This window comes from Oncorhynchus nerka, linkage group LG6, assembly GCF_034236695.1.
Source record: "Oncorhynchus nerka isolate Pitt River linkage group LG6, Oner_Uvic_2.0, whole genome shotgun sequence".
Classification (NCBI taxonomy): domain Eukaryota; kingdom Metazoa; phylum Chordata; class Actinopteri; order Salmoniformes; family Salmonidae; genus Oncorhynchus; species Oncorhynchus nerka.
Genome location: NC_088401.1, coordinates 69888288 through 70032466, shown reverse-complemented (window position 1 = coordinate 70032466; position 144179 = coordinate 69888288). Strand labels below are relative to the sequence as shown.

At 41.6% G+C, this 144179-nt stretch overlaps 5 protein-coding genes and 1 pseudogene across 7 annotated transcripts in view; 1 reads left to right on the top strand and 5 right to left on the bottom strand.

Moving 5' to 3' along the window:
* The window catches only part of LOC115131202 (uncharacterized), a 5392-nt gene extending 4961 nt beyond the window's left edge, over window positions 1-431 (bottom strand). The window contains exon 1 of the mRNA XM_029662796.2: window positions 355-431. Within this exon, the coding sequence (XP_029518656.2) occupies window positions 355-397 (43 nt within the window). The 5' untranslated portion in view covers window positions 398-431. The remainder of the gene's footprint in view (window positions 1-354) is intronic.
* A 47264-nt stretch (window positions 432-47695) lies between these two features.
* Window positions 47696-57158, bottom strand: LOC115130908 (signal-regulatory protein beta-2-like). The gene is made up of 6 exons (XM_029662488.2): window positions 53283-57158; window positions 52680-53024; window positions 51836-52177; window positions 49851-49967; window positions 49661-49713; window positions 47696-49537 (listed from the first exon to the last, which is right to left on the bottom strand). The coding sequence occupies exons 1-6, from the start codon at window positions 53323-53325 to the stop codon at window positions 49409-49411; spliced, it is 1029 nt and encodes a 342-aa protein (XP_029518348.2). The 5' UTR covers window positions 53326-57158; the 3' UTR covers window positions 47696-49408.
* Window positions 57159-58871: 1713 nt separating this feature from the next.
* Window positions 58872-63355, bottom strand: LOC115130907 (uncharacterized). Of its 2 annotated transcripts, XM_029662486.2 has the most exons (6): window positions 63279-63355; window positions 62619-62966; window positions 62087-62446; window positions 61789-61905; window positions 61565-61626; window positions 58872-60783 (listed from the first exon to the last, which is right to left on the bottom strand). In XM_029662486.2, exons 1-6 carry the CDS (start codon window positions 63322-63324, stop codon window positions 60652-60654), a joined length of 1065 nt encoding a protein of 354 aa, XP_029518346.2. In that variant the 5' UTR covers window positions 63325-63355; the 3' UTR covers window positions 58872-60651. The 2 variants fall into 2 exon arrangements, with proteins under 2 accessions (XP_029518346.2, XP_029518347.2); XM_029662487.2 differs by lacking the exon at window positions 61789-61905.
* A 19502-nt stretch (window positions 63356-82857) lies between these two features.
* On the bottom strand, window positions 82858-89341 carry LOC115130906 (uncharacterized). 2 transcript variants are annotated; one of them, XM_029662484.2, is made up of 6 exons: window positions 89258-89341; window positions 88655-88999; window positions 87737-88078; window positions 84342-84458; window positions 84152-84207; window positions 82858-84017 (listed from the first exon to the last, which is right to left on the bottom strand). In XM_029662484.2, the coding sequence occupies exons 1-6, from the start codon at window positions 89298-89300 to the stop codon at window positions 83892-83894; spliced, it is 1029 nt and encodes a 342-aa protein (XP_029518344.1). In that variant the 5' UTR covers window positions 89301-89341; the 3' UTR covers window positions 82858-83891. The 2 variants fall into 2 exon arrangements, with proteins under 2 accessions (XP_029518344.1, XP_029518345.1); XM_029662485.2 differs by having other exon boundaries at window positions 84152-84204.
* Window positions 89342-92275: 2934 nt separating this feature from the next.
* On the bottom strand, window positions 92276-107528 carry LOC115130067 (uncharacterized; annotated as a pseudogene).
* A 3385-nt stretch (window positions 107529-110913) lies between these two features.
* Window positions 110914-115134, top strand: LOC115131199 (uncharacterized). Its single transcript, XM_029662794.1, has 6 exons — window positions 110914-111085; window positions 111479-111829; window positions 112062-112418; window positions 114205-114321; window positions 114437-114492; window positions 114635-115134. The coding sequence occupies exons 1-6, from the start codon at window positions 111043-111045 to the stop codon at window positions 114806-114808; spliced, it is 1098 nt and encodes a 365-aa protein (XP_029518654.1). The 5' UTR covers window positions 110914-111042; the 3' UTR covers window positions 114809-115134.
* The last annotated feature ends 29045 nt before the right edge of the window (window positions 115135-144179 follow it).

Here is a 144179-nt window from a genome sequence, read left to right as displayed (position 1 = left end):
AATTGTGAAAAACTGAGTTTAAATATAATTGGCTAAGGTGTATGTAAACCTCCGACTTCAGCTGTATGTGTGTGTGTGTGTGTGTGTGTGTGTGTGTGTGTGTGTGTGTGTGTGTGTGTGTGTGTGTGTGTGTGTGTGTGTGTGTGTGTGTGTGTGTGTATATATATATAAATGACAATTACTGTCATTAATTATTTGCACTTGAATTTCCCACAAATATATTGCCATCTTAATTGCATTATACCGAATCTGAAGACATAACTTTTCAATCAGACATCATTATATGATCAGTTTTACATGTTTCTCTCCAGTAAGACAGTACAGTATGGGACCGTTGGTTAAACTGGTACTTACAGATTTGACTGACTAACATCCAAACAAGGTTGATTCTGATCATCTTGATGTGTTGTAACAACAGTTGGTCTACAGTCCCCAAATGAAGTTACTGGTGAGAGCAGACATATACATGTAGGCTGATTTGAATTCTAAGAATTACCTGATTGGTTGGAAAAAAATAAAGGTAAACATTTCCTGTTCCATTTCCAACCAATAAGCAGTTAGCGTAATCAGAAGACCAGCGATAATGCTTCTCTTACTGTAATCTGTTGGCTGAATGCTTTAGGCTTACTAACTGATACCATACTTATGTCATTTTGATCATAATGCCTTTTGCATGGTTTGCTTGGCCTACCTATATGAGGAGAAGCCCACTCATCTTAGTTTGCTTCTCCTCAGTAAGATCTTAGCATAATCTCCTATGTAAATTAACTTCATAAAGTTACATTATTGTGTTTAAGAGATATTATACAAAATATGAATTTATTTGATGCCATAAAAGTTTTTTTATTTAATTTTTATTTTTTTATTTCACCTTTATTTAACCAGTTAGGCCAGTTGAGAACAAGTTCTCATTTGCAAATATGACCTGGCCAAGATAAAGCAAAGCAGTGCGACAAAAAACAACACAGTTACACATAAACAAACGTACAGTCAATAACACAATATAAATATCTATGTACTGTGTAGAGGAGTAGGGAGGTAAGGCAATAAAGAGGCTTTTGTGTTGAAATAATGAAATTTTACCATTAACACTGGAGTGATAGATGTACAGATGACGATGTGCAAGTAGAGATACTGGGGTGCAAAAGTGCAAGAAGATAAGTAACAAAATGGGGATGGAGTCTATTTTGTAAATGACATAGCCGAAGTCAAGGATCGGTAGGATAGTCAGTTTTACGAGGGTATGTTTGGCAGCATGAGGGAATTCTTATGATCTGAATCATGAACAATTTGTTTTATTTAAACTTCAATAACAAACCGAAGACACTATACTGGAAATATTCAGTGATATCAAATTATAAAGATAATACTTTAACATTTATTTATTGCTATAATTAGATGTGTGATAATGTATGGAACAAAAATAATGTTGCACATATCAACCCCATATACTATGGTTCCATTCAACATTTTACACAATGTGACCAATATGTACACTATATTTATGAACGTATGTGGACACCCCTTCAAATGAGTGGATTTGGCTATTTCAGCCACACCCCGTTGCTGACAGGGGTATAATATCGAGCACACAGCCATGCATAGACAAACATTGGCAATAGAATGGCCTTACTGAAGAGCTCAGTGACTTTCAAAGTGGCACCGTCATTGGATGCCACCTTCCAACAAGTCAGTTAGTCAAGTTTCTGCCCTGCCAGAGCTGCCACGGTCAAGTGCAATTGCTGTTATTGTGAAGTGGAAACTTGTAGGAGCAACAACGGCTCAGCCTGCAAAGTGGAAGGTCACTGAACAGGAATACCGAGTGCTGAAAAGCATACAAATTGTCTGTCCTCGTTTGCAACACTCACTACCGAGTTCCAAACTGCCTCTGGAAGAAATGTCAGCACAAGAACTGTTCGTCAGGAGCTTCATGAAATGGGTTTCTATGGCTGAGAAGCCATAGAAGCCTAAGATCACCATGGGCAATATCAAGCCTTGGCTAGAGTGGTATAAAGCTTGCCACTGTTGGACTCTAGAGCAGTGTAAACACATTCTCTGGAGTGATGAATCACACTTCATCATATTGATGTCAGACGGACTAATCTGAGTTTGGCAGATGCCAGGAGAACGCTAACTGTCCCAATGCATACTGTCAAGTGTAAAGTTTGGTGGAGGACAAGTAATGGTCTTGGGTTGTTTTTCATGGTACTCACTTGGCCCCTTAGTTCCAGTGAATGGAAATCTTAACATTACTCATGCAATTACATTCTAGGCGATTCTGTACATCAACTTTGTGGCAACAGTTTGGGGAAGTCCCTTTCCTTTTTCATCATGACAATACCCCATACACAAAGAGAGATCCATATAGAAAATCTTTCTTGAGATCGGTGTGGAAGAACTTAACTGGCCTGCACCGAGCCCTGCACCTCAACGCCTTTGGGATGATTTGGAAAGCCGACTGTGAGTCGAGCCTAATCACTCAACATCAGTGCCCAACCACCCTAATGCTCTTGTGGCTGAATGGAAGCAAGTCCCCGCAGCAATGTTCCAACATCTAGTGGAAAGCCTTCCCAGAAGAGTGGAGGCTGTTATACAAGCAAATGGGGGACCAACTCCATATTAATCCCCATGATTTTGGAATGAGATGATTGACGAGCAGGTGTTCACATACTTTTGGGCATTTAGTGTACATGGAGATATAAAGATGCATTTCCTCCTGCTACCAGTTGACATCTACTGGTAAGTAAGTAGACCACTCCAGAAGGCATTTTGAGCAGCAACATGGTTCTAATTTTATTAGGCTATTGTATTATAATATTGGAAAAGTTAATCCAAGAGAAATGTACTGAGATTGTATGAGTTTTGGTTAAAACATTTTGTCTAAATAGAGATGCCTGAAAAATATAATTTTGTCCATGCTGTAACTGAAACAAAGTTCACTCCCAGCCTGAGTAGAATCAGAATACACAGTCTCCTGTGGTGTCTCTCTTTCTTCCTAATTTAGTTTTCCTCTCAGAGAAATGCAATGCAGTTTAACATATCTGTGTTTGGCACCTAAGGAATAGAGTACAGTAAATAATAACTCCCTTGTGCATAATAACAGAAAAGTCAAATAATAACATTAACATCTTAAAAACCCACATCTAAAATGTACCTATACGTTGAAATAAAACTATCAACCACTTCTTTGATCAACTGAGCCAGCCAAATTATAGCTGCAGGTTATAATTAACAATATATTTAAAGATGTTCTTTATGACACACAACACTGCTGCAATATCTCATGGGTTACTGCTGTACTTAGTGATTTATTCACAAATATACACATATACACTAATATACACACTCGTGTAACAGTCAATGTACCTCTTGTTTTCACACACTGGATAATACAGATGTTACATACCTGACCACTTGACTGCTCTGATGAGAGGTTATCATCATGGTGAATGTGCTGAGAGACACTTGCTGTATCAACAGATAGAAAACCAAGCACTAACATGGAGATTAAATATACAGTATAACATTAAGCGCTCAATCAGAACATAAAGTGATATTTTACTTTTAAATGAACATAGCTAACACATTTGACGCAAACCAATATATATGTATCTCTAAAATGACTTACCTTAACAATGATCACGCGTTTGACTCTTGTTGTTGGTACAAGCGAGAATAGAAATGACAATCACACACAGTCACTGCTGCTCCCAAGCTGAGGACAATGGGATCCACTGTGTTTCCTGGTATTAAAATACATTTAACATGCTTGCTATGTTTTATGTTGTGATAACACCATTTATTTCGCTTTGACCCATTTAAACTAAATAATGGTACCTTTAAAATAAGCTTGCATGTTTGCGTTAAGATTCAAGTGTAAGGTGCTTTATCAATTTAACAATAAGTTGTACCTTTAATAGTGATATGTTTGGTTCTGTCACCGAACAGGATCTCTCCACATGTGGCCACAGCACAGTAGTAAGTCCCAGCATCAGAAGGGCTGAGGTTGTTCTTGGATAGGCTGTAGACACAGCTCTGTGTAGGAGAGGGAGTCTCAGGGCTCTTCTCACAATCATCACTCCTGTTCCCAGGGGTGTCACTCCTGGATGGGATTCTCCTGATTCAGCTCAGAGAGTACTGTACACACAGAGTCTCCTGGATGGACTAGGTTAGCCTCTGGCTGCTGGTTGAGTCAGACCTCTGACCGTTCCCTAATTACTCAGAACAGAGTAATTTTCAGACGTTCAGATAATATAAGATAAACATATTTTACTGCAGTCTTTTTGTTAGCTGAGAAATCACAAAAGTGGCAGGCATTTGTTTTGTCTTTTTACTTAACAAATTGTCCAATAAATAGAAAGTACAATTATTTTACTTTTTAAAAACAGAAATGTGCCATCTCTAAACTTCACAGTCATCTCTCTTCCAATTGCACATTAGTACATGACTTCTTCTTCTGGGATCATCTTAAAGATAGTAAGGCGAAACATCGGTTGAGCCAATTTTACATTGGAGTGTGAATGATTAAATCCAGAGTGAAACACAGGCTCTGTTAAATATTTATTCGTCGATGAGACAAGTTGTGGAATTCCTCCCACAGTTTGCTTGTACCAGTGCATTTGCTCATCGTTGAATTCCTCTTCTTGGAAAACACATAGCAGGGTTACAGGATCACCACGTTGAACAGTGATCACTGGACTTAGCAGGTTAACACGGTCTACATCTAAATCAAATGGAAACAGAAACACAAGGATACTGTATTTATGCTAAACAAGACAGAACAATATTCTGAACTTTTCAAATAATCGAAAATCAAGATGTGAAAATCATTCCAGATGTTTAAGATGTATTTTTCTTACTTTGTTTATTAACACTGATATCAAGATACAAGCCGAGACCCAGATGCAGACACAAGAGGCAGATGGTTGGAGTCGTACAGTGTTTAATAATCCAAATGGGTAGGAAAGAGAATGGTCGTGGACAGGCGCAAAGGTCAAAACCAGATCAGAGTCCAGGAGGTACAGAGTGGCAGACAGGCTTGTGGTCAAGGTAGGCAGAAAGGTCAGGCAGGCGAGTCCAGAAACAGGCAAGGGTCAAAACCAGGAGAACTACAAAAAGAGAATAGAAAAGGAGTACGGGAAAAACACAGTGGTTGACTTGGCTAAACATACAAGACGAACTGGCACAGAGTGACAGGAAACACATGGATAAATACACTGGGGAAAATAAGCGACACGTGGAGGGGGTGGAGACAATCACAAGAACAGGAGAAACAGATCAGGGCGTGACAACTGACTCAAGTTATTATTTCTTTTTAGATGGTATGTGTGTTGGCTGAACGTTTTAAATGTCTATTTATCCTACCCTTCAAGAAGCTTGAACTATTTTGAATTGCACGGCACCCCAACAACATTTTTTTAGATATACTACCAGTGATGAAAATGTACTTACACACTGCACTGAGAATAATCACAGCAACCCCTAATCTGACCATCATGGTATGTAAACTCTGGGGAGGTAGTGTTTATTTGTCCTGTGCTTAAATGAGAACCCAAGATCAAGTATTCAAACTTGAAAACATACCTCATTGGCTGGAACATAGTGTTCAATACTTCCTGTAAAATGTTCCAACCCGTGACATGCCTGTTATGTCATAAGGTTACCACCGTAGTTTCATGTTACTCTATACTATGGTGTCTCATATATTGTTTCTTTTGAACTGTCTGACTGTCCCATTATCCACAGTGTATGTGTATAGATTGTTATGTACTATTGTTATGTACTATAGATGACTATAGTACATATATGGAAATAAGCTATATGGAATGTTTTTAAGAAGGTACCATACCATGCCAAGGATCCATTTGCTAAAATTATTTTGGGCCTTTCTGCTATTAGCCCATACAAACGCATTGAATAATATATTCACTAAATGGAACAACATATAGTCCCCCCCCCCAAAAAAAAAAGAAAAAGAAAAATGGAGGCTGCTTAGGGGAGGATGGCTCATATAAATGGATGGAAAGGAATGAGTGGAATGGTATCAAATAAAATTGACCTTTGTGCCATTCCATTCGCTCATTTCCAGCCATTTATATGAGCCATCCTCCCCTAAGCAGCCTCCACTGGTCTCCATATATACTTCCATCAAGTTTTCAGACTGGTACCTTCAGACAAATCTTGTGAGTCCTATGGGCATCCTAGAGGAAAACAATAGTAACACAAATGTTTTTGTGAGAGTCTCATCATTCGATAGAGGGGTCATAATATTTCATGTAGGCCAAAGCGTGAGAATGCTACAGACGATTTTGTGAGAAGACACATTTTCAAGATGTCTCATGGTCTGACAAGCACCGCTCTAGCTCTGTCAGTTTTCACCGCAGATGCAGAAGTGTTACATAGGCAGATGCGGTGGATATCTCTATCTTAAACTGACAGATTTTTATGGGAATGTTTGTATTAGGTTCATTTGATTTCCAGACATTGACCTTAGGAGGTTTTTGTTACGGAGTTCAGACCAAATGCTGTAAATCATAGGGGATATAACTGAGGTCCTATATCAAAGGGGTCTGTGATAATTTACATAGACTGGGTTGATTTCCTTAAAGCTCTCAAGTGCCAGGCTAATCAGGCAGTAACCAGAGGACTGCTCAGGAAACCAACATCTAAATAATTTCTTAAACTTTTTCAGCTCAAGACCCAAATTAGAAATGTACTGTACTATCGTGACCCAAATCGTCCTCCAATGACCCAAATTAAGAAAAAATAGTGTGTGATTATAGACCCACCTCTCCTGTGCCCGGGGCCCACTTTTGGTCCCGACATACAGTTTAAGAAACCTGCATTTGACCAAGAGGAAATTCCCTCCTGGTCTGAGGATGACATTGGTTCTATCTCATCATGAGAGTGTGATTCCAAATCACCTCTGCTACATTCACCCCCCTTTGACCTCCTACTCCACAAGAGACCAGCCTGCAGTTGGGCAACAATGTAACTGATCTGATTCTTAACGTGGATGTCTTGCTCTGGAACCCAACATCTTAACTATTACACTCTCTTGCTCCAAGGGAGACAGTTAGGCTTACAAGTCTCAGGCAGGGTTACCTCATCACAGGACAAGACTCCAATCATCTCCGCTATACCTGAATTCCATTTTAAAGTTCTCTATTAAAGACACTTATTTTGTTTTTAAGATGATGCAAATACATTGAACAAAAATCTAAGCACAACATGTAAAATGTTGGTCCTATGTTTCATGAACTGAAATAAAATATCCCACAAATGTTTCACACGCACAAAAAACTTTTTTCTCCCAAATTTTGTGCACATATTTGTTTACATCCCTGTAGTGAGCATTTCTCCTTTGCCAAGCTAATCCATACACCTGACAGGTGTGGCATATTGAGAAGCTGATTAAACAGCATGATCAATCCACAGGTGCACCTTGTGCTAGGGACAATAAAAGGCCTCTCTAAAATGTGCAGTTTTGTCACACAACACAATTCCACAGATGTCTCAAGTTTTGAGGGAGCATGCAATTGGCAGCCATGTCCACCAGAGCTGTTCCAGAGAATTTCTCTACCATAAGCCACCTCCAACTTAGTTTTTGAGAATTTGGCACTACGTCCAACCGGCCTCACAGCCGCAGAGCACGTGTAACCCAGGACCTCCACGTCAGCTCAGGACCTCCACATCCGGCTTCTTCACCTGCGGGATCATCTGAGACCTGCCCCCCAGACAGTTGATGAAACTGTTGGTTTGCACAACCAAATAATTTTGGCGTTGTAACCAACTTCAGTGGGATAGTGCTCACTTTCCATGGCCACTGGTAAGTGGGCTCTTCACAGATGAATCCCAGTTTCAACTTTACCAGGCAGATGGCAGACAGCGTGTATGGTGTCGTGTGGGCAAGCGGTTTGCTGATGTCAACACTGTGAACAGAGAGCCACATGGTCGGATTACGGTATGGGCAGGCATAAGCTACAGACAACAAACACAATTGCATGTATCATTGGAAATTTGAATGCATAGAGATACTGTGACAAGATCCTACAGAGAAGAGGTGAGGGCCCTTGGAGTGTTGGGCCAGGAAAATAACCTCTCACTCAATGTCAACAAAACAAAGGAGTTGATCGTGAACTTCAGGAAACAGCGGAGGGAGCACACCCCTATCCACATCGATGAGACCGCAGTGGAGCAGGTGGATAGCTTCAAGTTCCTCAACATATACACATTACTGATGATCTGAAATGGTCTTTTGAAATGTACAGCAATAGAATTCAGAACATGGGCCGTTCTTACAGTGTTCTCCCTGTTCTCCCTGCTTGCAGCTAGTCACTGTCACCAATTCCTTCCAAACCACTCATTGTTGAATTTGCGCTTTCCAACTTGCTGTGTAATGTTAATGTCCACTGGCCAATGAGCACCGATACATTTTATCTTCATTATTTCTCTTCACATGACAAGGATTAAAAAATATTTGCCAGTAGATTGTTAAATTGATGCATGATGATGACTGCTAGCTAAGATTTTGAAAGTAAGATGTTGACATGGTCAGTCCAACATAAGCTACTGTAAATATAACGTGATTTGATGTCATTGTATCTGTGGCCAACGACCTTGAGCCTTCTTGGAAGGGCACTTCAAATGTAACTCTATTGCAGGACCCAAAGGGCTAGAATTGTCAATGTCTACCCTTACTAAGGACTTAGACTTGGCGGTGACGTAGTGTCCCCATGAGTGAAGGAGCACTGAGCCAATCACGGTGCAATGCTCCTGAAACACCTGCATTCTGGAGATGCCTTACTCAAGAATACAAAAAAGAGACCATGTTTGTATACGGCTTTATTAACTCACTTATATATATATATTTTTTACATTGTTTGCAAACTGTTATGTGACAGGTGTTGATGCCAAAATAACATCCAAAACAGGCAAATGTCACCTGCCCTGAATGACGTGTATGACAGCGTGTTCTAGTTGCCCCCAATATTCAGCAAATTCACATAGTCATTGAAGAGGAGTGGCAGAACATTCCACAGGCCACAATCAGCAGCCTGCTCAACTCTATGCAAAAAATATATGTTGGGCTGCATGAGGCAAATGTTAGTCATTCCAGATACTGACTGGTTTTTAAAACTTTTTTAAAAAGTTATCTGTGACCAACGGTTGCATATCTGTATTCCTAGTCTTGTGAAATCCATGGATTAGGGCTTGAATAATTTATTTTATTTGACTGATTTCCTTATATGAACTGTAACTATGTTACTGTAAAATACTTGTAATTTCAAAATGTTCAACTTCATATACTTCATATACAGCACCACCCCAACATCAACATATGTGAAATTCGTGCGTTTCTATGTTTTGTAGAAAAAACTATAGAGGAAGATAAGTGTTTCCAATGACATCATCACTGTGCATTGTGTGATTTTTAACAAAGGTTGAATAGGCATTGCCTGCTAATTGTCTACAAATTCATAGATGATGAAATTGGAAACAATTATCTTCCTCTATTTTTTTTACTGCAAAACATAGAAACGCTCCAATTTCACATATGTATATTTTGGGGTGGTACTGGTTATGAAGAATATGAAGTTGAACATTTTGAAATGTATGGTGAAATTGTAATAATGGTGGAATTTCCATTTAAGTAAGTAAGATCAGAAGCAACACTCCAACGAGTAAAATTTTAGCAAGGCTAAATACCTTACATTCATAATTCACTTAAAATGGTTGTTTTTGCTTGTTTTTTCTTACCAAACTAAATGATCTAAGGTCATTGACTGATCATTTTGCTTATTTTAACACCCATTAAAGACTTAATACAAATAATATATATATTTTGGAAGATATTTTACCTTTAAAGTAGCACTTATTTGTCAATGTCGTCGGACATGTGTTTGTCTTTGTCTTATCTCGTGTCTTATCCCGTGTTTATAGACATTTTTTTATATATATTTTAATCTCACTTTCTATCTACGAAATAAATCTACGAACACTCCATCAGGAGCTAGCCAGCTAACTATCTACTTGTCTTTATTAGCCACAGCTAGCGGTCTTCACCTTTAGCGCGGACACCAGCCAGCCTTAGCCCGGACAATAACTGCCAGTCTGCGCAGCGCGATATCAACCCAGAGCATATCTGACTGCTTCTCTCTACCACATCACCGGATTCCTGCTGCTCTGGATTATTACACCGGATCATCTCAGCTAGCTAACTGCAAACGAGGGGCTACTGTTAGCTAACGCCTCTGTCCCAAAGCAAGCACCAGTTAGCCTTGAGCTAGCCTCGAGCTAGGCCCATATACCAGCTAATTCTAGGGCTACAAAACCTCTTTTGCCAATTGGCCTGGATCCTTTATTGTTGACATGGAGCCCCGCCAATCCATCACGACTGGTCTGCCGACGTAATCACCCGATGTGGTCTCAACAGGCTATTCCGGTACGATGTCGCCGAAGAACCATCTGTAAGCCCCGGGCCGCTAGCTTCCTGAATGCCATGTCCCCCGCTCGCCTAGCGTAGTAGTAATTACCGAATGTCCCTCTGACTTAGCTATTGCTGTTCATTGAACCCTATGATCACTCGGCTACGAAGTTGATGCCCCCTGGGCTGTTTCAATAATACGGCTCCTCATTTTGTTTATCTGTCAGCCCCAGCCTCGAACTCATTCCCTGTATGTACCCAACTGACCCGCTCTGCCATTCATCGCCATTTACCTGTTGTTGTCTTAGCTCTCCCGATTAACACCTGTGATTGCTTTATGCCTCTCTCTAATATCAATATGTCTTGCCTACTGCTGTCTCGGCCAGTTCTTATTGTTTTATTTCACTGTAGAGCCCTCAGTCCTGCTCAACATACCTTAGATAGCTCTTTTGTCCCACCCCACACACATGTGGAGACCTCACCTGGCTTAACTGGTGCCCCCAGAGATGAAACCTCTCTTATCGTCACTCAATGCCTAGGTTTCCCTCCACTGTACTCCCATCTTACTATACCCGTGTCTGTATATTGTGCCCTGAATCTAATCTACCACGCCCAGAAATCTGCTCCTTTTATTCTCTGTTCCCAACGCACTAGATGTCCAGTTCTTATAGCATTTAGTCATACCCTTATCCTACGGCTCCTCTGGTGATGTAGAGATTAACCCAGGCACTGTAGCCCCCAGTTCCACTCCTATTCTCCAGGTGCTATCATTTGTTGACTTCTGTAACCGTAAAAGCCTTGGTTTCACACATGTTAATGTTAAGTCTGCACAGCGCGATATGGCTAACATCAGAAGCCTCCTCCCTACGTTTGTTTTATTCAATACTTTAGCACACTCCACCAACTCTGATGTCCAAGCCGTATCTTAATCCTGGTTTAGGAAGGCCACCAAAAATGCTGAAATATCCATCCCCAACTACAACATTTTCCATCAAGATAGAACTGCTAAAGGGGGTGGAGTTGCAATCTACTGCAGAGATAGTCTGCAGAGTTCTGTCCAGATCTGTGCCCAAACAGTTTGAGCTTCTACTTTTAAAAATCCACCTTTCCTGAAATAAGTCTCTCACTGTTGCTGTTTATGATAGATCCCCCTCAGCCCCCAGTTGTGCCCTGGACCCCATATGTGAATTGATTGCCCCCCAATTAGAGCTTCAGAGTTCACACTGTTAGGTCACCTAATATTGGATATGCTTAACATCCTGGCCATCCTACAATCTAAGCTAGATGCCCTCAATCTCACACAAGTTATCAAGGAACCTATCAGGTACAACCCTAAATCGGTAAACACGGGAAACCTCATAGATATCATTCTGACCAACCTGCCCTCTAAATAAAATGTTGCTGTTGTCAACCATGATCTCAGCAATCACTGCCTCATTGCCTGCGTCCATAATGGGTCCGCTGTCAAACGACCACCTCTCATCACTGTCAAACACTCCCTAAAACACATCACCTTTCTAATCAACATGGCCCCGGATATCCTAGAAGGATATTGACCTCATCCCGTCAGTAGAGGATGCCTGGTTGTTCTTTAAAAGTACTTTCCTCACTATCTTAACTTCTTGTGACTAGCAATCCCGGATCCGGGAGCGTAGTCATAGCCTCAAACGAATTAGCATAACGCAGCGGACATAAATACCCCTAGAAAATGGTCCTATTCATAAAAATCACAAATGAAATATATTGAAACACAGCTTAGCCTTTTGTTAATCACACTGTCATCTCAGATTTTCAAAATATGCGTTACAGCCAACGCTAGACAAGCATTTGTGTAAGTTTATCATGGCATAATGCTATGCTAGGCTCTGCTGGCAGCAGGCAACATTTTCACGAAAATAAGAAAAGCAATCAAATTAAATCATTTACCTTTGAAGAACTTCTGATGTTTTCACTCAGGAGACTCCCAGTTAGATAGCAAATGTTCCTTTTTTCCAAAAATATTATTTTTGTAGACGAAATAGCTCCCGTTTGTTCATCATGCTTTGCTGAGAAATCGACCGGAAAATGCTATCACTACAACGCCAAACTCTTTTCCAAATTAGCTCCATAATATTGACAGAAACATGGCAAACGTTGTTTAGAATCAATCCTCAAGGTGTTTTTAACATATATATTCAATAATATAGCCGTCAAGGCAATTGGTTTCTCATAAGAAGCGAAAAATTGAAAAATGGCTAAATAAATAATAAAAATGGCTAAATAAAATGGAAAAATGGCTACCTCAGTATTTTATGCAAGATTTTCTGCGGGAGACATCAGGTGACCACTTGCTAAATGTGGTCCCTTACCGCTCTTCTTCAACAGAAATGCGTAAAAAGACGTCACAATGCTGTAGACACCTTGGGGAATACGTAGAAAACGTAAGCTCATTCGTAGCTCATTCACAGCCATATAAGGAGTCATTGGCATGAGGCGATTTCAAAAAATGCGGCACTTCCTGATTGGATTTTTATCTGGGTTTCGCTTGTAACATCAGTTCTGTTGCACTCACAGACAATATCTTTGCAGTTTTGGAAACGTCAGTGTTTTCTATCCAAAGCTGTCAATTATATGCATAGTCGAGCATCTTTTCATGACAAAATATCGTGTTTAAAACGGGAACATTTTTCATCCAAAAATGTAAATATCGCCCCCTAGTCGTAAAAGGTTTTAAATATAAATAAATGCCCCATTCAAAAAATGTAGAACTAAGAACAGATATAGCCCTTGGTTCACTCCAGATTTGACTGCCCTTGACCAGCACAAAAAACTTCCTGTGGTGAACTACATTAGCATCGAATAGCCCCCGCGGAATGCAACTTTTCAGAGAAGTTAGGAACCAATATACACAGTCAGTTAGGAAAGCAAAGGCTAGCTTTTTCAAACAGAAATTTGCATCCTGTAGCACAAACTCCAAAAAGTTTTGGGACACTGTAAAGTACATGGAGAATAAGAGCACCTCCTACCAGCAGCCCACTGCACTGAGGCTAGGAAACACTGTCACCACTGATAAATCTATGATAATCGAGAATTTCCTAAAGCATTTTTATACGGCTGGCCAAGCTTTCCACCTGGCTTCCCCTACTCCGGCTAACAGCTCCACACCCCCCACAGCAAACTGCCCGACCTATATCTATCCTGCCCTGCCTTTCTAACGTTTCGAAAGCCAAGTTAACAAACAGATCACCGACCATTTCGAATCCCACCGTACCTTCTCTGCTATGCATTCTGGTTTCCAAGTTGGTCATGGATGCACCTCAGCCACGCTCAAGGTCCTAAATGATATCATAACCGCCATCGATAAAAGACAGTACTGTGTAGTCGTCTTCATCGAGCTGGCCAAGGCTTTCGACTCTGTCAGTCACCGCATTCTTATCGGCAGACTCTATAGCCTTGGTTTCTCAAATGACTGGCTAGCCTGGTTCACCAACTACTTCTCAGATAGAGTTTAGTGTCAAATCGGAGGGCCTGTTGTTTGGACCTATGGCTGTCTCTATGGGGGTGCCACAGGGTTCAATTCTCAGGCCAACTCTTTTCTCTGTATATATCAATGATGTCACTCTTGCTGCTGCTGATTCTCTGATCCACCTCTATGCAGACGACACCATTCTGTATACTTCTGGCCCTTCTTTGGACACTGTGTTAACAAACCTCCAGATGAGCTTCAATGTCATGCAACACTCTTTCCGTGGGCTCCAACTGTTCTTAAATGCAAGTAAAACTAAATGCATGCTCTTCAACTGACCGATGCCCGACCGATGAGCATCACTACTCTGGACGGTTCTGACTTAGAATATGTGGACAACTACAAATACCTAGGTGTTTGGTTAGACTATAAACTCTCCTTCCAGACTCACATCAAGCATCTCCAATCCAAAATTAAATCTAGAATCTGCTTCCTATTTCCCAACAAAGCATCCTTCACTCATGCTGCCAAACATATCCTCGTAAAATGGACTATACTACCGATCCTTGACTTCGCCGATGTAATTTACAAAATTGCCTCCAACACTTTTCTCAGCAAATTGGATGCAGTCTATCACAGTGCCATCCGTTTTGTCACCAAAGCCCCATATAATACCCACCACTGCGACCTGTATGCTATCATTGGCTGGCCCCCGCTTCATTTTCGTTGCCAAACCCACTGGCTCCAGGTCATCTATAAGTCTTTGCTAGGTAAAGCCCTGCCTTATCTCAGCTCACTGGTCAAAATAGCAACACCCACCCGTAGCACACGTTCCAGCAGGTATATTTCACTGGTCATCCCGAAAGCCATCTCCTCCTTTGGCCAACTTTCCTTCCAGTTCTCAGCTGCCAATGACTGGAACGAATTGCAAAAATCATTGAAGCTGGAGTCTCATATCTCCCTCATTAACTTTAAGATCAACTGTCAGAGCAGCTTACTGATCATTGCATCTGTACACAGCCCATCTGTAAATAGCCCACCCAACTACCTCATCCCCATATTGTTATTTATTTTTGCTCTTTTGCACCCCAGTATCTCTACTTGCACATCATCATCTGTACATCTATCACTGGTGTTAATGGGAAATTGTAATTATTTTGCCACTATGGCCTATTTATTGCCTTACCTCCCTAATCTACATTTGCACACACTATATATAGATGTTTGTCTATTGTGTTATTGACTGGACATTTGTTTATCCCATGTGTAAGTCTGTGTTGTTTTTGTCGCACTCCTTTGCTTCATCTTCGCCAGGTCTCAGTTGTAAATGAGAACTTGAAAATGAAAACGTGTTCTCAACTGGCCTACCTGGTTAAAAAAATAAATAACAAAATTATATAATAGCAACTTAGAGCACCCCAAGAAAATATTCCCAATTTCCAAACTCTAAAATCAATTGTCATATATTATGTTGTTCTGAAAGTTGCGGTCAATGTCACAGGGTGAATGAAAAACGTTGTAAAAAGTGAGATATTCGTGAGAATGAGGTGGGAGAATTGGTCCTTTAACCACACTGCTAGACGTATACCTAACCATAACCTTAAATGGAAAAAAAACAACTCATTTTTGTTTTCATACATTTTTATGATGTTGACCATTTTTTATTTGTGGCTGTGGTAAACTGGTAAAATGTGGAAACCAGGCGAATTGGGCATTCTGCAGAGCACATTTCATAACTGAGAACTTCAATGGCTATAAACAATGGAAGGAGTGCTTCAGCAAAAAGTTGTTTCTCAAAGTGGATGCTGTCCCTACCATCAATGTGGCCTCTAAAGAATCTAAAACAGCCAGCAGCAACAGTAGAGACCGAGCATCATCATAGACGGGGTTTGCGGTTTTAGGCCGGGTTTCTGTACAGCACTTTGAGATATCAGCTGATGTAAGAAGGGCTATAGAAGGGCTATATAAATACATTTGATGTGATTTGATTTGATTCAGTGAGGATAGAGGCCAACCGGGTAATTGAAAGAGCTAACTTGCTACCTCTATGCTAACGTTAGCTATCTATTCTAATATTACCTCATGTCTTCCATCTAATTAACACTGATTAAACTAAGCAAATGTAATTCAGCCATTATGTGGCTCTGGGGGAGTATTCTATACATCTTGCCGAGTGCGGGCTAAACTGAAATGCAATGCTTCGACCATGGATCCGACTGTAGAGCTGCTGGCCTTTTGGAGAAGCCACAGAACCATGCTTTCTTTGGAGTGGTCGATTGTGGATTTTACTAAATGGGAATTTTTTATATACAGTATATATATTAGGATCAATGTTGTCACAGTTGCTTCTTGTTGAGGCAACTGCTAATATTAGCTTGCTATAGCTAGCTATCCTTTCTACAACTAGCTATTTATTTCTAGCTAGCAAAATAAGTGAGCTAGATTTTGTTTATATTCTGCCATATGTCGATAACATAGCTAAGTTTGTCACTGGTATGAAGATAGATGGCAAGCTAAAACAGGGGAGAGAGGGAGGAGAGAATTAATCTTCTGTTTCGTCTGTTGCTGGCTTGCTAATCATCACTCAAATACGTATTCCCACTTGTAATTGATGAAAGGAGATTGTTATTTTATAAAGATTGTAATTGTGTCAATATGTTGTGAATATTGTAAAACAATCCTCACAGCTGTTGTTCATTCTAAAAAGCGTGACTTACAGTTTACCATGTACAGCAGACTACAGACAATATGTTTCTCAACAATGTACAGTAGACTACAGACAATATTTTCCTTCAAATCAAATTGAAATTGTCATATGCACCGAATACAACAGCTGTGTTAGACCTTACAGTGAAATGCTTACTTACAAGACCTTAAACAACAATGCAGTTTTAAGAAAATACATAAAAAGTAAGAATAACAAATCAAATTAAACTGCAGCAGTAAAATAACAATAGCGGGGCTATATACAGGGGGTACTGGTACAGAGTCAATGTGGAGGCTATATACAGGGGGTACTGGTACAGAGTCAATGTGGAGGCTATATACAGGGGGTACTGGTACAGAGTCAATGTGGAGGCTATATACAGGGGGTACTGGTACAGAGTCAATGTAGGGGGGGACACTGGTGTCGAGGTCATTGAGGTAATATATACATGTAGGTAGATTTAAAGCGACTATTTTTAGATAATAACCGAGAGTAGCAGCAGCTTAGAACAGGGCGTGGGGAGGAGGCAATACAAATAGTCTGGGTAGCCATTTGATTAGATGTTCAGGAGTCTTATGGCTTTGGGTAGAAGCAGTTATTAAGATTTCTCTTGGCCCTAGACTTGGCGCTTTTGTACCGCTTCCTGTTCGGTAGCAGAGAGAACAGTCTATGACTTGAGTGGCTGCAGTCTTAGACAATTTTTAGGGCCTTCCTCTGACAGCGTCTGGTATAGAGGTCCGGGAGGGCAGGGAGCTAGGCCCCAGTGATATACTGGGCCGTACGCACTACCTTCTGTAGCACCTTACGGTCAGATGCCAAGCAGTTGCCATTCCAAGCAGTGATGCAGTCAGTCAAAATGCTCTCAATGGTGCAGCTGTAGAACTTTTTGAGGATCTGAGGCCCCATGCTAAATATTTTCAGCCTCCTGAGGAGGAAGAGGAGTTGTCCTGCTTTCTTCACGACTAGGTTGGTGTGTGTGGACTATGTTAATTCCTTAGTGATGTGGACACAGAGGAACGTGAAGCTCTCGAACCGCTCCACTACAGCCCTGACGATGTGGATGGGGGCATGCTCGGCCCCCTGTTTCCTGTAGTCCACAGTGAGCTCCTCTGTCTGGTTGACGTTGAGGGAAAGGTTGTTGTCCTGGCACCACACAGCCAGGTCTCTAACTTCCTCCTTACAGGCTGCCACATCGTCGTCGGTAATCAGATCTACCACAGTTGTGTCGTCAGCAAACTTGATGATGGTGTTGGAGTCGTGAGTGCCCATGCAGTTGTGGGTGTACAGGGAGCACAGGGGAAGACTAAGCACACACTCCTGTGGGGCACCTGTGTTGAGGGTCAGCGTGGCGGAGGAGTTGTTACTTACCCTCACCAGCTGGGTTTAGCTCATCAGGCAGTCCAGGATCTAGTTGCAAAGGGAGGTGCTCAGTCCCAAGGTCCAAAGCTAAGGCATCCCTATGGCTCTCCACCTCCCACTTTTCTGTGCGAGTGCTTTTGTCTCTTGCCAGGTTATCCCTGCTTTACTTAGGTCCTGTAGAGAGGAGAGTCTCCAGTTAGTTTTTCGTCTGCTTTATTTCTCCTTGTGGGTTGTAGCCCAGTGCTTGTCTTGTTATGTGTATTGTGTATTTTCTGAGTGATCCTGCGTGATCTCCATTTTCTCCTCCTCAGACTGATGATGACCTCTTGTTTCTTTCTTCTTCCTTCACATGTCTTGGTTTGTTATTTTGTTAGGCCACAATATCTTTAGTATATTCTGTACCATTGGAAGCAATTGATAAATATTCTGGGTGAAGCCCTTTTATCTGTTATTTGAATTGTGGCCTTAATCTTTCTTTCACCTCATCCTTAAGCAGTTATTCCTTGACCCTAAAGGCCTGGAGTATAATAGCACTGGCCTATGCTATCCTGTTTGTAGGGTAGGCTCTCTATAATATGTTGTACTTACACTCTACCTGTCTAACCACCAGGTTAATATATAGATATCTTTGGTGGACAAATACCTTTAACTAGGTGTAATTTCTGACAAAAGAAAACATTAGAGTTTTTGTCTTGCCATAATTTCTCTGAGAGGAAAACTAAAAGAGGAAGAAAGTAGAGAGACACCACAGGAGACTGATGTCAGGTACTCAGACTGAGAGTGAACTTTGTTTCAGGTACAGCATAGACTAAATTATCTCAGTGAAGCGTCTCCTTTTAGACAAATGTAGGGTGTTCAGACTGGGACTGAACTACAGTGCAAGAATACATTTTTCAATTGCTACTATATACTGTAATATTCAAGGCAAACAAACAACAGTGTTTTTGTATCATAGTGCAACAGGGTTTTTCTCATCTCTGCAACCCAGAACGAAATCTCCTTTACAGACTACTGTGAGTAGAACATGTTTTTCTATCCTGTATTTTATTGTTCATGTTTTCAGGTAATTCAAGTATTAATCCCAATTGAGGATGTAATGTTAAATTAACCTTTTGAAATAAATGTCATTTTAATTTACAATAGATATTGTCATTGCATACTGTTGCATTTCTTGAGGTCAATATGCAATTCCAAAATCTTTTGATGTACAATATATTTTGCTTTATTACATTACAAAATGTACCATTGCATATTAAAACACATTAAACCAATACATTATTGTTTCCATGCGAACTCAGTGCAGTCTCTCAAAGGTGCATGAATAATGTCATAATAAAATCATGATAACAGGAGAAAAATGGCTGTGAGATAGAGGTTTAATCGTAAACACATGAAAAGTGTACGGAGGGTGCAGGGCAACAGAAGACGAACAGCAGAGGGGCAAAGGATTTTAGAGATGGGAGAAAAGGCAGATGAAATGGGGGGGGGGGGGATTTACGGAACTCCACCCGGAGGGGCAGGTCCCGAGTGGAAAGCCATCCCCTCTGCCCAAGTCGATAGCGGGGAGCAGGGGTCCGGTGGCGATCCACCTGTCGCCGATACCTGGAAGTGGTCTTCAAAAGCGTGGCCCGGGCTCTCTTCTAGGGACGGTGACAGCGGCGGACAAACATCTGGGCGGAGGGTATGCTGACATCTTCTTCTTTCTCTCTTCTTTCTCAGGGAAGTACGTAGCTGATATCCGAAAGGAACACTCACTGTGATTTCCTGATACACGTAAGTTGATAAGTTGCCAATAGAGCACCCATCCAGCGCTCTGACGTCCATGGGAATGGAGAGGGGTTAAGTGGATTCCGAGCTCCCGACACTAAAGTCGCGTCGATAAAGCTCTCATCGGCCCCAGATTCATTGAGAAAATCTCTGTACTGCTTACCAGAGTACTCATACCTACTGATGAGCCTGGTCTTTTTAATGGACAGGCGAAAATATAATCTCCTGAAGTCCCGCAATACAGACAGCTCCTGGTGCTCAATCTGCGTATTACACCAATTTGCCGCACTATGGGAGTTTTGATGCAGTTGTAGTAGCTTCCTGGTAGCCTCTCTCCCGGATAAAGGAGAATCTAATACCTTCCTAACGTCCCCACAAACTCCTCCGGACTGTATCAAACGATGGACTGTTGCTCCTAACCACTGTCGCCCAGGCGCGAGCCCTCCCAGACATCAGCGTTATAAGATACACTATCTTTGAGCAATCCAATGGCTGCAGCTCGAAGATGAGGGAGCACTGGGATAAAAATGCTCGGCAGGTTCCTGGATTTCCAGCATAGTGATCCGGAGGAGGTAAGCGGGGTTCTCGGGAAGCCGGGATAGTCAGAGGGGTTACTGTAGAGCCTTACTGCCTAGTGGAATATCTGCAAAATTGCTCCATCAATGCCATGAAAGTGTGGTCATGTCATTCCCTGTGTCTTCCAATGGTGGCTCCTTTGGAGGAGACAGCGTTGCGGTGCTGGTCCGAGTCTGCTGGGTCAGTCATGGCCAGTTCATACTAACACCACTCAGGATATGACCCAGATGCTGACACAGGAGAAAGAAGGTTCAATACACATAGTAGTTTATTAAACCACAGGAGGAGGGCAAAGGGCAGGTCGAGGCAGAGGTTCATAACCAGGTCTGAGTCGACAGGTACAGGGCGGCAGGGAGACTAAGGGTCAGGGCAGGCAGAGGTTCATAAACCAGGTCAGAGTCGACAGGTATAGGGCGGCAGGGAGACTAAGGGTCAGGGCAGGCAGAAGTTCATAAACCAGGTCAGAGTCGACAGGTATAGGGCGGCAGGGAGACTAAGGGTCAGGGCAGGCAGAGGTTCATAAACCAGGTCAGAGTCGACAGGTACAGGGCGGCAGGGAGACTAAGGGTCAGGGCAGGCAGAAGTTCATAAACCAGGTCAGAGTCGATAGGTACAGGGCGGCAGGGAGACTAAGGGTCAGGGCAGGCAGAAGTTCATAAACCAGGTCAGAGTCGACAGGTACAGGGCGGCAGGGAGACTAAGGGTCAGGGCAGGCAGAGGTTCATAAACCAGGTCAGAGTCGACAGGTACAGGGCGGCAGGGAGACTAAGGGTCAGGGCAGGCAGAAGTTCATAAACCAGGTCAGAGTCGACAGGTACAGGGCGGCAGGGAGACTAAGGGTCAGGGCAGGCAGAAGTTCATAAACCAGGTCAGAGTCGATAGGTACAGGGCGGCAGGGAGACTAAGGGTCAGGGCAGGCAGAAGTTCATAAACCAGGTCAGAGTCGACAGGTACAGGGCGGCAGGGAGACTAAGGGTCAGGGCAGGCAGAGGTTCATAAACCAGGTCAGAGTCGACAGGTACAGGGCGGCAGGGAGACTAAGGGTCAGGGCAGGCAGAGGTTCATAAACCAGGTCAGAGTCGACAGGTATAGGGCGGCAGGGAGACTAAGGGTCAGGGCAGGCAGAAGTTCATAAACCAGGTCAGAGTCGACAGGTACAGGGCGGCAGGGAGACTAAGGGTCAGGGCAGGCAGAAGTTCATAAACCAGGTCAGAGTCGACAGGTACAGGGCGGCAGGGAGACTAAGGGTCAGGGCAGGCAGAGGTTCATAAACCAGGTCAGAGTCGACAGGTACAGGGCAGCAGGGAGACTAAGGGTCAGGGCAGGCAGAAGTTCATAAACCAGGTCAGAGTCGACAGGTACAGGGCGGCAGGGAGACTAAGGGTCAGGGCAGGCAGAGGTTCATAAACCAGGTCAGAGTCGACAGGTACAGGGCGGCAGGGAGACTAAGGGTCAGGGCAGGCAGAAGTTCATAAACCAGGTCAGAGTCGACAGGTACAGGGCGGCAGGGAGACTAAGGGTCAGGGCAGGCAGAAGTTCATAAACCAGGTCAGAGTCGACAGGTATAGGGCGGCAGGGAGACTAAGGGTCAGGGCAAGCAGAAGTTCATAAACCAGGTCAGAGTCGACAGATACAGGGCGGCAGGGAGACTAAGGGTCAGGGCAGGCAGAAGTTCATAAACCAGGTCAGAGTCGACAGGTACAGGGCGGCAGGGAGACTAAGGGTCAGGGCAGGCAGAAGTTCATAAACCAGGTCAGAGTCGACAGGTACAGGGCGGCAGGGAGACTAAGGGTCAGGGCAGGCAGAAGTTCATAAACCAGGTCAGAGTCGATAGGTACAGGGCGGCAGGGAGACTAAGGGTCAGGGCAGGCAGAAGTTCATAAACCAGGTCAGAGTCGACAGGTACAGGGCGGCAGGGAGACTAAGGGTCAGGGCAGGCAGAGGTTCATAAACCAGGTCAGAGTCGACAGGTACAGGGCGGCAGGGAGACTAAGGGTCAGGGCAGGCAGAAGTTCATAAACCAGGTCTGAGTCGACAGGTACAGGGCGGCAGGGAGACTAAGGGTCAGGGCAGGCAGAGGTTCATAAACCAGGTCAGAGTCGACAGGTATAGGGCGGCAGGGAGACTAAGGGTCAGGGCAGGCAGAAGTTCATAAACCAGGTCAGAGTCGACAGGTACAGGGCGGCAGGGAGACTAAGGGTCAGGGCAGGCAGAGGTTCATAAACCAGGTCAGAGTCGACAGGTACAGGGCGGCAGGGAGACTAAGGGTCAGGGCAGGCAGAGGTTCATAAACCAGGTCAGAGTCGACAGGTACAGGGCGGCAGGGAGACTAAGGGTCAGGGCAGGCAGAGGTTCATAAACCAGGTCAGAGTCGACAGGTACAGGGCGGCAGGGAGACTAAGGGTCAGGGCAGGCAGAGGTTCATAAACCAGGTCAGAGTCGACAGGTACAGGGCAGCAGGGAGACTAAGGGTCAGGGCAGGCAGAAGTTCATAAACCAGGTCAGAGTCGACAGGTACAGGGCGGCAGGGAGACTAAGGGTCAGGGCAGGCAGAGGTTCATAAACCAGGTCAGAGTCGACAGGTACAGGGCGGCAGGGAGACTAAGGGTCAGGGCAGGCAGAAGTTCATAAACCAGGTCTGAGTCGACAGGTACAGGGCGGCAGGGAGACTAAGGGTCAGGGCAGGCAGAAGTTCATAAACCAGGTCAGAGTCAGGTAGGTAAAGGACAACAGGCAGTCTCGGTGTCAGGGCAGGCAGGATAGTATGACAGGCGGGCTCAGGGTCAGGGAAGGCAGAAATGGTCAGAACTGGGAGGACCGGAAAACAGGGTGCTGGAGAAAACAGAAGTAAGGAAAAGCACACTGATAAGCATGACGAGACAAGACGAACTGGCAACAGACACACAGATATTGCAGGTGTAAATACACAGGGGATAATGGGGGAAGATGGGAGACACCTGGTGGAGGTGAAACAGATCAGAGTGTGACAGATCAGAGTGTGACACATGAAAACCACCATAGCCCATACTGCTTCCACGAAGTAATCTGGGCACCCTTTTCACCCATGTACATACTGTATATCCACATGGTACCATCTCCATTCAAGGACTTGACAACACTCCGTCTTACAATTCATGCAAGATAACCACACTGCAGTTTCATATATACTATGTTCACACTGCTGAACTGAGCTTTACTGCACTGCCCTGGTTGCCGAGAAAGCATAAAGATGTAGGATCGTAATTTTAAACTTAAAAAAAAAAGTATTCACATGCTTTGTAAACAACAGATGTTGACTAACAGTGAAATGCTTACTTATGGGCCCTTCCCACATATGAAAAATGTAAAAAATAATGGAAAGATAATAACACAAGGAAAAAATACACAACGAGTAACGATAACTTGGCTATATACACAGGGTACCAGTACCAAGTACCGAGTCGATGTGCAGGGGTAGGTATGCACATATAGGCATGGGTAAAGTGACTAGGCAACAAGCTAGATAATTAACAGTAGCAGCAGCGTATGTGATGAGTCAAAAGAGTTAGTGCAAATGGGATCAAACAGATAGCCAGGGTAGCTATTAGGTGAACTATTTAGCACTCTTACGGCTTGGGTCCTGTTGGTTCAAGACTTGGTGCATTGGTACTGCTTGCCATGCTGTAGCAGAGCGGACAGTCTATGACTTGGGTGGCTGGAGTCTTTGACAATTTTCAGGGCCTTCCTCTGACAGCGCTTGGTATAGAGGTCCTGGATGGCAGGGAGCTAGGCCCCAGTGATATACTGGGCCATACGCATTATCTTCCGTAGCGCCTTACAGTCGGATGCCAAGCAGTTGCCAATGAACATGAAATGCAAACATTGCACCGACATGAAAACAGAGTCAATAACACCTGAGGAAAGAACCAAGGGGAGTGACAGATATAGGGAAGATAATCAAGGAGGTGATGGAGGTGAGTGTCATGTGGCACAGGTGCGCAAGACGATGGTGACAGGTATGCGTGATAATCAGCAGCCTGATGACCTAGAAGCCGGAAAGGTAGTATACGTGACATCTGTGTGTTTTTATATATTCACGTGCATTTTAGAAAGTGTTGTTTCAGATTGATTTACATGAAACAATAAATGTACCATTTAGGTAAGAATCACCAGAGGTCTGATTACAAGACTGTGTTAGCACGGCCAATGTCTGACCCATTCCACCCAGGAGAAAAGGTGACTCTGCAGTGTACAGTACTCTCTGAGACCTCTACAGAAGAGCACAGTGTGTACTGGCGCAGAGCGAGATCAGGAGAATCCCATCCAGGAGTCATTTACATGCATGGGAACAGGACTGATGAGGGTGAGAAGAGCCCTGAGACTCCCTCTCCTACACAGAGCTGTGTCTACAGCCTCTCCAAGAACAACCTCAATCTCTCTGCTGCTGGGACTTGTTACTGTGCTGTGGCCACATGTGGGGAGATCCTGTTTGGCAATGGAACAAATTTGGACCTGGCCACTGACACGAAATGCATGTAATTGAAGTGTACAGATGTAGGATCTACATTTGAGTCAGTTTGCTACAGCAGGAAAATGTGATTCATTATGTGGATTATAATTAATGGACATTTTTGGAGGGGTTGATAACATAAGAGTGGTCAAATTCAGATCTTACATCCCAATGTTTTATAATACATGGTTTTTCTCTAGTGCCAGTACATGAACCTAAATCTGCCAACCTATTTATACATTTTCATGGGTAAAAATTGTGAAAGATACTTCATGACATTCATTTGTATGTTTGTTTCAGAAAAGTCTCTGGTAGTGGTTGTTGTTGTTTTGGCAGTGGCGTTTGTGTTGTGTGGGATTGGGATCATCTTCCTTGCCTGCAACAGAAGTAAAAAAAAGTCTGTGAAAATTGTCAAGGTAAGCAATACATTTTTGAAGATTTGCTAGATAACCTTTGCTGCCCTGAAGTTACAGTATTTTTGAATTGCTATGGACATTTATCTTGTCTTTATTTCCTGTCTGATAAACCTTGTATCTTCACTTTTAACCCCCAATTTGTAAAAACATTTTTTTTAAACATTTATTGAAATGTGGTCATGTTAACCATTTCCTGAAAAGTTTCTGTTTTTGAGATAAGATGTTGTCATCAGACAGCAACGCTTAATTCATTTCAATATTTTATTTTGAGTTTTCACTCGAAGCAGTAGGTGCCTGTCGGGGAGGAAGACATGACAGATTAAAAGGAGAACAGGTATATTAACATTGTGAAATGGTTCAATTCCAATTTGAGGGTGAAATTCCTCAATGGCTCATGATAACCCTTGAAAACTACTCTGTGATGAATAATGATCCAGTAATTATATATTTTCCAAACAATACGTGGCCTACTGTTTGTATTTCTGTGAACATAACATTTAAAACGTAACATGATCAACATGTAACTGAGAAGCATTTCTATGTAATTTATTGTTCCTCCTTAGGATCAAGATGGAGTTGAATTATGCTGCATTGAAGTTCTCTAAGAGGAAAACTAAAATAGGAAGAAAGAAGAGAGAGACACCACAGTGTGTACTCTGATGTCAGGTGTTCAGACTGGGACTGAACTTAGCTTAAACATTCTAAAATGTAACATTAAGAAAAGTTACATTTGTAAGTCAGTGCAGTTTCAGTAAACTTCTTAAAGTTTTTTGATGGTTTGTTTTGAATCACATGATGAATCATCATCATCACACGTTTAGCTTTGTACTGAAAGTGCTCTACTCTTGTTAAACTCATGATTTAAGACTAGAGACCCTGAGATTCAGACCACGTGGTATAAGACAAACATATTGTGTTCTGCTGAAGCTCTTTTTTCATTCTTGCTGTTTGGATGAGAAAGTAAATGGTTGTACAGCTAAGGGGTGGTGCTGTAGAGCTGTGTGGGTTTGTGTTTGAGTGAAACAGATGTGGAGGAGAAGCAACCAGTGTAAAAGCACAGCCATCTCGATATTGATGCATCCTGTTGACAACATCAAAAGAGCCTTCCCAGATACATAGATTAGACTGATGCTGTATCAAACACATTCCCTTTTCACACTATAGAGCCAAGACAAACAAGGCTGTACTGGGCTGGCCTGTTTATGCATCCACCACTGTTTCTAGAACTGTGCTGCAAAGGATCATTTGAAAATAATGTATCTGAGCCAGCACAGTATGGTTCAGCATGTATAGAAATAGTGAGAGTGTTAGTTAACTAACTCTGAACACTTCCACAATGAAACAAAACTGGTATTACCCCAATATGAAACACAATTGGTATATTAACACAACATGTATAAAAGAGGTCCAAAGAAGGGAATATATTGATATATTTATCAAAACAAAGTATTTATATATTTATCTCTCAATTTCATAATCATAATAAAAAGTACTGGTAGGTCACTAAACACTAAAGCCCCGAATTTATTTCACAGAGTCTCAATCCCGAACTAGCCTCAACTCAAGCCCCTCCCTTCAGCGTAGGGGAATGGAAAAGGGTTACAGTATAGAAAGAATGCATAATGATAGTCAGTCACAAACGGAGTGAGACAGTCTTGACTCACACCTACATGAAGATAGCAATGTGTTAATGCTGTCATAGCCTTTATCTCCGCCCATTAGAGGGAGGTACCACTTATGCTCCAAACTAGTGTAGCAAAAAATAGACTTGTCAGTCATCTGCCGTACAGAGAGATTATTCTCAGGTTTCATCTCAACATAATTACCTAATTTGCATGAGCATTAAACATTTGAACAGCTAAAACATAAAATGGTTTGTTGTAGTCTGTAGAACAAGTAGTATTAGTCCCAACATGATGGAGTGGGTTTTTGTTACAGTCTATTATTAAACTCTTCTGCTGTACTTCAGATATGCCCAGTACTTATCTGGTAATGCACATATAGGTAGCCTACAATATTGAGTCAAATACAATTCAAGTGTGAATAGGTTGTTTAAAGAGTTCGTATCTGAGGCAACAAAGACAACATCACATGCATTGTTTCCACAGGAGGCTGCTGAAGGGAGGATGGCTAATAATAATGTCTGGAGCAGAGTAAATGGAATGGCATTTATTGTATTTGATACAATTCCATTCATTCTACTCCAATCATTACCACGAGCCAGTCCTCCCCAATTAAGTTGCCACCAACCTCCGGTGGTACCTTATGCCCTGTACATAACTAGGTGGTACCGTGTGCCCTGTTTAACTAGAGGTTTCAATACATGCTGACTGGTCAATTTCTATGAGGATTATGGCAACATCACCACTACACTACAACAATTCAAAGGTTTGATTTGATATTGATGCTGTATGTAGCACCCTTTAAGTAGTAAATACTGACTAGTGTGTTAAACTGATTATCCTATTTAGCATCTCATGTCAGTACCTTCAGTGACTCCACTGTATCTCCACTAGCTTCAGTTTACCATATAAGGACATTGTTAATTTGTAGAGGTAAGGGGCTGTTGTTTGTTTGTGACCAGTTTCGTGTGTGACGATAATCACCCTGTAATTTTCCACTCGGGTTCGACCGAGCAAGACCCACACAGGATGACTGACCTGAAGTTGAGGTCTCATTTAAAAGAACAGGCAGACACATGTGCATTGACAAGACAAACCCTCCACTCTGAGCCTGCAGAGGGACTCACCACTTCAAAGCAAAGGTGTGAACCACACAGAAAAGCCTGTCAAAGTGTGAAAATGTAACATGTTCAGCTCAAAAAAGGACCATGTTTAAAAATGACCCAATTCTCAAAAATGATTTTACATCAAACATCTCCCCTTAGTAACTAAATTAGCCTTAATTAACTAAGCTTTAACTGATTTAGGCTTTGTTGAACCAAAACCCTAACACTTGGTCACCTGATGACAAGTGTGGCAAGTTATTCAATCCATTCATTAAAGTTCTTTAGGTTATTTTGGTAATGTGCCAACATAACCCTGATATAAATAAGTAAACTTTGCATAAAAAACATTTGATATCGTTTAAAAGCAGCAGATCTATTAACCAGGCCTGTTTGACCTCCCCACTAGACAGCAGCAGATCTATTACCCAGGCCTGTTTGACCTCCCCAGTAGAGAGCAGTAGATCTCACAATCATGTCACTATCATGTCTCAGGCTGTTTGTGAGACTGTGTGTGAGTAGGTGATGGAGTTTGCAGGATGGAAATAAGTAGCTTTCTGTGTGTGTACCCATATTTGTATAAGTAGGTACACATTGGTATCAGTGAGACTGATCATGCATGTGCGTGTCCCTGTATGTTTGCTGTTGGTGTGTAGACCTGTGTGTTTGTGTGTAAGCGTGTGTGCGTGTCAAGCATGTTCCAAGGTTGTACATTTTGTTTAAAGTGTAAATATGCAGTTTAAACTGTAACAAAGGGGTCACACCATCACTGAGGGGTATCCTATAAAGCAGGTTTGAGGAGTTAGCGAGGTAACTTTGGTCAACTCTGAGTTCATCTCAGGATAGCCAGTCAAATGCAATTGCTCACCTTTTATCCAGGTACATTTCTAACGCAACGAATCCTTCAGAACTAACTTGCTCGGGGTCAGGCTAACTCACGGTGAACTCCACTTACTCTAAATGAAATGACTGAGCTGCGAGTTGAGGACCAATGAAATCAGATTCCCTCCCTCTTGCAAATATTGCTTCATCAGCCCCTTCATTTGAGGAAGAAAACTGATTAAATATTGTATTAATTACATTTCTAATCTCAGTAATTTAATCTGATTACCTTCCGTTACTTTTGGATCACTTTCCCTTTATTAAGAGGCATTAGAAGAAAACAAAAGGATCCTTCAAAGGTATTTAGTGTGTCATCATATTGGTCTCTTACCTGCGTTCAGACTCGCTCAGCTGGAATAAATGTAAACTTTTTTCAAAGCTGAAATGAACGTCATTGAGAAAACAGAAAGGTTTAAGTAAAAAAATATATATTTCTCGCAAACCTTTCAGAATTTTTAATTAATCCAACAAGTAATCATCTTGTTCTATAAAAGTATCTGTAATCTGATTACAATATTTTTTAAGGTAACGTCACTGATTATAGTTACCCGTTTTTATAACCAGATTACATGTAATCAGTTACTCCCCAACCCTGTACAGAAGAGAACATGAACATGACTCATGTGGACTGTATGACCAAGCATCTGTAATGATCTGTAGGGCTTTGTAACATATCCTTTGTTATTTATCTAAATAAAATAATGTTTGCATTTGTACGAATGTGTGTATACCTGCATATGTGTGTCTGTGCGTGCATGCATGTGTTCATCAACAGTCATAAGGACCAGTCAATATGAGTCAAACCTTGCTGGCCATTACAATATACTTTTGCTCTTTTGTTTTGCAGCAGTGTTGCTGGCATGTTTTGCACGCCCACGCTTGCCAAGTGGTGAGCCGGTTCACAGTGGTTTAGCTCGTAGGCGTAGGTTGTGGTGGGCCATCTCTGCACTTTGGACAGACCTCTGAGCTGTTTACTCACTACAGGACTGTCTTCGCTGCCTGTGTGTGTAGCCACAAGATGCACAGCTATGTTATGGCTATGAGAGACTTTGACAAACAAGCTAATTTTAGCAAACCTGTCAACTTGAGAGTTGTAGGGCCAGCTTCACAGACATAGAATAAAGTTTGGAGTTAGCCTTGTTCTCACTTAGTAAATCTCTAACTTTTACCATCAACAAGTCCTGATCTGATGTAAGTCTAATGTTTTTTCGTGAAGGCACACTTTTACTGACAGTTAGTAAAAGTCCTCTAGGAGTCCATCTAAAACATGTTGTCAATGCAGTGTTCAATGCAACATATTAAAAACTGGTCATGAGGTACCTATACATACCTGTTCGTTGATGTTTATGACATTGGAATGACATGTCTTACACTCAAGATGTGCTTTTCAACTGATGTCTGCAGTGTGCTTGTCCTACGTATGGAACGTTTACACAGGGAGGCTGTTACAGAAGCACTGAACACTAAAAAAGCCCCACTCAGCTTCAGCTGCTTGGCCAGGATGACATGTCTGCTGAGGGAGTGTGATTGGGTTAATCAGTAACTCTCTGAGACTCACCACGTTGATGTGACCTATTTTCAGACAGAGCTGTTTCTATGACTTACCGGATGTAGAGACAGGCTCCCTATACAACAAAACTCTTTTCAAAGTGCCAGACAACCGTGTCCAAAATTGCACCCTATTCCCTACTGTATGCAGTACACTACATTTGACAAGGGCCATAGGGCTCAGGTCAAAAATAGAGCACTATATATGGAAAAGGGTGAGATCTGAGACATCTGTTTTTAAATGGGCTAAAATCACACTGGCAGATGAAGTTAGACCCATTCAAATTAGCCCACAGTCTATATATAAAATGAGTGACTTGAGCATAGCCCCAATTTTTAACACCATCTCTTCAATTATTATTGGATAGTCTTATAACAAATTAGATTTTTTATATTTGATGTCTTCAATTATTTCTGGATTATGGTTCATCCTCATGTTGAAAATATTGAAGCACAGAGCAAAGGCTTTTTAGATGATCATGATGATATTGATGATACTGATGATTTTGATGATGATAATAATAATAATGATGATGATGATGATGATCATAATAATGGTGATGATAATGATGGTGATAATAATGGTGATGATAATGATGATGACAATAATGATGAGGATAATGATGATGGTGATAACAAGGATGATGATATTGATGATGATGATGATGATGATGATGATGATGATGAGGATGATGATGAGGATGATGATAATGGTGATAATACTGATGTTGATAATAATGATGATGATAATAATGGTGGTGATAATGATGATGATATTGATGACGATGATGATAATAAAGGTGATAATAATGACGATGATGATAGTGATGATAATGATGATCACATTCAGAACGTTATTTTCTGAAATCAAGACTCTCATAGTTTATGCTAATATACCTAAATCCAATGACATGGTGACATTTGTTGTTGATTTCAAGTTGAATTCACAGTTAGTTGACAACTCAACCAAATGTAAATCAAAAGTACTCGTTAAACTGACCCAGTGGGTGAACCTGAATGTCTTTGTTGAGCCCCAATAAATTCCCCAATAGGTTCCTAAAGTATTGCTGCTACTCTACAGAATATCTGAATGACATGAAGTTGTGTTATGCCTCATACAAACACGCAAGTACAGTCAATCAATCAATCAATCAATCAATCAATCAATCAATCAATCAATCAATGTATTGTATTTATAAAGCCCTACTTACATCAGCTGATGTCACAAAGTGTCGTACAGAAAGTCAACATCATGTGGTGTGCTCAATAAAATATAAATCCAGCGAATGATATACAATGGCACATAATTGTTGTTTGTTAGCTGGACTCAAACTCATGTGAGAATGTGATGGTCTCTATGATATTTTTCACACACTGCATTGTTTGTCTCTGGACATTTTTTGTGTTTGTTGGTTTCATTGCGGATGGCTAAAGACGCAGTGGAAAAAGTCATAGCCCTCTCATTCTGGAAGCTCTACCTCCTTATTCAAGCCAAACACAGATGGAACCTCTTGGTCTTATTCCCCTGAATGTGACACCTCACCCTTTTCACCATGTACTTCTCCCTATTAGGAATAAGAACTTCAATATACCTCAATACGCTTGCAGTTAACCTCAAACAATTGGATATGTTTGACTACAAGGTATTGGCTAAGGAGTGAGTTTCAGGCATATGTGAAAGCACCCTTAGAATTTTTTTCTGCTAGTCCACTCTACCACTAGTTTTGACAATAATGAGCACATTATAGGCCAAAATAGTAATTTGAGTTGCATGCACAAAGTGCAATATGCATGAAAAATATGGTTAACTGGATTCACTTGTACCTTTCTTTTCAAGTTTTATTTTATTTGACTTTTGAGGGGTCAAGTCTCTCACTACTTTTCCAGCTGCTAGCTAAAACAGAATGAAATATTATCTCATGTTAGTAAAGGCATATTTGATGATTTCATTGTTTAATGAGATACAACAGCGAAGGCTAACAAAATCAATTCAATTAGTAGCATTAACTTTGACCAATAGACTACAGCATTTTAGCAGTATGAAGAGATTACACCTGAGAGAAAACATTGACGTGGTTCATAATTGTATGCAACACCACATTGACCTATGGTCAGACTGTGAGACTGGTAAAATAATGATGTCCTAAACTAGTGAAACAACGCCATCTGGTGAAAGACTACCAGAGTACCGTCATGTAAAATGTTCCTTCCTGATGCTGTATCAATTGTAATGTCATTGACAGAACTGTGACCGTGTTCATGTTACACCACTCTGTTATGTCTTACAATAGTAAAGTGTGGTTGGTATCGCTCTATTCAGAGCTAATTTAACCAAGCTGTCATTTTTTAAATTTTATTTAGAATTGGGATTTTGTTTCTTTTCAGAAAAGTAAATACACAACTTTAAGGACTGTAAAAGCAACATTTTGAAACCACTCCTATCAACACCCCATTCCATTCCTTTTTTTTTACTAAGCCTTTTTACTAAGCCTTTTACTAAGCCTCAAACGATACAAACTACACACACATGCTGCTCCCAAACTATCAAGAGTCCCAGGAACAATCTCTCCATGGGAGATGTCAAAGACTGATCCAGTGGTTCTCAAATACCCCTGGATAATATCTCTGGTTAATACCCCTGGATAATATCTCTGGTTAATACCCCTGGATAATATCTCTGGTTAATACCCCTGGATAATATCTCGCCTTCAAACGAAGATACATTAAAAGCATGTCCAATATAGTGGTGTGGTGAAGAGAAATGATTCAGTTAAAATGCTATTCAACTTTTCAATTGTTTCAAGGACATGTCATCGTAAGCTTTCTGACAAAAACATTCACTCTCTTTCAGTGTTTTTTACGCATCAGTTTGTCTGGTTTGAAGGAGCCCTAAACTGATGATGAGCAAACGATTCCACAATGAACTGGCGACTGATGAACAATGAAATGGACATTTACTTTACAAAATGCCAATGTTTACAAGGAGGTTGTCATCTGAGATGCACATTCCATAGAAACCAGCAGACATAGGGGACCTCCAGGACCAGGATTTGGGGGAAATACTGCCCCTAACACTTCCAATCAATTCCTGCATCGACATAAAACAACACTTATATCAATAAATACAATTATATAACACAAAAAAATACAAATACATTGAAGGCATCCATAAATGAGCAATCACATGTCAAGGCAGGCTCCACAAAATGGTGGTCTGCTCCAAATACATTCATAGTAAGACCCTGGCCTTACTGTTGACCTTTTCATTCCCTACAAGTTCTGTTATACCATCCATATCTGACTAAAAAACGTGTATAAGTTTTAACATTGAACATTAAGTAAAATATGTAGTCATCAGTTGGGACGCTGTAATGGCACATGAAATTTATTTTTTATTAAATTGAGATTAAATTATGTTAATGATGTTATATAAAACAAAAGTTCAGGACTTGTGGGCATGACTTTTGGGATCTGAGGGGTTGGTGGTCCTGCTGGGTTGATTGTGATTGGATAATATGCAAGGACTTTGATATGGGATAGCTAATCATAGAAAATGTGACTTCGTTTATGCTTGTATTTATTTCTGATTTCAACCACATGTAGGATTACATTTTTCTCTTTCTCTTCTGGAATAACCAAGTTTGATGAACCGCAAACTTGAACTTTGTCAAATTCTGTACAACTTCCGGCGCGCTTTACGGTGAACACTGAGGATGTACCCACTTTAACTTACAGATATATTATGTCACGCTCTCTTACCGTAATACATGTCATTCTTGACTTGATGGTTGAAATAATTTAATCTGTAGTGTAGTGGTTGCCTTAATGACATGCAAAGATAACAACTGCTGTATTTGTCCTTACGGTCACATAAACTAGGATGTACAAGGGCATCATATAAAGATAATATTTTAAATGTGTTATTTAACCTAGGCAAGTCAGTTAAGAACAAATTCTTATTTACAATGACGGCCAACCCCGGCTGAACCCTAACCGACTACGCTGGGCCAATTGTGCGCCGCCTTACGATATACAGATGACGAAGTGGAATAATTATTTTGTGTGTGATTATCTCCGCAGGGAAAGAGAAGCAAAGAAAGGATTTTCCATCTGGAATCAGAGAGAATTGTCCCTCTTCTTACCCTCTGAATAGTTTGATTGAAGCCTGAAACAGAACCACTGTCATTGTGATGATCAAATAGGAACACTACATCTTTGCTCAACCCACAACCAACCTCAGCTGGTTCATGTTCAATATGAATACCTGGAGGTATCCAGTAACAAATGCTTTTGTTCTCCATTTCAAAATGTTTTAAAGGTCAAATTTGGGGACGAAAATGAACAAACTCCTCCCCTTTCACAATTTTCAAACAGAAATGGGGTGTGCCTTTTGTGGTTCGTTGATGTGTCATTCTGGTCATGCGCACCTTGACCAACGTAGCTAGTTCATTAGCTAAGCTAGCCATTTTAGCTAGCCAGTAACTCCTCTAGTATGTGTTGATGTCATTTCACAGGATAGTTTTTGGATGAAAGCTGTAGAAATTGATAAAAAATTGTACTTCTGTAGCCAAATATTCAATTTATCCCAAAGTCGACCTTTAAAACATTTGTCATAATGAGCATGACCCTGATCTTCAGGCTGCAGTAATTGGCTATCTCCACATTGGAATGACAGTGACCATAACTGATAACCAAAACAAAACTGCCAGAGAGAAGATGGCTGGCAGGCTGACTGCTGAGCTGAACCGTTCCTTGTTCCACTTCGATCCGGTTTGGTCTCAAACCCGAGGGTGGCTTGATAGGTGTTGAGGGCTTATGTGGGGAGGGGAGTAGGGCCATTCATCACTGTACCTCTCACCTCCACCACCCGTTCCACTGTCCTTCTCGCCCTCACCTTCAGAGTGAAAAGCAAGAGAGGCTGGAAAAGAGAGAGAGAGATGAGGGATACAGAAAATGAGAGCTGTAGAAAAAAAGTGGGAAAGAAAGTGTAACCATGTATCCATCGACAGTTTTAATGAGTAAAGTCATACCGTATAAAAAAAATCACGACAGCTACAATATGATGGAAACAGGAAGTTTCGGTCCAATTTTATAAATGCCAACAGATCATTTGTTCGTTCGACATGGTGGGATATTTTTGAGTCTGTAAAATGTATTATGCTAGAAATGGTGGTGGATATGCCTTAATGCGTAAATGTTGATATAATAACCATCATATATATTGTAGTAAACTTGAAGACACGTGATGATATGTTGTGTGGTCCTCCTTCCGCTACTGTCACGCCCTGGTCGAAGTATAGTATGTTTGTCTTCATTTATTTGGTCAGGCCAGGGTGTGACATGGGTTATTGTGGTGCGTTTTTGTCATGGGGTTTTTGTGGGGTGTCTAGCATAGTCTATGACTGCCTGAGGCGGTTCTCAATCAGAGTCAGGTGATTATCGTTGTCTCTGATTGGGAACCATATTTAGGCAGCCATATTCTTTGAGTATTTCGTGGGTGATTGTTCCTGTCTCTGTGTATTTCACCAGATAGGCTCAGTCACTTGGTTTTTTCTTTTCAATTGTTTTGGAAGAGAAGAGAACGAGCGCCATTCTCCTTGCGGAGATGGTGCTAAATACATCAACACGGTCACGGTCCCTGGGATTGGGCTGGCCAACACGATTCGGTTTGCTTGGAAGGAAAAGGAGTTTGAGCCTTTAGGACGGGAATCCTTTGGAAGGATAATATTGATGGGGATTCTAAAGCTGACGGTGAAGGACGTGTTTTGTTTCCAAGGCAACTCGTTGGAGGGAGCATACGACGTTGCACTATATACAGAGGAAAAACACGATGATATCCTGAGAAGGGCAAGAGCAGTGGGAGGTGAGAGGCCGATGTGCCACTACGAAATAACAAGCCTGGCGAAGAATAACTTTAGGGTTGTAACTGTTAACATTTACAACCCTTACGTTAAGGACGAAGAGGTGAGGGCTTTTCTGGGGAGATACATGGATAACGTCTCCTCAGCAAGGCACCTCAAAGACTCCCTTGGGTTTTGGAATGGGAGGAGAGGCTTCCAGGCCCTCCTCAGAGAGGACCCAAAGGGACATGGTGGCTACCTCCATCCTCCTGCTATGTTCTCCCTAGGGGCTGACAGGGGGACGTTGTATTATGCACGTCAGCCCCCATTTTGCAGACGCTGTATGGCCTATGGTCACATATTCGCCTCATGCAGTGCAAGAAAATGCAGATTTTGTGCATCTGAGGATCACGAGGAGAGGGATTGTGACAAGCCTAAGACGTGCCATGGGTGTGGCTCGTCAGCACACCTGTGGAGGGGGTGCCCGGCCCGTCAGAGGTCATATGCGTCTGCGGCTGGGGGGGGAGCAGGAGCGGGGGATGGGGAAAGAAGAGGAGGGGAAGGAAGCACGCCTCATGACCAGAGTTCAGGTCCAGAGGGGAAGGCCACAAGGAAGGAGGAGGAGCCAGAAGCGGCGGATGGAAGAGAGAAGGAAACGGAAGGCACGGGAGTAGGAGAACCAGAAAAAGCGGCGGAAGAAGGCAACCGAGTGGAGGAGCATGAGAGAGAAGAAAGCGAGGGAGGAGTGGTGGAGAAGGAGACGGTGGAAGAGAAAGTGGACTGGGGGGAAAGTGCCATGGTGGAAGAGATGAGGGGTATGGTGGAGGAGCTGGCGGGGGGGGAGGGTGGTATCTCTTCACTGCCGCCATCACCAAAGAAGAGTATGAAGAGGAGGGGGCGATTGGCCGACAGTGAGGGGGAAGGGATGGCCAAGAGAGTGATGGGGGCGGGAGAAACCTCTGGGTTGCTGCTGGTTTCCCCAGGCCCTCAACTTCTGTTGGGTGGGGACACACATAACAAGACTCAGGACTGGGTACAAGAGGAGGTGGGTAGTTTTTGTTTGGGGACTCAGCCTCCCCAATTTTTTTCCAAACCAGCTGCAACACTGGGGAGGGGGAGGATTGTGGGGGTAGACCCAGGGTGCAGGGCACCCCGGAGCCAAACACTATTCCTGCATCCTGGGAGGGTGTGATGGAGGAAGAGGGGGGATGTCGGGATTACGGATGGTGTTCTCACCGGTAGATATGGAGCAGGGGAGCATCGGGTGAGTCTCCTGTTTTATGTTTTTTTCTGTCTGGGTTTAGAATTTGAGTGTATTACATGTATTTATTTTTCATGGAGTCTAATTTTACTTTTGTTAGTTTAAATGTAAGGGGTTTAAGGGATTTTGTTAAGAGGAGGGCGGTTTTTAGTTATTTGGAGGGTGTGGGGTTTGATTTTTGTTTTTTACAGGAGGTTCACCTGAGGGATGGAGGGGATGTTATTAGGTTTAAGAGGGAGTGGGACAAGGGGGAGTCGGTTTGGGGTGTTGGGGGTGCACTCATCGGGGTAGGGATTTTGTGTGGGCACAGGGAGGTAAAAGTGGAGGATTCTTTTGTGGTAATGCAGGGGAGGGTTATAGGGGTGGATGTCACGATAAGGGATTGTAAATTTAGATTAGTGGTGGTGTATGGGCCACAGGTGGTGGCAGACAGAAGGGAGATGGTGGACTGTCTGACGCCCTGTGTGTCACAAATAGGAAATTAGTGATAGGGGGGGATTTTAATACAGATTTAGGAAGAGGGGGGGATAGCAGTGCGGGCGCCATTGCCAGGCTAATGGCTTGCCATGGTCTGGTAGATGGTGGTCTGCACACTACTCCGAAAATGGACGGTCCTACATGGCGTAACTCCAGGGGGTTGAGCGGAGGCTCGACTATATTTTTGTACCCAGGTCTTTGGGTAAGTTGTCTGGGCGGCTGTTGCCTGTTTTCTTTTCGGATCACGACGGGGTGCTCCTGCAGGTGGGGTCGCCAGTCTGCCTCTTTGGTAGAGGGTACTGGAAGCTAGATCGGGATGTGCTGGAGGAGCAGGCTTTTGTTGACGGGTTTTATGGTTTCTTTTGAGGCTTGAGGGCCTCCGGTCCATGTGCGAGGGGGTGTTAGAGTGGTGGGAATTAGTTAAGGTGAGGATTAGGGCTTTTATAATAGGGTATTGCAAGAGGAAAAAAAGGGAGGAGAGGAGGGAGGTGGATCGTATCCAGAGGTTAATTGAACTTGAATACGAGGCAGGCAACCTCGGCGGGTCGTTTGACTGGGAGAGATCCGCAACCCTAAAGGCGCAGCTCAGGGAGTTGCAGGAGCGGAAGGCTCGAGCTTTCCTTGAGCGAGCGCATAGTGGCTTTCTAGAACATAATGAGACTTGTTCTGCTATGTTCTTTAAGTTGGTTAGGGCAAGACAGAGTAGGAAGGTAATGCATGGTGTTAGGGAAGAAAATGGTAGTATAGTTAGAGAACCAGAGGATATGGTCAGGGTGACAACTGATCATTTCAAGGTTTATTTAAGGAAAGGGAAATAGATGTAGAGCAGGGAAATGTGTTTTTAGAACACTTGTCCAGGCGGTTGCCGGAGGACATTAGAGAAGTGATGGAGGCCCAGATCTCACTAGAAGAGGTTGAGAGCGCTCTTAGGAGGATGGGAAAAGGGAAGGTGCCTGGGATAGATGGGCTGCCGGCTGAGTTTTATCTCAAGTTTTGGGGTATACTTGGACCAGTGGTCCTCGAAGTCTTGAAGGCCATCCTTGAGACGGGGTCCCGGGGATCAATGGCTGTTGGTGTGCTGTCACTTTTATATAAGAAGGGGAAGTAACAGACCTTGGCAACTGGCGGCCGTTGACCATGCTGTGTGTAGATTACAAGCTACTTGCAAAGGTTTTAGCAGACCGGTTGCGCACAGCCCTTCCCTACGTCGTTCATGAGGATCAGACGTGCGGGGTAGAGGGCCGCTCTATTAGATGGAACCTACAGTTAATCAGGGACTCCATCGCTTGGGTTGAAGATGGAGATCTGCCTTTAATGGTAGCAGCGCTAGATCAGGCGAAAGCCTTCGATCGCGTGAATAGATCCTTTTTATTCAGAGTGTTAGGTCGATTAGGATTTGGGGAGAAGTTTATAGGATGGATTCATACATTATATGTCGGAGCGGGGTGCCGAGTTAGTGTAAATAGTCACTTGGGTGATGTTTTTGACCTCTCGTCTGGGGTCAGGCAGGGGTGCCCACTCTCGGCTCTCCTCTTCGTTCTGTACATGGAGCCTCTGGGGGCTGCCATTAGGGCAGACACAGGGGTGGAAGGTTTGCTGATCCCTGGAAGTGGTGGGCTGCGTGTTAAGATGACGCAGTACGCCGACGACACTTCCTTGCTGTTGTGCAAGGACTCGTGCCTGACAAGGTCCCTTGCCATCTTTGGGGATTTCACCCGAGCGTCGGGAGCAGTTCTGAACCATGCAAAGTCTTCTGTCAAGTTTTTCGGAAGATGGCGCGGTAGAACGGATGTGCCTGGGGGGTTATCTCTCTGTGAGGGGGCCCTGAGGATTCTCGGGGTCCATTTTGAGACCTCCGGCTCAGCGACGCTAAACTGGAACATGCGTATCGCAGTGGTACAGAGGAAGCTAGCAATGTGGAAAGCTAGGTATTTGTCTTTTATGGGCAAAGTTCTGGTCCTAAAGGTGGATGTGTTGCCGTCTCTTTTGTATTTGGCATACATCTACCCATTGCCGGCTTGTCTGAGGAGGCCTCTAGTGAGGCTTGTGTTTCAGTTTATGTGGAGTGGCAGGTGCGAGTGGGTCGCCAGGGCACGCATGATCTGTCCCATCGGGGAGGGAGGTAGGGGGGTACCACATTTCCCCCTCAAGCTGGACTCAATTTTTGTTTCCTTCTTGTTAACGGAGCTTGCTCAGCCAGTGATACACCCATCCGGTTACCTCTTGCGGGTGTTTTTCTCGTATCAGGCGAGAAGCATAATGGTGTGGTCTAACACGGGTCCTCGGGCGGAACAGCTGCCGTGGCACTTTGGTCATGCGGCCAAGTGGCTGCGTGCGCACCCTGAGGTTGAAGTTGCCCGAGTAGGTTTAGATCACAGGCACCTGTACGAGGAGGTCAGAAAGGCAGGGAGTCCGGCGCCTGTAGTGGGCATCTCGGAAGTGGTCTGGGAGGGAGTGCAGGCGAGGGGTCTGGATAACAGGCTCAAGGACCTGAATTGGTTGAGCCTTCATAAGTGTTTGCCGGTACGTTCCATCTTGTACCGGTATAATTTGGTGCAATCCCCCACCTGTCTAAGATCCTCTTGTGGCAGGGAGGAGACTGTGCGCCATGTCTTTTGGGACTGTGCCTTTGCCGGAGTAGTATGGGCTAGGGCACGGGTGTTGTTAGGTTTGGTAAAGGGGGATTTTGTATTGACGTGGGCCAGGTTAGAGAGGGGTGTAGGGAGAGCGAGAGGGACGGATAGGGACAGGTTTCTGCTCTGGCTTCTCATGAGTCTCTTTAAACGGGGGCTGTGGGAAGCAAGGCAGAACATGGTGAAGACAGGGAAAGATTGGGGGTGGAAGGGATAGTGAGGAGGGTGGAAGGAGATTTGAGGGGAGGATGAAGAGGGAGGAGAGGAAGTGGGGGCAGCATGCTGCTCGGGAGAGGTGGAAGGGGGGTTTAGGGCTGGGTGTCATTTAGATTTGTAAGAGGATAGATTAGGGACGGGGAGATAGGGAGAGGTATTTTGTAGGGTAACGGGGAGGGAAGATGCTCCCCTGAGGTTTTGTTTGTGGTTTATGTTTTAGTTTAATTAGTTTATTTAAAATACCATTATTTGTGTATGTATGTAAATTATGAGTTGTAAAGAATGAATGGTATTGAAGATAATAAACTATTTTTATTAAAAAAAATAAAAAAAATAGGCTGTATAGGTTTTCACGTTCCGTTTGTTGTTTTGTATTGTTCGTGTTTTTGTCGTTCAATAAACATGTAGGTAAATTACCACGCTGCATTTTGGTCCGACTCTCCTTCGACAGAAGAAAACCGGAAGAAAACCGGAAGTTAAGGTGATGAGCTCGATGCTACTTTACAATAAATATTGACATCCTTATTCTGGTGACATGAGGATCAACGCTTAACTGCCATTTGACAAATAAAAATATCCAAAATTATTTTATCATATAAATCCATGGGTGTCAAACTCATTCCACAGAGGGCCGAGTGTCTACGGGTTAAGACAACCAGGTGAGGGGAGTTCCTTACTAATTATACTGAACAACAATATTAACACAACACGTGTTGGTCCCATGTTTCATGAGCTGAAATAAAAGATCCCAGAAATGTTCAACATGCACAAAAAGGTTATTTCTCTCCTGTGCGCAAATTCCTCTGTCAGAAACCTTCTCAGGGAAGCTCATCTGCATGCTCATCTACCTCACCAGGATCTTGACCTGACTGCAGTTCGGCATAAACTTCGATGGCCACTGGCATGCTTGGAGAAGTGTGCTCTTCACGATGAATCCCGGTTTCAACAGTACTGGGCAAATGGCAGAAAGAGTGTGGAAAGAGTGCCCCACAGTGGCGATGAAGTTATGGTATGGGCAGGCATAAGCTACAGAAAACGAACACAATTGAATTTCATTGATGGAAATTTGAATGCACAGAGATACCGTGAGGAGATCCTGATGCCCAGAATAAATCATGGCCCCATGTCGCAAGGATCTGTACACAATTCCTGCAAACTGAAAATGTCCCACTTCTTCCATGGCCTGCATACTCACTAGACATGTCAGCAATTTAGCATGTTTATTTTTATATATATATATATGTTGTTTTACTTTTTCTTATTTTTCTTTTAAGGGGTGGATCAGCTAGAATATTGGAGGAGGGATTGTGGTTTTATAAGAAAACATGAATCATCAGCGTACAATGAAACCTTAGTTTTTAAGCCATGGATTTCTAATCCCTTAATATAGTTGTTGGATCTAATTTTAACAACTAACATTTCGATGGCAATAATAAATAGTTATGCCGATATAGGACAAGCTTGTTTTACTCCTCTTGACAGTTTAAAGCTTCCAGTACTTGTCTTATATGATCTCCAATGTATCGTCCAGCTAAAGTACCTGTCTGATTAGGATTAATAATATCTGAAAATACCTTTTTAATTCTATGCGCCAAGTATTTAGTTGGAATTTTTGCATCAAAACGCTGAAGTGTAAGATGCCTCCATTTTTTTAAATGGACTGGATCTTTATACAGTTGAAGTCGGAAGATTACATACACCTTAGCCAAATATATTTAAACTCCATTTTTCACAATTCCTGACATTTAATCCAAGTAAAAATTCCCTGTTTTAGGTCAGTTAGGATCACCACTATATTTTAAGAATGTGAAATGTCAAAATAATAGTAGAGAGAATTATTTATTTCAGCTTTAATTTCTTTCATCACATTCCCAGTGGGTCAGAAGTTTACATACACTCAATTAGTATTTGCTAGCATTGTCTTAAAATTGTTTAACTTGGGTCAAACGCTTCATGTAGTCTTCCACAAGCTTCCCACAATAAGTTGGGTGAATTTTGGCCCATTCCTGGTGTAACTAAGTCAGGTTTCTAGGTCTCCTTGCTCGCACACGCCTTTTCAGTTCTGCCCACACATTTTCTAAGGGATTGAGGTCAGGGCTTTGTGATGGCAACTCCAATACCTTGACTTTGTTGTCCTTAAGCCATTTTGCCACAACTTTGGTAGTATGCTTAGGGTCATATTCCATTTGGAAGACCCATTTGTGACCAAGCTTTAACTTCCTGACAGATATCTTGAGATATTGCTTCAATATATCCACATAATTTCCCAACCTCATGATGCCATCTATTTTCTGACTTGCACCAGTCCCTCCTGCAGCAAAGCACCCTCACAACATGATGCGGCCACCCCCGTGCATCATGGTTGGGATGGTGTTCTTCGGCTTGCAAACCTCTCCCTTTTTCCTCTGAACATAACGATGGTCATTATGGCCAAACAGTTCTTTTTTTGTTTCATCAGACCAGAGGAAATTTCTCCAAAAAGTATGATCTATCTCCTCATGTGCAGTTGCAAACCGTAGTCTGGCTTTTTTATGGCGGTTTTTGAGCAGCGGCTTCTTCCTTGATGAGCGGCCTTTCAGGTTATGTCGATATAGGACTTGTTTTACTGTGGATATAGATACTTCTCCCAAGAAGGAAACCAGACTTGTGTATGTCTACAATTGTTTTTCTGAGGTCTTGGCTGATTTCTTTTGATTTTCCCATGATGTCAAGCAAAGAGGAATTGAGTTTTAAGGTAGGTCTTGAAATACATCTACAGGTACACCTCAAATTGACTCAAATGATGTCAATTAGCCTATTAGAAGCTTCTAAAGCCATGACATAATTTTCTGGAATTTTCCAAGCTGTTTAAATGCACAGTCAACTTAGTGTATGTAAACTTCTGACCCACTGGAATTGTGATACAGTGAATTATAAGTGAAATAATCTGTCTGTAAACATTTGTTGGAAAAATTACTTGTGTCATGGAGAAGGTAGATGTCCTAACCGACTTGCCAAAACTATAGTTTGTTAACAAGACATTTGTGGAGTGGTTAATAAACTACTTTTAATGACTCCAACCTAAGTGTATGTAAACTCCCGACTTCAACTGTATCTCATCTTGTTATCAGCAAAATCAACACATCAGATGAGGCAACCTACAGTGCAGCGGGAACAAAGTATCAAACGGATTGTAGAAGTTGAACCTTTTTGGCTGCAAATGGTAATTTATTTTGAATTGTACATGTTATTGTTCATCAGTATATTATCATCAGTGTACAGTATAGTCAACAGCGGATATTATAAAGTTAATCTTGGTACATTGTTCTAAATGCACACTGTCTTAAAGATGTGCTATTAATGTTACAGATCCTGCTTCATTTAAACTTGAGAATATCCTTCATCCAACACAATAAACAATTAAGGTTCCAGTGGAAAGAGGTTTACCAAGATAACTCTGGACCAGCAGCCAGTGTCTGACCCAGTCTATCCAGGAGACTCTGTGACTCTACAGTGTACAGTACTCTCTGAGACCGTAACAGGAGAACACAGTGTGTACTGGTTCAGAGCCGGATCAGGAGAATCCCACCCAGGAGTCATTTACACCCCTGGGAACAGGAGTGATGAGTATGAGTAGAGCCCAAAGACTCCCTCTCCTACACAGAGCTGTGTCTACAGCACATATGTCAGAGTCAAGGCCCGCGGGCCACATCCGGCCCGCAAGAAGGTTTTTTACGGCCCCTGGGATGATCTTGATTTATTATTAGAACCGGCCCGCAGCAAGCCGGCAGCCCGCAGATCTTTTACACGCACCAATACTACATTTCCCACAATGCAAAGGTGACGCACCGAGCAGTAGGCTGCTTCATTTCAATATTTATTGGCACAGCAGTCGTCAGCATCACAGTAAAATTAACTTTCAGATACCCATCAAAAATGGCAAAACGGAAGGTGGATACTGAGAACCGGGGGTTTCAAACAAGGTGGGAGTCGGAGTATATGTTCACGAAGGTAGCTGGAAAACCTGTGTCTTCTGTGTGGAGAAAGTGTGGCGGTACTGAAAGAGTATAATCTGAGACGACATTATGAAACGAAACACGCGGACAAAAACAAGAATATGGACATGGAACAAAGGCTACAAAAGGCAGAGGAATTAAAACGAGGCCTCAAATCTCGACAGGCTCTGTTCAAAAAAGCCAAATCACAAGGCCAGGCTGCTGTCAAGGCCAGTTTTATTTTGGCAGAAGAGATCGCTAAATCAGCCCGGCCATTTACGGAGGGGATTTCATCAAAAACTGCATGATTAAAGTTTGTGACGAAGTTTGCCCAGAAAAAGGCAACTCTTTTTAAATGTGAGTCTGAGCAGAAACACCATTGCCGAGAGAGTAGACCAGTTGTCCATCAATCTAAAAGAGCAGCTTGTGAAAAAGGGAAAAGATTTTATTGCATATTCCTTGGCTGTGGATGAGAGCACCGACATTTCTGACATTGCCCAGTTGTCAATTTTCATCCGCGGAGTGGACTCCAACCTAAGCGTGACAGAGGAGTTTTTGGCTTTACGTCCTATGCATGGCACAACTACGGGGCATGATTTGTATGAAGAGGTGTCAAGATGTGTAAATGAGATGGAGCTGCCTTGGGAAAAACTCGTGGGTTTGACAACCGACGGAGCACCTGCGATGTGTGGACACAGGAGCGGACTGGTGGCGAAGATACGGGAAAAGATGCAAGAGGAAAACGCGACAGGTGAGCTGACAGCTTATCATTGTATCATACACCAGGAAGCGTTGTGCGGTAAAGCCTTGAAAATGGAGCATGTAATGAGCATCATCACGCGCACAGTTAACTTTATCAGAGCCAAAGGTTTGAATCACCGCCAGTTCAAGGCATTTCTGACGGAGTTAGAAACGGAGCATGGTGATTTGCCTTATCACACAGAGGTGCGATGGCTAAGCCAGGGAAAGGTGCTTCAAAGATGTTTCGAGCTTCGTGAGGAGATTTGTCTGTTCTTGGACAGCAAAGGGAAAGACACAACACAACTCCGAGACGAAATGTTTCTGTGTGAAATGGCTTTTCTGTGTGACATTACGAGTCATCTGAATGCAATAAACTTGCAGCTGCAGGGTCGGGATCGTGTCATCTCTGATATGTACAGTACAGTGAAGGCATTTAAAACCAAACTGACTCTGTGGGAGACGCAGATGCGGAAAGAAAATTTGAGCCACTTTCCCAGCTGCCAGACCATGAAAGAGAAGCTCTCTACCAGTGCGTTCCCGAGCACACAGTTGGCTGATAAAATAGGTATGCTTGCCGCTGACTTTCGACGCCGATTTGCTGACTTTGAAGCACAAAAAAGCAGGTTGGAACTGCTCGGTAACCCATTTGCTGTTGACGTGGAAAGCTCACCACCAAACCTCCAAATGGAGTTGATTGACCTCCAATGCAATGATGCACTGAGGGCAAAATATGCGGCAGTGGGTGCTGCGGAGTTCGCCCGTTTCCTCCCGGCACAATGCCCCAGCTGCGCATCCAGGCTGCTCAAACGTTGTCTATGTTTGGCAGCACATACCTGTGTGAACAACTGTTTTCTTTGATGAACCTGAACAAAACATCACACAGAAGTCGACTTACTGCTGAACACCTCCACTCAATTCTGAGGATTTCTTCAGCTCAGAGCCTTACCCCGAACATTGATGAACTTGTGGAAAAGATGGGACACCACCAAGTATCACCCTCAACCTCAAACAAGTGAACATTACTGTGCAATCACATATTTAGAGTTTTTACTCAGTTCAAGTTTAAAAGTTAAAATTTAATATTTGTTTTCACTGCATGTTACTTCTCCTTAAACAAAGTGTTGTTTTTGATTAATAGATTTTTGCACTTTATTTTTTTGTATTTCAATCCAATTATATTTTAAAAATATTTCAGTTGAGTGGATGATAGAAAATTGCTATTATTGTTTTTTCTTTGAAGTAAATTTAGCCCACTTTTGCTAAAATAGAAAATATAGTCTACTGATGGTGCCTTGAATACCGGTTTCTTTCATTTAATGTTCATGTTATGGGGATATTTATATAAAGGAAATTTGTCTTTTGTGTCTGTTGAAAATTAAAGATTACTGACAGAGCCATAAGAAAATATTGCTTTATTTATCTGATCATATTGTAATATATTTGTTAGGTTTTCAGTAGGTTCAATTAGGTTCACTAGACTATATGCGTCATTTAAAAAATTTTCAATGAACATTCGAACAGTCCGGCCCTCGTCTTGTAGCTGATTTTTTTATTTGGCCCTCCGTCCATTTGACTTTGACACCCCTGGTCTACAGCCTCTCCAAGAACATCCTCAGCCCCTCTGATGGGTTAGTGACAAATTGAATTTTAAACAATTAATTAATGTAATTCTATTTATCCAATGCATCATGTTTGGAGGCTATGAACAGTTGGACAATTATGTTTTTTAAACAATGTAACAGTAGCACTGTGTAGAATCATTAAACCAATGTATCATTAAATATTGTCTGATGAATCATATTATTTTAAAATGTAGCTGTTAATAATGGTAAAATAATTTTGCTTTATGTTATAAGGGTTGATTTGTTTGTATGCATTATCTGGCTTGTACTGTTTTGTTTCTTTGATTATTTCAGAATCAAGTATTAATACATGTGCAGTATGTTTTATTTGTTGTCAATTTCAAAGTTTACACCTTTGAGGACAGTCACTCTTTGTACCATTATTAAAGCTCAATTTTAAATAATATGATACATCAGGCAATGTTTAATGATAAATTGGTTTAACAATTCGACACAGCACTACTGGTACATGCTGGTACATTATAGCTATAATTACAGTAAGCTGTGTGAACTCAATAAATACAGTAGAACGTAATTGACCTACATTATGTACAATAATATAATATAATAATATAATACCTCAATGTTTGTTTAATGGGTTACAGTAAATACCACAACAATAATACATTTAGGAAGAATTATTAAAACAATAAAAATAGAACCATAATACAATTATACATTATTGCAAATAGAGAAAAATGACTTCAAATTGGGGCTGATCAACTTTATGGGGGCTGATCAAACTTTACAATATAACATTAGGAAAGTAATTCATCCTTGTTCGAGACAGAATGCCTCATAGCGTCAGGAGCCTATCTCCTGATTCTATAGTGGAATGCAGCTTGATGTACAAGGTCACCTCCTGGACAGGACACTTAACCCAATCCGTCTCCTTTATACTGAGTGCCAAGCAGAGAGGCATCCGGTCCCATTTTTAGAGTAATTGGTGTGACTCGATCGGGGATCAAACCCTCAACCTTCTTATCTCAGGTAGGACACTAAGCACACTGCCACTGAGTTGGCTCACAGTTAAACAGTATGTCTAAGCAAAGGGCTGATATACAAGAGATACAATACAAGAGGATGACATAGAATCACTAAGGAAGTCTAAAATAACAATACAATCACAGATTAAAGGCCAAACAAAAAAACTGGGTTTCTCAGGAGTGATTTAAAGTCCTCAATGGTTTCTGGCCTCCTACCTGACAGGACAAGCCGTTCCATAACAGTGGTGCTCTGACAGAGAAGCTCCTAGAATAATTAGCTTCCTACATCAGTGGAGGCTCCTCAGAGGAGGAAGGGGAGGACAGTTCTCAGTGAATTTCATAAAAAATGAATGAGGATTGGGAGAGAGAGAGAGAGATATATTTGGTATTTTTTTCACTTTCACTTTCACTTACTTAGCTAGCAAATGCAGCTAGCTAGTTTTGGCTACTCAAACACCCAGCTCAAACAGAGGGATGCTATGTTAGTTAGCTGGCTTTAACTATGCAAAATTGGAACTCTTTCAAGTAAATGTAAGCTTTTGGTTTTACTAATTTGGTGTAAGTGCTAATCTGCTCACTGACTGTACATTTTACTGCATCATTGTAGCGGGTTAAATATCTTGTTAGTTCTATTAGCTATGCTGACTATGACGTTACTTTAACTAATATGATGACAACGATGTGTGCTGTATGTAGCGGCTATGACATGAAGGATCGGTTTGGAAAGGTTTTTTCACCTGGTCACAGACAGCTGATGTGTTGTGCATTGAAGTCCATAAGCGAAGCTAAAAGGTGAGAGGAGGAGAGAGCGTAGATGCGAGAAGGAATACAACAAGCTGTTTGTATGTGGTTATGAAAGTGAGCTGTTTGAGTGTGAACGGTGGTGTATTCATTCCTCAGATTCTGTTAAAACAAATCTTCAACGGAAGCAAACGGAACGAAACTATAATAAATTCAGGTAATAAATATACCTGAATTTTTCCAGTTTGTAACTGTTGGACTAATGATGACACACTAGATCAGCTAGATGCAGGCAAAAGTGTGCAAGACGGTATTGTCCCTTTCTGTCCATGTGTCAGTGTCTGTCACCTCAAATCTTTATCTGGACTTGTGTGCACCTATTTTGTAAACTTTCATTCATAGGCTAGGTTCTAATAACCTCATGATGGGTATAGGGAAAATTCTGCCACTGTCTTGCTTGACAGAAAATGTCACTGTATCATTAAGGGTCAAATATCATGACTGTTTAAATACATTATATATTAAGAAAAGTTTATTGACCAAACTACATCCATTCCTCTGCACATAAAAACAATGTTCAGTCCCAGTCTACTCTGACATCAGAGTACACACTCTCCTGTGGTGTCTCTCTCTTCTTTCTTCCTCTTTTAGTTTTCCTCTCAGAGAAATGCAATGCAGCATAATTCAGGGTATCTAGGTCTTGATCCTGTAAATAATGTTGTTGGTTTAAAAAAATTAGTCATAATAATAGTCGAAAAATTGGAGTATCTAGTATCATATCACAAATTATCTACCAACAGGCCAATATTATAACACTTGCCTTTATTACCTGATCATATTCAGTGGTTGAGTTGTCATGTCTAATATGCTGAGCAACACTCACTGTTAACATGAATAAAAACAAGCATCAACATGACAAAAGGTAAAGACAGAGGTATTATACTTAAAGACAAGTATTGTGCATTAACCGTAAAATATATTAGGTGTTCAACTACAGTTTGTAATACCAGAGGACTCACCTTTATAATGTTCAGAAATTGGCTTTGTATTTCTGCTGAAGACGAGTATAATGATCACAATCACACAGAAAACTGATGTCACTCCCAGTCCAATGACTACATGATCCAGTGATCTTTCTAAAAAGGAATAAAAAAACGTAATAATGAGAGTCGATATACATGTATACCACCGTTATATTAATATCAAATAGGAAGAGAGATATAACTACCCTTGAATTATAATAAAATAGTAAGAGAAAAATACCGCCCTTATATAAAAATAAAACAGTAAGATATATATATAAATATATATATACCACCCTTATATTAAAATATAATAATAAAAGAGATATATGCCACCGTTAAATTAAAATAAAATAGTAGGAGAGATACATTTCACCCTTATGTTAAAATATAATAATAAAAGAGATATATGCCACCGTTAAATTAAAATAAAATAGTAGGAGAGATACATTTCACCCTTATGTTAAAACAAAATAGTAAAATAAATATATACCACCCTTATTTTAAAATAAAATAGTATGAGAGATCTATTTCACCCTTATATTCAAATAATATAGATAGAGGCATATATACCAACCATATAGTAAGATAAAATAATAATAGAAATACATACCACCATTACATTAAAATAAAATAGTAAGAAATATATAACACCATTTATATGACTAAAAAAATAGTAAGATATATATAGATACCACCCTTATATTAAAATAAAAATGTTTCTGAAGATGGCAGAGGAGGATCAGTGTCTGTTTTTAACAACTGTTGATTTCTGGTGACTTTCCCTGCACTTTCAGCAACAGTGGCACATTTTTGGTAATGGACGCCCAGTACCTACAGAAAGGAGCAGCTTCCATGGAGGAACTGAATGCAGGAGAAGTATGTGTGATGTTCTGATGAGGGGCTCTGTCTTTTGTCTCTATCCTGCCTTTCCAGCCCAAACTTCCTCAACACCCTTTTCCTAGTATGACTGAGGACATTCAATCTCCATCTCCATCATCCTAATCTGCCTAAGGACATTCAATCTCCATCTCCATCATCCTAATCTGCCTAAGGACATTCAATCTCCATCTCCAACATCCTAATCTACCTAAGGACATTCTATCTCCATCGTCTCAATTTATATTTGTTGTGTTTGTCATTTTATTGAGATGAATTTTGTAATGAAAAGCACAATACACATTCCATAAAATTGGTGTTATTTTCATATGAAAGATGTGGATTGATTGTAGCCACATTTTGAAGGAGAGATTTGTCAAAATATTAATTTTGTATTTCTTTAAATAAGTTATTAGCAGGTTGTATTTTGTTTACAGAATCTAAGAATTTTCAGCTGAACATTCATTTCTGGTCAATGATGAGAATATTGTTATAGCAAAAGGCACATTGACCTCAACCACTGTGCTGTACACTGACTGTATAAAACATTATGAGAAGATGTTCTTTCCTTGACAGACTGACCAGGTGAATCCAGGTGAAAGGTATGATCCCTTGTCACTTGTTAAATCCACTTCAATCGGTGTATATGAAGGGGAGGATATAGGTTAGCGAATGATTTTTAAGCTTTGAGACAATTGGATTGTGTACATCAGAGGGCGAATGGGCAAGGCAAAAAAAAAGTGCCTTTGAACGGGTTATGGTAGTAGGTGCCAGGCGGACCGGTTTGAGTGTGTCAAGAACTGCGATGCTGCTGGGTTTTTCACGCTCAACAGTTTCACGTGTGGATCAAAAATGGTCCACCACCCAAAGGACACAACTGTGGGAAGCATTGGAGTCAACATGTGCCAGAATCCCTGTGGAAAACTTTCGACAACGTGTAGAGTCCATGCCCCAAAACATTTAGGGCAAAAGGGGGTGCAACTCAATATTAGGAAGATGTTCTTATTAATGATTTGTACACTCAATGTACATGCACCACTTTTAATATGACTAAACTTTCTTCTGTATTTTCAACATTATAACACATAATATTCATTACTTACCAATATTTAGGTTTGTTCCGTTGCCAAACAGGATCTCCCCACATGTGGCCACAGCACAGTAGTAAGTCCCAGCATCAGAGAGACTGAGGTTGTTCTTGGAGAGGCTGTAGACACAGCTATGTGTAGGAGAGGGAGTCTCAGGGTTCTTCTTACACGCATCACTCAAGTTCCCAGGGGTGTAAATGACTCCTGGATGGGATTCTCCTGATCTGGCTCTGAACCAGTACACACTGTGTTCTCCTGTACAGGTCTCAGAGAGTACTGTACACTGTAGAATCACAGAGTCTCCTGGATGGACTGGATCAGAAACTGGTTGCTGCACCAATGTAGGGTGATTGTGTCCTATATTGTGTCATTGTATTGAGAACATAATTATTCATTAGCTTGTAAAGTGGAGAGGTCATAGAGTTTTAAATAGAAAACATTCCTTTAGGCACATGGCAGTTTTGGAAACAGCGTTTTGCTTGCTAGAAAAGAGAGGTGCAGTTTCTATTTGTCAGTAATTATTCAAATGTATTCACCCCACAGTCAGCCAAGATGCTTAGCTAGGCATCTTAAGAGTTCTTTACAGTAAAAGTTAGTTAGCTACCGTTTCTACACTCTTTTGCTAGCTATACCGTAACGATGTCATTTCAAAAACCTGTCTCCAAAAATGACAAGTTGTTTTTACATTTGACCATTATGACACGCATCCATGAATATCCACTTTCTATGCATACTGCAGCAAGATTGTTAATACTTTCTCGGAACATCTACTGTACATGGCAGTGTACATCTACTGTATGTATAACAATACACAAAAACACTTGGTGAACATTGAAATGCACAATTTAAATTAAATTACCCTTCACAGCCAAAAATGTTGCATGTCCATAGTTCATCCCATACATTGTCCCAATTCCACAAAAGTATGTTGCCTCATCTAATGTGCTGATATTTCTGATAATGAGATTATACACATATTCAGATGTCTCCACTTTGAAACGTGGGTTCTTAAACTCTCCATTAAGTACAGGTTCTGATGCATAGGACACAGATGCGACAAGATGGGGCAGTTGGCCAACAGTTTGTCTGTACCAGTACAGGAATTGTTGAGATTCTTCTTTAGGACATGGCAAAGATATATTGTCTCCAAATAGACGAGTAGTCACTGGTATTGGTTGAGGAGCATCTTCAGCCTGAATCAGGTCTGCCAAAATGTGAATGTAATCAGATGTCAACTTTAAATGGAAATGGACATTGTTCAACCTTTGAGTAACAGGTTTTTTTCTTAATTAAGTCATCAAACTACTGCAATTTAAAATGTCTGAAGATATATCGGTCACATTGCTGTCCATACTGAATATATGACTTTAGATATGACTTTCCAATATGATATTGTTATTCTTTTAGATTTTCAATTCTACTGTTCAGTAAAGTACTATGTGAGATTAGGACATGCACTTACACACTTGAGAGAGAAGTCCCCAAAGAAGGCAGATTGTGATCATCTTGATACGGACTGACTGTAGCTTTAACAACTGTTTTTCTTTGTTACTATGAATGACTGACTGACAAAATGAAAAGAATTGTGGGATGTTTAAAATCTAAGAATGACTTGATTGGTTAGGGGAAAGACTTGCATCACTTCCTGTTGAACGTTTCCATCCGTTTTCAGCCATGTACTGTAGGCAATCTAAAGATTTATGGAGTGCACTAATTTGTTGGCCTACATTACAACGAGATATTGCTCAGTGATGCAATATATCCAAGACCACGATTCAAAACATTCTCAGTAGAGTTTTTACATTGAATGTGTAACGAAGACGCTGTGAGTTGAGAAGCAGGTGCAGGTGAAACGTTTAATAAAACAACAAACATGGAACGGAACAACATAACAGTAGGATCTACGCATGAACACAGGAACAATACTGACTGGGGAAGGATCCTAAGGGAGTGCCAGGTATAGGAGAGGTACTGGTGTGCCTCATGATAGACGTACAGGTGCGCTTAATGATTGATGCCAGGTGTGCGTAATAATGGATCCCAGGACCGGTGTTATGTATACCAGCGACGGCGAACACAGGAGTAGACGTGACAGAAAGAGCTTAGTCCATGACTAGGCTTAATCTACATTCGGAAACTATTCAGACCCCATGACTTTTATTCCATTCTAAAATGGATTAAATAGTTTTTCCCCCTCATCAATCTACACACAATACCCCATAATGACAAAGCAGCAAAAACAGGTTTTCAGACATTTTTGCAGATGTATAAAAAATGTAAAAGTATTCAGACCTTGTACTCAGTACTTTGTAGAAGCACCTTTTGCAGCGATTACAGCCTTGAGTCTTCTTGGTACGACGCTACAACCTTGTCACACCTGTATTTGGGGAGTTTCTCCCACTCTTCTCTACATATCCTCCCAAGCGTTGTCAGGTTGGATGACGAGCGTTGCTGCATAGCTATTTTCAGGTCTCCCCAGAGATGTTCCATCAGGTTCAAGTCTTGGTCCTGGCTGGGCCATTCAAGGACATTCAGAGACTTGTCACGAAGCCACTCCTGCGTTGTCTTGGCTGTGTGCTTAGGGTCGTTGTCCTGTTGGAAGGTAAACCTTAACCCCAGTCTGAGATCCTGAGTGCTCTGGAGCAGGTTTTCATCAAGGATCTCTCTTTACTTTGCTCCTTTCATTTTTACCTCAAACCTGACCAGTCTATCAGTCCCTGCTGCTGAAAAACATCACCACAGCACGATGGTGCTACCACCGTGCTTCATTGTAGGGATGGTGCCAGGTTTCCTCCAGATGTGACAATTGGCATTCAGGCCAAAGAGTTCAGTCTTGGTTTCATCAGACCAGAGAATCTTGTTTCTCATGATCTGAGAGTCTTTAGGTGCCTTTTGGCAAATTCCAAGCGGGCTGTCTTGTGCCTTTTACTGAGGAGTGGCTGCATAGCGGAGAAGGTATGGTGGGATTCTAAATGGTCGGTAATCTGTATGTTAACTTAGCTTTCAAAGATCTTTGAAAGGCAGGGTAGAATAGATATAGGTCTGTAGCCGTTTGGGTATAGAGTGTCTCACCCTTTAAAGAAGGGGATGACCGCGGCAGCTTTACAGTCTGTGGGAACCACAGATGATACGAAAGAGAGGTTGGACATTTTAGTAATAGGGGCTGCAACAATTTTGGCAGATATTTTTAAGAAAGAGTGGGTCCAGATTGTCTAGCCCGGCTGATTTGTAGGGGTCAATATTTTGCAGCTCTTTCAGAGCATCAGCTGTCTGGATTTGGGTGAAGGAGAAGTGGGAGAGCCTTAGGCGAGTTGCTGTGGGGGGTGAAGGGCTTTTGATCGGGGTAGGGATAGCCAGGTGGAAAGCATGGCCAGCCGTAGAAAAATTATTATTGAAATTCTCAATTATAGTGGATTTATTGGTGGTTACTGTGTTGCCCAGCCTCAGTGCAGTGGGCAGCTGGGAGGAGGTGCTCTTATTCTCCATGGACTTTACAGTGTCCCAGAACTTTTTTGAGTTTGTGATACTGGATGCAAATTTCTGCTTGAAAAAGTTAGCCTTTGCTTTCCTAACTGCCTGTGAATATTTGTTCCTAACTTCCCTGAAAAATTGCATATCACGGGGGCTGTTCAATGCTAATGCAGAATGCCACAGGATGTTTTTGTGCTGGATAAGGACAGTCAGGTCTGGAGAGAATCAAGAGCTATATCTGTTCCTGGTTCTACAGTTTTTGAATGGGGCATGCTTATTTAAGATGGTGAGGAAGGCACTTCTGAAGAATAACCAGGCATCCTGTACTGACGGAATGAGGACAATATCCTTCCAGGATATCCGGGCCAGATCGATTAGAAAGGCCTGCTCGATGAAGTGTTTCAGGGAGTGTTTGACAGTGATGAGGGGTGATCGTTGGACCGCAGACCCATTACAGATGCAGGGAATGAGGCAGTGATCGCTGAGATCTTGTTTGAAAACAGAAAAGGTGTATTTGGAGGACAAGTTGGTTAGGATGATATCTATGACGGTGCCCGTGTTTACGGATTTGGGGTTGTACCTGGTGGATTCATTGATAGATAATTTGTGTGAGATTGAGGGCATCAATCTTAGTTTGTAGCATGGCCAGGGTGTTAAGCATGTCACAGTTTAGTTAACCTAGCAGCATGAGCTCTGAAGATAGATGGGGGGCAATCAATTCACGTATGGGGTCCAGGGCACAGCTGGGGGCAGAGGATGGTCTATAGCAAGCGGCAACGATGAGAGACTTGTTTCTGGAAAGGTGGATTTTTAAAAGTAGAAGCCCGAATTGTTTGGGTACAGACCTGGATAGTAAGACAGAACTCTGCATGCTATCTCTGCAGTAAATTGCAACACCTCCCCCTTTGGCAGTTCTATATTGTCGGAAAATGTTCATGTTAGGGATGGAAATTTCAGGGTTTTTGGTGGTCTTCCTAATCCAGGATTCAGACATAGCTAGAACATCAGGGTTGGCAGAGTGTGCTAAAGCAATGAATAAAACAAACTTAGGCAGGAGGCTTATAATGTTAACATGCATGAAACCAAGGCTTTTACGGTTAAAGAAGTTTAAAAATGAGAGCACCTGAGGAGTAGGAGTGGAGCTTGGCACTGCAGGGCCTGGATTAACCTCTGCATCACCATCATCAACAGAGGAGGAGTAGGATAAGAGTACGGCTAAAGGCTATCAGGACTGGTCATCTAGTGCGTTCAGAGCAGAGAGTAAAAGGAGTAGGTTTCTGGGCGAGAGATAATAGATTCAAGGCATAAAGTACAGACAGAGGTATGGTAGGATGTGAGTACATTGGAAGTAAACCTAGGCATTGAGTAATGATGAGATTGTCTCTAGAGATGTTTAAACTGTCTAGGAACCCCCACCCCCGCAACAGCCAGTGAAAGTGCAGGGCAAAACAACAAAAATCTCATAATTAAAATTCCTCAAGCATACAGGTATGTTACACCATTTGAAAGATAAAATTCTCGTTAATCCAGCCACAGTGTCAGATTTCAAAAAGGATTTACAGCGAAAGCACCACAAAGGATTATGTTAGGGCACCACCAAGCAACAGAAAAACACAGCCATTTTTTCCAGCCAAAGTGAGGAGTCAAAAAAAGCAGAAATAGAGATAAAATGAATCACTAACCTTTGATGATCTTCATCAGATGACACTCATAGGACTTCATGTTACACAATACATGTATGTTTTGTTTGATAAAGTTCATATTTATATTTTAAAAAATGAGTTTTCAGTTCCTACCGCTTCCACTGGATGTCACCAGTCTTTGGAATTTGGTTGAGGTTATTCCTTTGTGCAATGAAGAAGTCTGGCCATCTAGGAACTGCGTAACACTGTTGCGTGTTGCGCAAGACTTGAAAAGTTGCTTGGTTTGTTGTCTTCCAGTATTGAACACAGATAGACCCGTCTTCAATTTGATCAATTATTAACATTTAAAAATGTGATTTTCATATAATTTTATTTGAATTTGCCGCGCTGCATTTTCCCTGGCTTTTGGCCAAGTGGGATGCAAGCTACTTTTCAAGTCTTGGCCAACTCTCAACAGCGTTACCCTTTTCCAGGATGGCCCTACTTCTTCATTGCACAAATGAATAACCTCAACCAAATTCCAAAGACTGGTGACATCCAGTGGAAGAGTGTTTTCTATCCAAATCTACTAATATGCATATCTTATATTCTTGGCAGGAGTAGCAGGAAGTTGAAATTGGGCACGCTATTCATCCAAAAGTGAAAATGCTGCCCCCTATACCTTAAGAAGTTTTAAGCAATGCCACTTTATATAATGTTTACATACACTACATTACTCATCTCATCTACTGCATCTTTCCTATGCCTTTCGGCCATCGCTCATTAATATATTTATATGTACATATTCTTATTCATTCCTTTACACTTGTGTGTATAAGGTAATTGTTGTGAAATTGTTAGATATTACTGCACGGTCGGAACTAGAAGCACAAGCATTTCGCTACACTTGCATTAACATCTGCTAACCATGTGTATGTGACCAATAAAATTTTATTTGATTTGATTAATCAGAAATTTGGTGCCCAACAATTGGCAATATTATAGACCTCCCCTTTACAATGTTCACATTCTGGCTCTGTATTTCTGTTGCAGATGATAATGATCACAATCACACAGACACACAAACTTATGTCACTCCCAGGGCAATGACTACAGGATGTGCCGGCATTGATGTTTTATATTATACAAAATAAAAGTTTTGTAAATAGATAAATAGTTTTAACAGGACAATCCAGGATTAGAAAAAAAAAGAAAATCGACCACCCCACCACCACTTATGTTGATAAACAGATAAAGGTTAGGGCTGAAGAAATGTAACCCGGAGTGCATAAAAAGCCTTGGTTACGAAATGATCATTAGTCCAGAAAAGCATGGAGCAGTCACTACACTTGAAATTGTTGGAACTTTGAAACTCGGCACGAGGGGAAGAAAATTAACCCACCTACTAGACCAGGAAACATGACACGGAGAACTACATGTTTGAAATGGTTGAAACTTTGAACGACAACACGAGGTGAAAAAGATAACCTCACCATTCAGACCAGGACATTGCCGGTCTGCAGCTGCTTGTGTAAAGTGGTTTGGAACTTTGAATACCAACACAAGGGGGAAGAAGATAACTCCCCTCTCAGACAATCACTGGTACAGCTAAGTAGATGTTCTGAGGAAACACCCCATTGGAGACCGGACAACAAAGAGGAAGGACATTGTGACCTCTGGTGGACAATCAGAGCATGTACAAGTGGGCCACGGAAAGGCCCAACAAAACCCTTTCAAAAAAGGCTTGGTGCCGACAGAGATTAACGGCGAACAAAGGCATTCACACCTAAATACATTCTTGATTTCTTACTCCAAATGGGTGGTAGTTCATGTGCAAAGTATTATGATTAATGTGAGGTTAGTTCCCAAATGTATCAATGATAAGTGTTTCTTTCCCTCCCCTGCCCTCTCTCTCTACCCCTCCCTCTTTTGGTAACAAGCCATCATATTTTGTCAGTCCACTAGCGACCTTTGTCTCATGTAGAGACATGTAGAGACATGTAGAGGTGTATGCTTATTCTGTGTTATTACTTAGTTAGCTAGTCAATAAAGAATTAAACCAATTTGTGTAGTACTGAATTATGAGCAAGGCTGGGGATTTTGCAGATCCAAGAAGACTCGTCAGAATGATGATATGATAAGATGTCACGATTAATATGTTGACTGTTTTATGGATGTTATACTGTTGTTATATAAATATTAATTTGGGAGATGGTAACTCTTTAAACAACTTATTCTGGGGTTAATTGTTACATTGTTTATTTTATTGGGTAACAATTAAACATAGTTAGTGGATTAAATAAATACAGTCATCAGAATAATGAAAGTAAAGTCACAACACCATATTTTGAGTCTAAACAGTGTGTGTTTACAATAACACTATTTACAAACAATGGAGTAAAACAAGCTCATGTGACTTCTATAAGCGACAAAATGTTATTTAATCATTTCTATATATCGTTAACTTGAATTGAATTCCAGACTGTCCCCTTTAACACAATGTGTTTCTGTATGCTATAAGCACTCTCCTACATGAGACATCATTATTTGAATATAACAACTCACAATATAATATTCAGAAACTACCAATATCCATTTTTTTCCATTGCCAAACAGGATCTCTGTGGAAAAAGTTAAACATGTCCTATTCCATTTTCAACTAATAAGCAGTTAGCGCAATCAAAAGACCAGTGATGTGTATCTGGGCCAACAGTTATATAATGTTTCCCAGTCTGTCTGTTGAATGCTTTAGGCCTACTAATTGATACCATACTCTATTCGACCGATACATATCTCTATTTGACCATAATGCCCTTTACATGGTTTACTAGACCTACCTCTATGAGGAGTAGCCCACTCATCCTAGTTGCCTCTCCACAGTAAGAGCTTAGCATAATATCATATGTAAATTGACTTCATAAAGTTAAATTATTACCTTAAAGAGATAGTATACAAAAATATGAATGTACATGATGGTACAAAAATGTTTCTTATGACTTGAAAAGCTTGAATAATCATGAATGAAATGGTTATGTCCATAATTTAACTATGACAGACAGTAAGAATTTGACCTCTTGTGAAATGAATAACAAACCAAAGACACTATACTAGAAATATTCAGTGATATTAAATGTCAATGATAATCCTACAACATTCATTTATTGCTATAATTAGATACGTGATAATGTATGGAACAAAAACTATTCTGCACATATCAACCCAATATGATATTGTTCCATTCAACATTTTACACAATGTTATGAACATATGTGCAAAGGTTTCATCAAAGCAAAGGGTGGCTATTTGAAGAATCTCAAATCTCAAATATATTTTGATTTGTTTAACACTTCTTTGTTTACTACATGATTCCATATGCTTTATTTCATAGTGTTGATGTCTTCACTATTATTCTACAATGTAAAATGTTTTTTTACAAATAAAGTCAAACCCTTGAATTGAGTAAGTGTTCTAAAACGTTTTACCAATAGTGTACATAGACATTTAAAGATGAAAACCCAGCTAGCTCAGAATAAGTTGACCACTCCAGAAGATATTTTGAGCAGAAACATGGTTGTAATTCCATTGTCTATGGTATTGTATTTGGATATTGTATTGTACTATTGTGAAAGTTAATCTGAAAGCAATGTCGTGCGATTGTTTTACCAAAATGCTTAAATTGTGTCTAAAAAGAGACACTTGACTGAGATCATTTTGTCAATGCTGTATCTGAAACAAAGTTCAGTCCCAGTCTGAGTACCTGACATCAGAGTACACACTCTCCTGTTGTGTCTCTCTCTTCTTTCTTCCTCTTTTAGTTTTCTTCTCAGAGAAATGCAATGCAGCATAATTCAAAATATCTGTGTTTGGCACCTAAGGAATAGAGTACACTAAATAATATAACTCCACTGTGCACAACAACAGAAAAGTCCAATAATAACATTAACGGTAATACGGTAAGGGGAATGTTCATGCGGAAGCTAGGATTCAAATCTTAGCAGAGAGCGCAGGACTGCTAACAATGCAGTTTGTATGTCATTTTCTCTGACATTTAAGGATATCGCATTCATGGTAAACACTCCAGATGTCAGCTCAGAAACTATTCTTTTTTAATATCAAGCTTGCTATAACACGGATCTAACTAGGATCAGATTGAATCCTGGTCTTAGTGTCATATTTTTTCATACTAGTTAGTTACAGGCTACGGCATTAAAGACAAATGAAACAAAAACATTTCTAAATCATTTACTTTGTAATAACCAAAACTGATGTTCAAAGCATGTTGACATTGTTAAATATAATTTTTACACTACAGATTTACGCTACAGATTTCTGAACAATAAATAAGCTAGCGGATATGAGGGTAATTTAACATCTTAAAGCCCCACATCTAAAATGTAACTAAACATTTTATTAAAACTAACACATTTTTGATCAACTGAGAGCTTGCCAAATTATAGCTGCAGGTTATAATTAACTATATTTAAATACAGGTTTTCTTTATGACAAACAATTCTGACGCAACATCTCATGGGTTGCTGCTGTACTTAGTGATTTATTCACAAATATACACATATACACTAATTTACACACTCCTGTGTAACAGGCAATGTACCTCTTGTTTCACACATTGGATAATATAGATGTTACATACCTGACCACTTGACTGCTCTGATGAGAGGTTATCATCATGGTGAATATGCTGAGAGACACTTGCTGTATCAACAGATAGAAATCCAAGCATGAAATGGAGACAGAATATACAGTATACCATTCAACGGTGTCAGCCCATGAGGTGAGATTTTACTTTTAAATGATCATTGCTCACACATTTGACACAAAACAATAGATATGTTCTGCATGTCTAAAATGACTTACCTTTACAATGATCACATGTTTGTCTCTTGTTTTTGGTACAAGCAAGAATAAAAATGACAATCACACACACAGTCACTGCTGCTCCCAAGCTGAGGACAATGGGATCCACTGTGTTTCCTGGTATTAAAATACATTCAACATGCTTGCTATGTTTTATGTTAAGGATGCATAGTTGACAACACAATTTTTTTCTCACTTTGACCCATTTTAACTACTAAATAATCATATAATTAAAATATGCTTAAATGTTTAGATAAAGAAGTGTAAGGTGCTTTATCAATTTAACAAGAAGTTGTACCTTTAATGGTGTTAAGTTTGGTTCCGTCTCCAAACAGGATCTCCCCGCATGTGACCACAGCACAGTAGTAAATCCCAGCATCAGAAGGGCTGAGGTTGTTCTTGGATAAGCTGTAGACACAGCTCTGTGTAGGAGAGGGAGTCTCAGGGCTCTTCTCACACTCATCACTCCTGTTCCCAGGGGTGTAAATTACTCCTGGATGGGATTCTCCTGATCCAGCTCTGAACCAGTACACATTGTGTTCTCCTGTGCAGGTCTCAGAGAGTACAGTACACTGCAGAGTCACAGAGTCTCCTGGATGGACTGGGTCAGACTCTGGCTGCTGTTCCACTATCTGGTTGTCAGACCTCTGACCGTTTCCTAAATTAATCAGAACATAGAGTCATTATCAGACATTCAAATAATTTCAGATTAACATATTTTTCTGCGCTATAAATCACAAAAGTGCCCAGCAATATTTTTGTCTTATTACTTATTAAAAAGTTATTGTCCAATTGACATAACTTAAAAATAGAAAGTACAATTATTTTACCTTTTAAAGACAGAAATGTGCCATCTCTAAACTTCACAGTCATCACTCTTCCAATTGCACAATAGTACATGGCTTCATCTTCTGGGATCGACTTCATGATAGTAAGGCGAAACATCCTTTGAGCCAAAGTTACGCTGAAGTGTGAATTGTTAAATCCAGAGTGAAACACAGGTTCTGTTAAAAATTTATGCATCGATGAGACAAGTTGTGGAATTCCTCCCATAGTTTGCTTGTACCAGTGCATTTGCTCATCGTTGAATTCCTCTTCTGGGAAAACACATAGCAGGGTTACAGGATCACCAAGTTGAACAGTGGTCACTGGACTTAGCAGGTTAACATGGTCTACATCTAAATCAAATGGAAACAGAAACACAAGCACACTGTAGTTATCACACAGACAAGGACAAATGTTAAGAGAAAACAAGTCTGTGAAAACATTTCAAATAATTGAAAATCAAGTTGTGAAAATCATTCCAGATATTTTACTTTTCTTCTGCTTACTTTGATTATAATTTATTTTTAGATGGTATTTGTGTTGGTTGAACGTTCTAAATGTCAATTTATCCTACCCTTCAAGAACCTTGAACTATATTGAATTGCACGGCACAGTAAAAACAATATTTTTTATGTATTATGATGAAGTGATGAAATTGTACTTACACATTGCACTGAGAATAATCACAGCAACCCCTAATCTGACCATCATGGTATGTAACCTCTGGGGAGGTGGTGTTGATTTGGTCTGTGCTTAAATGAGAACCCAAGACCAAGTATTCAAACTTGAAAACATACCTCATTGGCTGGAACATAGTGTTCAATACTTCCTGTAAAATGTTCCAACCCGTGACCCATTTCTTCTGTGAACCTGACATGCCTGTTATGTCATAAGGTCACAACCTTAGCTTTCATGTTACTGTGTACTACAGTGCCTCATATGTTGTATGTTTTGAACTGTTTAATTGTCCTTTTATCCAGTGTACTTTTTTGTTGTATGGATACATGTGTATAGATGCCGTAATGTGCTATAGATGTTGCTTGCATCATGTTTGACCATGATTGTTTTTAGTATCTCAAATGTGGTCTCAATGTGATTTACAAAATCTGAATTGTGTATTATTGTGGATAGACACAAATACATTTGTCTAACTAACTATATCAATGCATTTCTGTCTGCACAGTACAATTGCTATATTTTGCCTGTCCTTTTTACTTGTCATGTTTCATTTAATTATTTTTGGCATGAAAAGATCTGACTGAAAATGCACTTAGACTTTAACATTATGTTTTTGTTAATCTTCCGAGGCTAAGCTCTATCTAAACTGTGGAGTGGGGCTAAGTAGTACCAAGCCTTAAGGCATATTTTTAATATATGTAAAAAAAAATATATGTATATATTTGATGAAAATGTATTTTTGGCCTCTGCTATTAGCCCATACAAATGCATTGAAAGGTGTCTATCCTACATCTGAGACATATAAGAACGCTTTATACATTGATTTTACCCCTTGTTCTTGTCCATAAACAGTCTCCATCACAGGAGGTTGGTGGCTCCTTAATAACTGGGGAAGATGGACTCGTGGAGAGGAAGCAGTGGAATGGTATCAAATATATCAAACACATGTGTTTGATGCCATTCCAGTCGCTCCATTCCAGCCATTTAAATGAGCCGTCCTCCCTCAGCAGCCTCAACTGGTCTCAATATATAGTTCCATACATTTTTTCAAATGGTACCGGGGGAGCTTCAGACAAGTCTTGTGAGGCCTGTAGGCATCCTATAGCAAAACAACTGAATTGTATGAGTTCGAGAGAGTCTCATATTTAAACAGAGGGGTCAAACCAGTATGTAGCCCAAACTACAGACAGTAGTTGTCAGATCGGCTGTACTGACTTCAGACAAGTCCCAAGATGCTTGTGGGGGTCGTAGAGCAAAACGGAGAACACCATAATGTTTGTGAGAATCTCATCATTTCATAATAGTTAATATAGGCGAAACCGTTCAGATGCTACATATAATTTTGTGAGAAGACAAATTCGCGGGATGTCTCATGGTCTGACAAACACTGCTGTAGCTCTGTCACCTTTCACTGTAGATGCTGAAGTATTACATAGGCGGATGCGGTGGATTGAGATGCATTCAGTACAAAAAAACATATATCTTTAGCTTAAATTGACAGATTTTTATGGGAACATTTTTATTGAGTTAATTAGATTTCCGCGAGGGCATGGACATCGTACTTAGGATATTTTTGTTAAGGGGTTCTGTGAGGTCATGTGTCAAAGGGGTCTGGGATCATTTACGTAGACTCGGTTGATTTTCTTAAAGATCTCAAGTGCCAGGGTAAACAGGTAGTAACCAGGGGACTGCTCAGGAAACCACTCTCCAGACCATTTCTTAAACTTTTTCAGCTCGAGACTCAAATGAGTAATTGACCCTACTCCCGTGACCCAATTCGTCCTCCAAGTACCCAAGTTAAGAAAAAATTGTTTGTGATTATAAATACAGTATATTATCATAACTTGCGACCCACGTCTGATATGCCCAGGGCCCACTTTGGGTCCAGGCCTAAAGTTTAAGAAATCCTGCATTTGACCAAGAGGAAATTCTCTCCTATTCTGAGGGTGACATTGGGTTTAACAGATGCAGGCCTGTTCATCCACCATGTACAGTAGGCAACAGGTAATATATTCCTGATTCATGTACAGTAGACTACAGGCAATACGTTCCTCCTCCATGTATAGTAGACTACAGGTAATACGTTCCTCCTCCATGTACAGTAGACTACAGGCAATACGTTCCTCCTCCATGTACAGTAGACTACAGGCAATACGTTCCTCCTCCATGTACAGTAGACTACAGGCAATACGTTCCTCCTCCATGTACAGTAGACTACAGACAATACGTTCCTCCTCCATGTACAGTAGACTACAGGCAATACCTTCCTCCTCCATGTACAGTAGACTACAGGCAATACGTTCCTCCTCCATGTACAGTAGACTACAGGCAATACGTTCCTCCTCCATGTACAGTAGACTACAGGCAATAGGTTCCTACTCCATGTACAGTAGACTACAGGGAATACGTTCCTCCTTCATGTACAGTAGACTACAGACAATACGTTCCTCCTCCATGTACAGTAGACTACAAGCAATACGTTCCTCTTCCATGTACAGTAGACTACAGGCAATACGTTCCTCCTCCATGTACAGTAGACTACAGGCAATACGTTCCTCCTCCATGTACAGTAGACTACAGGCAATACGTTCCTCCTCCATGTATAGTAGACTACAGGCAATACGTTCCTCCTCCATGTACAGTAGACTACAGGCAATACTTTCCTCCTCCATGTACAGTAGACTACAGACAATACGTTCCTCCTCCATGTACAGTAGACTACAGACAATACGTTCCTCCTCCATGTACAGTAGACTACAGGCACTACGTTCCTCCTCCATGTACAGGTGACTACAGACAATACGTTCCTCCTCCATGTACAGTAGACTACAGACAATACGTTCCTCCTCCATGTACAGTAGACTACAGGCAATACGTTCGTACTCCATGTACAGTAGACTACAGGCAATACGTTCCTCCTCCATGTACAGTAGACTACAGGCAATACGTTCCTACTCCATGTACAGTAGACTACAGGCAATACGTTCCTCCTTCATGTACAGTAGACTACAGGCAATACGTTCCTCCTTCATGTACAGTAGACTACAGACAATACGTTCCTCCTCCATGTACAGTAGACTACAGGCAATACCTTCCTCCTCCATGTACAGTAGACTACAGGCAATACGTTCCTCCTCCATGTACAGTAGACTACAGGCAATTCGTTCCTACTCCATGTACAGTAGACTACAGGCAATACGTTCCTCCTCCATATATAGTAGACTACAGGCAATACGTTCCTCCTCCATGTACAGTGGACTACAGGCAATACGTTCCTACTCCATGTACAGTAGACTACAGGCAATACGTTCCTCCTCCATGTATAGTAGACTACAGGCAATACGTTCCTCCTCCATGTACAGTAGACTACAGGCAATACGTTCCTCCTCCATGTACAGTGGACTACAGGCAATACGTTCCTACTCCATGTACAGTAGACTACAGGCAATACGTTCCTCCTCCATGTACAGTAGACTACAGGCAATACGTTCCTCCTCCATGTACAGTGGACTACAGGCAATACGTTCCTCCTCCATGTACAGTAGACTACAGGCAATACGTTCCTCCTCCATGTACAGTAGACTACAGGCAATACGTTCCTCTTCCATGTATAGTAGGCAACAGGCAATACGTTCCTACTCCATGTACAGTAGACTACAGGCAATACGTTCCTCCTCCATGTACAGTAGACTACACGCAATACGTTCCTCCTCCATGTACAGTAGGCAACAGGCAATATATTCCTTAATCATGTACAGTAGGCTACAGGCAATATATTTCTTAATCATGTACAGTAGGCAACAGGCAATGTACAGTAGCCTCTATGTAGTTGGCTTGCTACGTGGCCAGCATTTGCTTGGGTATTCTAAACCTAATCATCTATCTAATCAGCTAGCTTGAAATTTTCCCATCAAATCATCTTTATTCTGTGAATTGCTCATAAAATGCAAATGCAGAAATAGCTACCAGATTATTTTGCATCTAGCTTGGTAGTCTATTGGTCATTGCCACACTGTCATGTTCCTCAGTAAACATTTGTAACCTACATACAGTAGTTGATAAAATCAAATACAATTTTATTTGTCTCACACATGGTTAGCAGATGTTAATGCGAGTGTAGCGAAATGCTTGTGCTTCTAGTTCCGCCCATGCAGTGATATCTAACAAGTAATCTAACAATTTCACAACCATTACCTTATACACACAAGTGTAAAGGAATGAATAAGAATATGTACATAAAAATATATGGATGAGCGACGGCCGAACAGCATAGGCAAGATGCAGTAGATGGTATAGAGTACAGTATATACATATGAGATGAGTAATGTAGGGTATGTAAACATTATATAAAGTGGCATTGCTTAACAGGTGATACATTTATTACATCCATTTTTTATTATAAAGTGGCTAGAGATTTATATGGGAACAGCAAACTTGGATAGGGATTGATTGAATATGTCCGTAAACACACCAGCCAGCTGTTCTGCGCATGCTCTGGGGACGCGGCTAGGGATGCCGTCTGGGCCGGCAGCCTTGAGAGGGTTAACATGTTTAAATATGCACTACCAAAATATGCACTATATATAAAAATGTAGGTGGACAACCCTTCAAATTGGTGGATTCAGCTATTTCAGCCACACCCGTTGCTGACAAGTGTGTAAATAACGCACACAGCCATGCAATCTCCATAGACAAACGTTGGCAGTAAAATGGCTTTACTGAAGAGCTCAGTGACTTTCAACATGGCACTGTCATAGGATGCCACCTTTCTAACAAGTCAGTTAGTTAAGTTTCTGCCCTGCTAGAGCTGCCCCGGTAAACTGTAAGTGCTGTCATTTTAAAGTGGAAACGTCAAAGAACAAAGGCTTAGCCTGCGAAATGGTAGGCTACACAAGGTCACAGAACGGGGCGCCGAGTGCTGAAGTGCATAGCGTAAAAATCGTCTGTCCTCGGTTGCAACACTGACTACCAAGTTCCAAACTGCATCTGGAAGCAATGTCAGCAGTGTTAGTCGGGAGCTTCATGAAATGTATTTCTATGGCCGAGCAGTCACACACAAGCCTAAGATCACCATGCGCAAAGACAAGCGTCGGCTGGAGTGGTGTAAATCTCGCCACAATTGGACTCTAGCACAGTGGAAACATGTTCTATGAAGTGATGAATCACGCTTCACCATCTTGCAGTCCGACAGACAAATATGGGTTTGGGGGATAGCAGGAGAATGCTACCTGCCCCAATGCGTAGTGCCAACTGTAAAGTTTGGTGGAAGAGGAATAATGGTCTGGGGCTGTTTTTCATGGTTTGGGCTGAGCCCATTAGTTCTAGTGATGGGAAGTCTTAACATTACTGCATACAATGGCATTCTAGACGATTCTGTGCTTCCAAACTTTGTGGGGAACAGTTTGGGGAAGTCTCTTTCCTGTTTCAGCATGACAATTTCTTTATTTTTTATTTCACCTTTATTTAACCAGGTAAGCTAGTTGAGAACAAGTTCTCATTTACAACTGCGACCTGGCCAAGATAAAGCAAAGCAGTGCGACAGAAATAACACAGTTCCTACCACTTCCACTGGATGTCGCCAGTCTTTGGAATATGGTTGAGGTTATTCCTTTGTGCTATGAATAAGTAGGCCAACTTGGAACTGGGGACACTTTTGTGAGTTGCGCAAGACTTGAAAAGCAGTGCTGGTTTCTTTTCTTTCCTGTATTGAATACAGATTGCCCCGTCTACAATTTGATCGATTATTAACGTTTTAAAATACCTAACGTTGTATTACAAAAGTAGTTTGAAATATTTTGGCAAAGTTTATAGGCAACTTTTGAAACATTTTGTAGTGACGTTGCGTTTTTGTAAGCTGTTTTTCTCTGGATCAAACGTGCTTTATAAATGGATATTTTTGATATATATGGACGGAATTAATCGAACAAAAGGACCAATTGTGATGTTTATGGGACATATTGGAGTGCCAACAAAAGAAGCTCGTCCAAGGTAATGCATATTTTATATTTTATTTCAGCGTTTTGTGTAGCGCCTGCTATTTTAGCTCCTTTGTTTACTGATGGTGCAGATGATGCAGGCTATCAGATAATAGCTTCTTATGCTTTCGCCGAAAAGCATTTAAAAAATCTGACATGTTGGCTGGATTCACAACGAGTGTAGCTTTAATTGAGTATCTTACATGTGTGATTTAATGAAAGTTTGAATTTTATAGCATTTTATTTGAAATCTGGCGCTCTGCATTTCCCCCAGCAATTGGCCAGTTGAGACGCTAGCGTCTCCCCTATCCATACGAGGTTAAATACATTTGTCTGACTCTAACTATATCAATTAAGCTTATTTCTCTCATATTTTGTACACAAATTTGTTTCCATCCCTGTTAGTGAGCTTAATCTCCTTCGCCAAGATAATCCATCCACGTGACAGGTGTGGCATATCAAGATGCTTATGAAACACCATGATCATTAAACAGGTGCACCTTATGCTGGGGACCAGAAAAGGCCATTCTAAAATGTGCAGTTTTGTCACACAACACAATGCCACACGTCTCAAGTTTGAGAGAGCGTACAATCGGCATGCTGACCGAAGGAATGTCCACGAGAGCTTTTGCCAGAGAATTGAATGTTCATTTCTCTACCATAAGCTGCCTCCAGTGCCGTTTTAGAGAATTTGGCAATACGTCCAACCGGCCTCACAACAGCAGACCACATGTAACCACACAAGCCCAGGACCTACACATCCGTTTTTTTTACCTGCGGGTTCGTCAGAGACCAGTCACCCAGACAGCTGATGAATCTGTGGGTTTGCACAACTGAATAATTTTTTCTTAAACAGTCAGAAGCCGTCTTAGGGAACCTCATCTGTATTCTCGTTGTCCTCATCAGGGTTTCGACCTGACTGCAGTTTGGTGTCGTAACCAACTTCAGTGATGAAATGCTCACATTGACGTCAATGTCGTGAACAGAGTGCCACATGGTGGTGGTGGGTATATAGTATTGGCAGGCACAAGCTACGGACAATGAACACAATTGCATTTAGCGATTTGAATGCACAGAGATATCTTCTCCGGGCTAGGGGGCAGTTTTCGGAAGTTTGGATGAATGAGGTACCCAAAATAATCTTCCTGTTACTCAGGCCCAGAATCTAGGATATGCATATAATTAGAAAACATATAAATAGAAAACACTCTAAAGTTTGCAAAACTGTTAAAATTATGTCTGTGAGTCTAACAGAACTGATATAGCCGGTGAAAACCCGAGGAGAATCCATCCTGGAATTTTTTGGGGTGAGGTGACATCATTTAAAATGCCTGTCTATGGGGAAATCAATGGAATTACCTCCCAGATTGCAGTTCCTAGGGCTCCCAATAGATGTCAACAGTCTTTAGAAAGAGTTTCAGGCTTGTTTTTTAAAGTTAGCTAGAATTTGTAGTTTTTCGAAGTGGTACCCATTTTGGCTGTTGTGTTTTGACGCACGTGGATGAGAGCGCGCACGTCGTTATTTATCTCCGGAAATGAACATACTATTCTCCGTCTTAAATTTGATTGAGATGGCGCCCCCCCCTTGGGTTGTGCCGTGGCGGAGATCTTTGTGGGCTATACTCAGCCTTGTCTCAGGATGGTAAGTTGGTGGTTGAAGATATCCCTCTAGTGGTGTGGGGGCTGTGGCAAAGTGGGTGGGGTTATATCCTTCCTGTTTGGCCCTGTCCGGGGGTGTCCTCGGATGGGGCCACAGTGTCTCCTGACCCCTCCTGTCTCAGCCTCCAGTATTTATGCTGCAGTAGTTTATGTGTCGGGGGGCTGGGGTCAGTTTGTTATATCTGGAGTACTTCTCCTGTCCTATTCGGTGTCCTGTGTGAATCTAAGTGTGTGTTCTCTAATTCTCTCCTCTCTTTCTTTCTCTCTCTCGGAGGACCTGAGCCCTAGGACCATGCCCCAGGACCACCTGACATGATGACTCCTTGCTGTCCCCAGTCCACCTGGCCATGCTGTTGTTCCAGTTTCAACTGACCTGAGCCCTAGGACCATGCCCCAGGACTACCTGACATGATGACTCCTTGCTGTCCCCAGTCCACCTGGCCATGCTGCTGTTCCAGTTTCAACTGACCTGAGCCCTAGGACCATGCCCCAGGACTACCTGACATGATGACTCCTTGCTGTCCCCAGTCCACCTGGCCATGCTGCTGCTCCAGTTTCAACTTCCACCTGACTGTGCTGCTGCTCCAGTTTCAACTGTTCTGCCTTATTATTATTCGACCATGCTGGTCATTTATGAACATTTGAACATCTTGGCCATGTTCTGTTATAATCTCCACCTGGCACAGCCAGAAGAGGACTGGCCACCCCACATAGCCTGGTTCCTCTCTAGGTTTCTTCCTAGGTTTTGGCCTTTCTAGGGAGTTTTTCCTAGCCACCGTGCTTCTACACCTGCATTGCTTGCTGTTTGGGGTTTTAGGCTGGGTTTCTGTACAGCACTTTGAGATATCAGCTGATGTACGAAGGGCTATATAAATACATTTGATTTGATTTGATTGTTTATTTACATATTAGGATACCTGAGGATTGATTAGAAATTATGTTTGACTTCTATGGACAAAGTTTATTGGTAACGTTTGGGATTCATTTTGTACGCACATAGTGTCTATGGAGTCAAGTTGCACTTCCTACGGCTTCCACTAGATGTCAACCTTCTTTTGAAACTTGAATGAGGATTCTACTATAAAGGAGGGGCTCATGAGACCTCTAAGTCAGTGGTCTGGCATAGTGCCTTGGACTCGATCCAGTGCTTTTCTTCAGACATAGGAATTCTCCGGTTGGAACATTATGGATGTTTTATGTTAAAAACATCCTAAAAATTGATTTCATACATCTTTTGACATGTTTCTAAAGGACTGTAACGGAACCTTTCGAGTTTTTGTCTAGACAAAGTGCCTGCGCCTCATGAAGATGGATTTCTCGGCTGAACACACTAACAACAAGTGGCTATTTGGACACAAATGATGGACTTTATGGAACAAATCAGTCCTTTATTGTCGACCTGGGATTCCTGGTGTCTTATAATGAAGATCATCAAAGGTAAGTGAATATTTATGGTGTTATTTCTAACTTCTGTTGACTCCAAAATGGCGGATATTTCTCTGGCTGTTTTGGGCTCTGAGCGCCATTCTCAGATTATGCTTTTTCCATAAAGTTTTTTAGAAATCTGACTCAGAAGTCTCTTTACTTCTGTGAATAACACTTGTATCTTTTATCAATGTTTATGAGTATTTCTGCAAAATCCCCGGATGTTTTAGAATCAAAACATTACTGCACGTAACGCGCCAATGTAAACTGAGATTTTTGGATATAAATATGCACATTATTGAACAAAACATACATGTATTGTGTAACATGATGTCCTATGAGTGTCATCTGATGAAGATCATCAAAGGTTAGTGAATCATTTGATCGATATTTCTGCTTTTTGTGACTCCTATCCTTGGCTGGGAAAATGGCTGTGTGTTTTTTTGACTTACATTTACATTTACATTTCAGTCATTTAGCAGACGCTCTTAACATAATCATATGTTGTGCTTTAGCTGTAAAGCATTTTTGAAATCGTACACGATGGGTAGAGTAACAAGATGTTTGTCTTTCATTTTCTGCATTGGACTTGATAATGTGTGAAAGTTAACATATTTCCCCAAAAATATTTTTGAATTTCGCCCACTGCCTTTTCAGCGGAACACCTGCCCTAGAAAGGTTAACAAGAAGTTAAGCTTTTAACCGACGTATAACACACACATGAATGTTTAATATTACTGATTTTGTATTTTGAATTTCGCAATTTCACCGGATGTTGTCGAGGCCGGGCGCTAGCGGTACGCTTTTCCCAAAGAGGATATTGTGACAAGATCCTGAGGCCCATTGTCTTGCCATTCATCTGCCGCCATCTCCTCGTGTTTCAGCATGATAATGCACGGCCCCATGTCGTAAGGATCTGTACACAATTCCTGGAAACTGAAAATGTCCCAATTCTTCCATGTCCTGTATACTCATCAGACATGTCACCCATTGATCATGTTTGGGATGTTCTAGATCAACGTGTACGACAGTGTGTTCCAGTTCCCCCCAATATCCAGAAACTTCGCAAAGCCATTGAAAAGGAGTGGGACCACATTTCACAGGCCCCAATCAACAGCCTAATGAACTCTATGCGAAGGAGTTGTGTCACGCTGTGTGAGGCAAATGGTGGTCACACCAGATACTGACTAGTTTTCTGATCCATGCCCCTACCTTTTTTTAAAGGTATCTGTGACCGACAGATGCGTATCTGTATTCCCAGTCATTTGAAATACATAGATTAGTGCCTAATGAATGTGTGTCAATTGACTGATTTCCTTATATGAACTGTAACTCAATCAAATCTTTGAAATTGTTGGATGTTGTATTTATATATTTTTTAATTGTAATTCATCAATCAAGTACAAGTGTGGAGCGAAAACCCGCAGACACTCAGCCCTCTATGTAATGAGTTTGACATATGTGGCCTACATGCACTGTATCTACTAGCTGTTTGCTAGAGCCTATGTGCCATGACCAGATAAGGCATATTTGCTATTTAATACTTGTTAGGGAAGTGCTCCCGCTGTGGGGATCAAATCAGCGGAAATTTCAAGTGCGCCACGTATAGTTTTTGATAAAACTCAAACTTTCATTAAAATGCACATACAATGTACTGAATTAAAGCTACACTCGTTGTGAATCTAGCTACCGAGTCAGATTTGTAAAATGCTTTTCGGCGAAAGCATGAGAAGCTATTATCTGATAGCATGCACCCAAAAGTACTGGAACTTCATCTAAAACGACAGATTTTGCGGTAGCCGGTCCTAACCAAAACGCAGAAATAAAATATAAAACATTCATTACCTTTGACGAGCTTCTTTCTTGGCACTCCTAGATGTCCCATAAACATCATTTTGGGTCTTTTTTTCGATTAAATCGGTCCATATATAGCCTAGATATCGATCTATGAAGAGTGTGTGATCAACGAAAAAAAATAGCGTTTTTTAACGTAACGTCATTTTTTTTAATTAAAAAAGTCGACGATAAACTTTCACAAAACACTTCGAAATACTTTTGTAATGCAACTTTAGGTATTAGTAAACGTTAATAATCTATCAAAATGATCACGGGGCGATGTATATTCTTTAGCTTCTTGAAATCATGTCCGGATATTTCTCAACCAAAACTCGAAAATTCGCAGCTTCCTTAAGAGGTATTAACGCAACAGTTTTTGGGACAAAGTTATTGGTTGATTTTAAAATGCGATGGAAACACATCGAACACACAAAAGTACATTTTGTGTGCACTACGTCATCAAGAACTGGTTTTAATCTGCAAAAAGTACATTTGGTGGAAACACACCTCTGTTGGGAAAATGTGCACACTTTCTTTATTCGTTCATACCTGCTCATACAACCTAAGACTTAAACTATTGCATTTTAAGACAATTCATAGGACTTGCTACCAGAATGAATGTAATGCACCCAGAAATGTCACATCTCTGTTGGAGATGCAAAAAGCACAAAGGAACCCTATTATATATGCTGTGGTCCTGTGGTAAACTGACACCATTTGGGGAAAAATGTATGACCCATCATTCCATTGTGTCTAGGAATTTATATCAATCCATAAACATGATTTTGTGTGTTGGGAAATGTAAATGTTGGTGATTAACCTTTTGCTTGTAGGGGGGAGTATTTTCGTTTTTGGCTAAAACATACCCATTTGAAACTGTCTATTTCTCAGCCCCAAAAAATACAATATGCATATAATCAGATTAGGATAGAAAACAAAATATTGTCTGTGAGTATAACACAACTGATATTGCAGGCGAAAACCTGAGGAAAATCCAATCAGGAAGTGCCACTTATTTTGATAAGGGATATCAACCAGATTCCTTTTTCTATTGCTTCCCTAAGGTGTCAACAGTCTTTAGACATAGTTTCAGGCTTTTATTTTGAAGAAATGAGCGAGAAACATCACATTGCCTAAGTGGATAGGTGGGGGCTCTCAGAGTGAATTTTGCACAACAGAGTAAAGCGACCGTTTTTTCTCCATGTCCTATTGAAAAACCTACACTCCCGGTTGATATATTATCGAATATATATTTTAAAAACAACCTGAGGATTGATTATAAAAAACTTTGACATGTTTCTGTGGACATTATGGATATTATTTTGAAATTTCGTCTGCGTTGTCGTGACGGCTCTTTCATGTGGATTTCTGAACATAACGCGACAAACAAACGGAGGTATTTTGGATATAAAATAATATTTATGGAACAAAAGGAACATTTGTTGTGTAACTGGGAGTCTCGTGAGTGAAAACATCAAAAAGATCATCAAAGGTAAACAATTAATCTGATTGCTTTTCTGATTTTCGTGACCTAGCTACTTAATTCTTAGTGTACATAATGTTTTGTCATGCTATCGATAAACTTACACAAACGCTTGGATTGCTTTCGCTGTAAAGTATCATTTAAAAATCTGAGACGACAGGTGGATTAAAAACCTCTTACAGCTCCCCCCTACTTCCGCCTGAAGACATACCCAAATCTAACAGCCTGTAGCTCAGGCACAGAACCAAGGATATGCATATTCTTGGTACCATTTGAAAGAAAACACTCTGAAGTTTATGTACATGTGAATTGAATGTAGGAGAATATAACACAATAGATCTGGTATAGATAAAACAGTGGGAAAAAAACATATGTTTTTTATTTTTATTTTTGTATCATCATCTTTAAAATGAACAAGATAAAACAAACATTCAGATAGGATGATGGGGACAATTTCAGTGAAACATGTAAGAGGGCAACAGTACTTGTGCAAAGTTTCAGAATGATAACTTCCAAAATGAGTGTGCTACATGACATTTATCATGAAGTCACCCAGGTGTCCCACACAAGTAGCCAAATGTACCCAAGTGGCCAAATTGGTGAAGGTATACATTTTGAAACAAATAACTATATACAAAATAACAAAATGGTATTCTAACATCCCCCCCCCCCAAAAAAAGAAATTAGAAAAAAAATGGAAAAACAATAATGGAAAAAAATATATTATTGATTAAAAAATATATGAAAAAAAATATATATATATACATTTACAAAATAACATGGGCAACTATTTACACACTTTCAATATTTGGAAGACCCTCAGTCCTCTATCAAATCAAATCTATTTATATAGTCCCAGCCTAAAACCCCAAGCAGCAAGCAATGCAGGTGTAGAAGCACGGTGGCTAGGAAAAACTCCCTAGCAAGGCAAGGAAGAAACCTAGAGGAGAACCAGGCTATGAGGGATGGCCAGTCCTCTTCTGGCTGTGCCGGGTGGAGATCACAGTGGTTGTAGAGGGTGCAACAGGACAGCACCATAAGAGTAAAAATGAACAGTTTAGGGTTCCATAGCCGAACAGTTGAAACTGGAACAGCGGCAAGGCCAGGTGGACTGGGGACAGCAAGGAGTCATCATGCCAGGTAGTCCTGACGCATGGTCCTAGGGCTCAGGTCCTCCGAGAGAGAGAAAGAGAGAATTAGAGAGAGCATACTTAAATTCACACAGGACACCGGATGAGACTCCCATTCGGAGTCAGTGTCACTGTGAAAGAAAATGTTCAGTTAGAATAGTTTCACATATGAGCCCTGTATCAACAGGTATATTAAACAGATATATAGAGAGAGTTGAAGGTTGAATATAATTAGGTTGAATATATTATTATATTATTATTACCTGCTAGATCTACTGTCTCTTTTATATTATGACATTTCGGCTAGATCTACTGTCTCTATTATGTTATGACAGACAGCTAGATCTACTGTCTTTATTATATTACAACAGACCAGCTGTATCTACTGTCTCCATTTCACTTTGGCCATTGATGTGGTCCTGCCCTCTCCTCAACAGCCTCAAATAGGCTATTTAATGTGGGTTGGGGTGGGGCGGCAGACACACGCATCTCACATTGCATGACATTACATGTTTATATATTGCTTCTAAAATGAGAAAAAAATCACAAATAATATTTTATATTATTAATTTCAAACAAGGGCATTAGCATGATAAGAACTTACCAGTCCAAAACGATGTCCTCTACAATCGCTAAATGAAGCATCCAACAATCTCTGTCTCACCTTCCCAATCAATTTATTCTAGTCGCCATAATGGTTGATATATAAACAGCTGAATCTGCGCATTTACCAAACAATGCAGTGCGTAATATGTGCTTCTCCTTCCGGTATGAAACTTCAATGGCGAATGACTCACTTTACGCTGGAGCTTACTACATGGGTTGGTCTTGCAACACATAAACATGGCGTATTGCCGTTTAGCTCAGCTCATTGGCTATCTACCCAGCTAGATTTCAAGACGGTCAGTGGTCATTGGGTTAAAAGACAGTCAATCAACCAAACAGCGGGCAAATCATTGGTGCACAATGATGTCATGACTTGTTGTCTTCAAATCGGTTTCTTTCAGTCAATACGTCCCGCGAAATGGCCCATCGGGTTTGATTGTGTTACAAACATAAAATGTTTTGGTTTCACTGCAATCAACTGGATTGTGTTACAAACAAAGCAGTTGATTCCAGTGAAACCAAACATGACTGGAAAAGTCACGTTCTGTGTGGGTTATTTGCCTGGAATGTGTCGTTGAAAATGGAATGAGACGGAATTCACGACACAAGCGGGTCACAAAATGTTTCGTGTTAGGCTACAAAAAAGGATTTTATCAAACAAAAGATCATTCATTGTTTAACAATTGTTATGCAGATGAGTGAGGACCCAAAAGCGCTTTAACAGAAACAGAGTCTTTTAATGTCAAAACACAGGGAAGACATAGATCCTCTTCAGATGTATCGATTGACAACATAGACAACCCGCAGAGAGGGCGACAAATAAATCATAAAGTCCTCTGATCTTAACAGGAGAGTCCCCTTCTAGCAGCAGAGGAGAATAGCAGGGTTAGCGGCGACAGACTGCTGGTCTCTCCGGGTAGGCGCGGGTTGTAGAGGACAGAGGTATCTGATCACACGTAGCATCTGATGAAGAGGCAGATTACGACAGGACAGGACAAGGGTGAAGCAAACGAGAATCTGACAAAGACAGAAGCAGAAACAGAGAGAGAAATAGAGACCTAATCAGAGGGGAAAAGGGAACAGGTGGGAGAGGGTAAACGAGGTAGTTAAAGGAGATGAGGAACAGCTGGGGGAAGGAAAGGAATAGAAGGTAACCTAATACGACCAGCAGGGGGAAACGAAGTGAAGAGAAAGAAAAGGAACAAGACATAACATGACAATACATGACAGTACCCCCCCACTCACCGAGCGCCTCCTGGCGCACTCGAGGAGGAAACCTGGCGGCAACGGAGGAAATCATCGATCAGCGAACGGTCCAGCACGTCCCGAGATGGAACCCAACTCCTTTCCTCAGGACCGTACCCCTCCCAATCCACTAGGTACTGATGACCACGGCCCCGAGGACGCATGTCCAAAATCTTACGGACCCTGTAGATAGGTGCGCCCTCGACAAGGATGGGGGGAGGGAAGACGAACGGGGGCGCGAAGAAAGGGCTTAACACAGGAGACATGGAAAACCGGGTGGACGCGACGAAGATGTCGCGGAAGAAGAAGTCGCACTGCGACAGGATTAATGACCTGAGAAATACGGAACGGGCCAATGAACCGCGGGGTCAACTTGCGAGAAGCTGTCTTAAGGGGAAGGTTTTGAGTGGAGAGCCATACTCTCTGACCGCGACAATATCTAGGACTCTTAGTCCTACGCTTATTAGCGGCTCTCACAGTCTGCGCCCTATAACGGCAAAGTGCAGACCTGACCCTCTTCCAGGTGCGCTCACAACGTTGGACAAAAGCCTGAGCGGAGGGGACACTGGACTCGGCGAGCTGAGACGAGAACAGAGGAGGCTGGTACCCGAGGCTACTCTGAAAAGGAGATAGCCCGGTCGCAGACGAAGGAAGCGAGTTGTGAGCATATTCTGTTTCGAGAGTTCGGAGGCTTGGGCGGCCAGGGTCTCAACGGCATGTCGAGCAGCAGACAATTCCTGCTCGTGTCTGCCTAGCATCGCTCACTGGATCTCGACGGCTGAGTGGAGAGGATCCGACGTCGCTGGGTCCATTCTTGGTCAGATTCTTCTGTTATGCAGGTGAGTGAGGACCCAAAAGCGCTTTAACAGAAACAGAGTCTTTTAATGTCAAAACACAGGGAAGACATAGATCCTCTTCAGATGTATCGATTGACAACATAGACAACCCGCAGAGAGGGCGACAAATAAATCATAAAGTCCTCTGATCTTAACAGGAGAGTCCCCTTCTAGCAGCAGAGGAGAATAGCAGGGTTAGCAGCGACAGACTGCTGGTCTCTCCGGGTAGGCGCGGGTTGTAGAGGACAGAGGTACCTGATTACATTTACATTTACATTTAAGTCATTTAGCAGACGCTCTTATCCAGAGCGACTTACAAATTGGTGCATTCACCTTATGACATCCAGTGGAACAGTAGTGCATCTAAATCTTTTAAGGGGGGTGAGAGGGATTACTTTGTCCTATCCTAGGTATTCCTTAAAGAGGTGGGGTTTCAGGTGTCTCCGGAAGGTGGTGATTGACTCCGCTGTCCTGGCGTCGTGAGGGAGTTTGTTCCACCATTGGGGGGCCAGAGCAGCGAACAGTTTTGACTGGGCTGAGCGGGAACTGTACTTCCTCAGTGGTAGGGAGGCGAGCAGGCCAGAGGTGGATGAACGCAGTGCCCTTGTTTGGGTGTAGGGCCTGATCAGAGCCTGGAGGTACTGAGGTGCCGTTCCCCTCACAGCTCCGTAGGCAAGCACCATGGTCTTGTAGCGGATGCGAGCTTCAACTGGAAGCCAGTGGAGAGAGCGGAGGAGCGGGGTGACGTGAGAGAACTTGGGAAGGTTGAACACCAGACGGGCTGCGGCGTTCTGGATGAGTTGTAGGGGTTTAATGGCACAGGCAGGGAGCCCAGCCAACAGCGAGTTGCAGTAATCCAGACGGGAGATGACGAGTGCCTGGATTAGGACCTGCGCCGCTTCCTGTGTGAGGCAGGGTCGTACTCTGCGGATGTTGTAGAGCATGAACCTACAGGAACGGGCCACCGCCTTGATGTTAGTTGAGAACGACAGGGTGTTGTCCAGGATCACGCCAAGGTTCTTAGCGCTCTGGGAGGAGGACACAATGGAGTTGTCAACCGTGATGGCGAGATCATGGAACGGGCAGTCCTTCCCCGGGAGGAAGAGCAGCTCCGTCTTGCCGAGGTTCAGCTTGAGGTGGTGATCCGTCATCCACACTGATATGTCTGCCAGACATGCAGAGATGCGATTCGCCACCTGATCATCAGAAGGGGGAAAGGAGAAGATTAATTGTGTGTCGTCTGCATAGCAATGATAGGAGAGACCATGTGAGGTTATGACAGAGCCAAGTGACTTGGTGTATAGCGAGAATAGGAGAGGGCCTAGAACAGAGCCCTGGGGGACACCAGTGGTGAGAGCACGTGGTGTGGAGACGGATTCTCGCCACGCCACCTGGTAGGAGCGACCTGTCAGGTAGGACGCAATCCAAGCGTGGGCCGCGCCGGAGATGCCCAACTCGGAGAGGGTGGAGAGGAGGATCTGATGGTTCACAGTATCGAAGGCAGCCGATAGGTCTAGAAGGATGAGAGCAGAGGAGAGAGAGTTAGCTTTAGCAGTGCGGAGCGCCTCCGTGATACAGAGAAGAGCAGTCTCAGTTGAATGACTAGTCTTGAAACCTGACTGATTTGGATCAAGAAGGTCATTCTGAGAGAGATAGCGGGAGAGCTGGCCAAGGACGGCACATTCAAGAGTTTTGGAGAGAAAATAAAGAAGGGATACTGGTCTGTAGTTGTTGACATCGGAGGGATCGAGTGTAGGTTTTTTCAGAAGGGGTGCAACTCTCGCTCTCTTGAAGACGGAAGGGACGTAGCCAGCGGTCAGGGATGAGTTGATGAGCGAGGTGAGGTAAGGGAGAAGGTCTCCGGAAATGGTCTGAAATGGTCTGGAGAAGCATCTGATGAAGAGGCAGATTACGACAGGACAGGACAAGGGTGAAGCAAACGAGAATCTGACAAAGACAGAAGCAGAAACAGAGAGAGAAATAGAGACCTAATCAGAGGGAAAAAGGGAACAGGTGGGAGAGGGTAAACGAGGTAGTTAAAGGAGATGAGGAACAGCTGGGGGAAGGAAAGGAATAGAAGGTAACCTAATACGACCAGCAGGGGGAAACGAAGTGAAGAGAAAGAACAGGAACAAGACATAACATGACAATACATGACAACAATGAGCATTGGAATTGCAAACAGACGAAGATCGTCAAAGGTAAACGATTTATGTTAATGCTGTTTGTGATTATGTTACGCCTGTGCTGGTTAAAAAAGTTTTTTTTATGTGGCTCTATGCTCAGATAATCGCATCGTATTCTTTCGCAGTAAATCCTTTTTTAAATCTGACAGCGCAGTCGGATTAGCAAGATTCTAGGCTTTCGACACGTGAGACACTTGTATTTTCATGAATGTTTAATATGACTATTTAAGTAGCGATCACCTTATGTTGTGGAATTTCAGCCCACTAGCGGGTTCCGTGCTCAGAGAGGTTAACTTCTTGACGCTACCCATCCCTTAAGCGGGATGTTTGTCATCAGCAAACGCTGAATAGCATAGTGCCACAGTCAAATAATATTACTAAAAAATATTCATATTCATGAAATCACAAGTGCAATATTGCAAAACACAGCTTAGCCTTTTGTTAAGTTATAAAACCGGCCCAACTCCCCCTCCCCTCTCCTGTGGGAGACTGGGGGTTTGGGCTATCTGTCCGCCATGTGCCAAACTGATCTGGCACCTTTGAACCTCAACAACCTCAAAAAACCTCAAAACTATGTGACTACTATTCAATTCAAATGGTTAACATGTGTTAACATTGCCAAAGCAAGTGAGGTAGATAATATACAAAAGATATAACATATACTATCTTACTTAATGATCAACATCAATGCTTTATTTTTCACTGACACCAGCAATTTCCGATGTCTGCTATGCCACTCTACTATTCTGTTACAAAGACTTGTGGATCTTGTGAATTGTTTTTTTTCTCTCCATGTTTCTTCTCAGGGATTCAGTGGTGACTGGCCTCATACACTGCAGTGACCTTTACCACCAAGACAACTGGAACCAGGAGAAAGAAATGAAAGAATGGGGAGCATCCAGTCGGTCAACCATTTTAAGTTGCAACCTGACAGAAACAAGCAATCTTTTTTATAGGCATCGATAGGTTTGTAATTACAGTTTAAAGGTGTGTAATTTCCAGAGTTACTAACCAATCCTATATACTGTATATTGTTTGGTTTGTGCTTTTTTATTTATTTGATGATTTCTGAAATTAAGTGTGAATGCATGTGCAGTTTGATTAGTAATCCATTTCAAAGAGTTGAACTTTGAGGACAGTTGTGTGAATCGTCCTATGTACCATTATTAAAAGCTCAATTTTAAATAATGTGATGAATCAGACAATGTCTTATTTATTTTTTTGGTTTGATGATTTGACACAGCCCTACTGGTACATGCTGGTACATTATAGCTATAATTACAGTACGCTGTTTGGAGAACGTAATAAACCTACATTATATACAATGTTTAAGAAGTCATGCTATCTTATTGGTGGTTTCATGGGTTACAATAAATACCACACCAATAATACATTTAGCAAAAATTATTTAAAAAATAAAACATTTTAACCATACTGCAATTATACATTATTGAAAATAGAGTCAAATTAATCCTTGTCTGAGCCAAAATGCCTCATAGTGGCAGGAGCCTATCTCCTGATTCTATAGCAGAATGCAGCTTGATGTACAAGTACACCTCCTTGATAGGACACTTAACCCAATCCGTCTCCTTTATACTGAGTGCCAAACAGAGGCATCCAGTCCCATTTTTAGAGTAATTGGTGTGACTCAACCAGGGATCAAACCCTCAACCATCTTATCTCAGGGAGGACACTAGCACAAGGCCAATGAGTTGTCTCACAGTTAAACAGTATGTCTAAACAATGGGCTGAGATACGAGAGATACGATACAAGAGGAGGACTTAGAATCACTAAGGAAGTCTAAAATAACAATACACAGATTAAAGGTCAAACTTTTCAGGAGTGATTTAAAGACCTCAATGGTATTTGGCCCTCTACCTGACAGGACAAGCCGTTCCATAACCGTGTTGCTCTGATCAGCTAGATGCAGGCAAACGTGTGCAATGTGTCCCTGTCTCTCCATGTGTCACTGTCTGTCACCTCAAATCTTTCTCTCGACCCGTGTGCACCTATATTGTAAACTTTCATTCATAGGCTAGGTTGTGGCAACCTCATGATGGGTATAGTGAAAATATTGCCACTGTCTTACTTGATAGAAAATATCACTGTATCAGTAAGGCTAAAATGTCATGACTGTTTAAACACATTGTACAGTATATTAAGAACAGTTTATTTACCAAACTACATCCATTCCTCTGCACATAAACAATGTTCAGTCTCAATCTGAGTACCTGACATCAGAGTACACACTCTCCTGTTGTGTCTCTCTCTTCTTTCTTCCTCTTTTAGTTTTCCTCTCAGAGAAATGCAATGCAGCATAATTCAGAGTCTCTGGGTCTTGTTCCTGTGAATAATCATCGTGTTGTTGGTTTTTGATACAAATGTAGTCATAATAATAGCCAGATAATTAGAGTATCTAGTATCATATTGGATATCACCAACCAACAGGCCAGTACTATAACAATTGTATTTATTTACCTGATCACATTCGGTGGTTGAGTTGTCATGTCCAATATGCTGAGCAACACTCACTGCTAACATGAAAAAAACAAGCATGAACATGACAAAAGTCAAGATAGGTAATAGACAGAGATATTTTACTTGATAACAAGTATTGTGTAAAATATATTAGGTGTTCATCTACAGTTTGTAATACCAGAGGACTCACCTTTATAATGTTCACAAATTGTCATTTTATTTCTGCTGAAAACGAGTATAATGATCACAATCACACAGAAAACTGATGTCACTCCCAGTCCAATGATTACATGTTCCAGGGATCTTTCTGAAAGGAAGAAAAAATGTAATAATAAGAGTCAACATATTCCTTATATTAAAATAAAATGGTAGTTCAGATATACAGCCCTTATATTAAAATACAATTTAGGACAGATATACAGCCCTTATATTAAAATAAAATGGTAGGACAGATATACAGCCCTTATATTAAAATAAAATGGTAGTACAGATATACAGCCCTAATATTAAAATAATATAGTAAGCGACATATATACCACACTTATATTAAAGTAAAAACTTTTTTTTTTTAAATATACCACCCTTACATTAAAATAACACATTACACACGCATTTTTTAGCATGTTTTTACAAAGAAAAATATTTATTAGAGTTAGATCAACTTTGTCCTGCTAGGTGACCTAAACTGGGACATGCTTAAACCACCTGACCAAGTCCTAAAGATGTCGGACTCCCTAAACCTTTCTCAGATTATCACCAATCCCACAAGGTATGACTCCAAACACCCAGAAAAGGCTTCTCTTATTGGTGTTATCCTCACAAATAATCCTGATAGGTGTCAGTCTGGTGTTTTCGTAATAACTGTTTTACAGCCTGTGTTCGTAATGGCTGCTCAGTAAAACGACCTGTCCTGATTTGTCATAGACGCTTGCTAAAAACATTTAATGAGCAAGCCTTCCTTCATGAACTGGCCTCTGTAAAATGGTATAGAATCAGCTTGATCCTCTCCGTCAAAGACGCTTGGACCTTCTTTTTTGATATTTTCAGTGGTATTGTTAACAAACACAACACCATAAAGAAAATAAATTAGAATTAAAAACAGTTTCAGCCCCTGGTTCGACCATGATCTTGCAGAGTTACTCCACCTCAAGAATTACATTTGGCGAAAGGCTCGACACATGCATACTCAGGCTGACTGGCTCTCGTTCAGGCAAATGAGAAATAAGTGCACTCAGGCTAGGAAGGCCAAAGTTAGTTACTTTAAGGAGCAGTTCTCTCTCTGTGGGTCTAACCCCAAGAAGTTCTGGAAAAAGGTTAAAGACCTGGAGAATAAACCCTCCTCCTCACAGCTGCCCATGTCCCTTAATATGGATAGGGTCAACTGGCCAATTGCCGGGGGAAATGCAGAGCGCCAGATTCAAATAAAATGCTATAAAATTCAAACTTTCATTAAATCACACATGTAAGATACTCAATTAAAGCTACACTCGTTGTGAATCCAGCCAACATGTCAGATTTTAAAAATGCTTTTCGGCGAAAGCATAAGAAGCTATTATCTGATAGCATGCACCCATCTGCACCATCAGTAAACAAAGGAGCTAGCGTAGCAGGCGCTACACAAAACGCTGAAATAAAATATAAAATATGCATTACCTTTGACGAGCTTCTTTTGTTGGCACTCCAATATGTCCCATAAACATCACAATTGGTTCTTTTGTTCGATTAATTCCGTCCATATATATTGAAAATGTCCATTTATAAAGCGCGTTTGATCCAGAAAAAAACAGCTTACCAAAACGCAACGTCACTACAAAATATTTCAAAAGTTGCCTATAAACTTTGCCAAAATATTTCAAACTACTTTTGTAATACAACGTTCGGTATTTTTAAACGTTAATAATCAATCAAATTGTAGACGGGGCAATCTGTATTCAATACAGGAACGAAACCAAACCTGCACTGCTGTTCACGTCTTGCGCAACTCACAAATGTGTCCCCAGTTCCGAGTTGGCCTACTTATTCAATGCACAAAGGAATAACCTCAACCATATTCCGAAGACTGGCGACATCGTGTGGAAGCGGTAGGAACTGAAAATGGTTCCTATTAAATATCCAATGGCAAAGACAATTTTGTCAACTGAGAATGGAAGAAAAAAAATCTGAACAGTTAGTCCTCTGGGTTTTGCCTGCTACATAAGTTCTGTTATACTCACAGACATGATTCAAACAGATTTAGAAACTTCAGAGTGTTTTCTATCCAAATCCACTAATAATATGCATATCTTATATTCTTGGCATGAGTAGCAGGAAGTTGAAATTGGGCACGCTATTTATCCAAAAGTGAAAATTCTGCCCCCTATCCCCAAGAGGTTTTAAAGTTGATGATGTGGTTGTTACTGACAAGAAGCACATGGCTGAGCTCTTTAATCACCACGTCATTAACGTCTTTGGGACTGAAGGGCAGTATTGAGTAGCTTGGAAATAAAGGTGCCCAGGGTAAACTGCCTGCTACTCAGTCCTAAAAGCCCAGAAGCTAAGATATGCATATAATTAGTAGAGGTGGATAGAAAACACTCTGACGTTTCTAAAACTGTTTGAATGATGTCTGTGAGTATAACAGAGCTCATATGGCAGGCAAAAACCTGAGAAAAAATCCAACCAGGAAGTGGGAAATCTGAGGTTTGTAGTTTTTCAAGTCAATGCCTATTGAATATTTTTTTTTTTTTTTTTTTTTTTTTTACTAGGCAAGTCAGTTAAGAACAAATTCTTATTTTCAATGACGGCCTAGGAACAGTGGGTTAACAATATACAGTGTCTATGGGGTCATATTGCACTTCCTAAGGCTTCCACTAGGCTTCCACTGGAATCTTTTTTGATGCTTCTAATGTGAAGGAGGGGGGAATGAGAGCTGAATGAGTCATGGGTCTGGCAGAGTGGCATGAGCTGATCACGTGCGCTCACGTGAGAGTTAGCTGCGTTCCATCGCATTTCTACATGCAAAGGAATTCTCTGGTTGAAACATTATTGAAGATTTATGTTAAAAACATCCTAAAGATTGATTCTATACTTCGTTTGACATGTTTCCACCAGTGTATATGAAGGGGAGGAGACAGGTTACAGAAGGATTTTTAAGCCTTGAGACAATTGAGACATGGATTGTGTATGTGTGACATTCAGAGGGTTAATGAACAAGACAAAATATTTAAGTGCCTTTGAACGGGTTATGGTAGTAGGTGCCAGGCTACTGGTTTTAGTGTGCCAAGAACTGCAACGCAGCTGGGATTTTCATGCTCAACAGTTTCACATGTGTATCAAGAATGGTCCACCACCCAAAGGACATCCAGACAACTTGACACAACTGTGGGAAGCATTGGAATCAACATGGGCCAGCATCCCTATGGAATGCTTTCAACACCTTGTATAGTTCATGCCCCAATTAATTGAGTCTGTTCTGGGGCAAAAGGGGGTGCAACTCAATATTAGGGAAATGTTCTTAATGTTTTGTACACTCTGTATACGCACCACATAAATATTACTAAACCTTCTATAATTGATACACTATAACACATAATATTCATTACTTACCAATATTTAGGTTTGTTCCGTTGCCAAACAGGATCTCCCCACATGTGGCAACAGCACAGTAGTAAGTCCCAGCATCAGAGAGACTGAGGTTGTTCTTGGAGAGGCTGTAGACACAGCTCTGTGTAGGAGAGAGAGTCTCAGGGCTGTTCTCACAGTCATCACTCCTGTTCCCAGGGGTGTAAATAACTCCTGGATGGGATTCTCCTGATCCAGCTCTGAACCAGTACACACTGTGTTCTCCTGTACAGGTCTCAGAGAGTACTGTACACTGTAGAATCACAGAGTCTCCTGGATGGACTGGATCAGAAACTAGTTGCTGCACCAATGTAGGGTGATTGTGTCCTATAATGTGTAATTGTATTTAGAAAATTATTCATATGCTTGTAAAGTGGAGATGTCATAGAATTTTAAATAGTAAACATTCTTTTAGGCACACAGCAGTTTTGGAAACAGTGCTTTGCTTGCTAGAAAATAGTGGTGCGATTGCTAATTAACTGTAAACCTTTTATTTATTTGTCAGTAATTATTCAAATTTATTCACCCCACAGTCAGCCAAGATGCTTAGCTAGGCATCTTAAGAGTTCTTTACAGTAAAAGTTAGTTAGCTACCGTTTCTACACTCTTTTGCTAGCTATACCGTAACGATGTCATTTCAAAAACCTGTCAAAAATGACAAGTGTCTTTACATTTGACCATTATGACACGCATCCATGAATATCCACTTTCTATGCATACTGCAGCAAGATTGTTTATACTTTCTCGGAACATCAACAGTATAAAGCAGTGTACATACTGCAGCAAGATTGTTAATACTTTCTCGGAACATCAACAGTATAAAGCAGTGTACATCTACTGTATGTATAACAATACACAAAAACCTTTGGTGAATATTTAAATACGTAATTTAAATCAAATTACCCTTCACAGCCAAAAATGTTGCATTTCCATAGTTCATCCCATACATTGTCCCAATTCCACAAAAGTATGTTGCCTCATCTAATGTGCTGATATTTCTGATAATGAGATTATACCCATATTGAGATTCCTCCACATGGAAACGTGGGTTCTTAAACTCTCCTTTAAGTACAGGTGCTGATGCATAGGACACAGATGCGACAAGATGGGGCAGTCGGCCAACAGTTTGTCTGTACCAGTACAGGAATTGTTCAGATTCTGCTTTAGGACATGGCAAAGATACATTGTCTCCAAATAGACGAGTAGTCACTGGTATTGGTTGAGGAGCATCTTCAGTCTGAATCAGGTCTGCCAAAATGTGAATGTAATCAGATGTCAATTTTAAATGGAAATGGACAATGTTAAACCTTTGAATAACAGTGTATATTCTAGATTAAGTCATCAAACTACTGCAATTCAAATTGTCTGAAGATATATCGGTCACATTGCTGTCCATACTGAATATATGACTTTAGATATGACTTTCCAATATGATATTGTTATTCTTTTAGATTTTCAATTCTACTGTTCAGTAAAGTACTATGTGAGATTAGGACATGCACTTACACACTTGAGAGAGAAGTCCCCAAAGAAGGCAGATTGTGATCATCTTGATATGGACTGACTGTAGCTTTAACAACTGTTTTTCTTTGTTACTATGAATGACTGACTGACAAAATGAAAAGAATTGTGGGATGTTTAAGATCTCAGAAATACTTGATTGGTTAGGGGAAAGACATGCATCACTTCCTGTGGAACATTTTCACCCATTTTCAGCCATGTACTGTATGCAATGTAAAGATTTATGTTGTGCATATTTTTTTTGGCCTATATAGAGCTATATAGTCCAGGACTAATCTGTGTCTGGAAAACAAATTCATGCTAAATTTAGCCACCGATAGCTAACTATCAATGGAAGTGATGAGTCAATTGTGCAGTGTTTTTTTATGGAACGATCACTTTTAAGTAACATCAAACCAAATATAGAGTTTTTTGGGCAATGAGAATTGCATGGCCCCTATCATTCCCATAGATTTTTAGATAGATGTGGCTAAAGTTAGCTGAAGTCTGTAGTTCCTGTTTAGAGAAAACCGACCAATGGATTACATTTTGTCTTGGCTACTTTCACGGTGAGGAACCATCTTACATGAAGTTGTTAAATGCTGAGCTTCCCCTGTAATGCTGAGTGTGAAGCACACTGTGTAAGGTTGACCCAAAAAAAGAAAAGGTTTTAATATGCATTTTAATATTTTGCAACATTATAGGGTCAAATAAAATGCAGATTGTTTACAGTTTACTGACAAATGTGTGAGACACTTACCATATGCAAGAACAAAAAATAAATCATAATTATACATTGAGAACTACCAAATATTTGATCAAATATACATATTCACAGTGGTGGAAAAAAGTATTCAATTGTTGTACTTGAGTAAATGTAAAGATTCCTTAGATTCCTTAGAAAATGACTTGAGTGTAATGAGTACGTTTGGGTGTCAGAGAAAATGTATGGAATAAAAAGTACATTATTATCTTTAGGAATGTAGTGAAGTAAATGTAAAGGTTGTCAAAAATATAAATAGTAAAGTAAAGTGCAGATACTAAAAAAAAGACTTAAGTAATACTTTAAAGTATTTTACTTAAGTGCTTTACACCACTGCATATTCACAGATTTATGAAGTATGTGTTCATTCTATGATACAAGTTCAAATGAAAGTTAATGAACTAGGGTTATAAGTCTCTGTTTTTCAGTTAAAAACTCAATTTGAAATGGATATAAGTTGTTAAAAATGGTATATCAACAAAGTATTATAAAAAGAGATGAATTAACTAGATTATTAATTCTTCTGAACAGTACTGACACATACAGTTACTTTGTAAATTATTCAGACCCATTCACTTTCTCCACATTTTGTTTGGTTACAGCCTTATTCTAAAATAGATTCAATGTTTTTCCCTCATCAATCTTCACACAATGCTCCATAATGACAAAGTAAAAACAGGTTGTTTCTTTTTAGAAATGTTAGCAAATTTATTTACATAAGTATTCAGACACTTTGCTATGAGACTAGAAATTGAGCTCAAGTGCATTCTGTTTCCATTGATCATCCTCGAGATGTTTCTACAACTTGATTGGAGTCCACCTGTGGTAAATTCAATTAATTAGACATGATTTGGAAAGGCAAAAACCTGTCTATATAAAGTCCCACAGTTTACAGTGCATGTCAGAGCAAAAACCAAGTCATGAGGTAAAAGGAATTGTCCTTATAGCTCCGTGACATGATTTTGTCAAGGCACAGATCTGGGGAAGGGTACCAAACAAAAGTTTGTAACCACCAAGAACCTTCTTAAAGCTGAATGCCCAGCCAAACTGAGCAATCGGGCCTTGGTCACTGACAGAGTTCCTCTGTGGAGATGGGAGAACCTTCCAGAAGGACAACCATTTCTGCATCACTCTACCAATCAGGCCTTTATGGTAGAGTGGCCAGACAGAAGCCACTCCTCAGTAAAAGGCACATGACAGCCCGCTTGGACTTTGCCAAAAGGCACCTAAAGGATTCTCAGACCTTGAGAAACCAGATTCTCTGGTCTGATGAATCCAAGATTGAACTATTTGGCCTGAATGTCAAACGTCACATCTTGAGGAAACCTAGCACCATCCCTACGGTGAAGCATGGTTGTTGGAGCATCATGCTGTGGGAATATTTTTCAGTGGCAGGGACTGGGAGACTAGTCAGGATAGAGGGAAAGATGAACGGAGCAAAGTACTGTGATATCCTTGATGAAAACCTGCTCCAGATCGCTCAGGACCTCAGACTGGGGCAAAGGTTCACATTCCAACAGGACAACGACCATAAGCACACAGCCAAGACAATGCAGGAGTGGCTTCGGTACAAGTCTCTGAGTCTCCTTGCCAAAGCCCGGACATGAACCCGAACGATCATCTCTGGAGAGACCTGAAAATATCTTTGCAGTGACGATCCCCATTCTACCTGACAGAGCTTGCAGAGAGGAATGGGAGAAAGTCGCCAAATACAGGTGCCACACCCAAGAAGACTCGAGGCTGTAATCGCTGACAAAGGTACTTCAACAAAGTACTAAGTAAAGCATCTGAACACTTATTAAATGGTTGCTTTTTGATTTTTTTAAAACAACTTCTACACATCTGTTTTTTCTTTGTCATTATGGGGTATTGTGTGTAGATTGATGAGGGAGGGGAACTATTTAATCGATTATAGAATAAGGCTGTAACGTAACACAATGTGGAAAAAGTCAAGAGGTCTGAATACTTTCTGAATGCACTGTACGTGGACATTTAAAGATTAATTCCCTACTGCTACTTGTTGACATCAGCTAGCTCAAAGTAAGTGGACCACTCCAGAAGACATTTTGAGCAGAAACATGGATGTAATTCCATTGTCTATAGTATTGCATCAGGATATTGTATTGTAATATTGTAAAAGTTCATTCGAAAGCTATGTCCTGAGATTATTTAACCAAAACGCTTACATTTTGTCGAAATAGAGATGCTTGACTGAGATAATTTTGTCTATGCTGTATCTGAAACTAAGTTCTCTCCCAGTCTCAGTACCTGACATCAGAGTACACAGTCTCCTGTGGTGTCTCTCTCTTCTTTCTTCCTCTTTTAGTTTTCTTCTCAGAGAAATACAATGCAGCGTAATTTAACATATCTGTGTTTGGCACCTAAGTAAGAGAGTACAGTAAATAAAAACTCAATTGTGCACAATAACAGAAAAGTCTAAATAATAACATTATCAATAATATGTTCAAAGGAAATGTGCATTCTGAGTCTAAGATTCAATTACCTACATAGGGAGCTGGACTGCCAACAATGTAGCTTTTAGAGTTATTTTCCCTGACATTTGAGGATATCGCTTTCACGGTGAACACTGCAGACGTCAGCTCAGAAATTATCTTTGACATTTCAAGCGTGCTATAACACCGATCTAACGTGGATCTGAGTGAATCCCGGTCGTAGTGTTATATTTTTTCTTACTAGTTAATGACAGGCTATGGCTATGCAAATTAATGTTTAACTAGCAATACAAGCAAATTGTCATAGCTAGTTAAAGTTAACCAATTGGTTCAATATTAGCTAGCTAACATTAGGCTATAACTACCAACGCAAAATGGCATTCTGAGAGAACATCACTAACGTTACACACACCTCATACACATAAGTTAACGTTAACTAGCAAGCCAGCCACCTAACATCAGATAATGGTATCTAGCTAACAATAAACTTTAACTTGGGATCTTTTTTTTTGTGCCTTCGTTTATGTTTTTTTCAGGGCCTCCCCACTACACGAGGATCAGGAAGTGTTTTGCTGTTTGGGGTAAGTTTCTCAAAAACATGTGATATCACAAAAAGGTGTCTGGACCTTTCTGTAACATGCCATTTACATCAAAAATATAGATATGGTTTAAAAAAAGAAAACCTCTCCTTTAACAACACTGTCATCTCAGATTTTCAAAATAAGCTTTTGAACCATAGCTAAACAAGCATTTGTGTAAGAGTATTGATAGCCTAGCATAGCATTTAGCCTAGCATTCAGCATGCAACATTTTCACAAAAACAAGAAAAGCATTCAAATAAAATCACTTTCCTTTGAAGAACTTCAGATGTTTTCAATGAGGAGACTCTCAGATAGCAAATGTTCAGTTTTTCCTGAAAGATTATTTGTTTAGGACAAATCGCTCCGTTTTCTGCTTCACGTTTAGCTACGAAAAAAACCCTGTATCCAGGATTGTGTAAATCTATCCGCAAGCTCATTAGCATAACACAACGTTAACTATTCATGAAAATCGCAAATGAAATGAAATTAATCTATATGCTCTCAAGCTTAGCCTTTTGTTAACAACACTGCCATCTCAGATTTTCAAAATATGCTTTTGAACCATAGCTAAACAAGCATTTGTGTAACAGTATTAGTATTAGTATTAGCCTAGCATAGTATTATGCCTCTCTTTCACCATGCAACATTTTCCACAAAAACCAGAAAAGAATTCAAATAAAATCATTTACCTTTGAAGAACTTCAGATGTTTTCAATAAGGAGACTGTTAGATAGCAAATGTTCCGTTTTTACAAAAAATATTATTTGTGTCGACTAATCGCTCCGTTTTGTTCATCACGTTTGGGTAAGGAAAAAATAAATAAATAAGTCATTAAAACGCGAACTTTTTTCCAAATTAACTCCATAATATCGACAGAAACATGGCAAACCGATGTTTAGAATCAATCCTCAAGGTGTTTTTCACATATCTATCGACGATAAAAATCCATCGTGGCAGTTTACTTTCTCTTCTGAAGAAATGGAACGCGCATGGACCTACAGATTACGCACACAGGACACTGGGCGGGACACCAGGTAAATGTAGTCTCTTATGGTCAATCTTCCAATGATATGCCTACAAACACGTCACAATGCTGCAGACACCTCGGGGAATAGACAGAAAGAGCAGGCTCATTCCTGGCGCATTCACAGCCATATAAGGAGACATTGGAACACAGCGCCTTCAGAATCTGGGGCATTTCCTGTATGAAACTTCATCTTGGTTTCACCTGTTGCATTAGTTCTGGGGCACTCACAGATAATATCTTTGCAGTTTTGGAGACGTCAGAGTTTTGTCTTTCCAAGGCTGTCAATTCCATGCATAGTCGAGCATCTTTTCGTGACAAAATATTGCGCTTAAAACGGGCACGTCTTTTTATCCAATAATGACACAGCGCCCCCATAGGTTGAAGAGGTTAATGTATGGTAAGCCTACAATGTAGGAAGGAATGTATTTTCTATTTGTCTAGTTATTGTGGTGTTGAAACTGCAAACCATTATATAGAAGTGACTGAAGTTGGTATGCTTTGTTTATTGGTTGTGTGGTGCATTGGCACAGAAACCTCTTGGTGGAAAATGTATTGCATGTGTTATTTGTGGTTGTAAACATTATTTTGAGTTAATTTTATGAAGAGGGAGCATGTTGAATTTTTTTTATAGTTGAAGGGGAGGGTCATGTGAAAATATTTTTAACTTTGGGGAGGGGGTGCTTTTTTTAATGACACTTTGAGTTGGACAAGTCCCTCCCCCCAATACATTAAGATCTGTCCCTTAAGTGTAGCATGATTTAGTTTTCTCCAGCCTATCAGATAGGTCTGTGAGTATAGACTTGCCATTTTTGCATTTCATGGGCAGAGGACAACTGCACCAGACGTGTAAGAGCTACTCACCAAGATGATCCTAGACCCTAGTTCTGGACTAAAAGTATTCTTAATGGAGATGGCCTAATCTGTGTCTGGGAAAGCAGACGTTTATCATGTATTTCTAATATGCAGTTCATGATACTAATTTGAAGTCTTAAAGGAAACATGGTGCATATGGATAAAGACTGTGAACGTTAAATACATTGTTAAACGTTTCACCTCAAACACAATTGAAGGTGTTACAGAAAATAAATACATATTTTCCCATTTAAGTTGAGTGCTTCTTGTAAATGCATTGCATTATCACTTTATAACGTAGGCAATAGTTGTAATTTAATTGGAATGGTTCTAAAATGTGTTTTTTACAGATGTGACACAATGCAATGATGTTCAGTATCAAACTCAAGTTCGGGAGGTTCATCCTGGGGACCCAGTGACACTATACTGTGTTTTTTCAAAGGAAGATATCAATATGTTCTGGTACAAACAAATGGTGGGGCAAAAGCCTCAAACTATTGTAACAATGACAAAATATGATATGCCTGTATGGCACAAGGACTTTAACCATTCACGTGTCAATGTGGAGAAGGCTGATGCTGATGGGATGTATCGACTTGCTATTACAAACACGGACCCAACAGATGAAGCCGTTTACTATTGTGCAGCGAGAACAGCCTATGAAGTCAACTTTATCAATGGGACTCTTTTACTATTGAAAGGTAATCATAGTGCCTAAATACTATTAACAGTAGTACATTTACATGTTATTCACACAGCTCGCATCGTACCCACTGTGATGTTGATTTTTTTAATGCCAGTAGTAGCATACACATATGTGTTATTACAAAAGAAAAACCCTCATTAATGAATACAATTAGCTGACAAAACGGAACTCTTCGAATCTTTGTGAAGCATGTGATATATTAGAGAATCGAAACATGTATTCCATTTAGGTAAGAATCACCAAAGGTCACACTACCATACTGTAGTGCAGAGGCCAGTGTCTGACCCAGTCCATCCAGGACACTCTGTGACTCTGCAGTGTACAGTACTCTCTGAGACCTGTACAGGAGAACGCAGTGTGTACTGGTTCAGAGCCAGATCAGGAGAATCCCATCCAGGAGTCATTTACACCTCTGGGAACAAGAGTGATGAGTGTAAGAAGAGCCCTGAAACTCCCTCTCCCCCACAGAGCTGTGTCTACAGCCTCTCCAAGAACAACCTCAGCCCCTCTGATGCTGGGACTTACTACTGTGCTGTGGCCACATGTGGTGAGATCCTGTTTGGCAATGGAACAAAACTGGATGTCAAAGGTACTTTTATGTATGTAAATGATCAGAAGGGAAGATGCCTCGTAACCTTAGAACTGATTAACATTGCACCATAATAGCAAACAGAGGTCAACAATAAATTAAAATGCCTACTAAGATACATGGAACTTAATATGCACTCTTTTAAAAGGTTGGACAAAGAAGTTCCTGTTGTTCATTATTATTATTTTGTTTTTAGATCATAAAAAGCTGTTTTCATTGTATTGTTATTATGTTCACCATGTATTTGTAGTAGGGATGGACTGTAATGCACTGGTTCCAGTTGGTATTAGTCTGTGTGGACCATTAATGCTGAATGCTGTGTTACTGTTCTTCATCCACTCAAGTCAAAAGGAAACAAATGGTGAGTATTAAACTGGTGCTAGAATTTAATAACTTTTGCCACAATTAAATAACTGGTGCTAAAATTGGCCATTTTCTTGACTACAAGAACCATTGAATTTTAAACAATTAAATAATTGAATTATATTTATCCAAATCATCATGTTGGGAAGCTATTCAAAGTTTGACTTTTTAAATATTTTTTTTATAATGTAGTTCCTATGTACACAATTTGGTTGGAAAAAATACTTACTTGTTTGAATATTTTCCTGTAGTCTAATCAATGTTAGTGTGATTTATTAGTGTCCTCAGCAACAAGTCTAGAGACAATAAGCTCAGAGCAGCTATTCAAAGAGTGTAAGCTGGTTACAAGTTAAGTGCTCTAATTTCCTATTTAACTTTATATATCTCTGACATTGTGTCACAGTGTCAACTTGCTCACACACTCCCAACATGCTGTTATGCTGGCAGGATACTGTTATGCAGGCACCATTCTTGGTATTTTTCTCTATCATGTGCACTTTTACTGATCCAGCTGTTACTGGAAAAATCACACTGTTGTTGCTGTTGTTTTTTCTAATGATTTTGCATAATTTCAATGACTTATGCTGTGGAAACAGATGACACATCTCTACAAATCTGTGATGCCATTCTCAGTGCTGACCAGTTGGGTCAACAGGTACAAATCCTAGCTTTCAAAAAGTATGTCCTCCTCCGAGGGGGGGGTGGATGGGGTTAATACATTTTTTTTTTAAGTATGTGACTACTATCTTACTTAATGAATAACATCAATGCTTTATTTTTTACTGAGGCCAGCAATTTGAGATGCCTGCTCTGCCACTCTACTATTCTGTAACAAAGCCTTGTGGAAGTGATTCACTCATCTCAGGAATTGTTGTTTTTCTCTCCATGTTTCTTCTCATTGATTCAGTGGTGACTGGCTACAATACACTGCAGTGACCTTTACGACCAAGACTACTGGAACCAGGAGAAAGAAATTAAAGAACAGGGGGAGCATCCAATCGGTCAACCATTTTAAGTTGCAACCTGACAGAAACAAGCAATCTTTTTTTACAGACATAGATTACAGTTTGTTTTCTATAGTTTAAAGGGGTGTAAATCCCAGAGTTACTAACCAATCCTGTATACAGTGTGGCTTGTGCTTGTTTCTTTCATCATTTCTAAAATTAAGTGTGACTGCATGTGCAGTATGTTTAATTAGTAGTCCATTTCAAAGAGTTGAACTTTGATGACAATTGTGTAAATCAACTTTGTAATTTTATTAAAAGCTCCATTTTAAATAATGTGATGAATCAGACAATGTTTAAATATAAAGTGGTTTGATGATCCTACACAGTCCTACTGGTACATGCTGGTGCATTATAGCTATAAACATGCTGTTGGAACTCAAGAAATACTGTAGAACGTAATTAACCTACATTAATTACAATGTTTAAGAAGGTATGCTATCTTATTGTTTGTTTCATGGGTTACAGTAAATACCACAACAATAATACATTTAGGAAGAATTATTAAAACAATAAAAATAGAACTATTATACAATTATGCATTATTGCAAATAGAGAAAAATGACTTCAAATGGGGAAAAAATGTGAAATACTTTTAAATTGCAACAAACCTTACTGTCGATAAAATAGTTAAGTAATCCTTGTCTGATCCAGAACGGCTCATAGGTTCAATATTTAATAATGGAATGCAGCTTGATGTACAAGTATACCTCCTGGACAGGATACTTAACCCAATCCATCTCCTTTATACTGAGTGCCAAGCAGAGAGGCATCCAGTCCCATTTTTAGAGTAATTGGAGTGACTTGACCAGGGATCAAACCCTCAACCTTCTAATCTCACGGATTCGGCGCCGACAGAGATGGCCGCCTCGCTTCGCGTTCCTAGGAAACTATGCAGTTTTTTGTTTTTTTTACGTGTTATTTCTTACATTAGTACCCCAGGTCATCTTAGGTTTCATTACATACAGTCGAGAAGAACTACTGAATATAAGATCAGCGTCAACTCACCATCAGTACGACCAAGAATATGATTTTCGCGACGCGGATCCTGTGTTCTGCCTTTCAACCAGGACAACGGAATGGATCCCAGCCGGCGACCCAAAAAAACGACTCTGTAAAAGAGGGAAACGAGGCGGTCTTCTGGTCAGGCTCCGGAGACGGGCACATCGTGCACCACTCCCTAGCATTCTTCTCGCCAATGTCCAGTCTCTTGACAACAAGGTTGATGAAATCCGAGCAAGGGTAGCATTCCAGAGGGACATCAGAGACTGTAACGTTCTTTCCTTCACGGAAACATGGCTCACTGGAGAGACGCTATCGGAGGCGGTGCAGCCAGCAGGTTTCTCCACGCATCGCGCCGACAGAAACAAACATCTTTCTGGTAAGAAGAGGGGCGGGGGCGTATGCCTTATGGCTAACGAGACGTGGTGTGATTAAAGAAACATACAGGAACTCAAATCCTTCTGTTCACCTGATTTAGAATTCCTCACAATCAAATGTCGACCGCATTATCTACCAAGAGAATTCTCTTCGATTATAATCACAGCCGTATATATTCCCCCCCAAGCAGACACATCGATGGCTCTGAACAAACTTTATTTGACTCTTTGCAAACTGGAATCCATACATCCTGAGGCTGCATTCATTATAGCTGGGGATTTTAACAAGGCTAATCTGAAAACAAGACTCCCTAAATTGTATCAGCATATCGATTGCGCAACCAGGGCTGGAAAAACCTTGGATCATTGTTACTCTAACTTCCGCGACGCATATAAGGCCCTGCTCCGCCCTCCGTTCGGAAAAGCTGACCACGACTCCATTTTGTTGATCCCTGCCTACAGACAGAAACTAAAACAAGAAGCTCCCACACTGAGGTCTGTCCAGCGCTGGTCCGACCAAGCTGATTCCACACTCCAAGACTGCTTCCATCACGTGGACTGGGATATGTTTCGTATTGCGTCAGATAACAACATTGACGAATACGCTGATTCGGTGTGCGAGTTCATTAGAACGTGCGTTGAAGATGCTGTTCCCATAGCAACGATTAAAACATTCCCTAACCAGAAACCGTGGATTGATGGCAGCATTCGCGTGAAACTGAAAGCGCGAACCACTGCTTTTAATCAGGGCAAGGTGACTGGTAACATGACCGAATACAAACAGTGCAGCCATTCCCTCCGCAAGGCTATCAAACAAGCTAAGCGTCAGTATAGAGACAAAGTAGAATCTCAATTCAACGGCTCAGACACAAGAGGTATGTGGCAGGGTCTACAGTCAATCACGGACTACAAGAAGAAAACCAGCCCAGTCACGGACCAGGATGTCTTGCTCCCAGGCAGACTAAATAACTTTTTTGCCCGCTTTGAGGACAATACAGTGCCACTGACACGGCCTGCAATGAAAACATGCGGACTCTCCTTCACTGCAGCCGAGGTGAGTAAAACGTTTAAACGTGTTAACCCTCGCAAGGCTGCAGGCCCAGACGGCATCCCCAGCCGCGCCCTCAGAGCATGCGCAGATCAGCTGGCCGGTGTGTTTACGGACATATTCAATCAATCCCTATACGGACATATTCAATCAATCCCTATACCAGTCTGCTGTTCCCACATGCTTCAAGAGGGCCACCATTGTTCCTGTTCCCAAGAAAGCTAAGGTAACTGAGCTAAACGACTACCGCCCCGTAGCACTCACTTCCGTCATCATGAAGTGCTTTGAGAGACTAGTCAAGGCCAATATCACCTCCACCCTACCTGACACCCTAGACCCACTCCAATTTGCTTACCGCCCAAAAAGGTCCACAGACGATGCAATCTCAACCACACTGCACACTGCCCTAACCCATCTGGACAAGAGGAATACCTATGTGAGAATGCTGTTCATCGACTACAGCTCGGCATTCAACACCATAGTACCCTCCAAGCTCGTCATAATAGTAATAGTCGGGCAACTGGAGTTTCTAGAATCATGTTAAAAATCTTCCACAAACAGCCAAACCAAAAATGTCTACCAACAGGCCAATATTATAACAATTGTATTTATTTACCTGCTCACATTCGGTGCTTGAGTTGTCATGTCCAATATGCTGAGCAACACTCACTGCTAACATGAAAAAAACAAGCATCAACATGACAAAAGTCAAGAAAGGTAAAAGACAAAGGTTTTATAGTTGACGGCAAATATTGTGTATTAATCATAAAATGTATTAGATGATCAACTACAGTTTGTAATACCAAAGAGCTCAACTTTATAATGTTCACAAATTGATTTTTGTTTTTCTGGTGAAGACGAGGATAATGATTACAATCACACAGAAAACAGATGTCACTCCCAGTCCAATGACGACATAATCCAGCGATCTTTCTAAAGGGAAGGAAAAATGTAACAGTAAGATGGCTGACTAAATACTTTTTTTCCCCAATGTATACTGTATATACCTCCCTTATATTAAAATATAATAAATAGTATAGAGATACTGTATATAGCACCCTTAAATAAAAATACAATTGTAAGAGCGATATACCACCCTTGTATTAAAATAAAATACTATAAGTGAAATACCACCCTTAATTAAAATAAAACAATAAGAGAAATAGATACCACCCTCAAGATATCGACTATGGCGCTATAAGGTCGCCTAGGTAGAGAGCTCTGTAAATATTGTACATATTTTCATTATTTTAAAGTGTTTTGTTTTCACCTGTTGGTCATCAATCATTTTGCTACCATTCTCCTTCCTGTATCCTTCTGACCATAGTATGTCAAGCTGTCATAAATGTAAGTATGGCCTTGGTTAACTTCTTAAGGTATAGAGGGCAGCATTTTCCCTTTTGGATAAATAGCGTGCCCAATTTCAACTTCCTGCTACTCATGCCAAGAATATAAGATATGCGTATTATTCGATTTGGAAAGAAAACACTCTGAAGTTTCTAAAACTGTTTGAATCATGTCTGTGAGTATAACAGAACTTATGTAGCAGGCAAAACCCTGAGGACTAACCATTCAGAATTTTTCTTTTTTTTAGGTCTCTGTCTTTTCAGTGAAATCTCATTGGGACACTAGATTAATTAGGAGTTCATTTTCAGTTCCTACCGCTTCCACTAGATGTCACCAGTCTTTGGAATTTGGTTGAGGTTATTCCTTTGAGAAATGAAGAAGTACGGCCATCTTGGAAATGGGTAAAACTGTTGAGAGTTGCGCAAGACTTGAAAAGTAGCGTTGTTTGTTGTCTTCCTGTATTGAACACAGATAGACCCGTCGTCAATTTGTTCGATTATTAACGTTTAAAAATACCTAAAGTTGTATTACAAAAATAGTTTGAAATGTTTTAGCAAAGTTTACAGGTAATATTTGAGATATTTTGTAGTGACTTTGCGCAAATTGGAAGTTTTTTTCTGGATCAAACTCGCCAAATAAATTGACATTTTGGATATATATGGACGGAATTAATCGAACAAAAGGACCAATTGTGATGTTTATGGGACATATTGGAGTGCCAACAAAAGAAGCTCGTCAAAGGTAAGGCACGTTTTATATTTTATTTCTGCGTTTTGTGTAGCGCCTGCAGCGTTGAAGTGTTTCTTGTTGTATTGATTTAAATAAAGTTTTGGTTTTGAATGTTCTGTTATTTTCTTATTAATTATTTTGCCTTTATTTAGCAAGTCAGTTAAGGAGAAATTCTTATTTACAATGACGGCCTACCAAAAGATAACAAGGACTGAAATCCGTGTCTGGAGATGGCAGAAGAGGATCAGGGACTGTTCCTAACCACTGTTGATGTGTGGTGGCATTTCCAGCACTTTTCAGCAGCCATGTCATCACCCAGGTGGTTGCTACATTTTTTGTAATGGAGAACCAGTACCGACAGAAAGGAGCGGCTTCTATGGAGGAACTGAATGCAGGAGAAGCAGGTGTGGTGCTCCGATGAAGAGCTACTGGCCTGTTTGTCAGACTGTCTATGTTACATTTACATTACATTTAAGTCATTTAGCAGACGCTCTTATCCAGAGCGACTTACAAATTGGTGCTTTCACCTTATGACATCCAGTGGAACAGCCACTTTACAATAGTGCATCTAAGTCTTTTAAGGGGGGTGAGAAGGATTACTTTATCCTATCCTAGGTATTCCTTAAAGAGGTGGGGTTTCAGGTGTCTCCGGAAGGTGGTGATTGACTCCGCTGTCCTGGCGTCGTGAGGGAGTTTGTTCCACCATTGGGGGGCCAGAGCAGCGAACAGTTTTGACTGGGCTGAGCGGGAACTGTACTTCCTCAGTGGTAGGGAGGCGAGCAGGCCAGAGGTGGATGAACGCAGTGCCCTTGTTTGGGTGTAGGGCCTGATCAGAGCCTGGAGGTACTGAGGTGCCGTTCCCCTCACAGCTCCGTAGGCAAGCACCATGGTCTTGTAGCGGATGCGAGCTTCAACTGGAAGCCAGTGGAGAGAGTGGAGGAGCGGGGTGACGTGAGAGAACTTGGGAAGGTTGAACACCAGACGGGCTGCGGCGTTCTGGATGAGTTGTAGGGGTTTAATGGCACAGGCAGGGAGCCCAGCCAACAGCGAGTTGCAGTAATCCAGACGGGAGATGACAAGTGCCTGGATTAGGACCTGCGCCGCTTCCTGTGTGAGGCAGGGTCGTACTCTGCGGATGTTGTAGAGCATGAACCTACAGGAACGGGCCACCGCCTTGATGTTAGTTGAGAACGACAGGGTGTTGTCCAGGATCACGCCAAGGTTCTTAGCGCTCTGGGAGGAGGACACGATGGAGTTGTCAACCGTGATGGCGAGATCATGGAACGGGCAGTCCTTCCCCGGGAGGAAGAGCAGCTCCGTCTTGCCGAGGTTCAGCTTGAGGTGGTGATCCGTCATCCACACTGATATGTCTGCCAGACATGCAGAGATGCGATTCGCCACCTGGTCATCAGAGGGGGGAAAGGAGAAGATTAATTGTGTGTCGTCTGCATAGCAATGATAGGAGAGACCATGTGAGGTTATGACAGAGCCAAGTGACTTGGTGTATAGCGAGAATAGGAGAGGGCCTAGAACAGAGCCCTGGGGACACCAGTGGTGAGAGCGCGTGGTGAGGAGACAGATTCTCGCCACGCCACCTGGTAGGAGCGACCTGTCAGGTAGGACGCAATCCAATCATGGGCCGCGCCGGAGATGCCCAACTCGGAGAGGGTGGAGAGGAGGATCTGATGGTTCACAGTATCGAAGGCAGCCGATAGGTCTAGAAGGATGAGAGCAGAGGAGAGAGAGTTAGCTTTAGCAGTGCGGAGTGCCTCCGTGATACAGAGAAGAGCAGTCTCAGTTGAATGACTAGTCTTGAAACCTGACTGATTTGGATCAAGAAGGTCATTCTGAGAGAGATAGCGGGAGAGCTGGCCAAGGACGGCACGTTCAAGAGTTTTGGAGAGAAAAGAAAGAAGGGATACTGGTCTGTAGTTGTTGACATCGGAGGGATCGAGTGTAGGTTTTTTCAGAAGGGGTGCAACTCTCGCTCTCTTGAAGACGGGAGGGACGTAGCCAGCGGTCAGGGATGAGTTGATGAGCGAGGTGAGGTAAGGGAGAAGGTCACCGGAAATGGTCTGGAGAAGAGAGGAGGGGATAGGGTCAAGCGCGCAGGTTGTTGGGCGGCCGGCCGTCACAAGACGCGAGATGTCATCTGGAGAGAGAGGGGAGAAAGAGGTCAGAGCACAGGGTAGGGCAGTGTGAGCAGAACCAGCGGTGTCGTTTGACTTAGCAAACGAGGATCGGATGTCGTCGACCTTCTTTTCAAAATGGTTGACGAAGTCATCTGCAGAGAGGGAGGAGGGGGAGGGGGAGGAGGATTCAGGAGGGAGGAGAAGGTGGCAAAGAGCTTCCTAGGGTTAGAGGCAGATGCTTGGAATTTAGAGTGGTAGAAAGTGGCTTTAGCAGCAGAGACAGAGGAGGAAAATGTAGAGAGGAGGGAGTGAAAGGATGCCAGGTCCGCAGGGGAGGCGAGTTTTCCTCCATTTCCGCTCGGCTGCCCGGAGCCCTGTTCTGTGAGCTCGCAATGAGTCGTCGAGCCACGGAGCGGGAGGGGAGGACCGAGCCGGCCTGGAGGATAGGGGACATAGAGAGTCAAAGGATGCAGAAAGGGAGGAGAGGAGGGTTGAGGAGGCAGAATCAGGAGATAGGTTGGAGAAGGTTTGAGCAGAGGGAAGAGATGATAGGATGGAAGAGGAGAGAGTAGCGGGGAGAGAGAGCGAAGGTTGGGACGGCGCGATACCATCCGAGTAGGGGCAGTGTGGGAAGTGTTGGATGAGAGCGAGAGGGAAAAGGATACAAGGTAGTGGTCGGAGACTTGGATGGGAGTTGCAATGAGGTTAGTGGAAGAACAGCATCTAGTAAAGATGAGGTCGAGTGTATTGCCTGCCTTGTGAGTAGGGGGAAGGTGAGAGGGTGAGGTCAAAAGAGGAGAGGAGTGGAAAGAAGGAGGCAGAGAGGAATGAGTCAAAGGTAGACGTGGGGAGGTTAAAGTCGCCCAGAACTGTGAGAGGTGAGCCGTCCTCAGGAAAGGAGCTTATCAAGGCATCAAGCTCATTGATGAACTCTCCGAGGGAACCTGGAGGGCGATAAATGATAAGGATGTTAAGCTTGAAAGGGCTGGTAACTGTGACAGCATGGAATTCAAAGGAGGCGATAGACAGATGGGTAAGGGGAGAAAGAGAGAATGACCACTTGGGAGAGATGAGGATCCCGGTGCCACCACCCCGCTGACCAGAAGCTCTCGGGGTGTGCGAGAACACGTGGGCGGACGAAGAGAGAGCAGTAGGAGTAGCGGTGTTGTCTGTGGTGATCCATGTTTCCGTCAGTGCCAAGAAGTCGAGGGACTGGAGGGAGGCATAGGCTGAGATGAACTCTGCCTTGTTGGCCGCAGATCGGCAGTTCCAGAGGCTACCGGAGACCTGGAACTCCACGTGGGTCGTGCGCGCTGGGACCACCAGATTAGGGTGGCCGCGGCCACGCGGTGTGGAGCGTTTGTATGGTCTGTGCAGAGATGAGAGAACAGGGATAGACAGACACATAGTTGACAGGCTAGAGAAGAGGCTACGCTAATGCAAAGGAGATTGGAATGACAAGTGGACTACACGTCTCGAATGTTCAGAAAGTTAAGCTTACGTAGCAAGAATCTTATTGACTAAAATGATTAAAATGATACAGTACTGCTGAGGTAGGCTAGCTGGCAGTGGCTGCGTTGTTGACTTTGTAGGCTAGCTGGCAGTGGCTGCGTTGTTGACACTACACTAATCAAGTCGTTCCGTTGAGTGTAAAGTTTCTACAATGCTGCTATTCGGGGTCTAGCTGGCTAGCTAGCAGTGTTGATTACGTTACGTTGCGTTAAAAGAACGACAATAGCTGGCTAGCTAACCTAGAAAATCGCTCTAGACTACACAATTATCTTTGAAACAAAGACGGCTATGTAGCTAGCTATGTAGCTAGCTACGATCAAACAAATCACACCGTTGGGACTGTAATGAAATGAAATGAAAATGTGATACTACCTGAGGAGCGAAGCGGAATGCGACCGGAATGCGAAAGTTCTATTCAGTAGACGTTGGCTAGCTGTTGGCTAGCTAGAAGTGACTCCTACGTTAAGGACGACGTCTCTATGTCTCTCTCTTTCTGTACCATCGATGCCCCTTCTGCTCAAACTATACTGCCTTTCCAACCCAAACTGACTCAACTCCCATTCCATCCTCCCCAGCTAACTATAGACATTCAATCTCCATCCCCATCATCTCAATTTAAATTTGTTGTGTTGAATATTTGTTTGATTACAAGCTAAATATATGATTATTATTATCATATTATATACATTGGTTGACTGAAGCCACATATTGAAGGAGATATTTGATTAAATAGCTTGTGTTCGAAGTTAAGTTGAACTATCAATCGCTTGTATTTTGTTTTTAGCATTTTTTTAGTATATACTGTAGTTGTACATTAATTTCTGGTCTATGATGAGAATATTGTCATAGCAAAATGTACTTCAACCCCTATGCTATATGCACCACTTAAATATTACTTTTTTCTACATTACAACTCATAATATTCATTACCTACCAATATTTGGGTTTGTTCCGTCGCCAAACAGGATCTCCCCACATGTGGCCACAGCACAGTAGTAAGTCCCAGCATCAGAGAAACTGAGGTTGTTCATGGAGAGGCTGTAGACACGGCTCTGTGTAGGAGAGGGCCTCAGGGCTCTTCTCACACTCATCACTCCTGTTCCCATAGGTGTAAATGACTCCTGGATGAGATTCTCCTGATCTGGCTCTGAACCAGTACGTACACACTATGTTCTCCTGTACAGGTCTCAGAGAGTACAGTACACTGCAGAGTCACAGAGTCTTCTGGTTGGACTGGGTCAGACACTGGCTGTTGCTCTACAGTCTGGTAGTGTGACCTTTTCTGACTGAGACCTAATTGATGTTGTTTTCATGAAAGAAATGTCAGTGTCACGTGAATACACAATTATTGCAGTTTGGCTCTCTAGAATCATATGTATGTAGCACCCTCAGCATCTATAACTATGGATAACTTAACAAATAAAACTGTTGTGATAAACATTGAAATAAGAGTCTCCTGGATGGACTGGGTCAGACTCTGGCTATTGGTCCACTGTCTTGTAGTCAGTCTTCTAACCATTTCCTAAATTAATCGTGACATGATGAGCAATTATCAGACTTTAAAATAGTATAAGATAAACATATTTTACTGCAATCTTTCTGTAGGCTGAGAAATTACAAATGTACCGAGCAAATATTTTGTTTAATTACTGAACAAATTATTGTCCAATTAACACTTAATTAAAATGATTTTACCTTTCAAAGACAGATATGTGCCATCTCTAAATTCCACAGTCATCTGTCTTCCAATTGCACAATAGTACATGGTTTCATCTTCTGGGATCATCTTCATGACAGTAAGGCAAAACATGATCTGATCCAATTTTACATTGAAGTGTGCATTATTCAATCCAAAGTGAAACACAGGCTCTGTTAAATATTTCTGCATTCATGCGACAAGTTGTGGAATACCTCCCATAGTTTGCTTGTACCAGTGCATTTGCTTATCACTGAATTCTTCTTCTGGGAAAACACATAGCAGGGTTACAGGATCACCAAGTTGAACAGTGGTCACTGGACTTAGCAGGGTCTACATCTAAATGAAATGGAAACAGAAACACAAGCATACTGTAGTTATCACACAGACAAGGACAAATGTTAAACAAGAGAAAACAGTATTCTGTGAAATTCATTCCAGATGAAATACATTTATTTTGCTTTCTTTGTTTATTTGCACTGACTCAAGTTATAATTCATTTTTAGATGGTATGTGTGTTGGTTGAACGTTCTAAATGTCCATTTATCCTACCCTTCAAGAAGCTTGAATTGTATTGAATTGCACAGCACCACAACAAAACATTTTTTAATATTCTACCAGTGACGAAATTGTACTTACACACTGCACTGAGAATATTCACAGCAACTCCTAATCTGACCATCGTGGTATGTAACATTTGGGGAGGTGGGGTTTGTTTGGTCGGTGCTTAAATGACAACCAAAGATCAAATATTCAAACTTGAAAACATACCTCATTGGCTGGAACATAGTGTTCAATACTTCCTGTAAAATTGTCCAACCCGTGACCCATTTCTTCGATTAACCTGACAAGCCTGTTTTGTCATAAAGTCCCCACCGTAGCTTACATGTTACTGTATACTATGGTGTCTCATATATAGTTTATTTTTAAGTGCCTAATCGTCCTATCCACATTACTTTTTGTTGTTGTATGGATACATTTGTATAGATTATGTAATGTATTTTGGTGATACCTGTACCATTTTTGACCGTGATTGTTTTTATTGTCTCAAATGTGGTCTCAATGTGGTTTTAAAAATATCTGTATTTTGTATAATTGTATCATTGTGGTTTGAAACTTAAATAAATTTGTCTAACTAACTATAACAACGAATTTCTTATTTTTTCTGTCTGTCTGCACAGTACATTTGCTATATATTTCCAGCCTTTTAACTTGTCCTGTTTCATTGAATTGTTTTTGTCATGAAAACATCTGACTGAAAATGCACTTGTTCCCCTTGTCGGTGTTTTAACTACAACACTGTGAAGTCCTATATCGAAGTGGTCTGGGATCTATAAGGTAGACTGGGTTGATTACCTGAAAGCTCTCAAGTGTCAGGCTAAACAGGCAGTAACCAGTGGACCGCTCAGGAACCCAACGTCTTAAAGGATACAAGCATTTACAAGCACTGCGCTACCCCCACAACAACATCTGTTAAATATGTGTATGTGACCTATAACATTTGATTTGATTTGATATTTATTTTTTACAACCAAATGTCTATTTATGATGTAAATGGAATGTTATAGAAGGGTCCAGACACCTTTTTGTCATTTCACATTTTTAGAAACTTACCTCAAATAGCAAATCACTTCCTCATTATTGTGTGGTACAGAGGCCCTGAAAAAACCCAAACAAAGGCTCCAAAAACACCCAAATATGTCATTTTAGAAACGTCAAAGCTCTCAGTGTAGGGATGCAGGTCTTAAGATGTTTTACACATGAGATTGTGTAATTACAAACTTTATCCACAATGTTATATTCCCTTTTGTGTGACTCGAGACATTTCCCCTAACCAGCTCTTCCAGTGTTCATGTAACCAGCTGCCACATACACTCAGTCAACTAAGTGTATGTTATCTTCTGACCCACTGGAATTGTGATACAGTGAATTATACGTGAAATTAGAAATCTGTAAACAATTGTTTGGAAAATTACTTGTGTCATGCACAATGTAGATGTCCTAATCGACTTGCCAAAACTATAATTTGTTAACAAGAAATGTATGGAGTGGTTGAAAAATGAGTTTTAATGACTCCAACCTAAGTGTTTGTAAATTTCCGAATTGAACTGTATATATATATACAAATATGAATATCATGGTGGACACCTAAGCCTTTGTATGCAATGCCCTGATACATTTAGTGCTCAAATCTCTGACAACTGAACAATGAGGTGGGCACAAGGAATAGTGTTTTGTAATTTGTTATAAGCTGTTTTTAATTAAGGACACGTAAATGTGGCTCATATGGCCAACATCCCTCATTTATTGATGGCGCTGGCTGTGCCAGGTTGGATCTGATTGCATATGGATGTCCATTAAATTTCTCATATGGCATATTGTTTTTATGAATATTGTAAAATATTCACATGAAAATCTGTCACTAATTGGATGGAATCCTAGCTAAAGACACCCTAAAGACTCTGGCAAGTGGGCTAGTCCAGTGTCACTTTGAATATGCCTGCACATCATGGTTCACCAGCAGCCACAAACATCTAAGGATTATGCTTCCAGCCAAACAAACGTGTAAGAATTGTACCTGAACTCCCCTCTCATCTGGAGGTTGAGCATTTTTTGTCTCTATCTCTGTAATGTGTCTGTTTCTATGTATTTGTAGATGTATTTACGTACAAAATAGGGACCACAATGGAAATAGGTCTCCGACTTTATTGTGCAATACACAAAAAAATAAAAAATAATTACTGACAAATAAGGTCAATCAATCAATCAATCAATCCAAACTGTGCAGCAGCCAATTGATGAATGGAAACACCAAAAAGTTTAATGACATTCAGAGATTGTTAAGCAAAGCCTTCAATACTTGGTGAGTCTACAAGGTAGGGAGGGATGTATTTTCTGTTTGTCGAGAGATTGCCATAGTCTAGTTATTGTGGTGTTGAAACTGAAAACCATGATAATGAAGTGCCCGAAGTCGGTAAGCTTTGTTTATTGGTTGTGTGGTGCATTGGCACATAAACTTGTCGGTGGAAAATCCATTGCATATATTTTATATAATTATAAATACAGCATCAAAATGTTGAAAATCTGATTCCCTCTAGCTGATCATTGTTTGCAGCTGGCTCTGATCGTAGTGTAATGAAACAGGCAGGGAGAGTGAGCACATCTGTGGTGGTCGGTGAACCCTCAACCTTCAGGCCCGTAGCCCTGCGTGGCATCGACTGTGCCACAAAAGCAAGCTTTTATATCCACATTTATAAACACAGTTATTGTTATTTGTGGTTGTAAACATTATTTTGAGTAAATTCTGTAAGGAGGAGAGTGTTCAGTCTATTTTACAGTAGAACAGGAGGGTCATTTGAAAATATTTTTAACTTTGGGGGGGGGGGTGCTTTTTTCTGACACTTTGAGTTGGACCAGCCCCTCCCCCCAATAAATGTATATCTGGCCCTTAGATAACCAACCAGGTTGTTGGTGGGAAAATCTAACAGGAAGTGTAGCATGATATAGTTTTCTCCAGCCTATCAGATATGTCTGTGAGTATAGACTTGCCATTTTTGCATTTCATGGGCAGAGGACAACTGCACCAGACGTGTAAGAGCTACTCACCAAGATGATCGAAACTGGAGGGATTGTGGTACTTCTCAGTTTGATGTGTAAGTGAAATTCCAAACTTAACCTATTTTTCAATCATTAATGGCTTAATTCCAAGACCCTAGTTTTGGACTAAAACTATTCATAATGGAGATTGTGAAAAACATTCTACATGGAGATTGTCTAGTATGTGTCTGGGAAAGCAGTCGCTTATCATGTATTTCTAATATGTAGTTCATTAAACTAATCTGAAATGTTAAAGGAAACATATGGATGAAAACTGTGGACATGTTTTACCTCAAACACAATTGAAGGTGTTATAGAAAAAAATATTTACGGATTTTTTTTTTTCCCATTTAAGTTGATTGTTTCTTGTAAATGCATTGCATTATCACTTTATAACGTAGGCAATAGTTGTAATTTAATTGGCATGGTTATAAAATGTGTTTTTACAGATGTGACACAATGCAATGATGTTCAGTATCAAACTCAAGTTCAGGAGGTTCATCCTGGGGACCCAGTGACACTATACTGTGTTTTTTCAAAGGAAGATATCAATATGTTCTGGTACAAACAAATTTTGGGGCAAAAGCCTCAAACTATTGTAACAATGACAAAATATGATATGCCTGTATGGCACAAGGACTTTAACCATTCACGTGTCAATGTGGAGAAGGCTGATGGTGATGGGATGTATCGACTTGCTATTACAAACACGGACCCAACAGATGAAGCCGTTTACTATTGTGCAGCGAGAACAGCCTATGAAGTCAACTTTATCAATGGGACTCTTTTACTATTGAAAGGTAATCATAGTGCCTAAATACTATTAACAGTAGTACATTTACATGTTATTCACACAGCTCGCATCGTACCCACTGTGATGTTGATTTTTTTAATGCCAGTAGTAGCATACACATTATTACAAAAGAAAAACCCTCATTAATGAATACAATTAGCTGACAAAACGGAACTCTTCGAATCTTTGTGAATGAAGCATGTGATATATTAGAGAATCAAAACATGTATTCCATTTAGGTAAGAATCACCAAAGGTCACACTACCATACTGTAGTGCAGAGGCCAGTGTCTGACCCAGTCCATCCAGGACACTCTGTGACTCTGCAGTGTACAGTACTCTCTGAGACCTGTACAGGAGAACGCAGTGTGTACTGGTTTAGAGCCGGATCAGGAGAATCCCATCCAGGAGTCATTTACACCTCTGGGAACAAGAGTGATGAGTGTAAGAAGAGCCCTGGGACTCCTTCTACTACACATAGCTGTGTCTATAGCCTCTCCAAGAACAACCTCAGTCTCTCTGATGCTGGGACTTACTACTGTGCTGTGGCCACATGTGGGGAGATCATGTTTGGCAATGGAACAATCCTGAATATTAGTAGGTAGTATATATGTATATACAGTGCCTTGCGAAAGTATTCGGCCCCCTTGAACTTTGCGACCTTTTGCCACATTTCAGGCTTCAAACATAAAGATATAAAACTGTATTTTTTTGTGAAGAATCAACAACAAGTGGGACACAATCATGAAGTGGAACGACATTTATTGAATATTTCAAACTTTTTTAACAAATCAAAAACTGAAAAATTGGGCTTGCAAAATTATTCAGCCCCCTTAAGTTAATACTTTGTAGCGCCACCTTTTGCTGCGATTACAGCTGTAAGTCGCTTGGGGTATGTCTCTATCAGTTTTGCACATCGAGAGACTGAAATTTTTTCCCATTCCTCCTTGCAAAACAGCTCGAGCTCAGTGAGATTGGATGGAGAGCATTTGTGAACAGCAGTTTTCAGTTCTTTCCACAGATTCTCGATTGGATTCAGATCTGGACTTTGACTTGGCCATTCTAACACCTGGATATGTTTATTTTTGAACCATTCCATTGTAGATTTTGCTTTATGTTTTGGATCATTGTCTTGTTGGAAGACAAATCTCCGTCCCAGTCTCAGGTCTTTTGCAGACTCCATCAGGTTTTCTTCCAGAATGGTCCTGTATTTGGCTCCATCCATCTTCCCATCAATTTTAACCATCTTCCCTGTCCCTGCTGAAGAAAAGCAGGCCCAAACCATGATGCTGCCACCACCATGTTTGACAGTGGGGATGGTTTGTTCTGTGTGATGAGCTGTGTTGCTTTTACGCCAAACATAATGTTTTGCATTGTTGCCAAAAAGTTCAATTTTGGTTTCATCTGACCAGAGCACCTTCTTCCACATGTTTGGTGTGTCTCCCAGGTGGCTTGTGGCAAACTTTAAACTACACTTTTTATGGATATCTTTAAGAAATGGCTTTCTTCTTGCCACTCTTTCATAAAGGTCAGATTTGTGCAATATACGACTGATTGTTGTCCTATGGACAGAGTCTCCCACCTCAGCTGTAGATCTCTGCAGTTCATCCAGAGTGATCATGGGCCTCTTGGCTGCATCTCTGATCAGTCTTCTCCTTGTATGAGCTGAAAGTTTAGAGGGACGGCCAGGTCTTGGTAGATTTGCAGTGGTCTGATACTCCTTCCATTTCAATATTATCGCTTGCACAGTGCTCCTTGGGATGTTTAAAGCTTGGGAAATCTTTTTGTATCCAAATCCGGCTTTAAACTTCTTCACAACAGTATCTCGGACCTGCCTGGTGTGTTCCTTGTTCTTCATGATGCTCTCTGCGCTTTTAATGGACCTCTGAGACTATCAGAGTGCAGGTGCATTTATACGGAGACGGATTGTATTTATCATCATTAGTCATTTAGGTCAACATTGGATCATTCAGAGATCCTCACTGAACTTCTGGAGAGAGTTTGCTGCACTGAAAGTAAAGGGGCTGAATCATTTTGCACGCCCAATTTTTCAGTTTTTGATTTGTTAAAAAAGTTTGAAATATCCAATAAATGTCGTTCCACTTCATGATTGTGTCCCACTTGTTGTTGATTCTTCACAAAAAAATACAGTTTTATATCTTTATGTTTGAAGCTTGAAATGTGGCAAAAGGTCGCAAAGTTCAAGGGGGCCGAATACTTTCGCAAGGCACTGTATCTAAAATCTAAAACATTCTTAACTGAAGCCATGATTAAAGGTTGAATAGTATACGTTCTTGTGGTTTTACACTTAAAAAAGCATCTATATAACTGTATTTCACATAAGTATGAATGTCAGAACTATGATTTTGTTTTACATTTCTAGAAAAAGCAACAGATCCTGTAATCATTGCTCTGGGAGTGACCTCGGCCGTCTGTGTGATTGGGATCATTATCCTCATCTGCACCAGACATACTAGACCAGTTTGTGAACATTGTAAAGGTCAACTATTTCACTTTGCAAATTGTTATTTAAATATTATCTAAAACGGTTTAGCAAATTTCCCTTTGAAAGTCTAGTAATTTTGATGCTTTTTTCTTTTTATTAATGGAAACAGTGGGTGCTTCTCAGCATATAGGACATGACAACTCAACTAGAGAATCAAGCAGCAAGGTAAACACAGCAAAGTTGTCTAAACAATATTGTCCAGAAATGTAACATGGCATTACTTTTCTCACCTTATTATTTTAAAACTACATATCCTGTTAGGGTTTAATATTGTATAATAGTTTGATGAAAATATGACTATTCACAGGATCAAGATGCAGATACCCTGAATTATGCTGCATTGCATTTCTCTGAGAGGAAAACTAAAAGAGGAAGAAAGAAGAGAGAGACACAACAGGAGAGTGTGTACTCTGATGTCAGGTGTTCAGACGGAGTGAATGACAGTGCAGAGGAATACATTTGTCAAAAATCTATTTTTTAATTGCTATTATATACTTTGTCAAGACAAAAAGCAACACTCTTTTTGTATCATAGAGCTTCAGGGTTTTTCTCATCTCTGCAACCAAGAACCAAATTCTAGACTAATGTGAGTAGCAGAATCAAGACAGTCTCTTTCCTATACTTTATTGTTCATGTTTTCACTTAATTCACGAATTGATCCCAATTGTTGTTGTAATGTTAAATTAACCTTGTGGTATTTACCACAGCATTTCTTGAGTTCAAATTTGAATTCATGAATCTGTTGATGTACAGTATATTTTGCTTTATTACATTACAAAATGTACCATTGCATATTAAAACACATTTCACCAGAAAATATTGTTTCCATGTGAACCCAGTGCAGTCTCTCAAAGTTATATTAACAATGTCATAATGAAATCATGACAAACCCCCATACCGCTTCCCGGTGGTGATCTGGGCACCCTTTCCAACCATGTACATACTGTATGTCCACATGGTACCGTCTCCATTCAAGGAATTGACAACACCCCCTCTTACAATTCCTACAAGATACCCACACTGCAGTATCACTTATACCCTGTTCACACTGCTAAACTGAGCTTTACTGCACTGCCCTGGTTGTCTGGCAAGCATAAAGATGTAGGATCTTAATTTGATCACACTGTTACATGATCAAATTGTATTTTTCACATGCTTTGTAAACAACAGGTGTAGACTAACAGTGAAATGCTTACTTAAATAGAAAGATAACACGAGGAATAAATACACAACTAGTAAGATTAACTTGGCTATATACACAGGGTACCAGTACAGAGTCATTGTGAGGGGGTACGAGGTAACTGAGGTAGATATGTACGTTTAGGTAGGGTAAAGTGACTAGGCAACAAGCTAGATAATTAACAGTAGCAGCAGCATATGTGAGTCAAAAGACTTAGTGCAAACAGGATCAATACAGATAGTCTGGTGTCACGAATCGGCTCGAAGCCAGTAACAAAAGGGAGACAACGTTGAGATAAGGAATAACAAAATATATTCATTAACTAAGGTAACCTAAATGCAATGAACTTCTTACAGCTCCCCCCAATTTGTGCAATTTCCACCTGAAGACATACCCAAATCTAACAGCCTGTAGCTCAGGCACAGAACCAAGGATATGCATATTCTTGGTACCATTTGAAAGAAAACACTCTGAAGTTTGTGTACCTGTGAAATGAATGTAGGATATTATAACACAATAGATCTGGTATAGATAAAACAATGAAAAAAAACATACATTTTTTATTTTTATTTTTGCATCATCATCTTTAAAATGAACAAGATAAAACAAACATTCAGATAGGATGATGTGGACAATTTCAGTGAAAAATATAAGAGGGCAACAGTACTTGTGCAAAGTTTCAGAATGATAACTTCCAAAATGAGTGTGCTACATGACATTTATCATGAAGTCGCCCAGGTGTCCCACACAAGTATCTCAAATGTACCCAAGTGGCCAAATTGGTGAAGGTATACATTTTGAAACAAATAACTATATACAAAATAACAAAATGGTATTCTAACAAACCCCCCCCCAAAAAAAAAAAAAATTGAGAAAAATAAATGAAAAAAATTATGGAAAAAAAATTATTGATTAAAAAATGTATGAAAAAAAATATATATATACATTTACAAAATAACATGGGCAACTATTTACACACTTTCAATATTTGGAAGACCCTCAGTCCTCTTTCAAATCAAATCTATTTATATAGCCCCAGCATAAAACCCCAAACAGCAAGCAATGCAGGTGTAGAAGCACGGTGGCTAGGAAAAACTCCCTAGCAAGGCAAGGAAGAAACCTAGAGAAGAACCAGGCTATGAGGGGTGGCCAGTCCTCTTCTGACTGTGCCGGGTGGAGATCACAATGGTTGTAGAGGGTGCAACAGGACAGCACCATAAGAGTGCTGTATAACAGTTTAGGGTTCCATAGCCGCAGGCAGAACAGTTGAAACTGGAACAGCGGCAATGCCAGGTGGACTGGGGACAGCAAGGAGTCATAATGCCAGGTAGTCCTGACGCATGGTCCTAGGGCTCGGGTCCTCCGAGAGAGAGAAAGAGAGAATTAGAGAGAGCGTACTTAAATTCACACAGGACACCGGATTAGACTCCCATTCAGAGTCAGTGTCACTGTGAAAGAAAATGTTCAGTTAGAATAGTTTCACATATGAGCCCTGTATCAACAGGTATAATAAACAGATATATATAGAGAGTTGAAGGTTGAATGTTGAATATATTAGGTTGAATATATTATTCTATTATTATTACCTGCTAGATCTACTGTCTCTTTTATATTATGACATTTCAGCTAGATCTACTGTCTCTATTATATTATGACAGACCAGCTAGATCTACTGTCTTTATTATATTACAACAGACCAGCTGTATCTACTGTCTCCATTTCACTTTGGCCATTGATGTGGTCCTGCCCTCTCCTCAACAGCCTCAAATAGCCTATGTCATGTGGGTTGGGGTGGGGCAGCAGACACACGCATCTCACATTGCATGACATTACATGTTTATATATTGCTTCTAAAATTTGAAAAAAATCATAAATAATATTTTATATTATTAATTTCAAACAAGGACATTAGCATGATAAGAATTTACCAGTCCAAAACGATGTCCTCTCCCGTTAAAAAAATATTCCTCCACAATCGCTAAATGAAGCTTCCTACAACAATCTCTGTCTCACCTTCCCAATCAATTTATTCTAAAATTGTGTCTACATCTGTATATCTAGACTTAGATTTAGCTTTCCCTGACTAAGTTGCCATAATGATTGATATATAAACAGCTGAATCTGCACGTTTACCAAACAATGCAGTGCGTAATATGTGCTTCTCCTTCCGGTATGAAACTTCAATAGCGAATTACTCACTTTACGCCAGGGCTTATTACATGGGTTGGTCTTGCAACACATAAACATGGCGTATTGCCGTTTAGCTCAGCTCATTGGCTATCTTCCCAGCTAGATTTCAAGACATTGGGTTAAAAGATAGTCAATCAACGAAACAGCAGGCAAATCATTGGTGCACAATGATGTCATGACTTGTTGTTTTCAAATCGGTTTCTTTCAGTCAATACGTCCTGCGAAATGGCCCATCAGGTTTGATTGTGTTACAAACAAACCAGTTGATTGCAGTGAAACCAAACATGACTGGAAAAGTCACGTTCTGTGTGGGTTATTTACCTGGAATGTGTCGTCGAAAATGGAATGAGACGGAATTCACAACACAAGCGGTTCACAAAATGTTTCGTGTTAGGCTGAAAAACAGATTTCATCAAACAAAAGATCATTCATTGTGTAACAATGAGCATTGGAATTGCAAACTGCATCGTCCAGATAAACAGCGCACCCGGCCAGACCGGCGACAACCCTGTTCATGAGTCGCTGAAAAGTGGCAGGTGCATTACGCAGACCGAAACTCATAACCGAATACGAGTACAGACCAGAGGGTGTAATAAAGGCAGAGATTTCACGTGCCCTACTCGTCAGTGGCACCTGCCAATAGCCCTTTAACAGGTCAAATTTGCTCACAAACTTAGCTGCACCGACTTGATCAACGCAGTCCTCCCTCTGAGGAAGAGGAAATTAATCTGGTTTAGTGACACTGTTTACCTTACGGTAGTCCGTACAAAATATGTTTGTTCCATCCGGTTTACTGACGAAGATACAGGGAGAAGCCCAACTGGAGAAAGAAGGCTCTGCTATCTTACTCTCCAGCATGTACTTGACCTCAGCATCCAGACAAAGCAGTTTCTCTGAAGAAACTCTATAGAACTGCTGACGAATGGAGTCAGCATCTCCAATGTCAATATCATGTTCTATTAAGTTTGTACGTGTAGGTGTATTAGAAAACAAACCTGGAAATCTCAGAATCAGACCAACCATTTCTTTCCGCCCATCAAAAGGTAGATGAGTGAGAAGGCTGTCTAAAATATCCAGTGTCTCTGAATTTTTCAATCTACCCTGCAGTATGCAAATGTCGGGACCAGGAACATCTTCCTCCTCATGCACAGATCTAGCATGACAAGAACCCAAGGAATAACGGTACCAGTCAAAATAACAGGTTTACCGTCCTCTGTAGACTCCCACTGTTCAGTTTCAGAGGAACGTGCATAATAGGGTTTTAACAAATTTACATGGTACCGTTGGTGTGCTTTCCTCCATTCTGGAGTGGCAACTAGATAATTTTGCTCAGTGTACTGCCGCACCACTGTATATGGACCTTGAAACTTGGCTTGAAAAGGAGAACAAACAATTGGCAGCAGAGCAAGAACCTGGTCATTTCACCAGCGGCGTACAAGCGTCGCCCGAAATCACACACATACGATAACAGGGACTGAAGAGGCTCGGGAGACTTCCAGTCATCTTGGAGAACAGATAGAAGTCCACGCACCCTATGTCCAAAAACAAGATCATTTGGACTGAACCCCGTACTCTCCTGTGAAACCTCCCTAGCGGCTAACAGTAACCAAGGCAACCCCTCCTCCCAATCCTTATCCACAATAAGCTCTCAACAAAGACTTAAGTGTTTGATGGAAACGTTCCAGTTCTCCTTGACTTTGCGCATGATAGGCGCTAGACAAATTGTGTTTAATATGGAGCTGGTACAACAACCTAATCACCTCCCCCAGAAAACAACTACCATGAGACACCCACTTTCTCATCAGGACATCCTCTTGGAGAAAATAGCAATGGGCGACATCTCCTAACTGTTCCACAGGCACAATTTGGTCACACAACTCTTCTAATGTGGGATCAGTCCGTTGCACATTGATTAGATCTGAGCGGGTTACAGATAACGGGATAACAGGGAAAGTAGTGACATACTTGCGTTATTCTCATTAGTCGGCGCAGTGACCAGTTCGCCACGGCTCATAGAACGCATCACTGCACACACAGAGAACACCTCTGGGAAACTCTGTACACTCATCAGGATTCCCAACAAATGACGGCTTAGTGGAAACCACTAGAGATGGAAACACGACAGGCAACACACGCTCACCAGCCAAGTTATTCCCAAGGATAACGTCGATACCCTCAATAGGCAATGAAGGACACACCTCCGCAACAACATCACCTTTCACCAGTCCACAATCCAACATCAGTTTATGCAATGGAACTGACAGAGTGTTCAAACCTATTCCGCTAATTAGAACACTATTCCCCAAATCAGTCTCAGCAGAAAAGGGTAACACAGACTCCAACACAAACGATTCAGAGGCACCTGTGTCTCTCAAGATCTTCACTGGCACTAGGTCCTTACTTCCTAACATAGACACAAAACCCTCCGTAATGAAAGGTAAATAGTCTGGGCCAATATGGACTTTCACATGCCCCTGGGCCTGAGACAATGTGTGAACTGATGTGGAACAGACGCAGCTAACGCTGTAGGCTTAGATTTAACATAAGCACACGTACTGAATTTACCCTTTGCCCTGAGAACCGGACATTAGTTTTTCCAATGACCTGAACCTTGACAGTAGAGACACTCTTGACCAAAGTCAGCTTTACCCTAATTGAATGGAACTCTGCCCGTGAACCAAAGTATCTCGGTGAGCGAGGCCCAAATCTCTCCGAACACCCCCACTCACTCCGAATACGAGGATCTGCAAAGACACTTTTGTGAGTCAAAACATATTCGTCTGCCAAAACCGCAGCTTCAGCGACAGTCTTTACTTTTCGTTTGTTAATGTACGTGGCAATACGATCAGGGATTGTGTCATTAAATTTCTCTAACATAATCAGATCACACAGCCCTTGGAAAGTCATAACACCAGCAATTAAACTGTGAAGATAATTCTCACACAAACTCAACTTGAGTCTGTTTATCATCCCTTTTTAAAGTTCAAAATCGTTGGCGGTAAGCCTCAGGAACCAATTCGTAAATCTGTAACACAGCTGTTTTAACCTTATCATAACTGGCACTGTCGGGTACACTAAGAGCTGAATATGCTTTCTGTGCTTTACCAGTCAGCACACACTGCAGCATTAAAGTGCCGTCAGAATCAGGCCAACTCCTAGCATCAGCAACATTCTCAAACAATGAAAATAATGTATCAGGGTCCTTTTCATTAAATTGAGGCAACAACCGTAAGTTCCCAACAATATCAAATGTGTCCGGTGCACGACCAAAAGACGAACGACCCCTAGTTAAATCTGGGTCACCTTCCCAGAACAAACTCCCCCCTGAGATCTTTCCTTCCGTAACCAACTCTATCCACTCTTGTTGCAGCTTGATTTTAGCACGCTCCATATCTTGTTTAAATGCCAATTCCTTTTCATATTTTACACGATCATGCTCTAGCTTCTCATGATCATGCTCTAGCTTCTCACGATCATGCTCTAGCTGTAACAGAAGCAGTTCGTTCTGCTGTTCAAAAAGACTACTAGGACTAACCGATGGCATGGCCATTGTAACGTTACGGGGAGACGGGGAGACGGTGAGACCTCAGCAGAGGCTGCCCCAGTGGTAACTTCAAGAATACCACTCTCCATCAGATTGGCCTTCAATATCAACCTAAATAGCAAACATGGAGAGAGTCTTCCCAATGAATCTGGAAGAGGTCTATTTATCCTGGGACACAGGTGTTTCCCATGTAGCTGACGACCCTCCCAACTCCGCCCACCAGTATCCTAATAAGGAAACAAGAACAAAGAGAGAGTACGGCAGACAGAGTGGGAGGGTCGTCACACTGGGTAAACTATTTTGCACTCTTACGGCTTGAGGGTAGAGTTGAAAGACTTGGCCAGGTCGATGAAGACGGCTGCACAGTACTGGCTTTTATCAATGGTGGTTATGATATCGTTTAGTACCTTGAGCATGGCTGAGGTGCACCTGTGACCAGCTCGGAAAACGGATTGCACAGCGGAGAAGGTACGTTGGGATTCGAAATGGTCAGTTATCTGTTTATTAACTTGGCTTTCGAAGACTTTAGTTTGGGTCTAGAGTATCACCCCCTTCGAAGAGGTGGATGACCGCGGCAGCTTTCCAATCTTTAGGGATCTCGGACGATACGAAAGAGAGGTTGAACAGACTGGTAATAGGGGGTGCAACAATGGCAGCGGATCATTTTAGAAAGAGAGGGTCCAGATTGTCTAGCCTAGCTGATTTGTACGGGTCCAGATTTTGCTGCTCTTTCAGAACATCTGCTATCTGAATTTGAAGTAGAAGCTGGGAGGCTTGGGCAAGTAGCTGCGAGGGGTGCGGAGCTGTTGACCGGGGTTGGGGTAGCCTTGCAGTCGGATGCCAAGCAGTTGCCATACCAAGCAGTGATGCAGCCAGTCAAGATGTTCTCAATGGTGCAGCTGTAGAACATTTTGAAGATCTGAGGGCCCATGACAAATATTTTCAGTCTCCTGCTAAGTAAGAGACGTTGTCTCTTACATTTGTATTTCCATTTCTATTTATTAGGGATCCCCATAAGCTGCAGCCAAGGCAGCAGCTACACTTCCTGGGGTCCAAACACACCAAAGCACCCACATTACATATAAAACAAAAGATGAAACAGTGAACTTATGTTTGTACTAAGTGAGCTAAAGATTAAACAGTACATCATATAACATCCCTACACCACCACATATCCACATCCAAAATGTTCAATTCCACCATACAACATTATCACAATGTGTGAGTATGCATGTGTCTGTACCTTTGTGTGTGTCTATTCACATTCGACATTGTTCCATAAGGTGTATTTTTACCAGTTTTTTTAATCTGATTCTACTGCTTGCATCAGTTACCTGATGTGGAATAGAGTTCCATGTAGTCATGGCTCAATGTAGTACTGTGCGCCTCCCATAGTCTGTTCTGGACTTGGGGACTGTGAAGAGTTTCCTGTAGTCCACAATCAGCTCCTTTGTCTTGCTGACATTGAGGGATAGGTTGTTGTCCTGGCACCACACTGACAGGACTCTGACCCCCTCCTTATAGGCTGCCTCATCGTCGTGTGTGATCAGACCTACCACCCTCGTGTTGTCAGCAATCTTGATGATGGTGTTGGAGTTGTGAGTGGTCATGCAGTCTTTGGTGAACAGGGAGTACAGGAGGGGACCATGCACACACCCCTGTGGGGCACCCGTGTTGAGGGTCAGCGTGGCAAAGGAGATGATACATACCCTCACCAGCTGGGGTTGGCCCGTCAGGAAGTCCAGGATCCAGTTGCAAAGGGAGGTGTTCAGTCCTAGGGTCCTAAGCTAGGGCGTCAACCATGGCTCTCCACCTCCCTCTTTTCTCTGCAAGGCCTTTTGCCTCTTGTCAGGTGATCCATGTTTTATTCAGTTCCTGTAGAGTGGAGCATCTCTAGTTGGTTTTTGGTCTGTTTATTTCATAGCCCAGCGCTTGTCTTGTTATGTGTATTATGTCTTTCCTGAGTGATCCTGAGTGATCTCCATTTTCTTCTCCTCAGACTGATGATGACCTCTTTCTTCTTCATTCACAGCTCTTGGTTTGTTATGTTGTTGGGCCACTATATCCTCAGTATATACTGCACCATTGTAAGTTATTGATAAATATTCTGAGTGAAGCCCTTTTATATAATAATTGAATTGTGGCCTTGATCTTTCCTTGACCTCGTTCTAAAGCCGCTAAAGCAGCTATTCCTTGACCATAAAGGCCTGGAGTAGAATAGCACTGTCCTATGCTATCCAGGTTGTCGGGTAGGATCTCTGTAACATGTGTACCATTGCTGTACTTACACTCTACCTGTCTATGTAACCACATAGGTATTACCTGTAAAATGAGCTCAGAACTTTGATAACTTTTTGTTGGCTATTCCTTGTCACAAAGAAAGCAGTGACTTTCTTTGGCATGACATTATCTGAAAGCTGTACAGATAGCAATGAAGCCTCTAGTTCTTCTGATTAACCTAAACTGTTTTGCAATTTTAGATGTGACAAAATGCAACAATGTTCAGCGGCATATTCAAGTTCAGGGGGTTCAAATTGGTGACCCAGTGATTCTCTACTGTTTTCTCAAATCAAGTATACAATGAGGGAAACATGTTCTGGTTTAAGCAAATAACAGGGGAAATCCCTCAAGAGGTTGCAAGAATGCATACATTTCAGCCCAGGCCTGAACTGTACAAGGAATTTAACAATTCACAACTCAATGTGGAGAGGGCTGAAGCTGACGGGATATACCGTCTTACAATCCCAAAGATGGAACCAATGGATGAAGCTATTTACTATTGTGCAAGTAGGACAGACTATGAAGTGAACTTGATCCAAGGAACTTTTTTAGTAATAGAAGGTAATGAGAAGATGTTAATGCCCTTTATTTTTTGTTCAGGGTTCTTATGTCTTCATATGTTTTCTATGTGTCTGTGTGGTTTTAACCTCTTCCCTCTACTCGGGACGCTTGCGTCCCAACTAGAGCTCTGGAAATGCAAATGCGCTACGCTAAATGCTAATAGTATTAGTTAAAACTCAAACGTTCATTAAAATACACATGCAGGGTATCGAATTAAAGCTACACTCGCTGTGAATCCAGGCAACAAGTCAGTTTTTTAAAATGCTTTTCGGCAGCATGAGAAGCTATTATCTGATAGCATGCACCAATACACTACAACACAAAAGCACAGCAGGGGACGTAAACAAAATAATTAGCATTTCGGCGTTACACAAACCGCACAATAAAATAGAAAACAGTCATTACCTTTCACCATCTTCTTTGTTGGCACTCCTAGATGTCCCATAAACACTATTGGGTCTTTATTTCGATTAAATCGGGCCATATAAAGCCAAGATATCGTTATATGTAGACTGTGTGATAAACGAAAAAAACAGCGATTTCACAATGTAACGTCATTTTTTAAAATTCAAAAAGTAGACGATAAACTTTCACAAAACACTTCGAAATACGTTTGTAATGCTACTTTAGGTATTAGTAAACGTTAATAAGCGATAAAAATCATCAGGAGGCGATGTAAAAATCATTAGCTGTCGTCTTGGAAAAAATTTCACGAGAGAGCTCTTCCAAATGATCTGGGCGGAGACTGGAGGTAAGTGGTTCCCCTGATTCGGTTCAACCAAGAATCAAAGATGATTCAATTCACAAGACTCTAGACAACATGGGGATGCTGTGGGAGTTGAATCCTCGGTCTTATCTATTTCGGCTCACTGTGAACAATTGCTGGAAGTGGCGCAAGGATATTTATTTCCATTTTCTGTGATCAGGTTTTCCTGCGCTTTCTGATGTAACGCACGTTATGTTATAGCCACAGTCGTGATTTAACCAGTTTTAAAAACGTCCGAGTGTTTTCTATCCACACATTCTAACCATATGAACGTACTATATTCCTGGCATGAGTAGCAGGGCGCTGAAATGTTGCGCGATTTTTAACAAAATGTTCAAAAAAGTAGAGGGTAGGAGCAACAGGTTTTAACATTCATGTGCATTTTGGAAAGTTTTGTTTCAGACTGATTCATATGAAACTATAAATGTACCGTTTAGGTAAGAATCACCAGATGTCTGATTACAAGACCGTGGTACAGAGGTCAGTGTCTGACCCATTCCACCCAGGAGTGCACAGGGCTCTCTGAGACCTGTACAGGAGAACACAGTGTGTACTGCTTCAGAGCGAGATCAGGAGCATCCCATCCAGGTGCCATTTACACCCCTGGGAACAGGAGTGATGAGTGTGAGAAGAGCTCTGAGACTCCCTCTCCGACACAGAGCTGTGTCTACAGCCTCTCCAAGAACAACCTCAGCCCTTCTGATGCTGGGACTTACTACTGTGCTATGGCCACATGGGGTGAGATCCTGTTGGGCAATGGAACAAAATTGGACATGGCCACTGACACGAAATGCAATGAGTCAGGTAGAATCAGTTGAATTAAAGTGTACAGATGTAGGATCTTAATTTGAGCCAGTTTTCTAAAACAGGAAAATAATCCTTCAGCAACATGAACTCTGGATATAATTAATAGACGATTTTGTAGGGGTTGATACATTTTTTGGTTAGGGCAAATTAAATCTGCAATTTCAAAGTGGAAATAACAAACTTTAGAATCCTTCAGAAAACTCAAAGCAAGTTCGCATTTCCTGCTGTGCAGTAAAATTCTTATTAACATAAGAGTGATAAAATTAAGATCTTACATCTGTAGGCCTAATCATTCATTTATATTGCCAATACATTAACCTAAGCCAATACATTTTTCTTGGATAAAAATGATGATAGATACTTCATGACATTCATATTTATCATTGTTCCAGAAAAGTCTCTGGTAGTGGTTGTTGTTGTTTTGGCAGTGGCGTTTGTGTTGTGTGGGATTGGGATCATCTTCCTTGCCTGCAACAGAAGTAAAAACAAGTCTGTGAAAATTGTCAAGGTAAGAATTACAATTACGAAAATATGTAAGATAACTTTTGCTACCCTGAAGTTACAGTAGTTTTGAATTGCTATGGAGATTTATCTTGTCTTTCGTCCCTGTCTGATGACAACCTTGTAACTCCATTTTTGCCAATGTACATTTTTAAAAAACTTTTACACGTTTTTCCCATTTCCTGACAAGTTTCTGTTTTGGAGATAAGAGGTTTTCATCAGACAGCGACGCTTTGTTTGATTTATTGTTTGTTTTCTATTGAAGCAGTAGATGCCTGTCGGGGAGGAAGACATGATGGATTAAGGGAAGAACAGGTATATTTACATTGTGAAATGGATCAATTCCAATTTGAGGGTGAAATTCGTCAATGACTCCACTACATAGCTCATGATAACCCTTGAAAACGAGTCTGTGATTAATAACGAGACGGTAATTATTATAAAGTATTTTTCAACCAATATGTGGCCTACTGTCTCATAGAAACTTTCAGTATTTCTGTGAACATAACCTTTATAGTTTGAAGATGTAATATGAAAAGCATGTAACTGAGAAGTATTTATTTGTAATAATCATGGTGTTACTGTGTTTCTAAAAATATGTTCCTCCTTTGGATCAAAATGGAGATACGTTGAATTATGCTGCATTGAATTATGCTGCATTGAAAACTAAAAGAGGAAGAAAGAAGAGAGAGACACCACAGGAGAGTGTGTACTCTGATGTCAGGTACTCAGACTGGGAGTGAACTTTGTTTATGTGCAGAGGAACTTAGCCAGTGAACTTAGCATCATCATTCTAAAATGTAACATTAATAATATTTACATTTGTAAGTCAGTGCCACTTCTACACAGAGAATTTGAAAATATGAGAATATCACACATTTAATAAAACATGTATAAAAATCATGATCAAGCAGAACATTAATTCACTCAATGGAAGAAAAGCTATAGTTTCTCTTAAAGGGATATTTTTCTCCCCCAAAATGTTTTAAATGTTTTGATAGTCCGCTGGATACAGTCCCAAACAATTGTGCATGTCAGCAGTTAACAAAATAGAGCAGTTTCAGTAAACATCTAAAAGTTTGATGATGATTTGTTTTGAATCACGAGATGAATCATCATCCTCGTCATCATCATCATCATCATCGTCAACACCATCATCATCACACATTTAGCTTTGTACCGAAAGTGCTCTACTTTTGTCAAACTCATGATTTAACACTAGAGACCCTGGGATCCAGACCACGTGGTACAAGACAAACATCTTGTGCTCTGCTGAAGCTCTTTTTTCATTCTTGCTGTTTGGATGAGAAAGTAAATGGTTGTACAGCTAAGGGGCGGTGCTGTAGAGCTGTGTGGGTGTCTGTTTGAGTGAAACAGATGTGGAGGAGAAGGAACCAGTGTAAAAGCACAGCCATCTCGATATTGATGCATCCTGTTGACAACATCAAAAGAGCCTCCCCAGTTACATAGATTAGACTGATGCCCTTTGTTCCACAATGAAACACAACTGGTGTTAACCCAACGTGAAACACAGCTGTCATTAACCCAACATGAAACACAACTGGTATTAACTCAACGTGAAACACAACTGGTATTAAACCAATATGTATAAAAGAGGTTCAAAGAAGGGAATATATTGATACATTTATCAAAACATATAATAATGATACATTTTTTGTGAATTTAAAAATAAATAACCAACTAAGTAAAAACACTAAAGCCCTGCCTTTGTTTCACAGAGCATCAACCTCAAACTAGCCTCAACTCAATCACCTCCCCATCAGTGTAGGGGAATGGAAAAGGGTTACAGTATACAAGAAAGAATCCATACTGATAGTCAGTTACAAACGGAGTGAGAGAGTCCTGACCCACCCCTAAATGAAGATAGCAAAGTGTTACTAATGTCATAGCCTTTAGCTCCGCCCATCAAGGGGAGGAGGTACCAGTAATGCTCCAAACTAGTGTAGCAAAAAACAGACTGGTCAATCTGCCGTACAGAGAGATTGTTCTCAGGTTTTATCTGAAAATTAATACTTAATATGCATTGGCATTAAAAAAATTAACAGGTGAAACATAAAATGGTTCATTGTAGTCTGTAGAACAAGTAGTATTAGTCCCAACATGATGGAGTGGGTTTTTGTTACTAGTTATCGTTAAACTCTTCTGCTGTAGTTCAGGATATGCCCAGTATTTATCTGGCAATACACACAGGTAGCCTACAATATTGATTCAAATGTGAATAAGTTGTTTAATTAAAGATTTTGTATCGGAGGCCACAAAGACAACATCACATGCAATGTTTCCACAGGAGGCTGCTGAGGGGAGGATGGCTAATAATAATGGCTGGAACGGAGTGAGTGGAATGGCATCAAACACGTGGAAACCTGGAACCATGTGTTTGATGTTTTTGATACCATTCAACTCATTCTACTCCAGCCATTACCACAAGCCAGTCCTCCACAATGAAGTTGCCATCAAACTCCTGTGGTAGTATGCCCTGTATATAACTAGGTGGTACCATATTTCCTGTATATACATTAACCCGGTGTTACCGTATGTCCTGTATATACAGTAGTAGTCAACATTTGAAATTGTGTATCTAGTTATTCAAACATTTACAGCAATCCTTTCATTAAAGTTATTTAGGTTCTTTATTAAGTAATGTGCCAACATAACCCTGATATAAATAAGTCAACTTTGCAAAAAAAACACTGCTATTTGAAATAATGTTAAAGAACAGCAGATCTATTACCCAGGCCTGCTTGACCTCACTAGAGAGCAGCAGATCTATTACCCAGGCCTGTTTCACCTCCCCACTAGAGAACAGCAGACCTAATAATATTTATGTATAATTTTTTTAAACCTTTGTTTTACTACGAAAGTCAGTTAAGAACAAATTATTTTTTACAATGACGGTCTACCCCGGCCAAACTCTAACCTCTAACCCCGATGCTGGGCCAATTATGCACCGCCCTACGGGACTTCCAATCACGGCCGGCTGTGATACGGCCTGGAATCTAACCAGGGTGTATGTAGTGATACCTCAAGCACTGAGGTGCGGTGCCTTAGACCACTGCGCCATTCGGTAGCCCTTAGTAGTTTGTCCCTATATGACTAGATGTCACGCCTTGGTCTTAGTATTTTGTGTTTTCTTTCTTTATTTGGTCAGGCCAGGGTGTGACATGGGTTTATTTTGTGGTGTGTTTTTGTATTGGGGTTTTAGTAGGTATTGGGATTGTGGCTGAGTAGGGTTGTCTAGGAAAGTCTATGGTTGCCTGAGGCGGTTCTTAATCAGAGGCAGGTGATTATCGTTGTCTCTGATTGGGAACCATATTTAGGCAGCCATATTCTTTGAGTGTTTCGTGGGTGATTGTTCCTGTCTCTGTGTTAGTGTTCACCAGATAGGCTGTATAGGTTTTCACGTTCCGTTTGTTGTTTTTGTATTGTTCGTGGTTTTTCGTCTATTAATAAAGATGTATCGTATTAACCACGCTGCATTTTGGTCCGACTCTCTTTCGACGGAAGAAAACCGTAACGGAATCACCCACCACACCAGGACCAAGCAGCGTGGTGACAGGCAGCGGCAGCAGGAGCAACCAAGGTTGGAGTATACGACTTGGGAGGAAATAGACAGGTGGGCGGTCGACTCAGAGAGAGTGCCGGAGCCCGCCTGGGATTCGCTGGAGCAGTGCGAAGAGGGCTATGGGAGAATGGAGTTGAAGAGAAAAGCACGGCGGCGCAGAAGGAATCCCGAGAGTCAGCCCCAAAAATGTATTGGGGGGAGGCTCAGGGAGAGTGTGGCAGAGTCAGGGTTCAGACCTGAGCCAACTCCCCCTGTTTACCATAAGGAGCCATGGATGTTATCGGAGCTATCGGCGAAGCTGAGGGCTGAGTCTGAGAGGGTCGAGGAATTATTGGACAGAATGGAGGAGAGTGCACAGATGGGAGATGAGGAGACACTCGAGGAGGTGTTAATAGAATTGGAGGAGAGTGAAGAGAGAGAGCAGTTGATTTGGCGTAGTATGCAAGATATTCGCCCGACGGAGCATGTCGGGGATTTGATGGCACCTGGGTCAGCGCTCCATACTCGTCCTGAGGTGCGTGTTAGTCGGCTGGTGAAGAGTGTGCCAGCCTCACGCACTAGGCCTCCTGTGTACCTACATAGCCTTGCACGTCCTGTGCCAGTCCTGTTCTCAGGCTCTCCAGTACACCTTCACGGTCCGGTCCATCCTGTGCCACCTTCACACACCAGTCCTCCGGTGGCAGCTCCTCACACCAGGCTTCCTGTGCGTGTCCTCGGCCCAGTACCACCAGTGCCAGCACCACGCACCAGGCCTTCAGTGTGCCTATTCAGCGCTGCCAGAGCCTTTCTCCTCTCCAGCGCTGTCGGAGTCTCCTGCCTGTTTAGCGCTACCAGAGCCTTCCTCCTCTCCAGCGCTGCCGGAGTCTCCCGCCTGTTTAGCGCTGTCAGAGCCTTCCTCCTCTCCAGCGCTGCCGGAGTCTCCCGCCTGTCTAGCGCTATCAGAGTCTTCCTCCTATCCAGCGCTGCCGGAGTCTCCCGCCTGTTTAGCGCTGCCAGAGCCTTCCTTCTCTCCAGCACTGCCGGAGTCTCCTGCCTGTTCAACGCAGCCAGAACTGCTAATCTGCATGGAGAAGCCAGAGCTGCCAGTCTGCATGGAGCAGCCAGAGCTACCAGTCTGCATGGAGCAGCCAGAGCTACCAGTCTGCATGGAGCAGCCAGAGCTTCCAGTCTGCATGGTGCAGCCAGAGCTCCAGTCTGCATGGAGCAGCCAGAGCTGCCAGTCTGCATGAAGCAGCCAGAACTGCCAGTCTGCATGGAGCAGCCAGAGCTGCCAGTCTGCATGGAGCAGCCAGAGCTGCCAGTCTGCATGGATCTGCCAGAGCTGCCAGTCTGCATGGATCAGCCAGGGCTGTCAGTCTGCATGGAGCAGCCAGAGCAGCTAGAGCCGCCAGTCAGCCAGGACCCACCAGTCGGCCAGGATCCACCAGTCAGCCATGATCTTCCAGATCTGCCAGTCAGCCAGGATCTGCCAGTCAGCCAGGATCTTCCAGATCCGCCAGTCAGCCAGGATCTGCCAGAACCACCAGCTAGCCAGGATCTGCCAGAGCCAACTACCTGCCTGAGCTTCCTCTCAGTACTGGGCTTCCTCTCAGTACTGGGCTTCCTCTCAGGGCTGAGCTTCCCCTCAGGGCTGAGCTTCCCCTCAGTCCCGAGCTTCCCCTCAGTCCCGAGCTTCCCCTCAGTCCCGAGCTTCTACCTCAGTCCCGAGCTTCCCCTCAGTCCAGTGGGGTCCTTGGTGAGGGTTATTAGGCCTAGGTCGGCGGCGATAGTCGCCAATCATAGGACGCGTTACAGGGGGACTAAGACTTGGTTGGAGTGGGGTCCACGTCCCGAGCCGGAGCCGCCACCGTGGACAGACGCCCACCCGGACCCTCCCCTATGGGTTTAGGTGTGCGGCCGGGAGTCCGCACCTTGGGGGTTCTGTCACGCCTTGGTCTTAGTATTTTGTGTTTTCTTTATTTATTTGGTCAGGCCAGGGTGTGACATGGGTTTATTTTGTGGTGTGTTTTTGTATTGGGGTTTTAGTAGGTATTGGGGTTGTGGCTGAGTAGGGTTGTCTAGGAAAGTCTATGGTTGCCTGAGGCGGTTCTTAATCAGAGGCAGGTGATTATCGTTGTCTCTGATTGGGAACCATATTTAGGCAGCCATATTCTTTGAGTGTTTCGTGGGTGATTGTTCCTGTCTCTGTGTTAGTGTTCACCAGATAGGCTGTATAGGTTTTCACATTCCGTTTGTTGTTTTTGTATTGTTCGTGGTTTTTTGTCTATTAAAGATGTATCGTATTAACCACGCTGCATTTTGGTCCAACTCTCTTTCGACGGAAGAAAACCGTAACACTAGAGTAGCCCTAAATGACTACAGTTATCCCTGTATGACTATAGTTAGCCCTATATGACAATAGTTAGCCCTATATGACTATAGTTAGCCCTGTATGACTAGAGTAGCCCTGTATGACTATAGTTAGCCCTGTATGACTATAGACAGTCCCTATATGACTAGAATAGTCCTATATGACTAGAGTTAGCCCTGTATGACTAGAGTAAGCTACTACTCTATGACTACAACCCTATATGACTATAGTTAGCCCTATATGACTATAGTTAGCCCAATATGACTAGAGTAGCCCTATATGACTAGCCCTATATGACTAGCATAGCCCTATATGACAATAGTTAGCCCTATATGACTATAGTTAGCCCTGTATGACTAGAGTAGCCCTGTATGACTATAGTTAGCCCTGTATGACTATAGACAGTCCCTATATGACTAGAATAGTCCTATATGACTAGAGTTAGCCCTGTATGACTAGAGTAAGCTACTACTCTATGACTACAACCCTATATGACTATAGTTAGCCCTATATGACTATAGTTAGCCCAATATGACTAGAGTAGCCCTATATGACTAGCCCTATATGACTAGCATAGCCCTATATGACTATAGTTAGCCCTGTATGACTAGAGTAGCCCTGTATGACTATAGTTAGCCCTGTATGACTATAGACAGTCCCTATATGACTAGAATAGTCCTATATGACTAGAGTTAGCCCTGTATGACTAGAGTAAGCTACTACTCTATGACTACAACCCTATATGACTATAGTTAGCCCTATATGACTAGAGTTAGCCCTATGTGACTAGAGTTAGCCCTGCATGACTATAGTTAGCCTTATATGACTATAGTTATACTCTACTATAGACTATAGTAGAGTAGCCCTATACGATTATAGTTAAGACCTTTATGCCTAGAGTTAGCCCTATGTGACTAGAGTTAGCCCTGTGTGACTATAGTTAGCTTTATTTAATAAGAACAAATTCTTATTTACAGTGACGGTCTACGCTGACCAAACCCTATCGACACTGGGCAAATTATACACAGACCAATTTTTATTTCATTTAACCAGGCAAGTCCGTTTAGAACAAATTCTTATACGCAATGACAGTCTACCCCGGACAAACCTGGACGACACTGGTCCAATTGTGCATCGCCCTGTGGGACTCCCAATCACAACCAGAAGACATGCAGCCTGGATTCGAACCAGTGATGCCTCTTGCACTGAGAAGCAGTGCCTTAGACCATGTCACTGTCATGTGTCAGGCTGTTTGTGAGACTGTGTATGTAACACGTTTCAGGTAAGACCCAGATGCAGACAACGTCGAAGTAACAACTGTTTATTAATCCAACAGGGGCAGGCAAAAGACAGGTCAAAGACAGGCAGGGGACAGTAATCCAGATAGCTGGGGCAATGGAACAGGACAGCAGGCAGAATCAGCGTCAGGATAGGCAGAGGTCAGTAATCCAGATAGCAGGCAGAAATGGTCAACACTGGGAAAACTAGAAAACAGGAACAAATCGAGAGATAGGAAAAGAGGGGAAAACACTGGTAGGTTTGACGAAACAAAACTAACTGGCATCAGACAAACCGGGAACACATGTATAAATACACAGGGGATAATGGGGAAGATGGGGGACACCTGGAGGGAGGTGGAGATAATCAAAGACTGGTGAAACCGATCAGGGTGTGACAGTATGGGAGTAAGTGATGGAGTATGCAGGATGGAAATAAGTGTCTGTGTGTGTACCCATGTGCTGGTATTTGTGTAAGTAGGTATACATTGATATGAGTGAGACTGATCATGCATGTGCGTGTCCCTGTATGTTTGCTGTTGGTGTGTAGACCTGTGTGTTTGTGTGTAAGCGTGTGTGCGTGTCAAGCATGTTCCAAGGTTGTACATTTTGTTTAAAGTGTAAATATGCAGTTTAAACAGTAACAAAGGGGTCACACCATCACTGAGGGGTATCCTACAAAGCAGGTTTGAGGAGTTAGCGAGGTAACTTTGGTCAACTCTGAGTTCATCTCAGGATAGCCAGTCAAATGAAATTGCGTCATCATCCCCTTCTGTCACGTTCTTTCAAAATCGAACCCAGAAGCAGACCAGGACAAGGAGAGTAGGAAGAAGGTGAGTATTTATTTACAATTGAATGTGAATGGGTAGATATATCCAGGTGGCGTAGCGGGCAGCGGTGGTGAGTTGATGGGAGTAAATAGGTGGATCCACTGGGGTAGCGGAATCCGACGACGACCAGGCGGGAATGGGGTAAATGATCCGGGTGAGTAACTGAAGACAGAACAAACGGAGGTAAGTTTAAGGCAAGCAATACGTAACAAACAACAAAAAAAATTCTATCCAACTTGAGGCTGATACTCTGGCACAACATACTGTTCATGGCTAACGATCCGGCAGGGAATGGATGTCAGGTCCGGGCTTATGAAGAGGAGAGATGATGATCAGGATCAGGTGTGCAGATAGCTGATGGGATACAGGTGCGGGTAATCAGAACTCCCAACTGACTACATTGCCCGGCACCCAGACAGGGTGCGTTCCAGGACGCCAGAAAAAACACTCCAGGACCGAACACAGGCAAAAAACAGACTCAGGAAAGGGGATTCGTGACAGTACCCCCCCTCCGACGAACGCCACCGGGCGGAGTACCCGGAGCGCCAGGGTGGAGGCGGTAAAAGTCACGAAGCAGGTCATCGTCAAGGATCTGACGCCGAGGAATCCAACTCCTCTCCTCAGGACCATAAACTTCCCAATCCACTAAATACTGGAAACCTCGACCCCGCCATCTGGATTCCATGATGCGGCGCACCGTGTAGACAGGACCACCTCCGATCATCCGAGGAGGAGGGGGCAACAGAGGACTGAGGAGAACCGGCTTGAGGCAGGAGACATGAAAGGTGGGATGTACTCTTAGTGTAGCAGGCAACTTGAGTCGGACCACAAAAGGATTAATGATCTTCTCCACTACAAACGGACCAATGAACTTCGGTGACAGTTTCCTCGACTCAGTCCGTAGAGGAAGATCCCGTGTAGCCAACCAAACCCTATCTCCGACGGTATTAGCGGGGGCAGGAATACGGCGACGATTCGCCTGGATCTGATACCGGTCAGAAACCTTAAGGAGGGCCTTCCTGGCCCGATGCCAGGTGCGGTGGCAACGACGAATGTGGGTCTGGACAGAAGGAACCGAGAGATCCCGCTCCTGAGAAGGAAACAAGGGAGGTTGGTAACCGTACAGGCACTGAAAGGGAGACATCCCAGTGGCAGATGAAGGGAGAGTATTATTCGACCCAGGGTAATTGAGAGGACCAAGAGGTGGGATCAGAGGAAACAAGACAGAGCAGCGTGGACTCCATCTTCTGGTTGGCTCTCTCCGCCTGACCATTAGATTGGGGGTGAAATCCAGATGTGAGACTGACTGTAGCTCCAATGGCCAAACAGAAGGATTTCCAGACAGCAGAGGTAAACTGAGGACCACGTTCAGAAACAATGTCACAGGGCAACCCGTGGACCCTGAACACCTCCCTAACCAGGATCTCGGACGTCTCAGTGGCAGAAGGCAGCTTGGAGAGGGGAACAAAGTGGGCAAACTTGCTGAATCTATCCACAATGGTCAGAATAACCGTGTTACCAACAGAAGAGGGCAACCCAGTGACAAAATCCAGGGCCAGATGCGACCAAGGTCGCCGGGGAATAGGTAGGGGGTGAAGAAGCCCAGAGCTGGCCCGATTGGTACTCTTATTCTGCGCACAAACAGGACAAGCGGCAACAAACCTCCGGGTATCTTCTCCCATGGCAGGCCACCAAAATCGTCTGCGCAGTAGCGTCATAGTCCGAGCAACACCAGGGTGACAAGCTATCATGCTGGCGTGGGACCACTGAAGGACAGCAGAACGAACCGACTCAGGCACGAACAACCGACCGGGTGGACCGTTATCGGGCCCGGGCTGTGTCCGAAGAGCCGCCATCACCTCCTCCTCAATGTAACGGCTCCCACGACAACGTTCTGGGGAAGAATCGTCTCAGTCTTGGCCCCACTCTCCTCCGTCTTGGAGAACATCAGGGGCGTCCGCCTTCCCGTTCTTCGACCCAGGTCGGAACGTCAGGGGAGAATTGAAGCGTCCAAAAAACAAAGCCCACCGGGCCTGACGGGAGTTGAGATGTTTAGCCGATTGCACGTAAGCCAGATTCTTGTGGTCAGTCCAGACCACAAACGGTTGCTCCGCTCCCTCCAACCAGTGACGCCACTCCTCCAAGGCAAGCTTCACAGCGAGAAGCTCCCGGTTACCCACATCGTAGTTTCTTTCAGCTGGAGAAAGACGACAAGAGTAGAAGGCGCAGGGATGGAGTTTACCGTCAGTGGAGCTACGCTGGGACAGGATGGCGCCCACCCCCACATCAGACGCATCCACCTCCACAACGAACTGACGGGAAGTGTCAGGTGGAGAGAGAATCGGGGCGTTGGTGAATCGGTTCTTCAAATCTAGAAATGCTCAGGTCTGCCTCAGGAGACCAACAGAACTTTCTGGTGCAAGACGTCAGTACAGTTAAAGGGGCGGCCACCCGGCTGTAATCACGGATAAACCTCAGATAAAAATTTGCAAACCCCAGGAATCTCTGGAGCTGCAATCTCGTACCGGGCTGGACCCAATCCCGAACCTTCTCTTGGTCCATCTTGATCTCTCCCCTGGAGATGATGTACCCGAGGAAGGACGTCGTGTGGGCGTGAAAATCGCACTTCTCAGCCTTCACGAACAGACGGTTCTCCAATAACCGCTGCAGGACCTGCTTGACATGCTGAACGTGGCTAGAAAGCTCCTTCGAGAAGATGAGGATATCATCCAGGTAAACGAACACAAAAATACCAATCATATCTCTCAGAACGTCATTCACCATACTTTGGAACACAGCAGGAGCGTTGGTCAGTCCAAACGGCGTCACCTGGTACTCTAAATGTCCCATCAGAGTATTGAACCCAATCAACCACTCGTCCCCCTCTTTGATCCGAACCAAATGATAAGCATTACGTAAATCAAGCTTCGGAAAAACCGTAGTACCCTGTAAAGAATCGAAAGCCGAACTCATCAAGGGCAGGGGATACTTGTTCTTGACCGTAATATCATTCAAACCCCGATAATCAATACACGGTCGAAGAGAGCCATCCTTCTTGCTCACAAAAAAAAATCCTGCTCCCAGAGGTGATGACGAGGGCCGAATGAGACCTGTAGCTAGAGACTCCTTGATGTAGGTCTCCAAGGCCTCACGTTCAGGTTGAGAGATACTGTATAACCGTCCCTTGGGAAAGGCGGCTCCAGGAAACAGATTAATCGCACAGTCATAAGGTTGGTGGGGAGGAAGGGACAGAGCCTTCTGTTTACTGAATACTTCACCCAACTCGTGATATGTTTCTGGAACCAGGGACAAATCAGGAGGAGCAGAGTCACTGACCTGACTGGAAACGGCAGGAGAACAGGCAGTCCTAAGGCAGTTAGCATGACAATCAAGTTTAACGGGCGCTGTGGACAAGCGGAGATGTAATGTCCCGAGCTACCACAGTAGAGACAGCTGTTGGTCTCACGTCTACGTTGGCGCTCCTCCTTAGTTAGCCCGTGTCGCCCCATTTGCATTGGTTCAGGATCTGGTGGCAAGACCCCTCCACTAATCCCGTGTGGGAAATAACGATCAATACGTTCTGGTTCACTTCCTGAACCGAATGGTAACCGAGTTGCTGATTGATTGGATGGGCCCCACTGCTTCTCCCTCCTTCTCTCTCGGACTCTATTATCTACCCGAATAGATAAAGTGACCAAACTATCTAGGTCACTAGGCTCTGGATAGGAGATCAGCTCGTCCTTGAGTTGCTCCGACAACCCCTGGTAAAAAAACGCTTGTAGTGATTCCTCATTCCAACCACTCTCCACAGCCAATGTCCTGAATTCTATCACAAAGTCTGCCACACTGCGAGCTCCTTGGCGAAGAGAGAACAAACGTTTAGCTGCGTCCTTACCTCGGACTGGATGGTCAAAAAGCTTTCTCATCTCTGCCATGAAACTCTGGTATGACGTCATGCATGTGTCCCGTCGTTCCCAAACAGCTGAAGCCCATTCCAGAGCTCTACCACGCAGCAGCTCAATAACAAAAGCTATCCTAGCCTTATCTGTGGCGTAAGAGTAGGGCTGCAGATCAAAAACTAACCCACACTGTAAAAGAAATGAACGGCATCCTCCCAGATCTCCCTCGTACTTCTCCGGTGTCAGAACCTTGGGCTCACGGAAGGAACCCGCTCCCGAATCGGCAGGTGATATGGGTGAAACAGGTGGTGGATGATCCGCCGGCAACCTGAGCTGATCCTGGATACTCGTTAATCGATCCGATAAGTTCCGGATTGAACCTGCTATCTCGTGTAGCGCCGTGTTGTGTTGTCCCAACATCTTCTCCTGCTGGGTAATGGCATGGCAAACGGAGTCCAGGTCCGCTGGGTTCATCCTTGGCCGGATCGTTCTGTCACGTTCTTTCAAAATCGAACCCAGAAGTAGACCAGGACAAGGAGAGTAGGAAGAAGGTGAGTATTATTTACAATTGAATGTGAATGGGTAGATATATCCAGGTGGCGTAGCGGGCAGCGGTGGTGAGTTGATGGGAGTAAATAGGTGGATCCACTGGGGTAGCGGAATCCTCCGACGACCAGGCGGGAATGGGGTAAATGATCCGGGTGAGTAACTGAAGACAGAACAAACGGAGGTAAGTTTAAGGCAAGCAATACGTAACAAACAACAAAACAAATTCTATCCAACTTGAGGCTGATACTCTGGCACAACATACTGTTCATGGCTAACGATCCGGCAGGGAATGGATGTCAGGTCCGGGCTTATGAAGAGGAGAGATGATGATCAGGACCAGGTGTGCAGATAGCTGATGGGATACAGGTGCGGGTAATCAGAACTCCAGGCAACCAGACAGGGTGCGTTCCAGGACGCCGGAAAAAACACTCCAGGACAGAACACAGGCAAAAAACAGACTCAGGAAACGGGATTCGTGACACCTTCATTTCTAATCTCAGTAATTTAATTGGATTACTTTACGTCACCTTTGGATAACTTTCCCCTTTAGGAGGCTTTGAGAAGAAGACAAAACGGATCCATCAAACGCACTTAGTGTTTCATCATATTGGTCTCTGACTTGTGGTCAGACTCGCTCAGTTGGAACACATGTTAACTTTTTTCAATGCTGAATTGAATGTCATTGAGAAAACAGAAAGGTGTAATTAATTTTTCGCAAACATCTGAACATTTAAGAATTTAAAAGTAATTCAAGAAGTAATCATCTTGTTTTTAAAAGTATCTATAATCTGATTACAATTTTTGGGTTGTAACATAACCAATAACATTTACCCGTTTTGACATGTAATCAGTTACTCCCCAACCCTGTACAGAAGAGAACACGAACATGACTCATGTGGACTGTATGACCAAGCATCTGTAATGGTCTGTAGGGCTTTGTAACATTTCCTTTGTTATTTATCTAAATAAAAGAATGTGTGCATTTTTCGAATGTGTGTATGTGTTTTTGTGCATGCATGCATGTGTTCATCAACAGTCATAAGGACCAGTCAATATGAGTCAAACCTTGCTGGCCATTTCAATATACTTTTGCTCTTTTGTTCTGCAGCAGTGTTGCTGGCATGTTTTGCACGCCCACGCTTGTCAAGTGGTGAGCCGGTTCACAGTGGTTTAGCTCGTAGGTGTAGGTTGTGGCGGTCCATCTCTGCACTTTGGACAGACCTCTGAGCTGTTTACTCACTACAGGCCTGTCTTCACTGCCTATCTGTGTAGCCACAAGATGCACAGCTATGTTATGGCTGTGAGAGACTTTGACAAACAAGCTAATTTTAGCAAACCTGTTAACTTGAGAGTTGTAAGGCCAGCTTCACAGACATTGAATAAAGTTTGGAGTGAGCCTTGTTCTCACTTAGTACATGTCTAACATTTACCCTCAACAAGCCGTGATCTAATGTAAGTCTAATGTTTTTACTTGAAGGCATACTTTTACAGTGTTCAATGCAAACATATGAAAAACTGGTCATGAGGTTCCTATACATACCTGTTCGTTGATGTTTATGACATTGGAATGACATGTCTTACCCTCAAGATGTGCTTTTCAACTGATGTCTGCAGTGTGCTTGGCCTACATATGGAAACATTTACACAGGGAGGCTGTTACAGAAGCACTGAACACTGAAAAGCCCCACTTAGTTTCAGCTGCTTGGCCAGGATGACATGTCTGCTGAGGGAGTGTGATTGGGTTAATCAGTAACTCTCTGAGACTCACCACGTTGATGTGACCTATTTTCAGAAAGAGCTGTTTCTATGACTTACCGGATATAGAGACAGGCTCCCTGTATAACAAAACTCTTTTCAAAGTGCCAGTCCTTTGTGCGTCCAAAATTGCACCCTATTCAATTATTGTTGGATAGTGTTGTAAAATATGGGACTTTTGATGTCTTCAATTATTTCTGGCTTGTCGTTCATCTTCATGTAGAAAAGATTGAAGCACAGAGAGCAGAGGCTTTGTAGATAATCATGATGATATTGATGATTATGAGGATGAGGATCATGATGATACTGATGAAATACTGATGATGATACTGATGATGATGATTAAAATGATCATATAACATAGAATATGCTGTGAAAGAACGTCATTTTCTGAAATCAAGTCATTATTGCAAACATTGTTAAAGACACTCATAGTTTATGATAATATGAGGGGGGGGGGATTTCATATTTTTTTCAACCAACTTTTAATCTAAATCCAATGATATGGTTACATTTGTTGTTGATTTCATGTTGAATTCACAGTTCGTTGACAGCTCAACCAAATGTAAATCAAAACTACTCGTTGAACTGACCCAGTGGGTGAACCTGAATGTCTTTATTGAGCCCCAATAAATCCCCCAATAAGTTCCAAAAGTCTTGCTGCTACTCTGCAGAATATGTGAATGATATGCAGTTGTCTTTTGCCTCATAGAAACACACAAGTACAGTCAACATCATGTGGAGCTCTCAACAAAATATAAATCCAGCAAATTATATACAATGGCACATAATTGTTGTTTGTTAATTGGTCTCAAACTCATGTGAGAATGTCTCTATGATATTTTCCACTCACAGTGCACCTGGTGTGAGAGTGAGTCTGTTATAGGAAGAGTAGCCCCTGTAGAATTCACACCTCTAACACCAAAACCACACTGATGTTCAAGTTTCCAGGCATCATTGTTTGTCTCTGGACATGTTTTGTGTTTGTTGGTTTCATTGCGGATGGCTAAAAGACCACAGTGGAAAATGTCACAGCCCAATCGTTCTGGAAGCCCTCCCTCCTTATTCTAGCCAAACACAAATGGAACCTCTTGGTCTTATTCCCCTGATTGTGACCACCTCACCCTTTTCGCTATATCCACTGATGTAGCTACTTCTACCCGTTATGAATAAGAACTTCACTATAACTCCATATGCTTGCTGTTATTCTCAAACAATAGGATATATTTGACTTCAAGGTATTGGCTGAAGAGTCAGTTTGATTCTCCCCAGTAGTCCACTCTACTGTTAGTTTTGACAATACTGAGTACAGTTTAGGCAAACATAGTAATTTGAGTGCATGCACAAAGTGCAATATGCATGAAGAATATGGTTAACTGGATTCACTTGTACCTTTCTTTTCAAGTTTCAATTTATTAGAATTTTGAGGGGTCAAGCCTCTCTAATTTTCCAGCTGATTCCTTTACACTTGTGTGTATAAGGTAGTTGTTGTGAAATTATTAGGTTCGATTACTCGTTGAATATTAGTGCATTGTCGGAACTAGAGGCACAAGCATTTCGCTACACTCGCATTAACATCTGCTAACCATGTGTATGTGACAAATAAATCAAATTAGATTTGATAAAACAGAATGAAACATTAGCTCATGTTAGTAAGGGCATATTTGATGATTTAATTATTTAATGAGATACAACAGTGAAGGCTAACAAGATAAATAAAATTGGTTGCATAAACCATGACCAATAGACTACAGCATATTAGCAGTATGAATAGATTACAACTGAGTGAAAACATCGATGTGGTTCATAATTATAAGATTCACCACATTGACCTACGTTTTGACTGTGAGACTGGTAAGATAATTATGTTCTAAACTGGTGAAACAGAGGCATCTGGTGAAAGACTACCAGAGCACCATGGTGTAAAATGTTCCTTCCTGATGCTGTATCAATTGTAATGTCATTAGAAAGAAACTGTGAGTTGACCTCTTACAAGAAATTATTAACAGTGTTCATACATACTATTATCTGATCTTGCTTGTCATATATAAACTTATTTGTGTGTCCTCTATCCTGTCTGATTACCCATCTGTCTTATAAAAGTACACAATATGAACTGAGAAACAAACTAGCCTTAATGGCTACTCTTAATCTCTAGCCGGTACAACCAGAAGAGAATGGGCCACCTCTCTGAGCCTGGTTCCTCTTTTGGTTTCATCCTCAGTTCCTTCCTTTTAGGGAGTTTTTCCTGGCCTCTCTGTTTTCACGTCTGCTTTGCTTGCTCTTTGGGGTCTAGGCCGGATAACTGTAAAGCACTGTGACAACTGCTGATGTAAAAATGGTTTTATAAAATAACATTGATTGATTGGTTGATTGATACAACTCAGACCAGCAGTGAAAATGTTGTTTTTAGTTTGAATATTTTATTGTAGAGATGCATGTGAATTTTACATAAATTTACAACATTCTGATGTATTTTTCCTACATTGCTGGTTGGAGCACCGCACAGCTTCGAAAAAAAACGGTAGTTTTCAAACTAGGGAGTTTGTGCACATTTCAGGAGAGGAGATATTATTGTGAAGTCGCTCTGGATAAGAGCGTCTGCTAAATGACTTAAATGTAAAATGTAAATGATGCACGCTTTGTATAGGTCTTGTTAATGAACCAGTTCAGTCAAAAATGAGATTTTTCTGTGTTTAATATACAATATTTTTCCACACTACGAGGTTGGAATAATATTGAGAAAATTATGCTAATGCTTTTTTAGTGTAAGAGCTGTTTGAAAAGACAACCTGAAATTTCAGGCTGTTTTTTTAGGATGGAGTTTTGGCCTGCTTAGTGACATCACCTGTCATCACCATGTGGGTAAATTGGTTGATAGACCATTAAGAAAGATAGTTCCAAACTTCTCTGCCAATAACAGCTAGTTTTCAGATTTCCCTCCCCACTCAGACCACTCCGTCTTACCAAATTCTTGCTTGAGAAATTGCTCTTAGCTAAGAAGCTATTTTTGTTTCTTTTAATCCATTTTAATTGAAAACAATCACAGTAAGATACCTACAGTTCCTTCAGAAAGTGTATTCACAGCCATTCACTTTTTCCACATTGTGTTGTGTACAAGGTCCTGAATTTAAAATGCTTCCAGACAAACGAAACACCTTCTGTGCCCGCTTTGAGGATAATAAAGTGCCACCGACACGGCCCGCTACCAAGGACTGTGGGCTCTCCTTCTCCGTGGCCGACATGAGTAAGACATTTAAACGTGTGTTAACCCTCGCAAGGCTGCCAGCCCAGACGGCATCCCTAGCCGCGTCCTCAGAGCATGTGCAGACCAGCTGGCTGGTGTGTCTACGGACATATTCAATCTCTCCCTATCCCAGTTTGCTGTTAAAGAGACTGAAAATAGCTTCTATCTCAAGGCCAACAGACTGTTAAACAGCCATCACTAACACAGTGAGGCTGCTGCCTAGATAAAGACTTGAAATCATTGGCCACTTTAATAAATGGATCACTAGTCACTTTAATAATGTTTACATATCTTGCATTACTCATCTCATATGTATATACTGTATGTTATACCATCTATTGCATCTTGCCTATGCCGCTCGGTCATTGGTCTTCCGTCTTATTCCGTTCCTTTACTTTGATTGTGTGTATCAGGTGGAATTGTTAGATTACTTGTTAGATATTGCTGCACTGTCAGAACTAGAAGCACAAGCATTTCGCTACACTCGCAATAACATCTGCTAACCATGTGTATGTGACCAATACAATTTGATT

Bases quoted from the DNA above. Each gene is read 5' to 3' on its own strand.
- LOC115130908 (XM_029662488.2), bottom strand. From the start codon at position 53,325: ATGATCACAATCTGCCTTCTTTGGGGACTTCTCTCTCAAGTGT. The intron at 53,025-53,282 runs GTAAGTGCATGT...ACATTTTGGCAG, and splicing joins GGGACTTCTCTCTCAAGTGT to ACCTGATTCAGGCTGAAGAT. The intron at 52,178-52,679 runs GTAATTTAATTT...GACACAATATAG, and splicing joins AACATTTTTGGCTGTGAAGG to GACACAATCACCCTACATTG.
- LOC115130907 (XM_029662486.2), bottom strand. From the start codon at position 63,324: ATGATGGTCAGATTAGGGGTTGCTGTGATTATTCTCAGTGCAATGT. The intron at 61,906-62,086 runs GTACAACTTCTT...TTTTAATACCAG, and splicing joins CAAACTTAACACCATTAAAG to GAAACACAGTGGATCCCATT. The intron at 60,784-61,564 runs GTATGTAACATC...TCTATTCCTTAG, and splicing joins CAGAGCAGTCAAGTGGTCAG to GTGCCAAACACAGATATTTT.
- LOC115130906 (XM_029662484.2), bottom strand. From the start codon at position 89,300: ATGATCACAATCTGCCTTCTTTGGGGACTTCTCTCTCAAGTGT. The intron at 88,079-88,654 runs GTAATTTGATTT...TACACATTATAG, and splicing joins AACATTTTTGGCTGTGAAGG to GACACAATCACCCTACATTG. The intron at 84,459-87,736 runs GTAAGTAATGAA...TCTTCCTTTCAG, and splicing joins CGGAACAAACCTAAATATTG to AAAGATCCCTGGAACATGTA.
- LOC115131199 (XM_029662794.1), top strand. From the start codon at position 111,043: ATGATCGAAACTGGAGGGATTGTGGTACTTCTCAGTTTGATGT. The intron at 111,086-111,478 runs GTAAGTGAAATT...GTGTTTTTACAG, and splicing joins GGTACTTCTCAGTTTGATGT to ATGTGACACAATGCAATGAT. The intron at 114,493-114,634 runs GTAAACACAGCA...GACTATTCACAG, and splicing joins CTAGAGAATCAAGCAGCAAG to GATCAAGATGCAGATACCCT.